General features: G+C 41.7%; 7 protein-coding genes and 1 long non-coding RNA gene across 15 annotated transcripts in view; 2 read left to right on the top strand and 6 right to left on the bottom strand.

The window, feature by feature from the left end:
* The window catches only part of edf1 (endothelial differentiation-related factor 1), a 3272-nt gene extending 3175 nt beyond the window's left edge, over positions 1-97 (bottom strand). The window contains exon 1 of the mRNA XM_015942826.3: positions 1-97. This exon is cut by the window's left edge and continues 176 nt beyond it. The gene's annotated coding sequence lies outside the window, so the exon portion shown is untranslated.
* A 2005-nt stretch (positions 98-2102) lies between these two features.
* On the bottom strand, positions 2103-11019 carry LOC107374671 (uncharacterized). 2 transcript variants are annotated; one of them, XM_015942825.3, is made up of 4 exons: positions 10880-11019; positions 2632-2792; positions 2425-2529; positions 2103-2326 (listed from the first exon to the last, which is right to left on the bottom strand). In XM_015942825.3, exons 2-4 carry the CDS (start codon positions 2767-2769, stop codon positions 2162-2164), a joined length of 408 nt encoding a protein of 135 aa, XP_015798311.3. In that variant the 5' UTR covers positions 2770-2792; positions 10880-11019; the 3' UTR covers positions 2103-2161. The 2 variants fall into 2 exon arrangements, with proteins under 2 accessions (XP_015798311.3, XP_054600386.2); XM_054744411.2 differs by having other exon boundaries at positions 2632-2789; positions 10880-11011.
* A 2471-nt stretch (positions 11020-13490) lies between these two features.
* On the bottom strand, positions 13491-43301 carry prrc2b (proline-rich coiled-coil 2B). 3 transcript variants are annotated; one of them, XM_015942821.3, is made up of 31 exons: positions 43156-43301; positions 39579-39756; positions 39284-39461; positions 39089-39191; positions 34524-34587; positions 34133-34276; positions 33535-33848; positions 33322-33446; positions 33074-33237; positions 32436-32520; positions 32185-32350; positions 26137-26482; positions 25823-26013; positions 25351-25552; positions 25021-25225; positions 22764-24800; positions 22502-22653; positions 22244-22359; positions 19411-19552; positions 19242-19315; positions 18852-19139; positions 18645-18743; positions 18314-18503; positions 18126-18223; positions 17918-18045; positions 17553-17793; positions 17226-17405; positions 17030-17109; positions 16839-16920; positions 16465-16674; positions 13491-13830 (listed from the first exon to the last, which is right to left on the bottom strand). In XM_015942821.3, the coding sequence occupies exons 2-31, from the start codon at positions 39691-39693 to the stop codon at positions 13663-13665; spliced, it is 6687 nt and encodes a 2228-aa protein (XP_015798307.3). In that variant the 5' UTR covers positions 39694-39756; positions 43156-43301; the 3' UTR covers positions 13491-13662. The 3 variants fall into 3 exon arrangements, with proteins under 3 accessions (XP_015798307.3, XP_015798308.3, XP_015798310.3); XM_015942822.3 differs by having other exon boundaries at positions 17241-17405; XM_015942824.3 differs by having other exon boundaries at positions 13611-13830; positions 16441-16674.
* A 3654-nt stretch (positions 43302-46955) lies between these two features.
* On the bottom strand, positions 46956-58367 carry LOC107374669 (inactive phospholipid phosphatase 7). Its single transcript, XM_054744410.2, has 2 exons — positions 57731-58367; positions 46956-48189 (listed from the first exon to the last, which is right to left on the bottom strand). Exons 1-2 carry the CDS (start codon positions 58227-58229, stop codon positions 47801-47803), a joined length of 888 nt encoding a protein of 295 aa, XP_054600385.2. The 5' UTR covers positions 58230-58367; the 3' UTR covers positions 46956-47800.
* On the top strand, positions 57891-68148 carry fam78ab (family with sequence similarity 78 member Ab). 4 transcript variants are annotated; one of them, XM_070552346.1, is made up of 3 exons: positions 57891-58026; positions 60296-60599; positions 67363-68148. In XM_070552346.1, the coding sequence occupies exons 2-3, from the start codon at positions 60337-60339 to the stop codon at positions 67922-67924; spliced, it is 825 nt and encodes a 274-aa protein (XP_070408447.1). In that variant the 5' UTR covers positions 57891-58026; positions 60296-60336; the 3' UTR covers positions 67925-68148. The 4 variants fall into 4 exon arrangements, with proteins under 4 accessions (XP_070408447.1, XP_054600383.1, XP_015798305.1 ...); XM_054744408.2 differs by lacking the exon at positions 57891-58026 and adding an exon at positions 59431-59565; XM_015942819.3 differs by lacking the exon at positions 57891-58026 and adding an exon at positions 59440-59619.
* Positions 68149-85973: 17825 nt separating this feature from the next.
* nup214 (nucleoporin 214) lies at positions 85974-139619 on the bottom strand. 2 transcript variants are annotated; one of them, XM_015942816.3, is made up of 36 exons: positions 139436-139619; positions 134252-134447; positions 134004-134158; positions 133079-133277; positions 132930-133000; positions 132787-132850; positions 131716-131819; positions 130064-130170; positions 129872-129938; positions 129520-129643; positions 117892-118050; positions 117175-117601; positions 116974-117098; positions 115100-115188; positions 114327-114410; positions 113520-113669; positions 113063-113221; positions 112863-112963; positions 112607-112783; positions 112383-112471; positions 112220-112306; positions 111816-112097; positions 111570-111737; positions 104423-104534; positions 103933-103987; positions 100597-100666; positions 100427-100514; positions 96649-96701; positions 95100-96554; positions 93140-93204; positions 92881-93061; positions 92645-92797; positions 90835-91009; positions 90083-90228; positions 89843-89879; positions 85974-86502 (listed from the first exon to the last, which is right to left on the bottom strand). In XM_015942816.3, the coding sequence occupies exons 1-36, from the start codon at positions 139475-139477 to the stop codon at positions 86466-86468; spliced, it is 5853 nt and encodes a 1950-aa protein (XP_015798302.3). In that variant the 5' UTR covers positions 139478-139619; the 3' UTR covers positions 85974-86465. The 2 variants fall into 2 exon arrangements, with proteins under 2 accessions (XP_015798302.3, XP_015798303.3); XM_015942817.3 differs by having other exon boundaries at positions 92881-93058.
* LOC139070332 (general transcription factor II-I repeat domain-containing protein 2B-like) lies at positions 86877-89078 on the top strand. Its single transcript, XM_070552344.1, has one exon. The coding sequence runs from the start codon at positions 87046-87048 to the stop codon at positions 88849-88851; it is 1806 nt and encodes a 601-aa protein (XP_070408445.1). The 5' UTR covers positions 86877-87045; the 3' UTR covers positions 88852-89078.
* LOC139070333 (uncharacterized) lies at positions 109991-110651 on the bottom strand. The gene is made up of 3 exons (XR_011520877.1): positions 110516-110651; positions 110239-110332; positions 109991-110116 (listed from the first exon to the last, which is right to left on the bottom strand). It is a non-coding gene; the product is annotated as an uncharacterized lncRNA (long non-coding RNA).
* Positions 139620-143165: the final 3546 nt, after the last annotated feature.

The following is a 143165-nucleotide window of genomic DNA, read 5'->3' as shown; positions in this document are numbered from 1 at the left end:
GAGACAGCTCCTTCCAGAATTATCATCCACACGCGGTCTGCCGGTCTGCCAAAGCTTTATTTATAACTGGCCGCGGTACACTGACAGAACGCTGGCGTCCAGCAGCGCCCTCTGCTGGTCGAGCGATACATGAAGGATTTCACTTGTTAATTACAAAATTACATCACTGTTGTTTTTTGGTCATTCCAGAGTATTAACAACAAACCCTAAGAAATGAAATACAGACGTTATGGTTAATAATCTTATAATTTACACAAAATATGATTTACATAAATGCCGATATTACAACATATACAGGTGCTGGTCATAAAATTAGAATATCATGACAAAGTTTATTTATTTCAGTTTTTCCATTCAAAAAGTTAAGTCTTATATATTATATTTATTCACTACATGCAGACTGAAATACTAATTATATATAAAATGTTTATTTCTTTAATTTGACATCTTATTGGGGGCCTCTGCCCTACCTCCCTGGGCGTCATGGGCCGGTGTCTTAGCTGCTGCCGTGGATCTGTTGCTGTCGAGGCAGATGGCTCTGCTGATGTGTCGTCCATTACCTGACCCATCTGAACTCAGCCTATTGTTTACTCTGTTGTTCACGTGTGTGTGTGTGTGTTGTACATTCACCTTGGAAATTGGTTGCGGGGGTGGGGGGGTAATTGTCATTTGTTTTATACTTGGGGAGGGGCTAGGATGGGAATATGGGATATATGGGGCCATTTTAATCTGTGAAGCACTTTGAGTTGCATTTTTTTTGGTATGAAAAGTGTTATATAAATCAAGTTGATTTGATTTGTTACGAAAATATTTTAAAACTATCAGATAATCCCCTTGCAATTAGGCTTTATGCTTTCACGGGACAGCTTACACTTTCTTGAACCTTTATTAATATATAAGATTTGTATGTTTTTTATTTTTAAACTCATGCTTTTGTTCTTTTATTTTATTGTATATTTGATAACTATGTCTGCCACCATACGATTTAGCTCTCATTAATTTGGTATCTTGTAGGTGTGAATTTAAGTTTTGGGTTCTTGTATAGTTATTGTTCCTACTATGTAAATAGTTAAAAAACACTAATTACATCAGAAAGGTATGTTAAATCACCACACAGACTATCTGATTGTCACATGACATGTACATGCATCTGCCTGCTACAAATAAAGGATGAAATTTACTGATGTAAAATTATTTGCATTGATTTGCAATGCCGTCTTACACTGATTAATAGGTTCTAGTAAATGTATTTTGTATTTATCGTATTTGTGAATGTCTCTTCAGACACTTTAAAGTTTCATATTCTTTTATAAGCACTTTGAGTCATGTTTTCATTATAAGAAGAAAAGAAGAAGAAAATATCATTTCTATAGCGCCTCGCAAGATAAAAATCTCGAGGCGCTTCACAAAAACAAAAAATGTAAAATTATAAAAGAATTTAGAAAATGGTAAAAAAATATATTTAAATGAGCAAAAAATAGACAATTGTGATTTAAAAATGTTAAGAAAGAGTGACTAGGAAAGAGGGAAATCAGTGGATCCCGAGGAAGGTAGAATAGGTGGGGAGAGCAGAATAAAGAGAGAGTGGTGAAGAAGGTCACACCAAAGCCAGCTTGAACAGGTGAGTCTTCAGCTGCTTTTTAAAGGAGACCACTGAGTCCACTGATCTCAGGCTCAGGGGGAGAGAGTTCCAGAGTCTGGGGGCCACAGCAGCAAATGATCTGTCAACTTTGGTCTTTAGCCTGGTGCTGCACAACCAGTAGGCTTTGGTCACTGGACCTCAGGGACCTGCTGGAGGTGTAGGGACTAAGATCACCAATGTAAGATGGTGCTTGTCCATGTAAGGCCCTATAGACCAGAACCAGGATCTTGACATGAACCCTGAAGTTGACTGGCAGCCAGTGAAGCTGGAGGAGAAGCGGGGTGATGTGGGTGTGGTATAAAGCTGCTATATAAATAAATCTCGGTTTATATTCAAGATGACCAACTGAAGTAGCTGTATGACGACTTGTGTAATGTGATAATCGGTGCACAATGTGGACATGTATTGATATTTTAATCTAAAATACTGGTTAGATCATTTCACAAAGACTACACGAAAATCATATTGCCACACTGTATTTTTTTTCTTTATTACTTCTTTGCTGTTGCAGGTTTGTGGTCACCAGTTACAGGACAGTTCTGAAGCAGCATCGCTGTTACGCCGCGTGCGATTAGGGGACCAGCCAAACTCAGACAGGACATCGTCAGCCTGGTGGGAACGTCCAAAACGATAGCTGCGTCTGGAATCGTGTCTCGATGACCACGCGCGAGGTTTTGGATTCATCTGGAAAAATCATTTTAAAAATAACGTACAAATAAGTGCAATGTCCATGCATTTCTTGTTCATATTAACATTTATTACTGAAAATAATTTTTCCCCACCTGAAGAAAAATTGTTGTGTTCACATGGAGAGTTTCCACTCGCTCAGACAAATGCTTCAGCCAATCCAGGTGGTCGGTAATGCACTGGCTCAGATCATTGTTAGTCTGTCAGGAGAGAGAAAAGATGCCAGTAGCCATTTAGCACAGCAAAGATGTGTTCTCTATATAACAGCCGTTGATTGTAAACAAGGATTAGAACTAATGTACTGCAGATAAGTTGTCCCTCAGCTCAAAGGCACCAAGACGAGCATGTTCCAGCTTGTCAATCTGCTCTTTTAATCGATCATCAAGCTCCTGCATCATCATCAAACCCTCATCAGGCTTCACAGCATTCTTCTTCGCCATTCTGGGTCACAGGCACGGACCTGCTATTAAAGAAAACATAACAGTTAACAAAAAAACATCTATGAGAACAAATGCTAACAAACAAACAAAAATTACTTGGTTCTAGGGCTAGGCAATAAATCGAAAATGTATCGTTATCAAAACTTCTGACTCTTATTGTGATAATTTTTTTCATGTCAGTAAATTTGCTAATAAAAAAATGAAAAGATGTGTGTAGGTTGGCAACACTCATGTCCCTTTAAGAAGCTGAACCACCTTGAATCATGTAAAAATGTGACTCAATGTAATACATGTGACAGCCCCATCTAGTGGACAACTTTTGTTTCTGTGCTTACCTGTAGTTATCGTCCATTCATCGTTATCGAGGTGAAATCCTCAATATATCATGATACTGATTTTAGGCCGTATCGCCCAGCCCTACTTGGTTTAGTTTATTTATTGGATTATCTCAGAAAGATCTAAAAGATTACGTTTTGGTGATTAAGATGTAAACTCACACTCAAGCAAACATTTAATTATTTCATAAAAATACTTCCTGCCAATTAAAATATGTGCTTCATGATCAATTCCCTATTGGAAATTTGAACAAGAGATATTCCATAGTGAAGTTTAGTCTGTCGCCATAATCCCGGTGTTAGTTAAGCGGGGAAAAAGCATTTTGTAACCAGCCCAATCATTCTCTTATCTGGCAGTATTCTGTTAGCTTTAGCTTAGCGTACACAATGTAAGTGAATGGTAACAGCTAGCATTTGAAAACGTCATTAAAGTTACTCAATTATGATCCTAATTTGTCTGGGTGTTTTCATTAAACACACACTGCAAATGAAAATAAGTAGCACGAAGAAATTACAGGGGTCAATTTAGACTTGGGACTAGACCTACATTATGTAGAATACATTAAGTGCCTGTCCCGTAACCAGATGGTTGCAGGTTTGAGCTCCATCTGTTGCAGTCGTTGTGTCCTTCCTTAACCCGCCTTGCCTGCTGGTGGTAGTCGGAGGAACTGGGGCACTAGAGTACGGCAGCTTCACCTATCAGTGAGCCCCAGGGCAGCTCTGGTTACATTGTAGCTCATCACCACCAGTGTATGAATGTGTGTATGTTAATGACTGTAAAGTGCCTTGGGGGTTGGAGGACCCTAGAATGCACAATATCAAATACAGGCCATTTACCATTATTTCAAAGTGCCAGTGCAAGGCGCAAGAGCAGCCCCAGATGTCACCTACTTCTGTAAACACAACAGCATGAGCTGCACTGACCTTCTACTGCCATAGTTTGTAGTAGGGCTGGGCAATAAATCAAAAATGTTTCGTTATCAAAATTTCTGACCTCGTGATAATTTTCCCAATGTCAACAAATCTGATAAGAAAAAATGAACAGATGTGTGTAGGTTAGCAACATCCATGTCGCTTTAAGATGCTGTACCACCCTGAGTCACATTAAAATGTGACTCAATGTAATACATGTGACAGCGCCATCTAGTGGATAACTTGTTTCTGCGCTTATCTGTAGTTATCGTCCATTTATCGTTATCGAGGTGAAATGCTCAATATATCGTGATATTGATTTTAGGCCATATCGCCCAGCCCTAGTTTGTAGGGATGCACCGATATGAACTTTTGGGCCGATACTGACATCTGAAAACCAATTATTTCCGATATTAATATATATGTTTATAAATACACTAACATTTACGCTTCTGAGATGATTACAAGCACTGTCCCATGATTAAACAATTACACATAATCACCCCTCACCTTCTGAAACAGATACACAAACGGAAACAAGATGGAAAACATATCGGTTGTTGATTTTGGCCCAGTTTTCCTTATCGGACTGATATGTTGAAAAATGACCAACATCGGCCGATACCGATATTGAGGCCGATATATTGAGCACCCCTAATACTTAGGTATGTTGGGAAAAACCTGGTCTGATGCGAAGAAATGGCATCCATCCCTCTTTGGATGGAGCAGCTCTTCTTGCTAGGAGCATGGCCAATTTTATTAGTCCTCCATGACAACCCAGGGTCCAGACCAGGAAGCAGAGTCGTAGTTTAACACACCCCTCTGCAGCTTCAGTACTGTTACCCACCCACTACTCCATAGACAGTGTCCTGCCCACGGCCAAAATCACACAGATTAAAAATCAGTCTTAATAAAGCAAATCATGGAAATCTCATAAATATTAGAACAAATTCAACTGAGCAGAAAACTAGAAAAGTAAAATGAGGGTTATTGAACATTAGGTTTATTTTTTATAAGACTTTGTTGGTTAATGACTTGATCTGTGATAATCAGATTTCTTTGCTCTCTCTCACAGAATCCTGGCTGCAACAAGAGGACTATGTTAGTTTAAACGAGTTGACTCCTAATTATTTAAATCATCATTTTGCTTGAAGTACAGGGCGAGGAGGAGGAGTAGCAACCATTTTTAATTCAGACCTTTTAATCAGTCCCTTACCAATTAAGTTACAGTTATTTTGAACTTCTTATTCTTAGTTTTCCTAATCCAGATTGCAAAACTGTAAAACCACACTTGTTTGTAGTTTTATATCGTCCACCAGGCCCTTACTCTGTGTTTTTGGATCAGATCTCTGATTTTTTATCTGATTTGGTGCTAAATACTGATAAGGTCATTGTAGTAGGGGACTTTAACATTCATGTGGACATTGAAAATGATAGCCTCAATGTAGCCTTTAGTAATATCTTAGACTCAATTAGTTTTACCCAAAGAATACATAGCTCCACCCACTCCTGCCATCATACATTAGACCTTGTGCTGACTTATGGCATAGAGTGTGAGGAAATAACGATCTTTCCACATAATCCAGTCCTCTCGGACCACTTTCTGATAACCATTGAGTTTTTTGTAACTGAGTTCTCGAGAAAGTATGAAAGTAAATTTCACTATAGTCGGTCTCTATCTGACAACGCAGTTGCATCTTTTAAAGCAACTGTTCCAGCTTCACTGTCCTCAGCATCTCAGAGGAACGTAGAAGAGGTCAATATTTTTATTTCTAGCCCTTCACAAATTGATGATCTAGTTCATAATGTTATTTCCTCTTTACGTGTGGCATTAGATGATGTTGCTCCTTTAAAAAAGAAGGCAATTAGGAATGGGAAGTAGGCTCCCTGGTTTAATTCTTATTTATGAGCTTTAAAACAAAACTCTAGAAAATTGGAGAGAACATAGCACTCTACACACCAGGAGGAGTCCTACTTATCCTGGAAAAATAGTCTTGTGCTTTATAAAAAAAAGCTTCGACAAGTTAGAACTGCTTACTTTTCAGCGCTAATTGAAGAGAATAAAAATATTCCAAAATTTATTTTCAGTACAGTTGCCAAACTTACACAGAATCTTAGCTCTGAACCATCTATTCCCTTAGCCCTCAGCAGCAATGACTTTATGGGGGTTTTCACAAGTAAAATTAATTCTATTAGAAACAAAATCATTAGCATCCTCCCTAATGTGATTTTTTCTTCCTCAGTAAGTGAGGCAGCATCAGAGGTAACTGTAGAACCTCATCTGTGCTTAAACCATTTTGATCCAGTTGAACTTTCAGTTATCAAAAATATTAGCTTCATCTAAACCTTCAACTTGCATTTTAGATCCAATCCCAACCAAATTATTTAAAGATGCATTTCCTTTGGTTACTGCCCCATTCTAGATATAATCAATTTATCCTTAGTAAATGGATATGTACCACAGGATTTTAAGATTGCTGTAATCAAACCTTCACTTAAGAAGCCTTCTCTGGATCCAGATGACCCAATGAATTTTAGACCAATATCTAACCTTCTATTTTTGTCCATTCTATCCTTGAGAAAATAGTGGCCATCCAAGTATGTGAGCATTTAAACACTAATGATCTGTTTGAGGAATTTCAGTCAGGTTTTAGAGCGTATCACAGCACTGAAACTGCTTCAGTGAAAGTTACAAATGATATTCTCATGGCCTCATATAAGAATCTTGTGTCTGTTCTGGTCTTGTTAGACCTCAGTGCTGCCTTTGACACAGTTGATCACAATGTTCTTTTGGAAAGGCTTGAATATGTTGTAGGGATCAAAGGAACAGCGCCAGGCTGGTTTAAATCCCACCTGTCTGATAGATTTCATTTTGTAAATGTACATGGCAAATCTACATACTCCAGGGTTACTTGTGGAGTACCACAGGGTGCAGTGCTTGGACCAATTCTTTTTACTATATACATGCTCCCAATTGGTAAAATCATTAGACAGCATGGGATAAACTTCCACTGTTATGCTGACGATACTCAGTTATATTTATCCGTTAACCCTGATTAACCTAATCGGTTAGTTAGATTACAGGCTTGTCTTGAATAACTTAAAAAAATGCATTACTGAAAATGACTGACGTTCTCATCTTTGGACCAGAAATTCAGAAAAGGAAATTGCTTAGTCAATCACCTGACCTGAATGGCATAAAATTAGTCTCCGAAAACAAAGTAAGGAACCTTGGTGTAATCTTTGATCAGGACATGTCTTTCAATTCCCAGGTTAAACAGGTTTGTAGGATTTGCTTTTTCCACCTTCAGAATATTGCTAAGATTAGATGCATCCTTTCAAAGAGTGATGCTGAAAAACTAGTTCATGCATTTATTACATCAAGACTGGATTACTGTAATTCATTACTCTCAGGAAGTCCACAGAATGTAGTTAAAAGTCTTCAGCTTGTCCAAAATGCTGCAGCTAGAGTTCTGATGAGAACTAAAAAGAGAGATCATATCTCTCCTGTCTTAGCTTCCCTACATTGGCTGCCTGTTAAGTTCAGAATAGATTTTAAGATCCTCCTTCTCGCAAATAAAGCTCTTAATAAACAAGCTCCATCATACATCAGTGACCTGATTGTTCCATACGTTCCTAACCGAGCACTTCGCTCTCAGACTGCAGGTTTACTGGTGGTTCCCATAATATCTTAAAATAGGATGGGAGGCAGATCTTTTAGTTATCAGGCTCCTCTCTTGTGGAACCAACTCCCAGCTTCTGTCCGTGAGGCAGACACCTTGTCTACTTTTAAGACTACGCTTAAAACATTTTCATTTAATAGGGCCTATGGTTAAAATCTAATGTTAGCCTAGATCTGGACAAGAGTAGAGGGAGGTGGAGTGTACAGTCGGTAAAGACGGCTCTCCCTTGCCCTGCCTCCAACATGCCTCCATCTAAAAGGCTAGGTTATCCAGAGTTATCTCTGTAGTTATGCTGCTATAGGCTTAGACTGCAGGAGGACACACTGACCATTTTCCACACTCTAATACTTTCTTCTATAATCTGCTCTTTAACTGTATTATTTCCTGCAATTTCAGCTGTTAACTTTATTTTTTCTCTAAGTGTTTTTCTCCCCAGAAGAAGATACAATGATGTTCTGCTGAGCTGTGGTGCCCTTGTGGAGGGAGCCATCATCTTGAACACTGTTGCTTACCGTTTAATCATTCTCCCTTTCCTGATAATAACATTTTACTTTCCTTGACATTAAATGTGCTACTACTAGTTTACCCGTTTAATTATAGATTCACTAGGATAAATACAATAAAGTTTATCTCGCACCAAATAGAATATTTACTAAGAAATCACAATGTAACCATAGACACATTACATGGTGTCAGTGAAGGGAATAACGCCGTTTAAAATAACGGCGTTCTTTTTTTGGGTAACGTAATAATCTAATTAATTACATTTCCCACTGTTGCAATGCCGTTACCGTTACTGGGGATGGAAGGTTGTGCATTACTATGTGCTTGTCAAATGTTGAGCAACAGTGTGAGGCTTTCTGACCGCCACACTTCAGCTGCAGCCAGGGAGAGAGAGGTGTCGGTAACGCACTTACAAACACGATGAAGATTGGCCGGGTGGGTGAAGACCCTCAGTGCGCTCACTGTCTCAGTCACTACATGCTGTAGACACAACAGAGCAGTGATGGGAATGATGCTATTTAAAATAACTGCGTTACTAAAAATATATATGTTTTTCAGTAATGAGCAATCTAATTAATTACCGTGTTCTTTTATCAAAACGTTGTTTCTGTTACTGATAAGGAAATGCGTGCGTTAAGCAGGGCGGTGTGTTGAAGCTGTCATCAGCTGATCAGGAGCTAAAGAGGTAGATGTTTTCATCCAAGCGCATCACGGCTGTGAAGAACGAGGAAGACGTGATGAATAGTCTACGGCTGCAGGTGTGGATCTGCAGCCATGCCCATCTTAGCATGACAGCGGGACATCCCGAAGGTCCGTTCACCTCTTCAACACTCAGACGTCACGATCTTCTACCTTCCTAGATGATCCAGCTGTAACCTGTTTCTGATCATATCTTTAGTCCTGCTGTAACACTGGTTGCATCAGTCTCAGACGTCATGGTGCTCAGGTGTTATCAGAAGTACCTGTGTGTCTTTACCACCCAGCTTCAGCTCTTCTGTGGTTGGGTCTGACCCAAGTTAGTAAATATAAGTCCTCCATCAGATTTGTGCCTCTTCTAGTGTCATTTTAAAGGATTTTATTTATTTGTATAACCGATACTAGATTACCAGCAACAGAAATGCTACTAAAAACACACAATTATGTGAAGCTGGAAAAATTAAAATACTGTGCAAAATTACATTTATTTCTGTAATTTAACTCGACTGAGAGACCATTTAAAGGCTCAGGAACCTTTACAAGTGTTTCTATTTGCAATTTTAAATTTTAACTGATTGGGGTCTTGTTAAATATCCTGTTAGTAGTTCCTCCTGTTAAGTGCTTATTTATTTAAATTATTCAGGTTTATAAAAAACATTTGGACTTACATTTTATTATGTTCCAGTCATTAATCATTTATATTTCACTATTGTAGTAAATTACAGTAAATTAAGTAAGTTTAACCAAGAGGGGAACCCATTTTTCTTGCATTCTTTAATGAAAAAGTAACTAAGTAGTTATTTTTCTTTATAATTAGTTACTTTTATAATGGCCTGTATTTGATATAGCGCCTTCTAGAGTCCTATAACCCCCCAAGGCGCTTTACAACACAATCAGTCATTCACCCATTCACACACACTGGTGGGGATGAGCTACAATGTAGCCACAGCTGCCCTGGGGCACACTGACAGAGGCGAGGCTGCCGAGCACTGGTGCCACCAGTCCCTCCGACCACCACCAGCAGGCAACGTGGGTTAAGTGTCTTGCCCAAGGACACAACAACAGCGACAGACTGAGCGGGACTCGAACCAGCAACCTTCCGATTACGGGGCGAGCACTTAACTCCTGTGCCACCGTCGCCCTGAGTTATGATCTCATAACTCAGTAAGTAAATGAGTTACTTTTTGACAAAGTAATTAGTAACTATAACTAAATACTTTTTAAAAGTAACATTCCCAACACTGCTTGGTATATATGGTGTGTGTGTGTGTGTGTGTGTCTGCTCTGTCTTCTCGATCCCCAGTGAGTCAATTCAAAAATACTTTATTAATCCCAGAGGGAAATTAGAATCGTGGAGGATGGCTGCTTATACTGTGCCAGGATCCTCTAGAGGTTTATTCCTGTTAAAAGGGAGTTTTCCTCTCCATTGTCGCTAAATGCTTGCTTAGTATGAGGATTGCTGTAAAGTCACTGACACCAGCCAGTGACTTGATGCAATTTGCTGGGTTCCTTATATAGAAAACTTTTTTCTGATTAGCTTAATTAACTGACCTGTATTGGACTGTTTATTATGTGTAATGGGGAACCCAACTGGGTCCAATACAAAAAACCCAGTGTGACCCCCAGGTGGGGCTGATGGGTACATTTGGATGGGTCACACATGATGGAGTCATACCTTTAATAATCCGTGGATTCGTTTTAAATTCATTAGTAATGTAAAAAAAAACAAACAAAAAAAAACAGTGGGTCAGTATGTTTCAGCTTATCTGATAGTCGATCCGAAACGTGTTTAAATATGCTGCTGAATTTACTTCTGGTTTTTAAAAATTAACTTTATTCCCCCTGACGGAGATAAAAGGACGAACTTTTACCGAAAACTAGTGTTTCAAATGTGCGCGCGCGCTCTCGTTTATGTCCCGCGTTTTACACACGACACCACAGCTGGGGCTCGTGAGCAAATCTAGGAAACAACAAAGTTACCTTGTTGATCTGCAGCAACAGCTCTGAGTAATCAGTGACAACGAATCCTTCGACCGAATAGCAGGTTCGCACGGTCTTCTTCCGCCTTCACCTCATTCTAGTAGGTCCAGTCCAGACTCGCCCTCTTTGTTCAGAAAAAATCCGCGGAATGATACGTCTGACGTCACGGTGCTGCGAGGCACGTTTATGGCTATAATTTAATAAGAACAAGAAAAGGTGCATTTATGCTGCTGAACAAACTTTGTTTCATAACGTTTGGTAGTTTCTTCCATTCTGAGGATAAAACCCACCCTTTAATAGAATCGTATGTTTTCAATAGAAAGAACAGGAAAAAAGTTAAATTAAAAAAATCGTTGTCACTAAATTTTATATTAGAATAATTCAGTTTTGTAAACCAAAAAGGTACAAACGTAAAATCCAGTATTAAACAAAACTGGGCTTTTTAGACACATCTAAAAAATTTAATTTCAAATAAAAAAACAATGGTCTGATTCAAACCTAACTGCATTGTTACACACACACACACACGTTATGCATTTAGTTCTGCGAAATATATATTTTTTGTTGAAATCAAAATCAAGTACATCTAATTATTTTCTCCTAAGGAGGAACACAAAAGATGGACGATGCTCAATAGATTTGAAAAGTTTGTTATTTGTGGGGCTACAACACATACAAATGTAAAACTCTAGAAAGAGTTGGTTATGTTAATTTTTTTAAGCTGGCAGTTTGTGTTTGGCAGTAATGCTGGTGTGTTGATCCACAGGCTGTCTTATAACACTGATCAAATATAAACATGTAGGAATATGTGATACAATACTGACACCTTACCATGAACACATTTTACTAAACTTTCTGCTACCACAAATAAAGTTAAGGCATGGATGTTTATACTAAAGTGACTAGACTCAACAATACATTTAAGAAATCACAACGGCTTTATTTTTCTTTCAGTAAGCTCTTTTTTTAACCTTTAAATCAAGACTGAGTAATGACCAAGTATCTGAAAGGATAACAGCTGTAGGGTAAACAAAACGTTGGATCAGATGTAGAAAGCATGGGTCCTCTGACAAAAAAAATCTCAAAGGTACAAAAACAAAATGACATTTTTGTGGAGCAGATACAATAATAAGCATCAAGAACCTTTGTAGTTGAGGAAAATCAGTTCATTCTGGTGAACACAGCAACCTCTTGTTCAACATGAATTCCTTTACAGTGCCACAATATTTAAAATGAAATGTGGTTAAAGCCTCTCCTTACCGGCAACACCCAACTGTACACTTAACTATGCATTTACATTAAACCAGTGAGATCGTCATAAATAGAATTGTTTTGTAGTGTCAGGGAGCATGAGGGCAAGCGGTAACATCTAGCCAGTAAGAGCATCGGTACTGTGAAGCACAAACCCTTCTCTAAAGACAAAAACTGTGTGGATCACAGCTTCACATCAAACCAAACACCTTTAAAAGTCCTTCTTAGTCTGCTGAGGGACATAAAAACAACCCCCAAAAAATATATATATAATGCAAGAGACACTGTAATAATTAGTTTCACTAAAATAAAACCTTCAACTTGCCTAATTGGGTTATAGTTGGGTTGCATTTATTGCCAGTGCCATTTCAAAGCTAATACATTTCCCCACAGCATGGTTCAGAAAGATTTAAAACAAATTTAATGAGGAAACTCTCCCAGGAGCCTAAAAACCTTAAAGGAAAGATCAGAAAAATGCCTCACAATGAGGGGAGTGGAAGAAAATAATCATCACTTCAATCACATGTGTGACAGACACAATTCATTCATTACAACTCCAAGAAGAAAGGCGTCGCCTCAGCGAGTGTCAGTGAGACATCCGAGGGTCCAGCTGCTCCGGCTGGACCAACACCCCAACAGCGAGTGTCTGCAGAAACGATGCCGAGCTCAGGGACAGTCTGTGAAATGTTGCCAGCTTCAGATCCTGCATGCTCAGCTCTGCACACGCCGCTCGCTGCCAGTCAGGTTCCCACGGAAGCAACGTGATCTTGGTAAAATGTTCATTTTTTTTCTTTTAGTTTCCGACAGTGAGCAACAGAATGTAAGAATTAAAGAACAGTTAAAAGATTTCTAAGCAGCTTAGCCACAGCTCGTAGGTTGTGTTGGGGGGTGATTCTTTATGCTGAGTCGGCATGCTAGGATGTTCAAAAACTGGAGTTACCGGTATTCATTTTTAATAAGTTAATGAAACAAGTCCGTCACATGTGGCTTTGATGGGTGGTGATGACGTTTATTTGCCAGCAAAATACAAAAAAAGGACAAACGTGCCCCACTGCGTCTCAAAGTTGGTAAAAAGAAAACGGCGCTCTGCCTCTCCTAGGACGTTCTAGATCAAGTGTCTTGCCTGCTCCTGAGAGCTACAGTTCATACAGAGGAAGAAAAGTTTGGCAAAAACAGTATGAAAAGTGAAACGTCAGTTGGCCATTTCCCCACATACCAGGAAATAGACAAATCTCTCTTAACCAATCTCCTTAAAAAGGGTCTAGTAATAAATTAAAGAGAACCTTGAAGAGATCTGCCTAGAAGATGGTCTGTGTGTATGCTTTCTATATATATATATATATATTTATATATTTTATATTTAATATATCTCTATACTTGGTGTGACATAATAAGTGTCCAGTTCTGGAAGTCCAAGAAGCATGTGTAGGCCCCTCGCCTCGGGATGAGCTGGGATTCCGAAGGCTCACACCTGCGTGGAGGAGCGTTGTGTGGGCAGGCCCGGCGGTGGTGAGGAGGTTTCAGGTCCATTGTTACGCCTTGCCCTCCTCTACTTTGACAGCCTGGGGTTTGATGGCTCCTGTACGTGCTGGCTTGCCTTGACCTGTGGAGGCCAGGGGCTCCTGGAGTTTGCTGGTCATTGCCCCAGACGGCGATTTGCCCTCCCCCACTGCTTTGCGCACTTCTCGCAAAGCTTTACTCTACAGAAAGAAAAAGGCAGACGTACGTACTAAGGTCTGACACACTGATGACAGACATACAGTTACACAGGTTTTAAGGCTTTCCACCGGAAGCGTAAGTCTAACATAACGTCCGTGAACCGTAGTATGCAGCTAATCGCCGTTGTTACAGTTGACGGGTGTGTTCCCATTGGCTGTGAAGCGGTGCGTTTGGAACACGTCCAACAAGTAGTGTTGCATCGCTCTGCTAAATTTACCCTTCAAGCTCAGCAGTTCAGATCGGGCAAAACCAGAAGTCAAACAGCAGAAGTGTAAAACATCCAGCAACTTTCAAATTAGAAGACGCTAACAGATTTCCAGTTGCATAACTCGTTAAAGAAAAACTGTGATTGAGGTAAACAACAGAAAATAATCCACAGACCTTTTTGGATAAATGCTGCTGTCTTTCTCTGTTATCGCGTGAACTGCTGAAATCACGAGTAATCTTGCAAATCTCCTGTGATTTTATGACCTGATGTGACAAGCTGTGTGGTACGCTTTCACTGCCGTGTGTGAAATGCTCCCAGTGGATATGGAAGCGTCGCTGAGCTCTCGGGGAAAACATATCCATTACATTTGGTGTTGCTTACGCATCCAGTGGAAAGGCCCAGGTAAGACAAACGGTTTAACCGTATCGATTACTTCTAGCTGCTATAATGGAATCTCCTGTATACTCTGATAAAGTACATAAACTTTTCTAGTTTGACTGGAAAGATTTGACTTCAAGCTAATTGTTCAGTTGAAACAACAAAAGTGGCATGAGGAAAATAAACACACAGCATTGAAAAATGCTCACAGAACATAAATTACACTTTTCTATTAGTTTATCACAAGAAAGTTTAGTTCAAATGCAAACTTTCCCCGATCATTTCTTCTTTACGGCGCATTTACTCTACAGAGAAGTCACTCAAGCCACTGTGACTGTTAGCATGTGGAGGCATTTTAGGTAAATGCAATGAAATGATGTCATTAAGTGTCCAGAAAAAAACAATGTTAAACGTATTCTGGGAGGTAATTTGTCAGGTGAATTTTTGGGACATGTTCCACATTCCAGTGATGTGACAGTGCAGCCCGGCAACTCAAACAAGGAAACCAAGGCTATGTTCACATTGCAGGCAAAAGTGCATCAAATCCGATTTTTTTCCCCCACGTGACCCATATCTGATTTTTTATGACGGTCTGAACAGCAAAGATGTCATTTTCAAATCCGACCCAGGTCACTTTCTTAGGTGAAATTCTGGCGATACGATACGTACCACGGTACAGGGGAGACGATACGATACGATACATCACAATATATCGCGATACATTCAGTCACACGATATTAGCGATTTTTTTTTTAGATTGAATTTATTGTAAGAAAGTTCAATAAACAGTCCAAACTGATACGCAGCCTGTTTAACATGCGGTATCTGAAACATAAAAAAGGGGTTTACATTTCAATGGTGCAAACAAAAATCATAGCACACTTCTGCCAACTAGTCGGGAGTTGAATTGCACCAAAACAAAATAAAATACATAAATGTTTGCATGTAAATTCTCCAAAAATTTGATACACGGCTTTTCAATATCGATATAAAATTGCAGGAAAAAAGATCACAAAATAATGCCATAGCGATATTTTCCTACATCCCTAATATGTGGTACTGATTCAGATACATAACTAATGTTTTTGAAAGCGACTGCAGTCTGAACGGCCATGTCACATTAAATCCGTGTCTTATGTCACCGAGTCAGCGGAGGTGAGCGTCGTGTGTTGACGTTCCTGGGGAGAAGCGCTGACAGAAGGATTCAGAGGTTTGTCTGGACATTCTGTCAAGATTAGGAATTGAAAATACAGGAGAGCCTGAGAACGGGAGCGGGACGTGATGCTGGAGCGAGCGTCTCACTGGTCTCGGTCTCTGTGGGAGCGGGGGGGGGGGTCTCCGTGAATTGACTTAATACCACAACATTATAATTACTGGAACACAATAATGATTCGGGAAGAGGGCGGGAACAAGGCTTAAAATTGTTTACGGTTTTTAAAACAGTTTCTAGCCTCAAAAAGGAGACTCGACAGGTGTGATCCTGAAATTGTGGATGAACCGTCAGTGAAGCCCTTCACATCACAACTCCGCCTCTCTCTCTGGTTTTGACTCCACTGAGTGTGACTCCTTGTGTTCTGCGAATGCGGGTCGCTTTGAGGCCGTGGAGCGTTCACATTGGAGAGTTTGATACCGCATTTCAGTCATAATGTGAACACACATAAAAAAAAAGATTTACTCAAAAAAAAAAAAAAAATACAGAATCAAGCATCAAGGCCTGCAGTGTGAACATAGCCAAAGGCCCTTGAGAACACTATGGAAACTCCCAGTCTAAGCCCAAAGAGAAACTGGCTACAATCAGCATTTAAAAGTCCAAATACACGCCTGTTTAAAAGCTGATTGGACGTCCCTTTCAACTGTTATTTACAAGAAAAGAAATGAAGTCATTTATGCTATTAACTCCTCAGGCTAAATCATCTAAAGGCTATTCTATGAAACACGAACATTCACTTCAATTTAAAAGCAGGAAAAATGAAAGAGAAAAAGAAAATAAAAAAAAATAAATTACCTATATTTACAGTGGGTGGCTCACCTTCATGCCATCCTCTGGCCCTTTGACAGGGGGCTCAGGGACTGAAGGGGGGGTGGAGTGGGGAGGGTCACGACCGGAATTAGCAAAGGGGGGGGAGCGGATGATGACAGGCTTGTTGACCTGCATGACAGGTCGCTGGATGGGGTTGGGAAATGGACCTGTGGTGGGGGGGCGCATGTGCATTACCATGCTGCCTTGAGCAGGAGGGACCTGTTGGTGAGGAGAGAAGATAAGGACGGGGGGAGGGGCAAACAATGACAAAAAACTATCATTAAAATCTTGTCAAATTTCAGAACATGGTCCAAATCCGTGTGTGTGTTCTGTTTCTATACTGTGTTCTAATTTAAATGAGGAGAGGTTTAATATAAACATACCTGCTGAGAAAAATGAGTAGGCAGAGGCCCCACAGGCCCACCAGGACCAGAGGTCTTCCCACTGGGGCTTGCAGAACCCGGTCTGAGGAGGAAAAGCACCAACAAAAGAGAATTTTTTAGAATGTTTTAATATAAACAAGAATTGTGGAAAAATGATCTGTGTAAGATTTTATGAACACATTTGTAATCACCTATAAGAACCTCCAGATAAGCCTGGGGAATGATTCGATTTATCTGAAAACTGGAAACCTTTGATTTCCAACTGTGAGCTCTGAAAACGGGACGACAAAAAAAGTTTACACAAGTGATCACTGAGGGTTTCCTTCTACTAGGAGTGAAAGTACGGGAATTCTAGTTCTAATATTGTCAAAGTGCTCATGTGGTCACCTGAAAGAGACTCACCTCTCTGCTGCCACTCATGACAGCAGGTTGGGAGCCTGGTGGTAGCATCCGGCGCGGCCCTCCCACCGACAGGTTCTGTCCCTGCTGCAGCTGGATGGACTGCGGGAGAAGGAGTTGCTGAGCTGAGCCGTAGCGCAACTGGGAGCCGGGAAGGGGCATGGTGACCTGATCAAACCAAACAATTCACCATTATATTGGGTGTTCATCCTCCTGCAACTCATCTGTTGTAACATCAGGAGTTCAGAAGCTAATTAAAAATTATAAATACACATATTTTAGGATAAATTAAGAGCTGTGTAAACGTGACCTCACCTGAATGAGCTGAGAGTCCATCAGTTGTGACGAGCCCATCCCGGGGCCCTGGCCCAGCTGGTTGTCATAGACAAGCTGCTGGTTGCCATTCATAGGCTGGTAGTGAGAGCCTGACTGTGGTTTCACCAGATCTGAGGGCTGCATCCCAGGAAAAGCTGAGTAAGGGCCCTTGAGAGGGCCCCCACCAGACAGCACCATGGGACTGGGCTGTGACAGGTTGGGGTGCATGTACACCTGTGACCTGAAAGGGGTCAAACAAGTAGAGCATAAAAGTGAAGATTCTCACTTCACTTACAGCAAACAATTAAACGCTAGGTTTTTCCTGATGTAACCAATAAAATATTGCACATCAGCGCTGCTGGTACCTGAAGGGAGGAATGGAGCTGAACATCTCCTGGGACTGAGAAACAGGCAGACCACCCCGAAGACCTAACTGAGCCTGGGCCTGGAGAGACGTGTGTAGAGAGATGGGGATCTGCTGGGCTGCAGCCGCCTGGGGGGTGGAGTGTGGTAAAGGTGTGTGACTGTAAGACAATCAGCTGGAAAAAGTCTAAGACATGATTGTTTCTTTACCTGTGGATAGGTCTGCTGCTGCGTCAAGGTGGGAGGCACAAGGCGAGGCTGACTTTGAAAAACATGGCCGTCCATGTACAAAGGAGGAATGGGGTTTGCTACGTTAGGAGGAGAAACCAAACCGTTTATAGCTGACTTTATCAACGCTGAGCCTTTTATCTCACCGGGACAGAAACTTGTAATTGTACCTTGCAAGGACATGGAAGGTGCCACTGATGCAACGGGCATTGGAGGCATGGAAACTCCAAAAGAGCTGTAGCTGACACCACTGGATGAACCAATGCTGCAGGGAGGCTGACCTCCAGATGCACCACCGCTAGGGGAGCCGTGCTCCGGAAGGGACTGAGAGTTCTCCCACGCCTTACGCGCCGACTCCATCTGCAGGAAAACAGGTTTTTAACATTTGCAAATGTGATGATTTAAACTTCACAACTCTACAAAACTATTCAAGGGATTGCTGCTTTAACGTTGCATGAAAATGTGCACAATGAAGAACAAAACTCTGAGTAAACAAAACACCTTCAAGGTGAGGTCAGCACTGGGGAAGATGGTGTTGAGGTTAATGCCAGGTTGCAGGTGGGTGGACCGCAACATAGGAATACTCTGATTTAGAGATGTCTGCAGAAAGAAGAAAAAAGCATCTGATTTACATCACTAAGTTTTTTAAGTAAGAAAGTAAAATGTATCGGTCTAGCTCAAAATCAGGTCAAACTATTCGTCACTCACATCAGCAGCGAGTGCATCTTGGAGCTTGTTAACAGGATCGGAGACGGGCACTGAGGAAGAGCACGGTGGAAGGCTAAAATCAGAGTCTTTGGCACTGACGCCAAACTCAATGGGAGGCACAGGCAGCACGGCGTCCACATGGAGATCCACACCGTTCACTGGAGTGATGGGCCCACTCTCCAGCCTGTCGACACCTTCTGAGCCCTTACGGTGCTTGAGCGAGCGCTCGTTTCCGATGGGCCCGGGTTTGTGCTGTTCTTTACTCTGCTCTGGACCAGCATCTGAGTCCTGGATGGGAAAGGACAACGTGACTTTTCTCTGGGCAACCCCCCCCCCCCCCCCCCCCCCCCCCCCAAGACCTCTGTAAATTTACCACAGGAAAAACTCTACCTCGGAGTTGGGTTCACTTCCGGTGTAAGACACTTGCTTGGTCCACGAGTCTCCCGAAGACTGCACAGAAAGAGCTACAAGACAAACATTTGTCTTATGTAAGTAAAAACACTAAGTGCTTTACTTCTGTAGTGTATCAACTTAGCAGCAGTAACACTTCCATAGCTACCTGAACTGTTGGTCTCCCAGATTTCAGTTCCTAGATTGTTAGCAGAAATGGTTTCCTCGGGATGCTCGATGCTCATGCTTCCCTGTTTTTTGACGAAGCGTGGTGGTATCTTGGAAGTGACCGTTCTGCTTTTAACCGACACCTGGCAGGGTCAAAGGAGAACGTCGAGTTCATTTGTTCTGGTTTAGTTAATAGTTTTTATACCAGTGCAGTCACATTATACAATGCAGAGAATACATAAAGTAGTTCAGAAAAGATTTAAGTCACTGTGTCCAGTAGGGGATGGTGACAGCCAAGACGGTTTTTTCCTTCAGCTTCAGGGTCGGTAACAAGGTGGCACCTCTGCTTGGATTTGCCGCTGTTACCGGCCACTTTTTCAAACTTTTCTCCACTAACCTCCTCCTTTCTGCCTTGCTTCTGTCTGCAATCCTTTTTGGTAGTGTTCAATTCAAAAATACTTTATTAATCCCAGAGGGAAATTGATTGCTGTAGTAGCTCATAATAATAATAATAATAATAATAATAATAATAATACTCATCATCATCATCAAGTCATCAAAGTTATTGTATATTACAATGGCTGTTGGCAGGAAGGATCTCCAGTAGCGGTCAGTGTTGCAGCGAAACTGAAGAAGCCTCTGACTGAAGACACTCTTCCGTTGTCGGACAGTCTTGTGAAGGGAATGCTCAGGGTTGTCCATAATTCAACAGACTACCATCTCCTATGATTGCCAGATTATTCTGCCTATTTGTTTAGGTGAGCAGCGTGCTGTCCTGGAGACAAATACTTATTCCTACCCGGATCCCTCCAGCAATGTTTATCTGGTCCCGGGAAAACGTCGGAGGAAAGGAGGTAAAAGAGCAGGAATTCAAGTGAGAAGAAGACTTCTGTTAAAGCGTGGTTTATCTAGTAAAAAAATCTTTTAGCTTCTTGTCCTTTGATGGAGACCTGAGCGCCACTTCCGCATTCCCGTTTCTCCGTCCAAGATTTCTAAGGTCTGTTCATCCTCATTCTTCAGTGGTTTCTCCTCCTCCATAAGTGGTTTTTATAAACACCGTGGATCTAATCCTGCTAATTTATGTCCACCAACTCCAGCTGTTACTGCAGTTTCTGATTCGTCCACCTCACTCAGCATGGCTCTATTGAATCGCTGTATTGAGAACAAGTCCTTCCAGCTTAATGATCCAATTCTCTCTAAAAACCAGGACTTTCGGTTTCTGACTGAAGTTTGTCAGCAAGCATCTGATTATTCTGGTCTGATTGAACTCTGCCCGAGTGGTTATTCTTTTCTTAGCCAGCCCCGGGGTTCTGGTCGTGGTGGAGGCCTAGCTATTGTTTTAGAGATCATTCTTCCATGAAGCTCTACAACCTCTGGTCACTTTGCTTCTTTTGAACTGCAGCTGATTAAAGTTGGGCATAAGGACCCATTCTACTGTACTGTGGTTTATTGTTCACCTGGTCCAAACAGTTCTTTTCTTCAGGAGTTTAGTGACTTTTTATCTTCCACTGTGAAGCTGTCCAGACTGGTGATTGTTGGCGATTTTAACATTCATGTCGACCATCCCTCAGATCATCTTTGACCACTTTGCCATAACCTTCTCCAGCCTCATGGACTCCTTCAGCTTTACTCAGCATGTTTCTAGCGCCACACACACTAGAGGACACACTGTGGACCTTGTTTTTACCCTGGGTTTAAATGCTGACAGTGTTTGTCCTGAGGACGTTTATATTTCTTATCACCATTGCATTTTATTTAACGTGTCAGTTCCTGCGTCCCCACCTCCTGCTCGTCACTTAGTTCTTGTTTTCTTAATGAGGGCACAGCTAGCAATTTTTCTGCTGCTTTTAATCCACCATGTTCTTCTGACAAGGACCCAGATTTCTTAACTTCTCTGTTTAACGAGTACTGCCTCTCCATTCTGGACAACATCTGTTCTGTCAGAAGCAGATCAGTTCCTGCAGTGAACCCTACTCCCTGGTTTAATGACAGCATTCGCAGCCTTAAGTGCCAATGCAGAAAAATTGTGCGCTTGTGGAAGAAAACCTGTCTCCACATCCATCTGCTGCATCTAAAGGGTCTTCTGACATCCTTTAACTCTGCAGTCAGAGACTCAAGGGTTGCCTATTTCTCCAAACTGGTGTCCCGGAGCAAATGGAACCCCAAGGTGGTATTTAACACCATCAGCAGCATCATCTCTCCTGCCGATCTCTGATGAAGACTGAAAACTTTCTGTCTTTCTTTGTGGACAGTCAACAGGGTTAGATCTAGCATTTCTCCCTCAGCCTTAACTCTGCTTCTCCCGACTCCAACCCGACCTGTCATCCTAGAGTTTTTAGTTATTTTTTTGTTTCTGTGAAGCACCTCGTAATTTTTATCTTGAGAGGCACTACATAAAAGATTGTTTTCTTTCTTTCCCCAGCTGAAAGCAGCAGTGAAGGTATTACAGCTGAGTGGAGGCTCTGATAATTAGTTGATATTTGACATGTCCCAGTCACAACTGAACTAACAGATCAGGGCTTGTTGTGTATTTTGACTGGAAATGGGTCAATGTGAACAGTTAACTCCTGATCTGTTGTTTTAATGAAGTTAGCATCACTGTTCTAATGATTCAAGATGGAAACGCACCAACATGTCTGCTGAACGATTCTTAAGCAAATGCCTTTATAATGTTTGCAAATGACGTATTTTCTAAGTAACTGTGTTTGATTAAGTCAGCTTCAATTGTGAATATCTACCCAAAAAAAACAAACAAATAAATAAATGTCTGACAAAAACAGTTTTGGTTCCATTTAAAATACCAAGCGTTTGCTGGCAACATGTGTTCAACTTACAGCGGCTCCTTGCTCTTTCCTCCTTCTTTCATCTTCCAGTGGGCGTCTTTGCTTTTTTGACAAGGCATCCTGGTAGCCATCTGGCCCTGAACTTTGTCCCCCTGTATCACCATCAACTATAACACAAATGGAAACATCAGTTCAATGTCATTTGTAGCTAAGCAACAACAGCAGTGATCACCATTATCTGTACAGGTGTAAATTTGTGAATCGGCATTAACTGGAATTTTGAAAAGTCTATAAATCCAAGAAGCTCACGTGGGTAGTTGCTGAGCTCGTACTGGGAGAGGGGTTCGATGATGTCTGCCTTGACAGGTCCTGATTTCAGTTCCTTTCCTGAGGACTCGCTGGGCTCCCTTTCATCTGGCAGTGGTTCCATGCTGTAGACTGGACCAGAATCATCTGGGTTCCTAAGGACAGGATGGGGACAATCCAAAATGAATGAATGATAAACAAAGTGCTAACAAGCACAGTACTGGCTATTTGTGCCATGAGAAAACCTAAAAGTAACTGGCCTCACCTCTTGCAGGAAGTCCCTCCGTTCTGCCAGCTGTCAGCCCTGTTAGATGATAGAGTTGGGGGATTGTCGGGTGTGCGTACCATTTTGCTCGCTTCCAGCAGCGATGGCTCTCCTTTTCGGTTTTGCCGCTCCACCAGGGGTCTCTGACTGGAGAAGCTTCTCTTTGAAAGTTCCCTCTTTTCACCAGAGCCTGGTTCACTGTGGCCAGACTCTGAGGGAATGTCCACATGTCCCTGTGCAGCCACGCCTCCACTTCCACTCCGCTTCTCTCTCCAGTCACCAAAGTCACTGTTGTCTGATCCGGTCTCCCACTCCTCTGTGTGACCATGCTGGCTAGAGTGCCCAGAAAAGTGGCCACTGGGCCACTGGTTTTCCCCGCTGCCTTTGGGGCGACCTGGCCAGGGATTCGCAAAGTCTCCATTTATGTACTCATCACTCGTCCACTGGCTTGAACCAGGTTCCCGTTCTTGTCGTAGACGACGGAAGCGGGGAGGTTTGTCTTGACGCGGAGGACGGCGCCTCCTTAACATCTGTCTGTCGGGGTTTCCATTCTCAAAGTAGTACTCTCCTTCACGATCTTCAGAGCTATTATCTGCAAAGGAGCCGGTAAACTTGGAAGCATACTTGAGAGGCTCCCGTTCACTTGGAGGTCTGCGGGAGTAGGTAACCTCTGTCCCAGGACCATAACCGTTCTCTTGCACAGAGCCACTGTTGCTGTTAAACTGGGGTCCTCTACCTCTCCATGTATAAGTGTCTATGGATCCTTGAAAACTTCGCACGTAGCTACTGCTCGTGTTAAGTCTGGGAGGGAGAACTCGGCCTCCAAAGCCTCTTGCCCGGGTCTTTTCTCTGGAATCTGATGTCTGATCGTCTGCGTACACCTTGTTGGACCTCCAAGAGTCTCTTTCAGCCTTACGAACCTCTCCAGACTCAGCGTAACCTTCTCCATTCTCAGTTCCTTTCTGGCGGCGCCTCTTTGGAAGTTCCTCATATTCTGATGTTTCACTCAAGGTTTCGCTGACGTTTCGTCTTCGAGGTTTGCCCCTCTGATACTCATCGACTTTTACGAGGTCCCTGGGTTGAGCTCGACCTCTGCCTGTCCGCTGTACACCACTGCTGCTGCTGTTGTTGTTATATGCCCCTCTGAGGTTGTCTCCACCTCGGCCACCACGAGTTCCACCTCTGGAACTGAACTCCCTAAAGCCTCGGCCGCGGCCTCTACCCGTCCCCCTGACTGACCCAAAAGCCTGTTCTTCATCGATGAAGATCCAGTTATTGCGCCGTGGAGCCTGCAGCTCTCGGTTTTCTTGATTATCTCTGGGTAATTGAATCTTTCCAATGTTCCAGGTGTTTTCCTTAGAAAAGTCATCACCATGGGTGCTGTGAGGTCTTTCTGCTTTGCTAGGAGCTGGTGAATGACGCTGCCTTTCTTCAAGTTGTTTCTCGACAACAGGCGAGGCTGGACGCCTGCTGTTGGTAGGCTGGTTGTCCTTCTTTAAGTCATAAACATTAGTAAGGACTTCTTTCTCCAGTCGGTAGGGGACAGTTTTCTCCTCGGGTTCAGATTTAGGCTTTTCGTTCTCTTTATCTTCTAGTTTGAGAGCCTTAAGAACTGGTTTCTTGATGGGGCCAGTTCTGCGGGTCAGTGTTCGCCCACTTGTCTCAGATGGCTGGCTGACACCACTGCTGGAACTGGAACTGGCCTCAGACCACTGGCTCTGGGAATGAAGACCTCCATCTTGTTTCTGGCCTCCATCTCTCTTCCAACTTTCTTTTGGGCCACCCAATGTCTCACTGTGAGATTCAGGACCCTCTCTCAAAAGTTTGTCCCTAAAATCTTGTTTTGTGCATTCGCTCGCAGAATAGTTTTGAGAGAGGCTCTGAGCAGTGGTGAGAAGGTCTTGGTCATGGTGCTTGTGTTCTTTCTCCGAGCCTAGACTTTGGTAAGCATGATGAGTGAGGTCATCCAGAGTGTGCCTCAGGCACTCACTGGCCCGTTCTTCATAGATATCCAGTTGAGAAGAGGCCACATCACCTCTGTGGAAATTGTGAAAAACAAAAAAGCTCAAGAATAACAGAACTACAAACTAACAGTTTTCAGAGTCTTAGGTTCAATGCCTAAAAGGAACTTGGAAGACGCTGAATTAATCATTTAGGTTTTACTCACTGCTAGAGTTTCAAGAAGCTTAAAAAATGAAACAGTGTCTTAGAATTGAATTTGGAAACTGCTCTGATGCTTTCCAGGTCAGTAACTAACCTGTCGCCAGACTGGCTCCTATCTGAGGTGTCATGCTGTCTCTGGTAAGGTGGAGTGAAGCTGCGCAACGGGTAGCCATCTTGGCTCCATACTGGGTAAGGCTCAGCAGACGGGGCTCGCCTCTCTTGGTGCAGCTTGGAATGACACCCTTCATCTGAACCGGGACTGTTTAGATGGTCTTGATGCATGACAGATTTGACCATTCCTGTGATAAAAAAGATAAACATTTGTGCTGTTCCCTGAACCTATAGCAGATGGAGGATCGAGCATCTCCCTGCAAATGCACTACAACAGATAAATCACCTGTAGTGACACAGCTTGAATGTTTACCTGAAGAGTGAACAGAACTGGTGTAGTAGTCCACAGGTGACTGGCTCTGGGCCACGCGGGGATCCATGAAAGGTGGCATCATCATCCAGCGGGGATCAAAGCCGAGCACATGTGGGGGGTAGTAGCCCCGCTGAGCATGACTGGAGCTTGAAGACGGAGGGTGACTGGACTGCTGCCAGTGCTGCATTTTGAGCAGGGAATCCTATTGAGTCCACAAAACAGGCACAGTTAAGAAACCATGAACAAAATCCAAAAGAGCAGGAGACTTTAGCAGAGTCAGGATCTTCTTTAAAACACAAGATGCATTTTTTGGGATGCAAATTTGACAAAGAATTATGAATATAAAACAATCTGTTTATATGATAGCACTTCTATTTCTTTAAAAAAACAAAAAGCTTCTTACAACAATGAAACAATAAATAAATGTGAAATAATGGTTAACAGGTCACAAGAGAAAACAAAGACACCTCACCTGCTGCTGGTTTTGCTGTGGCTGTTTTTGAAAGCGAGGTGGGACTGGTTTGGAGGGTTGACATCCCCTGTGGTCCTCTGATGGAGAGGAGGGCTCTTGACCATCATCCTCACTGCTGCGGTGAGTGGAGAAGCCTGACTCTTCACGATAGCTACTGCCAGGGGAGTGGACCGGCAGAAACTCACTTCCTTCTAGAAATGATTTTGATTAGAAAGAAAATCTTTAGAAGTTCTCAATTATAAAGCCCTATAAAGAGAGAAATCCCTCTCCTATGAAGAGCGAAGAACTAATGTGACCTGCATTGAGATTTTTACCTTTTGCGCTAAATTGCACGTTTTCATTAGGAGCTTTACTCTGTTCTCGGTTAGGAAAAAGTGGGACCTCTTTGCCCTCTGCCTCCTTGGGGCTGTCGTCACTACGTGATGTCTGCCTCTCAGTCTTCCCAAACTTTTCATCCAACTTTTTGAGTTTTTCAGCACATGCAGCAAGTCGTTCTTCACGAGCGCGCCTCTCCTCCTCCTCTCGCCGTCGACGGGCTCGCTCAACAGCCTCAGAAAGCTCAGGTGACACATACTTTCCCCTAGCTGGTATCTGACTCTGGGATGACCGCTGGTTATCTTCCAGGTCGACGAGCGGCTCGCTGTGATTTTTCTGCTGAGCCTATAGGTGGTACACAAACAAATTTAATATGGTAAACAGACTAGTATGCCTTCAACTCAGCATCTTTATTTGTCCTGCTGTTATTTGTCAAAATCAAATGCAACAAGTTGAAGCAATAAAGGCTTCCAGTGAAGAGGATTCTGATGAGACTCCAATGCATTTTCATTTTTAGACAGAAAAGTAAAAAACAGCAGGTAAAAGACCTTAGAAATGCGTTGTTTGGTTACTGAAAAGTCACGTCCTTCTAGGGTTGTCACGGTGATAAAATGTAACCTCACGGTTATTGTGACCAAAATTATCACGGTTGTCGGTATTATCGTGGTATATTTTTAAACGTGTTACATCTTCAGACAACTACATAAACCCTGTATATCAGGAAAATATTGTCCTCAGTTTGTGTCTAAATTTTGCCTAAAATGTGTTATTTTGTAATTATGTTGTTTATTTGTTTACATTTTTCCCCTTTAGTCTTTAAAATAGCAATATTTGCCCATAACTTCTTATTTTTTGTCTGTTTGATGTCATCATTTTAAAAATATTAGATCAGATGATACTCAGTACTCAAGTAGCCTTCTAATCAGATACTTTTTTTACCCTTACTTGAGTAATAATCCCTATATCAGGAAAATATCATCCTCGGTTTGTGTCCTTCCAGTGAGCTTTGCAGATGTGGGAAAATGTCATCAGGCAGTAATCATTGTTAAATTCATAATTATTCTCGGAGAGAGACCAACTCTTATCTGCCCCTGGGAGCCCCATAATGCATAGCGTCATTTCAACATGGGGGTGTCCGCGACACGGTTTATATGCAGGTAGCGGCGCTGCGGCTGCTTTATATAGCGACTCGTTGCACTCTCCCTCAACCCAAATCCTCGGAGCACGCATTTTAGCTAAAACGCTAATGTTAGCTTGCCTTGCGTTGACTGTAGAGTTGTGGGTGATGGTCACGCAGATGTGTTATGAGATTTGAAGCGTTGCTGCCTTTCACAGACACTTTTTCTGCACGTGCTGCAAACAGGATAGCCATCTTCTATCAACTGTCCCTCGGCATTCTTCAGATATCCAAAAGATGCCCGTACTTCCCACTTTGTCTTCTTTGAGGGATAATAAATGTGAAATGTCCTGCGCGCTGCCGTCTCCTCCTTTGGCCATTATTTCAGCTTTAGCTTCAAGAAAGTTTTGGTTGTAAACAACAAAGTGCGCATGTGCCGCCGGCAACTTCAGCAGATGATACGGTGGCTGGTAAGGGTCACCGCGCCTACACCGCAGCCACGGTAATCCACCGAGATAATATATCTTTTTAAAAGCAAGACGGTTATTATTATTGTCAACTTTTTTTACCGGGGTTTACCGCTACACCAGTTACCGTGACAACCCTATGTCCTTCAGTGCACAACAGCTTCATTTCAGACCACTTTAATGTTTTGAACAAGCTTAAATGTTGTGGGATTTGAGATGAACAATCTATTGTTTTTTGATCAAAATAGCAATTTTCGGACAATGCGATGACGTTATTGTCAAAAAGCTGCAGTTATGGCAGCACTCCCGACTGAAACAGGATCGGTTGTGCCAAATATTTTACACATCCAGAATTTACCCCAGCTTTAAACAAAGTGTTATGGCGGTAGCACTGAGCACCAGCAGGGGGTGTGGGGGGTTGGGATGCAGGAGCCAGATGAGCGAACACGTTTTTGATCATTTTTCCAGGTCATTTGATTTTCTTGGCATTATAACACGCAACATCTTTATCTGCTTTATAGGGCTGTCGCGGTAACCGCAAAAATGAAATATCGCAATATGAAGAAGCCCACCGCGCTGCATCATGGGCCACCGCGATTACTGAACTTGGTTCAACTCAATGATGCATGTTGAGAAGGATGGCTGCACTGGTATCAAAACGAAACGTTACTTCGCTCCTTTGGGAGCGCTTTGGTTTTCAGTACGTCAGCTGCTGCGCAGCCAGAGTCCTTGGCCGAGACGGAGCTGCCACCAGCGGCAAAAAATAAATAAATAATAAACGCTCGGAGACCTGCTGAAGTCCCGGACAAGCACTGCTTCTGCAACCGTCCCGAAGAGAGTTTGAGCCGAGCTGGAGCTCACTCGCTACCTGCAGGAGGAATGCATCCACCCTAAAGAAACCCCCCTGACATGGTGGAGCAACAACCGGGAGAGATTCCCTTTGCTCGCCAGAGTCGCACGCAAGTTGAGTTCGGAAGCGAGCGGGGCCGGACCGGAGGGGAGCGGAGGTAGTGGAATTTGGGGTAAGTGCAACGAGCGCACCATCCGAGAGGGTTTTCAGTGTTGCTGGAAATGTTGCCCCCCCTCTCAGATCCTCTCTCAAAGCGTATATGGTTAACATGCTGGTTTTCCTTGTGGGTAACAAGGACGTGACCGAGCTATAAAGCACCGTCATTCGTGTGTGTGAAAGTGAAAGTGAAATGATAGTGCCCCGCCCCCCGGCGCGCGCGCGCCCGGTACATGCAATTTTTTATGCTTGATTTTAAACAACTAAACAAAATGGGGACTTGTTTCTTATTTGTTAGATGCTGCAGCCAAATTTGCATCTAAAAGTTTAACCTTCTCCTGAATTTTGTTGTTTTTAAGTTCAGTCGGACTCCGACTGTCGGAGAAACAAACGTTACTGCGATCTGTGTTGTTACTGCCCTTTGATCTGCATTCAGTAAAGCGTTATAAAAGAAGGCACGGCAATTTTTAACCTTTTTTAAATGTGTAAACATTATGTTTATATAGTACTGCAATAAAAAAAAGGACTGCAATAATATCGCACACCGCAATATTAAGCCACCCTGAATCACCGCAGGGGGAATTCCTCAACCGCGACAGCCCTACTGCTTTAGCCATCTTTTAGACAAAATTTGCAGATTTCTGCTCACTTTACTGCTGGTTTGTGTGAGGGGGAAGGGAAGAGAGGCTAATCAGCCTGCTTCCAGAAACAGCGGGAAAGAATTTACTGTAATAACACAATTTGGACTTGAAAGCGCAACTTCTGTTCTTTAAACATTCAGGCGGCCTGAAAAATACCCAAATTTTACCATTATATTTTCAACGTATCATTAGAGTAATAACTTTTTATGTTTTAAAGTCCCATTAGTCATAACACAGGGGAAATTACTTCTCCGCATTTGATCCATCCTTGTGGGGAGGTGAGCTGCAGCTGTGGCTGCGCTCAGGAACTATTTGGTGGTTTAACCCCTCAATCAAACCCTTTAAAACTGAGCATCAAGCAGGGAGGCGTTGGGTCCCATTTTTTAAGTCTTTGCTATGACCCGACTGGCTTTGAACCCCGATCTCCCAATCCCAGAGCGGGCACTCACACTACTAGGCCACTGGGAAGGTACAGGATGATGGTATGATTTCATTTCCTGTCATATTTGTAAATGTTACTGTCCATTGTGATCACTGTGCTGAAGCTTCATAAAGGAAAACAGCTAATTAAATTGGAATCGGAATTTCTGCCAGGAAAATCGCAATTCAATTTTTTCCTGGAATTGTTCAGCTATATGTGAGATTGACCATCACAGAAATATCACAGAAATATTGATGGTTTTTCCAGTAAATAAACAGTATTATGAATAATTCAGCTTAACTCATTAACTGCAAATGACGACTAAAGTGACCAAAGTGGCCATTTGCATTTTTTTACTGTGTGGGCGTCGGAACGAGCCCCTGCACCGTGAGAACAAACATCCCAGCTCTAAAGCCGATTTTCATCCGTGTACATCACACGTCACGTGATCAGGAAGCAGCAAACCCATGTGTTAGATCGTTTTGGGCCGTTGCTGTAAACAAAAACAAAAAAAAAGTGAGGCGCAAACTAAGGTTGGGCGATGGGATGAATGAATCGACCATCGGCGATGGCCTGAACTGCTACGGTTGTTTTTTTACAGGAGGCGGTTTGTTTATTTATTTATTTGTTTGTTATTGACGAATAATTTACACGCTACACACAGAGAACATCGCAGAGGTAACAATCAAGAAAAGATCTCCATCAGCGCATCTGAACCTCTTCTCACCTTCTCCGCCTCTGGCTGCTGACAGTGCACGCACAAGCGGCACGCTGAGGAGGGGTTTGGAGAGCGTCTGTGACGCACTCGACATCGTGCACTACAGCACGGCATTGAGTGGAAAGTGGAAACCCTTCTATCTTTCAGAGTCTGGAAGACTTCTGGTTATTTCATTTGGAGAAATGTTTCCTGATTTAAAACTTTGGCTGAAGTGGCGCTCGTTGTTATTCAGCACTTGCATTGAGTGTGTCAGCAGAGCACGGATCCATCCAGAACATTATTTAAACAGCCATGAGTCTGTCTGAGGCAAACGTCTAGAAGCTCATAAGCTCTTCAGCAAGCTCCCTAGATTACACACAAACTGCAGGTGACCAGTTCAGGTTCACGCGGCGCAGGAGGAATGTGCGTTCGAGCCGCAGCAGGTGAAATGTTCCTAATTTAAGTGAAATCGTTTAATTGCATTGTTCGTGTTACTGGGGCATTCTGATCAGCTTGGTTGGACTAAATATTAATTAAAATGAATGGAAATTTAACGATTGATTATTCATAACTTAAAAAATGAAAGTGACGGGGATAAATGGATCATGTGACCTCTGGCAGCGAGCAAGTGCTGCCTCCTCAAAGTGCGTCCAAACGCAGCAGCGATTCATTCCATCCCCACTAATAAAAGAAAGAACCCCAGAAGTTTTTGTTCTGAAAGAAACTTTTTGTTTAATAAAATACCACAACAATGGGAACCACAGGGAAACAAAGACGAGGCTTCTTTTAAACATTTTAACCATTTAATACGGGCCGTTTGTACGTCACTCTACCAAACTACAAATACAAAATTAAACAAAAAGAAAAATATAAATTTCTCTTCCAGCAAACAAATGTGCTGCGCTTGTCTAAAAAAAATTTTTTTTTTAAATCAATGTTTTGGGCTTCTTCTGTGTTCGCAAATCAGTCCGTGCGTCATGACGTCACACGCACGAATAAATCGTCCATCGTTAGGAAAAATTATACAAATCGTCCGACCCTAGCACGAACTGGAAAAGCTTCTGCCGATCACAATTCGACAACGGAATATGAAAGAACGGATAACGCTCGAAACACGCGGATTCTTCCTGATGTAAGAAGTGAGTCTCCTCTTTGTTTTGTTAGTTTTTGGCGCTGACATCATCCTAGCGCGCAACGTTCTGTGACTCCAAAAAAAATTAAAAAACAACCGTAAAAACGCTGGCAGCGAAGGGTTTTATCGATCAGGAACGCTGGCAGTGAATGAGTTAATAATTTAATATTTCATATTTTTCAAGTTTTAGCATTCTCTGAGTTTCTTCTAACCGTTAGCAATATGCCACAACTCCTTCAGGCTTGTGTTATTTGTAGAGATAAAACACTAAAACAATGTTGCAGAGCAACTGAAAGCAGTGGAAGTCACTCTGCTGCTAGCCAATCAGAGGTGTGATGTTCGCACATCAAGAATATTATGAAGTAAGACCCAGCACCAGTGCCCCGCACTGCCACGATTAACTTTTATCACATGAAACTGGAGCACTGGAGGCTTTTTCCACAGAAAACTACTCACAAGCCATTCTTTCACACTAAAGACCACTGCACATTCAATGAAATAAAGAGTGTGTTTCCACTTTAAAAAAGAGAGATGAAAGATGTAAACACCGCTCTGAGCGTGATTACCTGGCTGTCAGTGGGAAGATATCTGCTGCTCGGCTTTCTGGGAGGATCATGATGATGTTGGTAGGAATAATTTTCCTCTGGTGCCTCCAGAGAATAAGACGGGTCCCCTGAACTAAGAGAGGACTGGCAGTCCCGCTGGTTCTCTCTCTCCCTGTCCCAGTCATTCCTAAAACCAACAGTTACACCAGGAACTCGTAAAAAACTCAGGTAATAAATAGACAAATGAAGAACATGGAAACGGGAGTTCGTACCAAATCCTCTTATTAATCGCAGAGTGCTCTTCTTCGTCATCACTGAACTTGAGCTTCTCGCTATAATCAACTTCTTCATGAAGTCCTAGAAGAAAAGAAAAAAACCTCAGAAGCAGCAGTTACAGAACTGAGTGTTAGTAATTATTTTAGTGGGTTAACTGACAAGATAAATACTTTTTAAAGAAAAAAACCCAAAACTGGACTATAAAACACTGCACATCTGTCTTAAAGATTTATGGAAAAACTATTAAAGGAATTCCATTAGCTGTGTTCACCACGATGACCAGCCATCTGCAACTGTAAACAACAAAGGCAGCTTGCTTAATCAATAACAAATTAGCAAGGCTCTCTTATTGCAGTCTTAGAGTGGGAATAAGGAAAACTCCACAAATTAGTCCGGAGTTTAAATATTGAGAGAAGCCTGTAAACAAAGCCTCATGAGGACAGGGGGCAGTTTTTAAGAGCCATGCTTGCCAAGCTCAGGCGGGCTTTTGTTTTTTGTATTAAGTGTTGCATCAGTGTAACTCACTGCCTAATGGCCAACAGTGTTTACTTTTTAGGTTTCTGAGAAAGTCTGAGTAGAGTAATGTAGCTGAGGCCTTAATGTGCTAACTCGACACTCTGGAGAAGATACTGACCAGCCCATCCATCTTCACATTCATTATCAAGATCATCAAGATCCTTCAGGTCCTCTGGATTAATAATGGCGGCTCTCTGTGGTCTGTCGCCAGGCCTGCGGATGGGCTGAGAAGACATTCGCGGTGGGACGCGGACAAAGCGGTTCTCTCTTCGAGAATCACCACTGCAAACAGAAAAGAAAGTCAACTCAACAACGGCCGAGCGCCATTCTCACAGAAGAGTCCATTCACAGGGATTCATAGCTTACTTGACAAGTTCAGGTTTGGCATAAGTTTGCCTAAAACTGGGTTTGCTGTCAAATCGGGCCGGTGCCGCTACGGCAGTAGAAACGTTATCTGGGCCGGCAGCTTCGCGGGTCTCTTTAGAGCACATCTAAAAACAGCAGGATCACACGTTGCCCATATTAGAAGTCGGAGGTGGTAAATGAGTGTATTTTTCCCTTCCCTAATAAGGTACTTACAAATGCAGGCAGCATGTCATGGTAGACGGCAGTGGAAGTGTGATGAAGCTGATACTGCAGGGCAGTAGGGACGGTGAGTCTGCGCACGGGTTGGGCAGGTCGGAGCGAAGGCTCCTTCGAGTCGGCGCCTGGCGACTGAGCTGTCGTGACAGTAGATGAGGTGGTGCCGGCGGCGGAGGGGGGGTGAGACGAGGCTGGAGGGCTGCCAGTCTCATCCAGGGCAGTGGTCTTACCCTCAGGGTCTGCTGGCAGGCTGAGGGTCAGGGACGAGGGCTGAAGGTTCCTGCCACCACCTTCCCTCCAGCTCGTCACGTCTTAACGTGGAAACAGAAACGTTACTTTGGAATGCAGCCAGAGCCAAGGAAAGCAACTCTGGCAAAATGTTAACGGAATGAAAATATGTAATGAGTAACACTGCTTTGCTTTTAAATTACTTAACTAAAAAAAAAACTAAAGCTTTCCAGCTCCCCATTTCTTACATTTGTAATTTTATTACTTAAAAACACAAACATCTGTCTAGAAAACATCCTTCCTGATGGTGAGAATGTTTTTTTAATAATAGCTTATCCACACATCCTTTCCTGAGCGCTGAGCTTACTCTGGGGGCGGAGGCTTGGTCCGGGCCCATACGACGGATCGAAGCCGCTTTTTTCCTTGCCAGCTCTGTCCTGTTCTCCAGCTGCCTTCAGGGTGGGAAATTCCTCGTGAGAGAAGGGCTGAAGTCGGTTTGAGGCCCTTGAACCTGCGGTCATCGAAAAGATACTTAATGAACCCGTGTGGTCGCCAAGAGTTACACAGAACCCAGGACAGACTGAGCAGCAGTAGCAAATGACTTACAAGACAACAGCACGGAAAAAATATTCTTAGTTTACATTAATAAAAATAACAGATTTTTCTAAAAATCATATATATATATATATTTTTTTTACATTACTTTTATCTGAACAAATCTCCCTAAACATGTGACAGATTCATCTGAAAAGACTCACCATCTTGCTCTACTGCCTTTCCATTTAGCTGGGCCCATTGCTTTGGTCCACCTGTGTTTGTGTTCTGTGGAAAAGAACAACAATCAGGTAGTCAAAACAAAATATTAGAGTCTTTTTTACTGAGACTACTCCTCTTGTACAACCTCAACATTTGAATTTTTTATCAAAGAAAGATGTCGCCTTTCTTAGATTAAAAAATAAATCACATTATGCCACATTCACATCTGGGTCACTGTGGTCCAGAGCTGGTAGATTCATTCACATCTGTGTAATCTGCGCGTTTTCCATTCCAAGCTGACATTTTTTTTCAGAGGTCTTCCTCGGCGGTCCGACTGGGACCAATGTAGAATCAGCCAGCGGGGACTTCCCGCATGTGCGATTCATTGTCATTCTGGATGCTGTGGGATGAACATCTCTGTGTGCAGCATGGAGCTCCTCCTCCAGGGTGGCGGAAGACTGCTGCTCAGTGGGAAGAGAGGAGAAAGCAGGGAGGAAAAAAAGGTGGCCACAAGCTCCACAGCCACCTTTGTTTACTTTTAGCTTTCTCCAAAAGCAACAAAGCTCATGCCCACGTTTGTTTACTGGCTTATTGAGGACACCACTGATTTTCCATACATCTTTTGCACCGCCCACGTGCTCAGGGATTTCCACATTCCTGAGATTGTGTGAACAAAACCATGCAAGCCTGATCCCACACCACCTCGACTGAACCAGACCAGACCTGATGTGAAAACGGCATAACCCCTATTTTACACTGCAAGCATCAGCAGAACGGAACGGCAGCAGAATGGTTTACGTGCAACTTTTGCTGCTGTCCAGTACACATCAGGAGAGTCTTGGTCGCAAAACGACTTCCTTGCTGTGTTTCTCGCTGGACTCTCGAGATCACAAAATCCCTCAAGTTTATGCCATCCGCCATGAAACCAAAAAGGAAATTACATTTGATATTGCCGTTTGATGTCATATAGGATGTTGTTCCTCCCCACTGCCAGGATTAAAGCCAAGAAAAACACAGCTGCAATTCTGGAACAATGCTGGGAGTAAATAAGCTGGTGGGTTACACGTATTGACGTAAACTACATAGATAAGAAATTGCATCGCTGCAATAGTCTTAATTTGGAAAACATGGATTTTTCCAACCTCCGGACCTTGGAGAATGTTCATGTTTTTAACTCCAGGCTCAAGACCCGTCTTTTTAGGTTAGCGTTTATCTAAATATTTACTACAGTTTTATTCCTCGTTTTACATGATTATATTTTATTACTTGTTTTGCATGTTTTATATGATTATATTTTAGCACAGTTTTATTATTTAATATTATTATTTTCTAACTTGTCATTTATATTAGCTCTTTTATTATATTTTTACTCATTTTAATCCAGTGTTTCCGCTGTAGGGGCCCTCTGCCCCGGGAGCGGTGGTCGACTGTAGCTTCCTGGGCGCTCTATAGGTGGGGGGTCTATGCTCCCCCTCCACTGAGCGCCCTGACTTAGTGTGGAAGACCTGATGCTGCCGGGGCAGATGGCTCGTCTGATGGCGTTTCCTTGCCTTACCTTACTGGGCTCATCTGGACTCAGTCAAATATAATTTTTACGTGTGTGTGTGTGTGTGTGTGCTCGTGTGCTTGCATATGTCTGTTAATGTTTTTAACCTGTTATGGGAATCTGGGGTCATTTTGTAAAGCACTTTGAGTAGCACTTTGTTTGAAAAGCGCTTTATAAATAAATCTGATTGACTGATCAGGCCCTACACATGAAAAGGGCCACACACTGGATTTAATATTATCTCTTGGGCTTGATTTAAAGTGACTGAAATTAGTGACTTCCGGTTTTCAGGCCACTTTCCTGTATTATTCAATGTATGTGTGGATATCTCTGAACTGATCCGGGCTCCGTCACAGCGTTGCCGACGCCTTTTGAGCTCACAAACCACCTCTCATTTTATTGCTGCTTTTAACGAAGCAGATTTTTTAGCGCAGATGGACTGTAGCAACATATCAACTGATGAGCTCTTGGATCATTTTAATTCTACATGCACTGACATTTTGGACTGTATTGCCCCTTTTGGAACTCGGCGCTGTGCGTGTGCTCCTGAACCATGGATGAATGACTCTATTTGTTCTCTCAGACGCGCCTGCAGAAAAGCTGAGAGAAAATGGAAAAAAGGACGGCCTTCATGTCTCGCTGGATATCCTTAGGGATGCTCGTGCTGAATACCAGTGTGCACTAAAGCACGCAAAGACACAGTACTTTTCTATGCTTATTGTAAATAACTCCCATAGGCCTCAGGTCTTATTTAGAGTATTGAGTTGTCTTATCTCTCCTGGTGTGTCTTCTTGCCTAAAGTTTTCTGATCTGTTCTGTGAAAAGTTGAAGAATTTCTTCACAGATAAGATCACCTCTCTTAGATTATCTTCCCCTTCCTCTCTGGTGGACACAGCCTCTTCACAACCATGCTCAACTGCTTTTGACCAGTTTGAGCTGTTGTCTCTCTCTGACCTCTCTAAGGTGGTTCACCAGTCAAGACCTTCTTGCAGCCCACTGGATAGTATCCACCCATCACTTTAAAAAAAAATTTTTTACACAATTGGGTCCATTATTTTACTTATTATAAATACTTGTTTATCTGCTGGTCATGTCCCTACCGCCTTTTAAATGTGCTGCTATTCAGCCGCTCTTAAAGAAACCTAATCTTGATCCCATGGTGCTCTCCAACTACAGGCCTATCTCCAAGCTCCATTTCCTTTCTAAGGTCATGGAGAAAATAGTCTACAGGCAGCTGCAGGACTACCTTGACCATTATGGTATTTTAGAGAAGTTTCAATCAGGTTTTAACCAGTACCACAGTACGAAGACTGCTCTTAAGAATATTTAACGATATATTTTTAACTATCGATTCCGGTCAATCAGCTGTATTGATCCTTTTAGACCTAACGGCGGCCTTTGATTTGGTGGACCATCAGAACCTTTTATCCCGCCTAGAGCATGACGTTGGCATCCGGGGCTCAGTGTTGCAGTGGTTTAAGTCCTACCTTTCAGACAGGACTTTTACAGTAAATATGGGGCAGTGTTGTTCGTCTCCAGCAAAAATTAGTTATGGTGTCCCTCAAGGTTCAGTTTTGGGCCCGCTCTTGTTCTCACTGTATATGTTGCCTCTTGGCGCTAATTTTCATAAGCATGGCATCTCGTTTCACTTCTTTGAGGACGATGTGCAGATATATGTCCCACTACATTCTCAAAGGCCATTGTTTGACAAATTACTGAATTGCCTAAAAGATGTTAAAAACTGGCTACAATTTAACCTTCTCACTTTAAATGGCAAAAAGACGGAAATTGTTGTTTTTGGGGACCCTGGGCTGTTGCACGGGGTAAACAGTGTATTTGGCCCTTTAGAAGCCTTTTGCGTGTCTCAGGCAAGAAATCTGGGTTTTTGCATTGATGGCCATTTTAAACTTGATAAACAGTTAAGTTCTGTTTTCCAGAGTGTGTTCATTCATTTGCGTGTTCTTAGTAAAGTCAAGCCCTGTTTACCACTCAAAGACTTTGAAAAGGTTATACACCTGCTAATCATGTCGAAACCCGACTACTGCAACTCTCTATATCATGGACTGGAGCAGTCATCAATTCACCGCTTGCAGGTGGCTCAGAATGAGGCAGCTCGCTTGCTGACCGGTAGGAGGCGCAGGGATCACATAACACCAGTCTTACAAGCTCTTCACTGGCTCCCGATCACCTACAGGATTCAATTTAAAATGCTACTGATCTGTTTTAAGGCACAACACAAATTGGCCCCTCCTTATCTGTTGGAATTTTTAAACACTCATGTCCCCAAACGAAACCTCCGATCATCCTCTCTACATCTATTATCTGTTCCCAAGTCTAGGCTGAAGTCCAGAGGCGACAGAGTCTTTTCTGTGGCCGCTCCCAAGCTCTGGAACAGCCTTCCCCTACAGATTAGGTCTGCTAACAGCTGTTTTGCTTTTAAGTCTCTTTTAAAAACCTACCTTTTTACCCTTGCTTTTAACTGATTTCATCGTTAATTAATTTTAGGGTCTACTGGATGGTTCTCGGTGTTTTATCATTTTATGTTTTCTGCTTGTCCGTGTGCAGCACTTTGTGCAGACTCTGATTGTTGGAAATGTGCTATATAAATAAACTTGACATTGACATTTGAAATAACAAGATTTTACACCAAAACCAGATGAGATTTCCTGTCTACCTCTATGTTTACTGTGGAAATTGTCATATCCCAGAAGCAGCACGTGGCAAAAACAGAACCTGATTCTATCTTTAGCGACACTGCGAGCCACTTCTGGGACATCCATGAAAATACTGCGCCGTGGCCGGTTTGAACCACCCCATCGACAATAATGGAATCTAATTTGAAGCAGTGCTGTTCCGAGCCACTGATGCTTCCAGTGTGAAGTGGGGTAAGACTTTCAGTTTTTTAATTAAAATGCTTCTCAAAATAAAATAAAAAACCATGATTAGTTAATTTGGTAAAAAAAAATAAAATAAAAAAAATGCTACAAAGACGGCTACATTTGCACGCGCACACACACACACCTCCTGGTTGGCCACTGGTAAGGACTTCTGAAGATTGGAGACAGATTTCTGTGAAGCCAGCGGCAGCTGCAACTCCGGCAGCTGTGGCACTGACACAGTGGAACTACAAAAACCCAACCAACACATTGTTATAACTACAGTTACATAAATGATTTGTAAAAGGAAGACTCATCAACAGCTGAAGACAGTGGAAACCTCTTTTGATCGGGTTGTTCCTGCTTGTTTGCCCATCCTGTACCGTCTTTGGGCACTATAATCACGTTGGGATCGTTTCCTTTGTTTTCAGACTTCAAGCTTGGCAGGTGCGCAGGTGGGGGCATGCGCCGGGCTGTGGCCACTTTTCCAAGACTCTGCAAGCCATGTCGCGGAAGTACTGGGAGAAAAAGCACACGTGGGTAAGATAAATTAAACCAGATCAAAAAGGATAAATGATCAATCACAATATTGAGGGAAAAAAACCTCAAAAAACTAACCATATTCACAGACTTACCTGTATTTTTCTGAGTTTCTATTGATTTTCCCTTGTACTTGTCAAATAAGCTGAGAGAGGAATACTTGCTTTTCCCATCCTTGGACTTGGTTATTTGCCCCAAACGATCGGACATTTCGATGTAATGTCATCGAGTATGAAAATTTTTCTTTGCGCCTCTTCCTAGTGCTTTCTTATTCTACAAAGAGAAGAAAATACATAATGAGGAAAAGACAGCCCTGGAAACTACCTTAACATCACAAACACTTGTTGCAAATCAAATAAACAAACAGCACAGACTTGATATAAAAAGACTGGGTATTATTTTGAATATCTGAGTGGTTTCAAAAAAAGCAATCACTGCTAAAGGATTTATTCTTGATTGCCATGTATCATTAAAATAAGAATCTAAGCTTTCTAATGATGTAGAATACATATATGTACATAAAGTGTTGCAAGTAAGACCTGGAAGTATTTAACATCCCATTGATGAGACAAAATCATAGGCATAAAAAAGGTTTGCTCATAAAAAGGGCAGAAGAAACTTTTTAACCTTATTTATCCTGACTTTTCTGACTACTGTATTCTTCATCTTGGTCTTTTTCTGCTGTAAATACATTGATTAAAGCATTTATTTTACACAAGATGCTTTTTCTTTACATTTAGTCCTGTGTAGATCCAAGGGTTTACACAGAGCAAGTTCTTACTTAGAGCTGTTAAAATATTTTTTTCACGTAGCAGACATTTTAGGATGAACATGAATCTAAGAGAAAGAAAGCACTGAGCAGCAGATCACATTTAACTTGCAAAACTAAATTCCTAGCAATTAAAATATGTACAATGAGGGCAAAATTAACTTAAAAAACAGCTAAGAGTACAAGAAAAATCGAACTGACAGGAAAAAAAACGTTTATATCACAGCTTCAGCCCTTCAAGCAAATGTTAATGAATAAATTTTCTTTTCATAGTTTCAAGACCTTTTAATACTGGATCAAACAGAAGAAATATAATCCACCAACATCAGACTTTTGTTTGCAGGTAACATAATTAGCATTCAGTCATGAGCAAAGGGATTTTGCTGCAATTGCAGATATGTATTGGCTCCAGCATCCACCTTAAGTGATTTAAAGATTAACTGAGGGATAGTTTCTGACAAAAACATTAAGAAAATGGTACAATTTGAACAGTTCATGCCTTGTTTAAAATTAAACTAGTTCACCAACTGAATAAAATATGAATGAAGAAATATTACAGCTTGATTTTGGACTCCTGTCTAGGGGTGGACCGATAAATAGGGCCAATATTTGTCCTTAGTAAAGCCGATTTTAACTCAGGCACATCCTCGGGCAGCCCAGTGCTGTTGCACAATTTAATTTAAATGTATTTTCACTAATAACATCTGCATAATAAATACTCTAAATAGACTTTATTGGATGTCTGATTTTAACACTGAGCAGTGCACAGAGTTAAGATTTAACAGTGAGTTACATTCAAAATTCAAAAACTGATTCAGCTTCAGAAATTTTGTGCATCAAACAATGTTATTGGTGGCATTTTTGCATGAAACCAACGTGGAAATGTCTAGATACTGGTCATGGAAACCTGCCCATAAAAATGACTGAAAGCTCATACTTGGTTCAGATCATTGGTCATGCTCATGCAGTCCAGTCATAAACAGCAGCATTTAAAAAACAATAAGTTATTATGTTTATCAGAAACTGTGTTCCACATTGGCCCGGAGGACAGTGATTACTGGATGTACCTGAAGTACTATAAGAATGTGTTCTCAGCACAGGCTAAATGGATAAGATTTCATTGCCTTAATGTATCATCATGTCTAAAAATTCACATCTACACATTGATTTTGAGTATAAGGCAGACTCTATTTTCTCCTTCCCTTTTAATTGTTGCCATGTTACTTTTAAACTTTCCCAGCACTGTTCAAAAGCAAACGTTACAGCAACTACTTTTACCAATGAATCCGTGGTAAAACAAAACTTATTCAACTTAAAAAAAAATGCCATTACATCCAACACAATGTGCAAATTTTGGCTCAATGTGACAAAATAAAACAAAAACTTATTTTCGATAATACCAGCTGCAGAAAAACACAAAAACATTCACAAAACAAGTAACAACAAATTCCTGATCATCTTAGGTCAACTTTTAAGATTTTTAAATCTCAGTCAAATATACACTTGAGGCATGGCATAACATTAAAAATAATAAAGCAAACAACGTAGCTTATATACAATCGATTTCCCTCTGGGATTAATAAAGTATTTTTGAATTGAATTAGTAAATGTTTAAACCACTTCTCTTTAAGGTGATCGCTGTGGTTTAATGACACCTGATGGTCTGATTTATTATGAAATATAACACTAATGATCACATTTAAATGTGTGTTATTACAGAAAAGCAAATCAAATGGATAAGCAAAGTAGACGGTCAGTTCTAATGTCTACACAAAGACAGCTAATCAACAAAGTTACGAACAACTTATGTAAAGCTCCACATTTTTACGGGAAATAGTCCGTTTCATTAGAGAATTCGTGCTGAAGGCCAAGCGATTTAAACTCGGCTCAGGCGTTTTACTGGCCTGGGACTCAAAACAACGAACATCCACCTACGGGAACATGTTTACATGTGTAACAACAGAGATCACAGCTTCCTGTACCATCTCATCTATAAAGACAATGATCACAAATCTAGCCAGATACCAGAAGATGACGGATTTATCTGGGTTTTCATGTATTACCAACTATGCTAACGGGATGACTGCTAACCCTTCCAGTCAAGTACATTTAAATTTTAACGCCACTTCCACATAATCGACACAAACAAACTAAAAATAAGGTAATAGTAAATAGATGTAGTAGAAATATCGAAGCTAAATTCGAAGGAAAAACTCTTGACCTCTTGTTGCTAGTTAGCATTTAGGCTAATTCCAGCAAATACCTGCCACCAAACACTTCTGGAGCACAAATAATGCCCATTTCATGTGAACAGTCAAACCAAATGTCCATTTGCAACATTGGAAAAATCAATATTATGACAATCGTGCATTAAACAACAACATGTTGTGCGACGGCTGAACTACCTTCTCGATGTAAACATCAAATGCTAACGAGTACATCTGGTGTTGAGCATTTAAAATTACATAACCATTAATGAAAACGCTCCTTTACAAATAATTTATTGTATTAGTTTTACAACCAAGCAAATGCAGAAATTTAACATGAGCTGAATGCTTTCGTTAGCTTTTGGGAAAACTAGCAAGACCGCAATTCCGTTCAACTTCCAGTGCAGTGTTACAAAAACAACCCTGCAGGCCGGGAGTTTGACAGTCGGTGCTTTTAAAATATATATATTTGACTAAATGGACCACTGGTTTGTTGGAATCTGTGTAGAAACATTTAAACTAATGCCACAATTTTAAACCAGCTGGGTTTTCTTAACGGGCAAGAAGACAGCGGCTGGAATGTAGGACAAGGCGATTAAAAATGGCTGCTTCCCAGAACAAAGCAACAATAAACTGAGCAGCGAAAAACACAAGCAGAATCGGAAGATTTCGCATAGCCCCGTATGTACAACTCACCGAATTCTACAATTTGAGAATATCTTCTGATCAGTGACAGTGAAATAGTTTCACCAAACGTAGTTTATTCAGAGGATGGATTGCGATTGTAAAGCCCAATGTTCGTAGGTCGATCCGACTGCTGGGTTGTTGCTGGGGTTCCTACCCGGCCTGAGAATGAAGTGATCTGAGCGAAGGCTTGGTCGGCTCCCATCAGAGCGTCTGACGTCACCGAGGAACGTCGCTGTGCATCGCTCCCGATCGCCCCCTGCAGGTGGATTTTTTTGTACAGTCTATGGTTTTTACCAGACAAACGTGAAGTGAAAAGACGTTGAAACAATCACATTATCAGTAAGTAGTATTTTGAGCCCAATGTAAATTACTATTATTAATAATAAACTTAGCTGTTTGCATGCTCCAACACATCAACAAGTAGTAAAGCAGTAAGTTATCAGTGATTTTTGAAACAGTGCTGCTGTTGGCTTGTACAGAATCAGATTGACTTCACTGTCTCCTTGCATCACACACCCATTTCCTCTTTCACAGTGGAAACAAATGTGTAAATAATAAAACGACAGCACAAAAAACAGGTGTTAGTGTATGTACAGCCTAGATGTAGGAGATGGCCTGATCAGTTAGGTGATGAAACTACAACTGCAAAGCAAATAAAAAGAGAAAGCAAGAGGACTGCGCTGTAATTTTATGAATAATTCACATGTCATTTTGCCCTGAAACACAAATGGCCACATGTCAAAGCAGAAAAACAATTATGCACAGATAATCAGACAATTAAATCAACGTTTGACCTTCTGTAACCTTTAAAACAACCACCTCTGTTACTGAGTTGATTCCTGACCAAATCATGTTTTTTATGTGATCTGATCTGCTGGTTTTATAGCTTCACGGTCCTCTCCTGAAAACTCAGACACTCAGATCAACATAAAATCATTTATAATTCAGCCTACATATATTTTAAACAATAAATTCAAGAGGTTACGTAATAATTTAATTTGTTTAAAAAATGGCCTAATCATGTTTCCATGCAGGACCACACGGATTCATCTAGAGGGCGCTCTCTTCTAACCTTCCATCAGCTTTTCTCCTGGCATTTCTGAACTCATACCCAGATTTATATTTTAAGTCGCAGAAGCATTATTTTACAGAAAATCTATCAAATTGGATAATTTTTCCATTATAAAAAACCCAAATGTTTCCTGAAGCATGAAAAAATTCCCCAATAATCCATTCACACGGAGATTATTGTGTCTAGTGTCCATGTTGTCTGTTTAATGCACAGCTCAAACAGAGGATGAAGACAAAACAGCACGACGTCTGTGAAAAAACAGGATTTATCTGAGTTTGCTCACAGATGTGTTTTGGGTTCCAGGTTGGCAAATGGAGAGGCCTTGATTTCAGAGTAAACATCAGACAATCCTTCCCCAGGCCAACGTGATATTTAGCATCAACTTGGAATTTATTCATAATAATTTTGCTATTCTTTCACTATTTCTGGAAGTCTTAAAGCCATCAAGTGGAAAATTGTTGTCGGTAAGGTCACTTTTGATTTCCTCGGTTTACTTTTTGCAAAGCGTTGTAATAAAAATTTAAAGTTTTATTGAAATTGTGCCCTGAGATTTTGTTTGATCAAAAGATCTAACTGAAACAATGACAAATACAATATTTAAAAAAATATATTCTCAATTAATAAATCATAACAGCGTGGATTTCATGGTTTTGGGTTGAGCTGAAGAAAAAAAACCTACTTTTCAAGGATCTTACATCAGTTTCTTTCAGTGATTATGAAATGTTTCTGATTGCTGACTGCACATAAAATAAGCTAACAAGGGAATTTCTGACAGTTTCAGCGAATATGAAGAAAGATGTTTCAGTTCCTTCTGTGGTTTCCAGCACCCCATTTGTGTTGCTTCCTGTGACATTTCCTGTCACGAGCAGTGTGACAGGGATGTATTAACAGTTACGCAAACCTTAAGACAGAGGGAGACCACTGTTCCACAAGAACATTCTTGCAAGTCATTTGGGTCTGAATTAGATGAACGTTTTGGCCCAAAATGACAAAAGACGAATTCCAAAACTACCTGCTGGTAAGACGTCTTTGCTGTTTTGCATTAGGAAATTCTCAGATCCATGCAGCTGTGATTCTGTTTCATGTGAAACTTGTTCTTGTACCATGCAGAGGGTGAAAACAATGCAGTGCGAGATCCAGTTGCACGGCACCGTCTGTTTTCATGACCACGTCTGAGCAGACTCATAACTTAAGGTTTCAACCAACCACACAAATCCCTCCTCCTCTTGCTGACTCTGTTGAGCAACACGACGCCTCACAGGCCATTTGAAGAAATCAAAACAACTTGTTGTGAAAAACAGTTTCATAAACAGCCACCAGCGCTTCCTGTTGTCTAAACTTTCTTGTTTCACGGATACATATATAAATCACCTGCGCATGTCAGATAGATTTGTTTAGTGATCAATATCAGATAACCAAACAGAAAGATGATTGTTTCTGGTCTTTTGACATAAATACAAGCTCTTATTTTCTTTTTAGCAGACGATTTACTTCTTTTTCACTGGAAACAGATGAAATGCTGCATCCAGGTTGACGATGACTCTCTGGAGTTCTCACATTGGACATGAATCAGTCTTTTGTGACAGCTGAAAAACGTACAGTGTCAAGCAGTCAAACCAAAATGGCTCACCAAAAGAGGGCTCACTTTAACAGCCTGTCGAGGTGTAGATAAAATCAAAGGATAAGTTATAATACTTCTATGGTCGATACAAAACAAGTTGTTTAACAAAACCTCTCACATCAAGTGATTTCAACAGTTTTATTCATGAAATTTGCAGTACCTTCCAGAATGAGCGGTTTCAGGACTTTAACAAGCAAGCTAGAGCTGGCCACGCCCATTCATCCCCCAATGAGGCTGCTAGAGAAGCTCCAATATCCGATGAGAGGGGGTTCAGTGCTTTTTCCTTGTTTGTGATGTCACAAACAGGGACTTTTTGAAACAGCTTGTCTTACGTTTATACCTCTCAATCAGCAACTTTGCGCTCACCCGCACACGTATTCATGGCAACATTTTCGTTTTCTTGACTTCCACATCCCCATGCAGCCACCACCTCTAAACTCATGTTTCCTGTAATTTCTTAACACAAATAAAAAGTTTGCTGCGTATGTTTGCACTCCTTCAGTCACACGTGTGTAAACTTTACATCATCTGACTTTTTTGATGAGACGTTCTTCAGACTGCTGGTGCTGTTGACGGAGTTAAAGGAATCGGCATCCTGACCAGTCACAGGCTGGTATAGTCTCCGTCGCTTTCAACGGATAGTTAGAAAAGTGGGCTCTTCTCCGCCCCTCCTTGCGAGGAGAAGTATAAACTAGGCTTTAGGCACATAATTATTAAAAGTTTGTAGAGGCAGTGGAGACTTACATGGCAGCACAAGAGGATGCAAAAGGTGGGTTTAGCACAATATGCCCTTAGAATGAGATCCATTAAAGCATTAAAGCATCCATCATAGCTGGAGCGAATGGATGTTCAGTCTCAGAAGTAGGAAGCCCAAGCAGACGTCTGAGTAGAGCCGTAGCTGCTCACCTGAGGTAGCTCAGTCATCTCAAACACACTGAGAAAGACCCGGAAGACATTAGAGGGATTATACATTTTTTATGGCCTCAGGATTTTCCAGGATGGTGGAGTGTTTGAGGACGGATCTCTGGGCTTCTTTCCTTGGTCTGCTGCCTTTTCATCCTGATCTCAGGCAAGCAGCTTAAAACAAATTAGACACCATTTAAACACCAAGGCTAGTTTTCATAACTGTACAACTGCTTTTATTGAACAGAAGAAAAAAATAAGTTAAACAGATTTTTGAACAGAACAAAGCTATCTGATTAACACAGCGACGACACTAAACCAGGAAATTGATTTTTTTCAAACTCGGCCACAACATGTAACCAAATCTAAAAAAAAAAAAAAAAAATTAGTGTTATAATTTAGCAAAAGGAGACTTCACACATCAACCACTTTATCACAAACAAACCTCTAAAATCCTACAAACTTTCAAATGAAATTCCTCATGTAAAACAGGTGAACTTATTTTCTGTCCCTGGAGAGTAAGAAAAACGTTTGATTCAGTGCACCTGTCATTTTTTCCCCCACAAACAGAAATTCAGTTGCATCTAAAATGTGAGGTAATTGAGCTGAAACACACAGAGAAAGGTTCAGACATCCATCAGAAAAATTCAAATATCACAACAATGAGATTCCTCCAAAAATGTTCACCCCAATTTTTTAGATTTCTTTTGCAAAAAAATTTAATAAAAAGGCAAACAAATTAAAGGAGAAACAGGAAAACAGACAAAAGGCATAGAAAACGATTCTGTTAGCGATATTTTTAAAAGTCATAAAAAACCTTCACGTCTAATTCCTCCTCTTTTTTTTGTCTATTTAACAGAAATAAAGTGAGACAGCTGAGATGTTGAAGTTACAGGTGGGGTCTGGTGTGGGACTTGCAGGTCTTGTGAAATCATGCAAGTTAGCAACTGCACTTAGTTTTTGTGTTTATTTGTTCACAGCCTTTAGGGGAAAAAAGGACCTATCAAAAGACTTCACAGCGGAGTGACTTAAGCTCAGAAATGCCTTGCAGGAAACACTCAGAAAAACGGGCTCCAGCTGAGCGTACTTATGGAAATAAGAGTCTGACACACGTTCGACGAGAGCCACACCGTCTCCATCAGACTGAAGTGGAGCATGCCAAGCGCAAAACCGCACACCATATCGGTTAGGTGGTGTTTACCCAGGAGCACCCGGGACATGCCCACCAGGAAGGCCCACAGTACCAGCAGGATGCGAAGAGGCACAGCCAGAACCAGATGGGACAGCAGGAACTTGGAGACCATGGCAGCTCGACTGGCATGGGCAGCAGGGAAGGAGTAAACATCCATGGCAACACAGTCCATGAAGCCTGGCGTCATCTCCCAAGGTCCTCTTCGCTTCACCAGCCTCTGCACTCCAGCTACTGTCAAGACGTCAAGGATGAGGGCTTCAAAAGAGAGAAAGATTGAATAAATAAGCAATGTTACAGCATCGAAACAATGTGGAAACCCCGAGGAGGGGGATGCATCATTGTTGTTGGTGATCAGGACACATTTACATGTGTTATTTAGTTTCTTTTAAAAGTAACCTCATTGTTTTATTATGAGCACAACTCCATTCTATAACCACTTAATTGTCAAAAGGTTGAAACTTGTCAATAATTGCTTTATTTCCAAGTTGTGCAGTGAGAAATGTTATTTTGGTGATAACTGTTTTATTAGGATGGGCAACCAGTCATTAGTGAGTTGCTTTCCATCATTTATTTTGTCATAAAAATATTAGTAATTGTCATTTATGAATGTATTCTTCAAAAAAATCACATTTGAAGCAACACCATTGCACTGCCACCGCCATGCTTTGCCATCAGCATCTGGTCTATTACAAACTTTATGCAAACTTTTATTTGAGCGTTTTGTGGTTATTTCCTAAATGTGTCCTTTAATGTTGGCCTTATGCAGCATCTATCTTACATTTACTTGTCATGGTCTGCATCCTGCGTCCCCCTCATGTGTTCTCCAGCCCACCCTCTAGGTTCCCTTATGTGCCTCCTTGTGTTCCTCATGTGCCTCCTTGTGTTCCCCAGCCCACTCCAGGTTCTTCCTTTAGGTCTCCAACCCCTCCAGGTGTCCCTCTAGGATCCCCCTCATGTGTACCTAAGCTTCCTGTGTCCCTTCTTGTCTCCAGCTTCCACCAGGTTTCCCAGGTTCACTTATTCTTTAGGGAAGAGATTACTTTGCTGTTTGTAAAATATTTTTACAAATGTGTATGGTTCAGCTACAAGTGGTATATTCCTAAATTACATTACGGATCATCTTCCTGTATTTGGAATTTTGCATAGTTTCAGTGGCAAAGGACGAGTCACCGCATAAACTAATGAGAATAAGGACCCTAGAAAGAATTGAGGCTTTAAAGGTAGACCTCGCAGATCGTGTTTGGGATGATGTGTATGTGGAGGATGTGAATTTGGCATATGATACATTTTTGTCTATATTTTTAGATCTCTATAACAAACATTGTCCCATTAGAAAATGTCAGGGGAAGAAAAATCGTGACAGAAAACCATGGATGACTAAGAGTTTACAAAAGGCATGCAGAAAGAAAAATGTACTATATAAGAAATATTTACTATTAAAAACTAGTGAAAGTGAAAAAACATATAAACAGTATAAGAATATGTTGACCTCTTATCATAAGAAGACAAGAAAAGGAGCACTATAATACATTATTAGAAGGAATTAAAAATAATATTCAAGCGACGTGGAATATTATAAATGATCTTATCAATAAAAAAAATTAATAAAACAGAATTTCCTAGACATTTTGTAAATAAATGTGGTGATATAGTGGACAATAAACAAGATGTCGCTAAAGAATTTAACAATTATTTTGCTGATGTCGGTAAAAGTCTGGCCAAACAAATTCCAAATTGTGATAAAAAAATAAATATGTTTGATCACCTTATTAAGGATAATAAAGATTCATTCTTTTTGGGAGGGATCAACGACGGTGATATAATAGAAACTGTTAGAAAACTTAAAAATAAGAAATCCACTGATATTAATTTTATTGATACATTCATAATTAAAAAGATAATTGATTTTATTGTAAAACCTCTTTTGGAGGTTTGGACTTTTATTTGTAATCTATCCTTTCAAAAAGGTGTTTTTCCAAACAGCATGACAATAGCTAAAATAAAACCAATTTTTAAAAATGGAGACAAACATTGTGTTGATAATTATAGCCAAGTGTCCCTACTTAGTCTGTTCTCAAAAATATTAGAGAAATTATTTGCAAAACAGCTGGATCTTTTCATTGAAAAATATGGGTTACTTAGTGAGCACGAGTACGGGCTTAGAGCCAAAAGAACAACTACATATGCAATTATGGAAATGGTAGAAAAAGTAACAGAGGCCAGGGAAAATGATGAGTATTTTGTTGGGATTTTTATTGATTTCCAAAAAGCATTTGATACTATTAAAGTTAAAGTTAAAGTCCCATTAGTTGTCACACACACACACTGATATGTGTGCGAAATTTGTTCTCCGCATTTGACCCATCCCCTGGGGAGCGGTGAGCTGCAGACACAGCCGCGCTCGGAACCATTTGGTGGTTTTGATAACAGTATATTGTTTTTAAAAAATGGAGAAGTATGGATTAAGAGGAGTGGCTTACTCATGGTTGAGGAGTTATTTGGACAATAGGAAGCAATATGTAGAAATGAATAATACAATTTCAAAATTTAGGAAGGTTACTTGTGGTGTTCCCCAGGGATCTGTTTTTGGACCAAAACTTTCTTTTACTTTACATTAATATTTGTAAGGTCACTAATTTATTGAAATTTGTAAATTTTGCAGATGATACAAATTTATGTTGTTCAGGTAATTATTTACAGAAACTTTTGCCCTTAATAGAAAAAGAATTGGGAATCCTTAAGACTTGGTTTGATATTAATAAGCTATGGCTCAGTTTAAAAAAGACAAAATTTATGATATTTGGTAATCAAAAGGAACTTGACAGGGAAATTAACTTAAAAATATGGAATGTTGAAATTGAAAGGGTGACAGAAATTAAATTTTTGGGCGTGGTTATTGATCACAAACTGAAATGGAGACAGCATGTTTATTACATTAAAGGAAAACTTTCTAAAATAATAGCAATACTGTACAAATTAAGACATATGTTGAATGATGCAGCATTACATATCATTTATTGTTCACTCATACTACCTTACATTTCATACTGTGTGGAAGTCTGGGGACTGACTAATCAAACATTAGTTAGTGCAATAGTTCTCTTACAAAAATGTGCAATACGTATTATTAATAAGGCAGATTATTTGGCACATACACATCCATTGTTTTTAAAATCACATGTTATAAAATTTAATGATTTAGTTTGATAGAAAATAATGCAAATAATGTATAAAGCTAAATTAAAGTTACTTCTGCAAAGTATACAAACATTTTTTTCTTATGCAGAAACTAAGTATGATTTTAGAGATATTAATACATTTACTGTTCCTTTGGCAAAAAAAGAAGTTCAAAGGAAATGTATATCTGTGGTGGGGGTTAAATTATGGAATAATGTCAGTGTAAATGTAAGAACTTGTGGTACATTTTTGTTGTTTAAAAGGATGGTTTTGAAGATAATTTTTGATGGTTACAAGAGTTTATAAGTTGTGTTGTAAATGTAAGAGTATTGTGAACTTTTTTGACTAAATGGTTTATGTTTCTCTTCTTCTTCTTTTCTATTTTGCTTAAATTGTACACATTTGTGTTAAAGGGGTAGATTAATTTGTTTAATTTGTTAAAAAGGTCAGGCATAAATATAAGCATGCTGCTTCAGCCTGAGCCTTTTCAATCACTCTAAATGTAATGTGTTATTGATTATATTATTATTATGTTTTGACTGAATAAATTCAATTCATTTCAATTCATTTCAATTCAAATTTATATTATCTAGCTAGTTTTTCCCTGTAGTATTCATTGGTTCAGGTTCCTTCCTTGGTCCTTCCCCACCGGTTTATTAGTTCTCCTTTTCTCCTTAGATCATTAGTTATTTGTCTTGTTCTTCTGGTCTTTAGGATTGGTTATTATTCATAGGTCATGTTTCATTTCCCCCTCCTCAGCTTAGTTTCCTCTCCCTGATTAGTAAATTGATTTCACCAGGTTTCTCTCTCCCCACGCACCTGCAGCTCATCTCCCAATCATCATCATTTAATTTTACATCCTCTCCTGCCTCGCGTCATTCTGGGAATCTGCGCATTGGGTCCTACTCCTCCAACCTACAGCGTGACATTACTGGCATCAATCTGATCTTTGCTTTTATTTGTCTTCCTGTTTGTATCAAGATTTACTCTCTAAATGTCTAAAGCATGAGATACTTTTCTGTAGTATATTTTTAAACATTCCTTCAAATGATCTTCACATAGTGATGGTAACCCATTAAAAGTTTTGACAAAAAAAACAAATAATTTCTGTTGCATCTGAAACGTACAGTCATTGTGAATGCCCCAGTTTGCTTTATGCTAATGTAGCCGTTTGGGATGTCACAAGCAGGAACTTTTTGAAACAGCTCGTTTTAGGCACGTAATTCCTGAAACCATGATAGAAAATAAGGATGTTTCTTTTGCCCATTGTTGTGTGTATAGAGGATGTAGAGACCCACATGCAGCACAGAAGGATGCAACAGATGAGACTTGCTTTGTATGTCCTCATTAAAACTAAATGTGTTAAAATATATCTGTTATTTGTTTGTTGTATTTATATTACAAATGGCACCCATTAAGCATTTTCCCCCAGAATAAGATACTACCGGTCATAAAAAGTGTGCACTGCAAAGATCGGTGGAATGCTTAATTGCTGCTTTCATGCAAGCTCTTGGAAAGTGAGATTTGTGTAAAGAGCTAAGGTCTTGAAAAATAATGCTGAACACTGAGCTATTCACTCCACTGAGCACAAAGACAACAGCTTTGTGAGCGCAACCCCAATCTGTTTCTGTCATCATCTACAAAGACTGCCCACTGCAGCATCCAAAAATTCTGCAGACATGACTAAACATCATCTCATTCAACTCAGAGGAATGATAAAAAAAAGGTCACCTCAAAGGTTATAATGCATGTGTTTGCATGCTTAAAACGCTTTTCTAACAACAACTTTAAGGTTGGACATTTCACCAGAATGTAACTATAACACCGCATTCGACAAAGCATTCAAACAAATATTTATTTACAGATGCATGACATTTGCAGATAACCAAGATAGTTTTTAAAAAACGAGTTAAAATCAATTAAAATATATGGAAATATAATGTGCAGAAAAGCTTGAAAACTTAAATAGTTGGCTTTACAAAGGGTGCTGATAGTGTAAGTGCCTCCTTCATGCACTGGTTGATTAATTGGTGCAAAAAGAACAAGTACTATATTACTTTTCAAACATATTCCTTGAAACTAGAATGCACTTGCAATTCTGGAAAAAAGGTAGTCAAAATGAAAATATATTTGTTAACAATAAGAGCTTTCAGACACATTTAGACTCTTGGTGGAACGTTTCTGCACAAATCACAACAGCAGCCTGAATTAAACCCACCATGACAGATCAGTCAAGGAAGATTAATCTATCTGAAGAAGAAATCAAAGCATTCTTCCAGGAAGCATTAAATGTGAACTCTATTGCCAACTGTTCAGTATGTTCATATTTTAGCTGTCACTTAAAGAGCAAGTCACCCCCAGAATCTTACTTCACTCCCACTTCCTGTTTGAAAAATGCAACAAATTAGCCTGGCAAGCCAGACTAAATAAATGTATTATTTAGTCTGGCCACGCTCCATTGACGGCTCTCGGTTGTGGGGCGGGTTCTACCGTTGTCTTTCAAATGATCTCCGCATTCCACTGGCCAATGAATGTGACATACTCTTGTTTCACTCTGTTGCATCATCCCACCCACCAGGCATATAGAGTGCCCTGATTGGCCCACAAAGTGGATAAAGCTCTGTGATTTGTTCACTAAGCAGATAGAACACTATGATTGGCCCACCATTATGGACCAATCACAGCTCTTTATGTGTTTGAAACCCCTCTAGAGAGCTGTGATTGGCTAGCCAGAGTCCTGGTAGGAGCTGCTGAGGTTCCAATGGAGCATGCCTAGACCATTCTTTGCAAAGCAAGAATTTGGTCTAGTTCACTAGTCTAGCAACAAATGCTTTTGCCTGGAAGACCGAGAGGGCGGAGCCACTAACAAATACACACACACAAGCTCACAACAACATTGTGACATCATAATATACCAGCTACCGTCATAGTGTATTTCTTAAGCCTAGGGCACACCAGAGACAGACATGCCACGTCACGCCCGCAGTGTCATTTTAAATAGAATCCATTATAGTTAATGAGACTGGCTACACTGGAGCGCCGCGTGGACAGCCGATGTCGGGTTTCAAGGAGAAACAGGAGAGGGAGGGAGGGAAGAGCTTGACTGAATTCATAATTTGACATCTTGACATAGCTGTACAAACTTTGAGTTTGATAACAGGAAGAACAACTATTTGCAGAGGTTTATAACTGGCGCGGCGCCAGGTTTTCATTTTTGGGTGGGCCACGGTAATTTTGGACGGACATAATAAGCGGTGACTTAAGTGAAGAAGGCAGGTCGCGCTAGAAAATTTCGTTTAAAAAGACGTCATAAATTTTTTTCCCCATCACTTTATTTCTAAAATATGAAGTAAAAACTCCCAATTTAATTTTCATAAATTTTTCATTTATAGGCACCAGAATGCATTACATGCACTTCTAATATTTACGTCTCAACGTAGGACTCTTTCATAAGGGCACATGCACACCAGTAGTTTTTAAGGTTATTCATGGGGCAAAATCTCCGACATTTCTGGAAAAAAAAATCCATCTTCCAGTAAAAGCAAAGCACCCAGCCCACCTCTCCAAATGCGTAAAATGTGCATCACAGCCACTAGGTGCGCCGCGCGCACCGTCAGCTACGTCAGCCCAGACAAGAGCAGAGCAAATAGAGAAAGAATAGAGGATAATTCTGTCTTTATGTGGATGGAGATTACATTTTACAACAGCCTGATCATCATTTAAATACGTAAACCATCACCTGTCTTCTAGTCCATGCTATCAGCATTATTTTAATTGATCTGTGTGTGTGTGTGTGTGTGTGTGTGTGTGTGTGTGTGTGTGTGTGTGTGTGTGTGTGTGTGTGTGTGTGTGTGTGTTTTCCACTTCAAACACTGGTCTAACCAACCAGACCAGTGTGTCCAGTAACATATTAATGTTACAATTAAACAGTTTCACTTCATGTAGGCTACATTTCACCTGCCGTGGCCCGACCACTTCTGCTCCACATAAACTTTGTGCGTGATCAAATGTCTCTACAGGTGCTTTCTGAGCTGAAGAGGCTATTCTGCCTCAGACTGGATGTGTCATGCATCTCCATATTAGAGACGGGAACAAGCGCTATTCAGCCAAAGTTTAATAATCAGCGAACATTTTTCCAAGTGACACATCCCTCAGAGAGACCGGGTTTCCAGACCGCTTCAGTGGGAGGAAATCTTACCACATGCACCGTGGTTCTGCGCTGCGCTGCGAACCCCTCTGCAGATCTTCAGCTCACTGTCCACCGTGGGCGCCCCGAGCCGCGCTGAACACAGTGTCCAGTATAAAGCTCTGATGTTCTGATGTGAATCATTTCTTGATTTATTTAGTTACCTCCGCGATGTGCGTAACGATTAAAATGTCAGGTCATCTGTGTGCGCATCAGTGTGCGTCGGGGTAATTCTTTCAAAACAACCAACATCCTTGAGTTTATCCGTCAAAATAAACAGTCTAATGGAAATATCTGTAACCTGCCATTTAACAGTTTTGCCTTCCTGTGAAGATCGTTGCAAAGAGAAACAATTAAACTTGATTAACCCCAGAGCCACGCGCACTAAGCTGTACTTCGTGGGGGAAATTATTTGATCGGATCATTTTCTTTTCAACATGGTTTCATGTAAAGTTTCATTCAGTACAAACTTTAGTCGCACCAATCTAACGAGACAGAGCCTGGATTTGCATTCTGAACAGTTTAAACATGTTTAAAATGGAGACATGCATGACGCGTCTAAAATTCGCACCTGCACCGCTATTATGGAAATTAAACTAACAAGATGAATAACATGAACTTATTTTAGGCACAGACAACATCCCCCACACTTTTGAAAAGCTTGCAACGCGCCTGTATACAGGTGCTGGTCATAACATTAGAATTTTAAGACAAAGTCGATTTATTTCAGTAATTCCATTCAAAAGTGAAACTTGTTAATTGCATGAAGTCATTGCACACATGATATATTTCAAATGTTTATTTCTTTTAATTTTGTTGATTACAACCGACAACTAATGTAAATCCCAAATTCAGTATCTCAGAATATTAGAAAATTGTGGAAAGGTTCAGCAGTGAAGACCCTTGGTGCCACACTCTAATCAGGTAATTAAGTAAAAACACCTGGAAAAGCCTTTAAATTGTCTCTCAGTCTAGTTCTGTAGGCAACACAATCACAGGGAAGACTGCTGAGTTGACGGATGTCCAAAACACGACCATTGACACCTATAGAGGGCAAGACACATTGCTAAAGAGGCTGGCTGTTCACAAAGCTCATATTAATGGAGAGGTGATGGGAAGGACAAGGTGTGGTAGAAAAAATGTACAAGCAATAGGGATAATCACACCCTGGAGAGGATTGTGAAACAAAACCCATTTAAAAACGTAGTAGAGCTTCAGAGTGGACTGCAGCTGGAGTCAGTACGAACCACCACGCACAGACGTATGCAGGACGTGGGCGTCAAGCCACTCTTGTATCAAGAGGCAGCATCAGAAGCGTCTCTCGTGGATAAAGACAAAAAGGATTACATTGCTGTTGAGTGGTCCAAAGTTATGTTCTCTGTTGAAAGTAAATTCTGCATTTCCTTTAGAAACCAAGGTCTCAGTGTCTGTAAGAGGAGAGGAGAGGCACAGAATCCACGTTGCATGAGGTCCAGTGCAAGTTTACTCTGTGGTTTGGGATGCCATGTCATCTGCTGGGTCCATTGTGTTTTCTGAGGTCCAAGGTCAACACAGCCATCTACCAGGAAGTTTTAGAGCACTTCATTCTTCCTGCTGCTGACCAACTTTATGGACATGCTGATTCCATTTTCAAACAGGTCCTGGCACCTGCACACAGTGTCAAAGCTACCAGTACCTGGTTTAAGGACCACTATATCCCTGTTCTTGATTGGCCAGCAAACTCACCTGACCTTAACCCCATAGAAAATCTATGGGGTATTGTGAAGAGGAAGATGCAATATGTCAGACTCAACAGTTCAGTAGAGCTGAAGGCCACTATCAGAGCAACATGGGCTCTCATAGCATCTGAGCAGTGCCACAGACTGATGCCAGGCCACATTACTGCAGTAATCCAGGCCAAAGGAGCCCCAACTACATACAGAGTGCTGTACATTTTATTTTCAGTTGACCAACATTTCTAAAAATTCATTTTTTTTGCATCTAATATTTAGAAATACTGGATTTAGGATTTTCATTAGTTGCCAGTTAATCCTCATATATCAGTTTGTATGTAATGAATGAATGTAAAATACAAGTTTCACTTTTTAGTTGGGATTACTGAAATAAATCAACTCTGTCATGATAGTCGGATTTTATGACCAGCACAATTTACCATTTAGGTTTTGATTTGTAAAAAGTAAACACTGCCCTGTTTGCACTTGTTCGTTTTTAAATGTGATCAAATGCGCTATAGAAATAATATAAGTTAAATACAAAAATAAAAGGTTAATCTTTTACAATTTACACTTGGCATCCCATCAATCTGCATCAGGCTGCGGACATATTCTCTAACTCAAATCTCAATCTCATTTAGTTCCCAGTGGAACATGCGCTCTGTGTGCGCCATGGTGCTGGTGCCTGTACTGGGGAGGTTATGTGTGTGTTTGCATTTACCAAGCAGCAGGTTGACCAGCACCTCCTGTCCAGCCAGGGTGTTACTCCGTGTGAGACACACGATTGTACCAATGATCCACGTGATGCCGTGACCCGTGAGCGCCAACAGGGCCACCATGGAGCGGCAGCCTCCCCAGGAGGAGGACGTGTACGCGCACACCCCCATGCGCTTGGATAGGCAGATGTCAATGGCGAGGAGGGAGTTCATCGCAATCCCCTTGAAGGAAGGGTTCAGCTGCATGCAGTCCTCCTCGGGCATTTTGGTAGACTCTCTCCGGTCCTTGCTCCCGCTCTCGGTAGGTTCCTCACCCTTCTGGCTAGTTTGCTGCTTGATTTGACCCGGGCGTCTTGGACCGCCGCCGCCGCCTCCGCCACGACCCTCCGAGGAGCCGCTCGGTGCGCCGCGGGGCGGCTGATGGTTAAGTGACATGAACTCAGGTCTGCTCAGGATGCTGTTCCTCTCCCGCGTCCTAGACCTCACGGTGAACGTGGAAGGCATGTTTGGACACAGGCTCGAGTTTTTCAACAATAAACTGATTATGAGGCTCCGCGGCGTAATTCAAGTGGCAATTCAAGTTTATCACGGTGGAGAAATGTCCCAGAATAACCCCCAGCAGTCCTCCCCCTCCTGGCCTTAATAGATATATTTAGAGCCTCCGGAATGTGAAAGCTGTTTATACCTCACAGGCAGTAGATGGCAGAGCAGCTTCCAGCCGGTCCCGTGAAACCCGATCCACAGCCTGGACACAAAAATAACAACAGCGTTTCATTACGCCGCAGCCTCGCAGCTAACAGGTGATCCACTGCGTCCCGCGGACAAAAAGCACCAGGAACACACAAGCTCAGCGAAAAATGTCAAAAGAATACGGAAGAGGCGAATGTTACGCCTCACCTGGCCCTCAGTGTGCCTATAAACGTCTCTATCGCAGGTGTGAGAGGGAGAACAGCGAGACAAACACCACCAACAAAAGATGAGGAGAAGGGAGCACAGTCAGCGCAGCATCCCGTTTACTGTGACGTAATTTACGCAAAATCGCGATTCAGGTTCCAGTGGTGCGCCCTGCTGTGGAGGGGAGTTGTCCAAGGTGCTTAAACCGGAAGCACAGGACCAATAATAGCAATTATAATCATTTTTAAAACAACAACAACAACAACAACAACAAAAACAATAATAATAATAATAATAATAATAATAATAATTATTATTATTATTATTATTATTATGAATAACAATTATTATTATTATTATTTGTTATATTATTTAAAGTCTGAAAATTACAACACGTTTCAAAAAATGCTACCAAATTTAATTAATTTCACAAACATAAACATTTATAGCTTTAGAGCTTGGTGCTGTTTTGCTTAGTTTAGGGTCCTTTTGGTACTACATTTCCCTGCTTGCCTGCGGGTCAAACCGGAAGTGTCGTCATGTAGACGCTTATAAAGCTGCTCACCCGGCTGATCGACGCGTAGCGGGGTGAACCTGCTGCCGTTGCCATGGGACGACGACGAACTGACAGCTCGTGCAGAAATGTCGGCTGAGTTGCATCCTGAGCTCGCGCGAGCCATGTGACACTTGGCGTTTCCTCCGAACCAGACGCGTTTTTTCTTTATTTTTTCTTTTTATTTCGGACATTTCTTTTTTTTATTCCCTTTTACATTTAGCCCTAGAATGGATTCGGAGGAACGGGCGCAAAAGTTGATCCCGGCGGTGTCGTTTGGATGTCCCTGAACTCCAGATGGAACGCTGACTTCTGCTGCAGGCTGGGGGAATAACGGAATTACCTCTCGGACCGAAGAGCTGTGCAGCCCGTTGCTGGCTCGGAATATCTCTGGTAGCCTACTCCTCTCTGAAGACACCGGAGACTTTCCAGTTTAATGTTTTATAGGTAGACCCCTATTTAAAAATGTTTTTTGCAAACTATTTTATATAAAAATAGAACGTAATTTTCTCAATCCACATCTACTCATATGAATGGCCATTTTCATTCTACGGAAAGGCTGATTGAATTAACGGACATAGGAAATCCGATCTCCACCTCGGAGCAGCCACCAGTCCTTATAATACCGTTACAGCATTTGTAATCATGATTCATGTCACCATCTGGACACAGAGCGGCTCTCATCAGTCCAGGGATTAGTTTATAGTGACACAAAGATCATAGAAAGGGAAATCTGACACCGTCGTGTAATTGACAACTTTTGTTAATTATTTAGCACCAAATTTCTCTGAAGAGGATCTTTCCTGCAGGTTGCCACATGTTGCCAAAGTGACATCTCTGTAAAATGACAGCATGAACGCACCCCTTCACATAAGAAAGTTGTGACGCTTGGCTGGTGGAGTCACTTTTACGCACCGGAAAAGAATGCGCTCTGCAGATATGGGGACCTTTTAGAGATTTCTTCTTCATGGATCAAAGACGCATGGCTTTTTTGTTCTTCCTCACAGAGACGCCCTGCTGTGGGATTGCGTTTTGATTTTGTAAAACTTTGAAGAGATCGTGTGGGTCCAAATGTGATGATCCTTCTTTGGTGTTTCCATGCGTCTTTCTTTTCCTCCTCCAGACCACTGGACGGTGTTGTGGATTGTGTTGCAGTTGCATGCGATGGGCTGCATCCAGAGCATCAGGTGTAAGCCCAAGAGTTTCCGAGACAGTATCACCGTCCTGGATCTGAGCTCGTCCATCGACTCCAGCCCCACCATCATCGACGAGACGTCCAGCGTGGTCCTGCGCTACCGGACGCCGCACTTCCGTGCTAATGCGCGCGTCGAGGTGCCGCCTATTGCGACCAAAGAGACCTGGACCATCGGCTGGATCCAAGCGTGCAACCACATGGAGTTCTACAACACATACGGGGACAGAGGGATGTGAGTATTTCACTGATTTTACATGTTTGTGATAAAATAAATTATTCGAACCACTGGTCTTCACACAGAGGCGTGCCAAACAATGCAAGATGATCCTGGCTCAACCACTTAAAACTATATGTGATTTTTAATTTATCTGAAGAAAAAAAGGCAAATTAAACAAAGCTTGATTGTTTGATGTCCATTAAAATGCTTTTTCTTTGTAATAACAAAGTAGGAAAAATGAGAGAGTACATTTGAGTCAATGAGACAAAATGTACTCGTTTTCAGAGTACTTTATACTCTATTCGAGTAAAATGTACTCAGCTTGAGTAAAATTAACACTCCATATTTTTCTGTGAAAATCACAGAAAGTCTAAAAAAAGTCATAAACTTTAAACCTAATGAGAACATTCAGTTCTGAAGAGTTAAAACACGATCAGTCTAAATTTGGGCACATTTATCTCAAATATTATTTTTTATATCAGAAAACGGTAACGCTTTACAATAAGGGTCCCTTTATTACTGTTACTCAGTACATTATTAAGCATAAATAAACAAATAGTCCCTTTATAATTATAGCTAGTGTCCTTAAGGTTATAGGACAAAGGGACAGGGGGTGTCTGCTAAGTAATGCTTTACATAAAGTTAAGCAGTTTTTAATACTTTATTTAATAGTTTATTAATGTGTAGTAGTAATGGTAATAAAGGAACCCTTATGTTAACCTCAAAACTCCAAAGGAAGTAAAAGTATTGTTCCTTAAATGTCAGTTATTTAATGATTTTGGGGGGTAAAAAACACAACAACAAGCTATAAAAACTCAACTCAAGCTTCAGGACTCTCTCTTATTTTCAAGGCCTTTTAAAAAACCATCTAAATGATGCAACCAAAAACTTCTACCAGAAAGTTTGTTTTAATCCTTGCAGAACACTTGAATCAAATCTAGCTCTAAATTTCAGCTTCGGAGTCTAAATCTGTGCTTTTGCATCCTGTCTTCTGTTTCGTCTGGGTAAAAATGTGCTTCTCCTTTTATTTACTGTGCAGGCAGCCTCAAGCTGGTCCAAAACACGCTTTATCTGTAGACGCTGCTGGAGAGCATGTTTGAGAGCTGCACAGCTAAGATTAGAGACTCTGTCCTCTCCCAGACACCCCCACCCCTGCACAGTCCTGTACATTTATGCTTCACTTTATCAGAAATGAGGCCTCTTCTTTTAAAATGTGTATGGAAGGGGGGTGGGGGGGTGGGGGGGGGGGGGTATGAGGAAACTGCACCAGCTTTTAAAAAAAAGCAGCAGAAATGTGACTGCACAGCAATTACATCATGTTTGGTGATTATCAGCTTTTTTGTCAAATGTTTTGTTTTTTGTTTGTTTCGGTTTTTGTGCTGGACGCATTTAGAAAAACACCCACAACATCAATTCTTGACATTTTTTATTAAAGGTTGACGTAATAAATAAAAATTTGAACACAGTTTGCTAAAGATGAGGGTCACATTAAGGTAAATATGCGTTTGCAGTTGAAAGTTTGGACCTTTAATAATATGAGTCTAAACTTTTTGCTGCTCTTGAATAAAAGAATATACACTGTAAAAAATGAAATGCTGAATTTACTCAACCAAGTTATGTCAACAGATTCCGCTAAACTTAAAGAGTACTAGATAAATAGCATTTCATGCAGAAATGCGGTTTGAATGCTGATTGCAACAAGTTTGGGATGATGTGGAGATGCAAGAGCCATTGCTGCTGCCTCTTGGCCTGAGCGCCATTGTAAATGAGAATGAGTTCTCAGTCGACTCACCTGGTTAAATAAATAAAAATAATTTTAAAAGCTGAAAGAAAAAAAACAGTTTGGACTCTGTGGACCCCAGCTTTAAAATAATCGACATCAGAAGTCTTAGCTGGCCTTTCCTGAACGAACTGAGTGCTTATACCTTGCTTATGTAAACTGTTAAACAATTGTATATTTATGGCAAAAAACATTAGAAATAATCTTGAAAGAATAATAATAATAAAGAGAAACAGGAAAACTGAGACAAATATACATTTACTTTTAACGTAACATCTCATATTAAGGCTGGAATATACTTTTTAACGGCACATGCTTAAAAAGGCTGCCTCGCGTAACTTGCTTTTTTTTGAAGGGTTGTTTGTGTCCGTCCCCCAAAATTAATACAACATGTTTGAATAATAATAATAATAATAATGCATCGAACTTATATAGCGCTTTTCTAGACACCCAAAGACGCTTTCACACACTCTCACATTCACACACTGCTAGTGATGGTAAGCTACTTGTAGCCACAGCCGCCCTGGGGAGGTCTGACAGAGGCGAGGCTGCCATTTGGCGCCGTCGGCCCCTCTGACCACCACTAACACAGGCAAGTTGGGTGAAGTGTCTTGCCCAAGGACACAACAGCAGGATACCCCTGGTGGGAGCTGGAATCGAACCCATGACCCTCCGATCAGGCAACCCGCTCTCCCACCTGAGCTACTACTGCCCTACTACTGTATACTGCAATATACAACTAACCAGTAGGGGGAGTTGACAAAGCAAGCCAGACACACTCGCCAATGTATCTGGTTTAGAGGTCTTTCACAATATCTACAATACCGCTGCTGTCATTTTTTCTGCTGTGATCTCAAAATTAACCAGTTACTGAGATGTCTTCTATTGACGCCATGTTTGTTTTGGCTGTACCCCACAAACCTGGCTCTCTATCTGTTCCGAGTACTGCACCCCCTAGCGAAAACCTCCATTACTACATGCAGTGCAGTGCTGTGCAGAAGCAAGCGTGTGAACAAAGACCATCGACACATATACTGGACAATGTGTTTCCATAGACTCCAATTATAAGTTTGTGAGCCAAAATGGGAGGTGGCCACCACCGCCATTTTGACCTTGTCACAGGTTCCATCAAACCTAAACAATTCCAAAAAAGGGAAAAGAGGTGGAGCTGAGGGTGGGGCTGTGAGGCTGGATCAAATGACGACAACCGTCGAACTGAAGCGATGTAGCTACAAGCTAACCCAAAGCTAACGCGGAGGTGGGAGCTAAGCTAACGGAGGTAGCAACCTAGCTACAACCGGAGTTAACTGTGCACAACACCAGAGCTTCTGAGTCAGAGATACGCCGAGCTGACCGCTGGGTAAAACTGGTGGAACACAGAGGTCTCCCGAGAGCTCTACAAGCCGCGCAGCCGTGCAGCAGGCCGGAGCCGCTGCGATCAGAGATGCTGCAGCTAAGGGGAGAGGACCATACAGATAGTCGGAACCCAGCTGGAGTTCCACCAACATGTTATATTTCAACCCATTTTCAAAAATGCAGCATTATGTTAAATGCATTGGGTTTTACCCTTTTACATTTGAAATTCATGGTTAAACAGTACATGTTAAAATCTAAGCTCAGCTCGGCAGCGACCTAAAATACATAAATATAATTTTACTTACCGAAAAAAATGAAGTGGAGACTCCTTGGACGCTCTATTAGTGCAATTAATGCCACAGCAAGTCATTTTGTCCAACAATTGCACAAATAATATCCAAAAAGAACGCACAAACGCTACAACTAATGGTCTAAGTTGAGAGACTGAAAATCGCGGAACAGTTTTCAGGCGAGGCCGAGGCTCAGGCTGAGACCTTTCCCAGGAGCTAGCTCTGTGGTCACGTGGGTCTGATGCTCGTTAATTATACAGAATTTTAGGCTTTTAATACACTTAAACAGAAGAGTGACAAAAAAATCCCCCCCCCCCCCCCCCCCCCCCAGAGTTGTCATGAGTGTAAACTAGATCTATTAAACCTACAACATGTTTTGGTACCAGGCTGTAAACATGTTTATTTCTGCTGTGAAATTAGTATTTTTAACATGGGAGTCAATGAGGATTTGCTCGCTTCTGACACCAGCCCCCAGCGGATGAGGATGGAACAGCAATCCTTGTCACTTCCGTGTTGGCTTCATTTTCATACCAGTATTATGGGGGCTGGACAAAGACGCAGCTTGCTGCCTGCACCAACGTGTTTAAAAGCAAGGACATTCCAGACCTTACTGTCTTTACATAGATTTAATGGAACCACCAGGCGACATAACTTGGTTAAGTAAATTCAACTTTTAATTTCCTAGAGTCTATTTAAACCTTTAAGCATTTTTCCCCAGAAAATGTAAAAAAATAAAAACAATAAAACAGCAGGACTTTAAAAAAACATATTAAGGGAAAGTCTTCCTTAAAAAAACAGTTGGAGATTTTTCCAGTTAGAATGCCAAGAATTTATATTAAGTATTTTTTTATTCTTCATCGCGCTCTAATTGGGTGGAACAGTGAGGACAGTAACATGCATGAATTCTGCGCACATTCACTACTTTATTTCTGCCCTCAGGCAATGCTGAGGGAACAGGTTTGTAGGCTTAGACAGAATAGTGAGCATTTCTGATCATGCACGCTTACAGAAGTGAAATAAATAGAGGAAATTCATGTTTGAAATGCACAAACCATCTTCGGTTTCTGTCACAAACACACACAGGTGAGGAGGCTCAGCCGTGCTGCAGGTGATTCATCCAGCAGGTCTGCATCCTGTTTCTTTGCTCCTCTTCCTTCAAAGTAGTTGGAATCTTGATGCTTCATCGCGTGACAGAAAAGCACGTCTTGTTCGTCTTATCACCAGAGCTTCGTTCCTTTTTACAAATCATTTACACACAACAAGCAAATTCATCTGGCGGAAAAGTCTGTGAAACAGGAAATTAGTCATTTCCACCCTGCTTCATTTTCATTGGTAAGGACATTTCTAGTTAGTTTCACAGATTCTCACAAGTTGCTTTAATTTGCACCAAAGCTGCAGCATTTTAATCATCACAGACTTTTGGAACTTGATGTTACGTTTCGAGCAAGCCTTCAGTTTTGATCTGTGTTCACAGAGCTTGGGTTTGGCAGGTACAGGTAGCAGGAAATGCAGCCCAACCTTGTTTAGTTTCCTCAGATAAACTGAAGCACGCCTTCATTAGAGCATCTTTAACTGGATGTTTATGCATAATGAAAAGATGAGATGATCTGAAGTTGGATTTAGACAGGTGCAGTTTTTAATTTAAAGGAAACTATTTCTTTTGCATGTCTGCGGTTTGAGTCAGGAGCCTTCACCACCTTGCAGACCGTTAGGTTGTGACATCACAGGTGATCAGAAACAGGAAGTGAGGCTCGTCTCTGCAGGAAGCTCTGTAGTAAGTTTGTAAAGTTCCCCACTGAGAAGCCGAATCAACATTTTAACCGAACGTGACTTAATCTCACAGAATGAAGAACAAATTGGAGATTTACACATTGGAATAAATTTAATTTGGTAATATTGGAATAAAATCAAGGAATCACTGTTGTATCTTTCAGAAGCATCTGCAGAGGAAATAAATGATCTCTTACAATCAAAATGGGCAAAAAGCAGACACAGAACACAGATATATTCAGGGATAGTAACAAGAGCCAGCCATCTTTATGCCTAACATCCTAATCTCTGCTGCCGGGTGAATTCATAAATTAGAGCGTGAGTTCGGCTCAGCCAGGCAGTAAAGTGGTGTAGATGGGGATCACAGTGCATCGCCTCTGTTCTGCTGATCCTCCAATACGAGGAACGATGGGTAATCTTTTTCTTGGTGTGGGCAGAAAAGTCAATAGGTGGACAGAACAGAGGTACAAGGTCATTGAGCTGTTCTCTGAATATCTTATTGGTAAAAACATTGATATGAATCAGTGTTTATATGGTTGCTAGCAAAGATCAACCAGGAGACCAAACATGCCAGAATACCTGGCTATAGTAAACGGTGATATAAAGGTAGAATGGTCAATTTTTACGTCATAGCTCATAACCCTTCATTACGAAAATGAGACCAAATAATCATTTGAATGGTAAGCAGGGGTGAGGTTGTGCTCACTCCTCACCCCTGCCATGTGGACCTCAAGGGATAAACCATCAATCCTGCTCAATGGTCAACTTTCCTGGCGGGGTCACCCATGTACACAGTGGGCGGGTTAAGAACTAGAAAGAGAGACACAATGAACAAGTTTAAACCAAAAGAACCTGGAATGCCCCTTGTGGCTGGCTGCAGTTTACGCTTCGGGTTCTGCTTCTTCGATGTGGACAAACAGGGCATTGTTCTGAGTCTGACTAAAAAAACTAAAACTACCCTCAGATAGATTTTCCAGGTGTTGCTGATTGACTTTGCAGCTTCGTGTTTAAATATTGGTTCTCAAAATACACTTAGCTGTAATTAGTATAAAGTTACAATCAGAAGTTTTTTTTCAGACGGCACCTTCTAGAGGCTGACACAAATATTGCACTTTAAGCCTCTCTCATCACATATGTATTTACGGCCAAAAGCAAAGCTTCTTGTTCGTGAACGCACACTTTTAGTCAGCCAACAGAGCTAAAACTTGTAGTCTTTCAATTAATATACTTACGTTGTGCTTTTTATTCTTATGCTTCTGATGTGGCGTAAAGAATAAAACAAGATGAAACTTTTTTAAGGTATTTTGGTGGAAATTATACGAACTGTGTCTTGTGCCGCTTTACCAACACATCCACCCTTTCAAAGAGCTATTTCTTGCCTCACAAATGCAATCGTCAAGCGGAATAGGTTAACCATTTAGTGAAGATGATCCAATGTGTCATTTAAATAAGAGTTTTAAGTATGGAAAAAGCTCCAGTAGAGAAGCTTTCAAACTACCTGGCAACACAATCCAAAGGTGACGTATCATACCTTTTTGAAGTTTCTTCTTACATCTTCATTTATGACTCTTCTGACCTCCAGGTCAAGCTGGGAGCTCCCTGACCTGCGGGATGGAAAGATCCTGGCCATCAGCGACTCAGACGGCGTTAACTACCCATGGTACGGCAACACCACAGAGACCTTCACGGTGGTAGGGCCCACCAAGAGGGAGAGCAAGTTTACTGTTAGCATGAATGACAATTTTTACCCCAGCGTGACCTGGGGAGTCCCAGTCAGCGACAGCAACGTGCCTCTGCTTAGCAGCATCCACCGTGACCAGAGTTTTACTACCTGGCTGGTTGCCATTAACCAGGCCACCTCAGAGACAGTCGTCCTGCAGACGGTCTGCTGGAGGATGCGTCTTCACATTGAAGTGGACTCACAGAAGCCACTGGGCCAAAGGGCTGTCTTAAAAGAGCCCGTGGCCCAGGATCAACCTCAAAAACTGTGCAAGAACGAGCTTATACCTCCCAACGCCATGGTCAAGCCCAACGCCAATGATGCCCAGGTGCTTATGTGGCGGCCAAAGAAAGGTGACCCTGTGGTGGTCATCCCACCCAAATACTCACCTGTCCCACAGACCAGACTGACCTCTGATACCTGATCAGTATCTGTTCATTTGTGTTTTTTCCCACTTTCCACCAGCTTTTAGCGCTTTAAACCATATGTGATATTTATTCACCCTTTTTGCCACCTCTACATTTTACTCCACATTAGGAAAAAAAAACACTGACAGGAATCTAAATGAGCCAGCTGTTGCTTCAAAAACAGGGCTTAGAACTGAAGCGAAGTCCCTTGCAACCATTCTACCTTCAGTTGTTGGTCGGGCCTCGGTGTGCTAAAAGCGAAACGGAAACAGAAAAGTGTTTTCATTTGAGCGTGGGAGAGTTTTGAACAATGTACCGTGCATGACCGTGTCTGCACAGATGCTGCACAGACTGTGTGTACAATTACCTGAGGTATCTTTTTATTTATTTATGAGCTGGGAGAGAGTGCATTTACTTCTGTTTGTATGTTTCCGAGTTATTCACAAAACAGACTGCTACGCGGATGTAGCAGGTTTTAGTACTTTTTACCAACATGCAATGACATTCGATCCATGCTGCCTTAAGTTTACATTGCTTTCCACTGCAAGTGTTTTAGCCTTAAACAAAGTGCAATGCAGTTTTTGGTCATCCGTTCCGTTTCTTCCAGACTTGTTGGTGCTGGCGTGTGCGGGTTTAGGACAGGAATGATTGCACAGCAGAGCAAATTGTTTTAATTGTTTATTTCTTTTTTTACAAGTCTGCTTTCTAGTAACCAGTGTTGGAGCAGTTACACAATCAAACTAGCTAGTAGCGTTGGAATTTCAAGTGCATTATGCAATGGATGAGAAGCTTCGCGTAGCTCGTTGTGAAAAAATCATCCGTAATTTCCATTACTCCATCTCAGAGCCCGCCTCTTCTTTTAACCTGCTGTCTTCTATTTTTTCATCCAACATCAACACCAAAAACAAACCCTATTTTTTTTATCGTGTCCATCTATCACCTCACATCTTTATCTTGAGCAGAATTCCCCCTCCCGCTCCTCCCTTCCTCCCCCTGCCTTCCCTTTCTCACTTTTCTTTCATCGGAGGCTGAAAGGCATAACAGGAAGAGCACGAGTTTAATGCCGACTGCACGACCGGCATGAAGATGACCCACTTCTCTTTTCTTCACTGCCAGTCGTTGCTCCCTCTGCAATGTGGGGCTTGTCTTCCTTTATTTCACCGCCAGCGAAGGCGATGCGGGACTACACATGCATGAGCAAACAGCTCCGGTCAGCTAAATATCAACGCCTGACAATAAGATGCATGTCTAACTGGAAATCTTAGAGAGAAAATTAAAAGCAGAGAGAGAGAGAGGAGGAAAATTGTTGGTCCTGTACACAGATTTTTACTTTAAGATGCTAGAAACATCTCGGTGGTTTATCTTTCCCCGTCTGTGCGCACGCGTGGCTTTCAACAAAGACAATATTTGCATGCAAGTCTGGTCTGATTCAGTTCACTGAGACCATTCAGCTCTGGCTTCTCCACTGTTTAAACATCTCCATAAAGATCAATCCAGGGGCACATCAGCCCTAGCCTGGTTGTGATTTTGTTGCATTGCTTCCTATTTGTTTTGTATGCCACTTAAAATCAATTATTTAAAAAAAAAAGATCAGTTCTCCTTATTATTCCACAAAAATGCTGCCAAGAGCGATCTTCACTTGGCTGTAAGTTGAGCGTATCCAGAGACCACCGTTTTGTTAATCCAGCAGAATCAGCAACTTGAAAGGACATTTTTAAAGAGCAAGTTCATAGAGAAACCAGGTTTTTACTTGTTATTGCTTAAATACGATCAGTCACATACAGGCTGAGCATGAAAATAGTCTTCTACCCTTATTGGCTGCGTTAGCCGGCAATAGAAAATAGACGAGGAAACACTTGGATTAGAAAAGCCACTCAGATCTATGCCACACTGTAAATGATCATTTATGGACTCAACCATCTTGGCTTCCGACGGGAAAGGTTGTTGTTGGTTTAGCATCCAGGAGAGAGAAGATTGTGTCTTAGCTAGTAGAAGCTAACTGTTAGCATTAACAACTCGCTTGTTTTATTTTTGGAGATAAAATATCAGCGTTGCAAAGCAAACAGAGGGAGCGGTAGATTCATTTTGCTGTTAGCCAATCAGAGGCGAGATGTCAGAATAGCATGAATATTAATGAGCAAGACTTTAATTCCTGCTGCCCCAACACCCGGCTAACTTCTAGTTCCTGAAACAGAAGCACCAAAGCTTTTTTTTTTTTTTTTTTTTTTTTACCACAGAGCAAGACTCATAAGGCCTTCCTTTACACTAGAGACCACTGCTGTATTGAACAAATGAATGAATGAGAGGTTTAAAAACTCAGTGCTTTTGGAGCAATGTTTACTCTCTGTCCTGCTGAAAGTTGTGTAAATAGATTGAGACTTATCACAGATCAGTGGTAAAAACACGTAACTACAGCCAGTGGTTAGTTTAGACTTGAGCAAAGCCCCAACATGATCTAAAACCATAAAAAATTCATCTACCAGTGCTTTTGAAGCTCGTTAGTTAAGGTGTTTTATCTCATTCGCCTCCGAATGCTTATTTAAAATTTCACTGCAATCGATCCCCTGAACTCTAAATGGGCACTAGCACAGATAAAGGTCTTCAAAGGCTCTGTGGAGTGGTGCACTAACAGTGGAGTGACATTATTTGAACCATAACTGACAGATCAGATCCATCCTTAATGTAAAACGGACATCAGGGCTGGTACTGGAGCTATACTCGAAACTGCCTCTGTCCCAGGGCTGAGTCACAGGGCGTCGTGGTAAAAGGGTGACAGGAACAAAGAGGCTACTGGGGACCGATGTCATAATTAGACATATGCTGACACACTCTTTTGATGCCCTACATGGACTGAGCCATGCTGAACCGGGCTAGAAGGCAGGGGTTTAAAGATGCAGTGGGCCTGTGTGTGTGTGCGTGTGTGTGTGCGTGTGCGTGTGCGTGTGCGTGTGCGTGTGTGTGTGTGTGTGTGTGTGTGTGTGTGTGTGTGTGTGTGTGTGTGCGTGTGCGTGCGTGTGCGTGTGTGTGTGTGTGTGTGTGTGTGTGTGTGTGTGTGTGCGTGTGTGCGTGTGCGTGCGCGTGCGCGTGTGCGTGTGCGTGTGCGTGTGTGTGTGTGTGTGTGTGTGTGTGTGCGTGTGCGTGCGTGTGTGTGCGTGTGTGTGTGTGTGTGTGTGTGCGCGTGTGCGTGTGTGTGTGCGTGTGCGTGTGTGTGTGTGTGTGTGTGTGTGTGTGTGTGTGTGAGGAAGGTGAAGACAAATACAATCAGCTCAGACACCAACAACTATAACTAATGCCAACATGTCCTAGGAGCAACTTGGATGCTGGCCAGGAGTTATTTCATTTTGCAAGTTTCTTTGTGAAAGGCTGCATAACGTTGCTGCACTTGTTGGGAACTCTGTGACCTTTGACCCAGCACTGTCGTGAGGCTGTCCTATAATACCCTGCCAGCTGATACTGACAATACTCAAGCGGGACATGATGGAATTAAATCGCAAAACTCTCACTTTTGTACATTTAAATTCCAGTGAAGACATTTTGGCAGGATGTGTGCTGCTGTCTGACTCTACACACACACACACACACACACACACACACACACACACACACACACACACACACACACACACACACACACACACACACACACACACACACACACACACACACGCACGTACGCAAGCAGACACAGTGTAGGGAAGGTTATGTCCTTGTCATAAAACCAGGATGGAGTTCGCCCCTCACTAACACACACATAAACCCCCCTGAGGGGAAAGGAGCGGGCCCGGCGTGGTATCTGATTGTCACAGCGGTGTCACATTGGCAATGTGGACTCATTTATCAGGCCTGCACGTGGACCAGCTGAACACATGCACTAACTACCAAAGCCATATGCACAAACACACCTGCTGAGTAAAAACCAGGAACTCACGTGCATCTTTTGTTTTATGATGTAAGCGTAAATACATGGTATGAGGTAACATTCATGTGCGTCTCACTCTGTGACGTCAGAGATGCTTCCTGAAAGCCACAGAAAAAACAAACCTTTTATTTTCTTTTTTTGTTTTTAAGTTTTGCCGCACAGATGGCAAAACATGCCCATACTGGACAAAGCCAAAAGTATGCAGAGAGAGAGAGAGACTCTGGTGGTTCTTAAAACTGGAAAAATAAATAATTTCAAGGGGACATATTACGCAAAACTTACCTTTTGCATCCTTTTGTGCTGCCATGTGGGTCTCTTCTGTCTCTATAAACACTCCAAATGCAAACCTAGTAATAATAATAATAATAATAAATAAAAATAACTATTTATCAGTTTTCAGTCAGTGTTTGATTTTAGGAAGTATGTGCCTAAAACATGTTTGTGATGTCACAAACAGCAAAGTAGCATAGAACCACCTCTCACATGCAAGAAAGAGCTGCTGCTACAGGATCCGAGGCACTAAGCTCCTCCCAGATATTGAATCTTCTCAGCCTATAGCAGTCTGAGTGGGGGATGGGTGGGCAGCTTCAGCTTGTTTCCCTAAAGTGACAGAGCCCTGAAACAGCTCATTCTGGAAGGTACTGAAAATGTCAAGAATAAAACTGCTGAAATTGCTGTATGTGAGAGGGATTTAGTGCAAAGAACTTCACAAACATGTTTGGAATTGACCATAGAGCTATTACTACGTAAGAAAAAAGGTCACGATGTGTCTCCTGTTTTCAGCTGGTTTGGATTCAATGTTTTAAAATGCTTGTAAAAACATGATTTGCAGGTTTGTGCCAAGTAAACGGACGTCTCCTCTCCCAAACCCAAATCCTTACAATTCTTCAGAGGGCTGCTACCTTTTGCTTTACAATCTTCATGTTTTATCTTCTTAATGATCCTCACTGAGACACAAGGAACGGCTCGGGATCAACCTGGCCTTGTTTCCCATCTTTTACTTGTATTTCTATGTTGAGAAAAAAATGTCATGGTCCCATATGTTTGTGCATCTCGTTTTTCCTTCTCTGTCAGGATTTTGGATTGTTTATTTTAAAATGTAAGACCCCAAATGTAGCATAAGAAATGACATAAGTACTAAGTTTCATCATCTGCGTTGAAATAGTTTGACAGGAATGTGTGTTTTTGTTTTGTTCAGCTTAGATACTTTTTTTATTATACCAGTACTTGAAAATGGGTTGGTTGCGGCAAGTGTTTGAAACTGTGAAAATGCACAATATAGGGGTAAACAAGCCCTAAATATATTTAAAAAAAACTTTTTTTCACTAAGGAATAAAGTGTTCAAGTGATGTCGAGTGTGTTTCTTTTGAGCGTTGGTGTGAAAATATATAAAAATATTCTCTTCATCAGCTACGTCATACGACCCAGTTCAAAAGAATAATATTTTTTTCTAAAATTAATAAATACGACATTTCTGGTTGTTCCTCTTTGGTCGCTGAATCTAACATCTGATTTTTTAAAATGATCTACATCTGTCTAGTGAGCCAAACCCCACACTTCCTCCCTCCTCCCTCATCACCTGCCTCCAAGAAAACAAATCTTGGTTCAGTTCAAACTTCTACTAGTTAAATACTGAGAAGACAGAACTTCTTTTAGTGGGTACCAAGAACACCCTCTCAAAGTCTGACTGTCTCATCATTTATAACACTTGAGTTTCCCCCTCTCCCCAGGTCAAGAGTCTGGCTGTCATCCTTGATTTTCTTTTCAATCTCATTTCAAATGGTAAATGGTCTGTATTTGATGTAGCATCTTCTAGAGTCCTGGAACCCCCCAAGGTGCTTTACAACACAATCAGTCATTCACCCATTCACACACACATTCACACCCTGGTGGGGATGAGCTACAATGTAGCCACAGCAGCCCTGGGATGCACTGACAGAGGTGAGGCTGCCGAGCTCTGGCGCCACAGGTCCCTCCGACCACCACCAGCAGGCAAGGGGGGGGTAAGAGTCTTGCCCAAGGACACAACGACAGTGACAAACTGAGAAGGGCTCGAACCTGCAACCTTCCGATTACGGGGCGAGCACTTAACTCTTGTGCCACCGTCACCCCATCCTACGATGCTCAATAGCATCACACGGTCAGCTTATTACCATCTTCGTATTATTAATGGTTTTCGCCCCTCCCTTACCGTCCACTCTGCTTCTGCTCTCGTCCGTAGTCAGGTTTCATCATGCTTAGATTACTGTAACTCTCTTCTTTCAGGCCTCCCTCAAAAAACCCTTCATGAGCTCCAGATGGTTCAAAATTCAGCACCACGTGTCATTACAAAACTCCCCTTTCTCCTCTTATCACCCCTATCCTCAAACAGCTCCATTGGCTTCCAGTGCAAGCCAGGATCGATTTAAAAATTCTCCTGCTCCCCATCAAGGTCCCTCATTACCTAACCATCTTCCTCCATTCATGTCTCTGTGCCCTCTGTTTGCCTCAGCACCGTGGGGAGACGAGCCTTCTGTTTCACCGCTTCTGTTCCTCCACATGAGGAACAAAAACTCACTCAATTCAAAAACCAACTCAAAACTCAGCTCTTCAAAACCACCTATCTACTTGAAATTTTAGTGTGCCTTGTTTACTTTCTGGTTTATTTGCTTTCCTTGTTTTATGCTACACTCTTGTCTACTTGTGATCTTATTTAATGATATGTGTTTTTATCCTGTACAGTGACCTTGAGTATTTAGAAAGGCACTGTTAAATTAAATGTATTATTATTATTATTATTATTATTATTAGTATTATTACATACATCAGCACCATGACAAAAACAAACTGGATAATAATTTCTTAAAAGAGGCAACAAAACTGGTGTTGAGGCTTATTTAAAGGCTACGTTTACACGATTTTGTACCTTTTTAGGTAAACATAATTTTTTATTATCTCCAGAAATGCAAAGCAGTTTGCAAATACTGTAAAACAAGCTATTTAGAAAATACGAAGAAAAAAAGAAGTAAGAAAACAAACAAAAAAAAACAGGTTTGAATTTCTTAGCTGGTTGGTTTCTTTTGGACAGACATAAACAATTCTATTTAGGAAACAACAACAACAACAAAATCAAAGGCTTGCCTTTTTGTTAAATAGGCCCTTTACTAATTATATTTGAAAATGTCGTTTTCATGCAGGCTGAATATTAAAATAGTCTCCTACACTAGCTGCATTAGCTTCTTCTTGCCCCGCGTCTGAGTAATGAAGATGAGCCTTACAGTTTTACTCTCACCATTAAAGACTCAGCTATGATGCTTTTATCAGAAATGCTTTTGGTTGTTTTAAATTTAATTTAAATTTTAAAGCGAAAGGAGGGAGAGGAAAGGTAAAGGGGTGGTGGTGGGGGGGGGGGGGTGCTGTTGCTTGGTGAAATTCATGAATCTGTAAAAAATGTATGAATACGGAGGAGCTAACCCCAAATCTTTAAAATGTCACAATGGTTCATACAATCATTATCATTAACATTTATACCTCAATCAGCTTTGCATTATAGGAAGAAAATTTGAAATATTGAAGATTTTCTGTATAATTTGAAACATGGATGCAATGAAAGTGCTACGTTTTCCTGCAGCTGCTGATTTTAATGCTTGTAAAAACTGAATGTCATGTCTCAGCTTCCACACATCTCTCAAACACCGCTGTAAATTTAGAAAACAATAACACAATTTAAGAAAACGAAGCGTGCAAACTTTGTGGTTTTCTTTGCCCTTGTAACGTTCCTGAGCTGCACATTCGTGACTATTTTTACACGGCTGTGGAGTCCCCCTGCAAACCTCCACCTGTTGCTATTTGTTCCAACAAATAATCACTGTAACATGGTATCAATTGAACTGGGCCTTACTATTAATACTCTCATGGCACCAGTACAAAATGTTTTGGGACCCCTCAGTCATGCTATCAGTGTACGATGGGGCTTATTAGAAGGTAACTGTCCTTGTTATTTTTGCCCACTGACACTTTCATCTTAATCAGGACTGACCTTTTTGTATCTCTGCCACTTGGATCTAGCTGCTCGGTTACCCTCTCTGCAGCCGTGTGGTGATGACAGAAAACCTTCAGACCTTATTTTTGTGCCATACAGATTGGTGTCAGGGATACTTGAAATGCTTCTGCAGTTGAACTGGGATTAAAGACAAAGATATCTATAATCTCGCTGTTCAGCCAAAAGTAATAATAAAGGATGGAAATGGCCCAAGAAGAGCAACACAAAACTGTACGACTGAGATCATTCAGAGGAAATCTCATCTGTTCTGAGGAGACTAAAATGGAACAATTGTACCTCAAATTAGGCAACGTCTGTCATTTAAAGTGGGGTAGACAATCTAGGGAAAAAAAATGTTCAAGCAAACTACATTTTGAAAAATAACAATTTTAAGGTGCAGCCCCCTTTGTTTGGGCTTCTCCCCATGAATCATAGATTCTGGTGGTCGCAAAAAACAGTACAACACCACCCAGTCGCAAAGGACACAGTCAAAAAAGCATGAAAACATAACTTCATCTCATGTTTTTGACCCATTGTTGGTCCCTTTTCTGTCATCATTTCAATGTAGCACACCTACGTACCCGTGTAATTTAGGATGCTGGCTAATATAGTGTACCCACCCGCACACACGCATGCACGCCCCTTTAGACACACAGCTCTGCCAGACAAAAAAATAGGTCAAATTTTCTAGAACCCTCTCTGAACCTGCTCCCATTCGCTTCGCTTTCTTCTCTTGGACAGCTTCGAAGGGAAGGCCAGAGATGGATCAAGATGATGAAGGCAAATTATTCATTATTCATTTATCTGACAAAAAATTTAAACTCTGACGAAGACAGCAGTGTCCAAATGTCAGTTTTTTTTTACTTGCGCCTATTAAATACTGAATTTGACCCTCACCCTAACTCCAGTCACACAACATTGTATGAATCTGTTTATGTGTTGGGGTTGACACAGCTATTAGCGTATGGTTTGAACTGAAGTTAACCAGTTGTAATTCAAGATCTAATAAAAACTTTAGAGCTTTATCAAAATCAAATACTTTGCAAACAGGTAAAAAGGATCGACTGACTGAAGATTAAAGGTAATATTTTAGGCAAAAACACGGCACAGCATGTAGAGCTTATATGACAGGGATAACTCATCAATAAACACAAGTTGTGGCTCAATATCAGCAAAACTAACTGAATTACAGCTGTTATGGTGTTGACTGAGGTCAGTTAGCTATGGTGGATATCCCAGCTACAAAGGCCTTCATCTTTAGCTTAGCACGGGTGAACTGACTAAGTTATAGCCACGCTTGTGTTCTCCAATGTGTGGTAGCCATCTTGCACTGTGTTGTGGATGTGCAACCAACAAAAAATAGCTAAGGATTTCATTAAAATTCTTCCAGTGGTTCAAGAGATGCACAATAAATAAATAAATAAATAAATAAATAAATACTTTCTAAACCCATTACCACCCACCTTAAACCTTTTGTCTGCAGTATTGTTGTTTTTCAGACCAAAAGGCATTTGGATAACCAGATGGACTGTGCAGAATATTCTGCAAGTTTACTGTGGATTGTATGCATACAACATAAAAAAGCGTGGTTAAACAGTGGGATTCTGAAGAAATGACAGCACGTCGATGGTTATTACTGCTGCGGCAACAATAATCCATCATTTCCAGACGGCCCACAACTGGACAGATCAACGTTTTTATTACTGACTATAAAGCCCCGGGCAGACTTGTGTGAATCAAATTTAAAACTTTTAATCCCCTTAAAGGCTTTAGGACCTTTCCGAGCCTGCAGGTGTCATCCTGAGAACATTACGTAACTTTTATTAAAATGAAAAGCTGCAACAAAAGCAGCTGAAAGTCGCTTTTAATCTTCAGGCCAGGCGATGAGTTACATAAGAGGTTGATGCTTGATCAACATCTGGAGGCTGAAACTCCAGTGATTAGCATGCAGCATAATGAAATTCTTCTGTTTAAATGAACGACAGCCATTAATCCCACAAACTGTGGCAGTGAACCTTCCTAGCATCCTCACAGCTGGTGATGGAGTTGGATCCCACTCCTCCCACTCACTGCCAAGGCTTTTGTAACAGACTCAGACATCACAGGCATCTCCCGAGGGAACCAGATCCTCCTCGTAATTACAGCATCACCAGTTTAGTGGAAGTGAACTCCTCTTATTAACCATTCACTTCTGTAAATATGAAAACCTTCACTCTGATTAATGAAACAGAAGCCATGAGAAATTAAAACTGTGTCTCAAAAGCTGCATACTCTAAAGGATGACAGAACCGTTTAGGAGAGACCCAGTAGAACAAGAGTGAGATCAAAATGTGTACATTTTAATTTAGAGTTTGGCATATTTTTATTAAAATGATGCAATAAGCAGCTCCTCAACAGATCAGCATGCTGTTATATTGTTCAGGTTCTGTAATAAATATATTTTGCTTCCAGTAATTTTAGACCCAATGGCTGTTTTTGGTTAGATATTGATTTATTATCTGAAACATTTTCTAGAAATTAGCATTGCAGTTCATAGTATCCCGATTAAACAAATAAATAATGTGTATTAATATTTCAAATCAGACACAGGTATCCATGCACAACAGCATCTGAAAGATTTTATTTACTGTACTTATATTTTGCACAAATCTGAGCATAGAGTGTAATTGAAATGTCTTTACAGTTAACATTTTTATGGTTTAATTGCATTTTTGCATGCATCTTTTGTCATATGTATTTTATATCTAAACTAGTGATGCACCAATATGAAAAATTTTGGACCGATTCCAAAATTTGACATTAACATCACTTTTGTGGCAGATAACCAATATTTGCCGATACCAATTTACTGACGTTAATACTTCTTTTTTTTTTATTATTTTAATTTTTTGTTATTTTTTTCCCCTCGCTTCCTGTCTGGCTGTGAAGCCAATAGAATTAATGTCTGTAAACAATCAATGATGAACACGAGTCTGCTTCTAGACCTGCAGAAAAGGGACACACAACAATACAACAGGAGCAAGCTATCACTGCGTCAACTTGAAGAAATATATAATCAACATTGTTTTACTGAACAATCACACAATGATAAATCACAGTGCATTTAGTGCCAACCACAGCCTTAAGACATGTGTTGAACGTGCCCAAGTCCATACTTATGAGAGCACCATGTGAGCACCTGTGTGTGTACACGCGCTTGTACTGTAAGGTTTCTCTATAGGAGCGTCCAATAGAGAGTGTGAGGGGCCACAGATCTGCCCCCAAAGATGCATAGGAGATGGACAGAGCTCCAAGTCCCAGAGATCCAGGAGCTGCCCCAGAGCACAGGGACCTTAAGGAGACTGCAACCAGAAAAGCCCTCGCCCCCCGAGAGGCACAGAGGATCGCCTCGGGGGGTCACAACCAGCAGCTGGCAGAATCCCGGGAGATATCAGCGGCAAGCCCACAGGCTCGCCCGCAGCCTCCCACCCCCCAGCCGGCCGAGTCCGGGACCCAGCAACCTGGGACCCAGGGGCGACCACCCCTGCCGGGGATCCAGGAGAGCCCAGGGAGTCAGATCCCACCAGGCAGCCACCGGGATTGGTCAGGCAGACGCTAAAAATCTTAAACCCCCAGACCGGGGAGCCACGAACACTCAGGCAGACCAAGGCACCACACTCCACACCAGGTGTGGCAGGGGGAGGGGAGATGAAGATGTATGGCATCAAAAGAAGTCCCAGGAAAAGGGATGAGTCAAAGGCCCCACCTGACATATACAGTCATACACAAACACAGTCACACACTCCCTCCCTCATGCTCTCACATACACATACAACGAAAGACTTACAAAAATGCACGCCGGACACCCACTCATGCCCCCCATACACACCCTATTCACTCCGGTCCTGGTACTGCTGCACATGGGGTACAACCATTACCGGTTCCCAGAGTTCGACCCTTTCTGCTGGGGGTGCTAATGAGCAAGCTCCCCCGCCCAACGCTGAGCAAAGCAACCCACCACCCCGGACCCCAACCAGACGGCCAGATCTCCCTCTTAGCCTCCAGCCCCAGGAAGCCAAGCGACAACAGAGGTGTGCTAAGACCCGTAGTCTCCCTCCGCCTGCTCGAATAGTGTTAGTGCGAGTTGATTTATTACTATTAATGACATTAATACTTCTAAAATCATCAGATTTTGTATGGGATATGATTAAGATCATTGTCACGTGACTAAATTACCCCCCCCCCCCCCACACACACACACACCACCCTCCCACCTGTAACTGATAAAAAAAATGGAAACAAAATGGAAAAAATATCAGTTGTTAATATCAGCCCAGTTTCATTTATCAGACCGATACCCGTATGTTACAATATGACTAAAACATCTGCCGATATCAATATTGATGCCGATATATTGTTCTAATCTAAACACGTTTGGCATCAACGGTGGGCAGCAGAGTCAGAATTTTATTGAATAGTGAAACTGTGCTGATGAGAATAAACTGTCTTCGACCACAGTTTTTACTGAAAGGGCATCGGCACACCTGCCAGAAAAGGTCTACGTCCCCTGCTGTCCTCGCGGAGAACACCAACAGAGAAGTAAAAATGGAAAACGTCTTCATCAATACGTATGAGTGCAAATTTGTTATTGGATCAGTATAAATTAAGATTTACTCTTATTTTCTGGGGTGGGGAGAACGAGGAAGTGAGAGTCTCTCTGTCTCTCTGTCATTCATTCATTGTCCTGATATTCCCGGTGCATCCTGGAACGTGAGTGGCGCTCCATCATTCTTCTTTGTCATTTTTTCTTTTGTGCAACACGGAGTTTGGCAGAAGCTCTTCCTAGCGTTGCTCTCCAGTTAGCATCACAGCCACCAACATTTACGTACCGCTGACGCTGATGTGGCTTGGGACGTGAAGATGTACGCTAACCAGCTTTTCTCAGACCAAACTGTGTCCCTGTGGCCATTACAGCATTAGGAAAGCAAATGGAAGATGGCTCGGACTTGTTGGTATGCTTCATTAGACACTAGAGATGCATGATTAGTTCGCACTAACAACTCTGCTATAACCACACCAAATTTTAGCTCAGTATCAGAAAAGTTATAATATACACACAGCTCTGAGTGATACTGTAAGGACAGACCAAAACAGGAACTCTGTGATGAATAATTTACAATAACCCATCAAAAGATGCTGATTTAGCTCATTAGGTTAAATAAAGAAAAGGGAAGTCTTTTAAAAAGACATTGATTTGGTTAATTTAGGTCCCTGAAGCAGGGAACTCAAACACGTGCGGTGACATCAGCAGTTTAATAGGCACTGACTTAGAAGACGCTTGCTTAGTTAAAAAAAAAAGGGAACGCCCTTCATTCAGCAAATAACGTCATTAACGGCTCTAAATATTGACTGCAGCTGAAACCGACAGGCACTCGAGGGGATTCTGATGAAATAGTGAGCAGCAAAACCACTCGTGCAAAACCTGGTGCTCAATTCTATGTCATAATTGCTGCAATCATCATCATCTTCATTTATAGAGCTTCTTACAGGCATGAGGCATGCCACCAAAGTGCTGCACAGTAACAAAGTAAAGCTGATAAAATCACCCAAGACACTTAAAACCAACAAGTTAAAAACAGAATGCAATCATGTAAACAATCAACAACATCTAACTTAGAGAGTTAAAAGCCAAACCATAAAAGTGGGTATTCAACCTTGTTTGAAAACCTGATGGAGAGAGCCTTACAGATCAGGGAAGTGCATTCCACAGTTTTGGTCCTACTGCGGAGAACGCCCTTTCATCTCTCATCTTTAGCTGAGCTCTAGCAGCCACCAGCAGCAGCTGGCTCTCAGAGCGGAGCATTCAAGCAGGGACATAAGGCTTCACCAACTCCATCAAATAAGCTGGAGCCAGTCCGTTCAAACCCTTAAAAACCGTTAAAAGGAATTCTGAAATCCACAGGCAGCGGTGAAGAGCAGCCAGAACCAGGGGCGTGTCCAGGGAGTTGCCTGGGGTAGCACATGCCACCCTTGGAAGCTGATTGGCCACCCCAAGTGCCACCACACTAATTTACCTTTAAATGGGCTTTTCATTGTCCACAAAAGGCTTGGCGGTAAAATAAAAAAAAAGCATAACCATTGGTGTCACCCATGCACAAAGTTGTGCCTCACCTGGTCACCTGGGCCACCCCATTTTAAAAGATCTGGACACGCCACTGGCCAGAACAGGTATGATGTGATCAAACTTTCTTTTGTCAACCAAAAATCTCGCTGCAGCATTCTGAACGAGCTGCAGACGAGCTACTGTACCCTGACTTACCCCATATAAGACAGAATTACAGTAGTCTAGTCACAAGGTTATAAAAGCATGAACCACAGTTGCAATGTGTTAGATTGACTAGAGGTCGTAGAAGGAAGGTTGCAGGATTAAAGACCAACAATGTTAAATCAGAGATGTCCTCTGAGTTAGGTCGTTCCCCCAAAACCCTAGCAACTCTGTGCAGATCCTTCCTCCTGACATCCGCGGTAATGCCTGACATCCGTGATCACGTCTAATAGATAAGACTTTAAGCCCTTTCTCACTAATCCATTCACATGCAATGAAGCCGAGGGTTGAAATTGCTGCTACATGCACCCGTTTTTGTCTTCTTACGCTCCAAACAACTTCTCTCGTAGAGGTAGGGTGCACTGTACGAACGTGTCATTATAAACACTAAAATGGGTTTGGAGTGAAAATGTTCTGCGCAAAGCTCCTTTGAAGTATCAAGTGTCAAGCAACGTGCATAATCCCTGAGCATGTTAAAGACAGAGGGAGAGCGAGTGAAGAAGAGGAGCTGAGGCAGGGAAGTAATTAAAAGATGGGAGGTTAAGGATGGACTTCATGGCTCGGTTGTTATCGTTCACTCTGCTCAAAGCTGCTCTTGGAAAATTAGCATAGAGTGACTAAGCTGGTGTCTTCTGCTGCATGTTAAAGTGTGAATGGAGTGTGCTGCAGGACAAAGTTAAATGCTTCTGTTTTTTTTTTTTAAGTATTTTTCTCAGACGCCTTTCTGGTGAAAAATTCTTAGAATTACAACTTTATATGTTTCAAAGGTTTATTTTGACAGTTTAACTGAAGTTTATGCAGAACATCAATATTTGCAGGGTCGGTTCCTCTCCTAGACCTCAGCAGTTCACCTTTGGTATACTGACATTTATGGAGGACACTTCCTGCCAAAATAGATCCATCCATCCACTCTCCTCCACTCATTCGAGGTCGGACCATGGGGGCAGCAGCCTTAGATGAGGCCCAGGCTTCCCTTTCCTCAGCTACTTGGACCAGCTTCTCTGGGGGAGTCCTAAGGCGTTCCCTGGCCAGCCGTGAAACATAGTCCCTCCAGCTTGTCCCGGGTCTCCTTTTAGTTCTCCTCACAGCTGGATGTGCCTGGAAAATCTCACCAGGGAGGTATCCAGTAGGCGTCACAGCCAGATGCCTGAGCCACCTCCACTGGCTCCTACCAATGTGGAGGAACAGCTGATCTACTCCAAGCTTCTCACCCTATCTCCAAGGAAGAGCCCAGACACTCTAAGGAGAAAACTGTTTCGGCCGCTTGTATCCACAATTTTGTTCTTTCTGTCACTACCCAAAGCTCGTGACTGTAACGTCCCGGAAGGGTCATAGGTGACCAATAAACCGAGAGCTTCGCCTTCCAACTCAGCAGGAGCAACACTCATCGAAACACCAGTTCATGGAACTGTGAGATGAACAGCCTCAGCTCTCTCTTCACCACGAGAGACCAAAATCGACAATAACTAAAAATTAAGAAATAAAATGACAATCAATTTTGAAATTAAAAGTCATTGTGGTGTAGCGTAGACAATCTACATACTAGAATTAACGCTGTTTGCTATCAGCTTTGTTAGATTCTGAGAAAGATCAGACAAATTAGCATATGAAGCTTCTATCATGTATAAATATCCAGGATATTTATACAATCGATAGAAGTTCATACACCAACTGTCTTGGTCTATATTTAATCCAAAGATTAATATTTAATTTAAGAAATTTAATTAACAGCAAAAGTTTATTTATTAAACAGAAGACTTAATGGAATCTTTGCTTATTCAATAACCAAATATACACCATTCTGTGTTTCATTTCAAAGAAGAGTCAGGTTTAAAAAGTTAAGAATTTATTACTAACAATTTAAAGAAGAAAATTAAAAAATGACAATTTATAACAGCTTTGATATTAAAACTTGGTATCAAAATCAAACCTGTCTGAACGGAAACTAAGGTGGAATGCGTATTTTGGATGCGTGAATGGATCTCAGAAGATTTCTTTCAGAGAGAAACCCAGTATCTTCACTCCTCTCTCCGTTTTTAACTCCCAGCCTACACAGTAAAAATATACACGACTTCAGTCCCAATTTTTTAAAAGCTGAGCTAAACAAGAATTCCCAAAAAGTAAAAAATAATAATAATAATAAATAAAAATATACAAAGCATCATGAAAATACTCATATTAGACAACTTTAACCATTTATGATGACCATTGTTTTAATCATTGCTGAGAAAATATTTATTTTAGTGATTATTTGTAAATTTAGATCATCTCAAATGCCCAAATTTAGCATTTTAAATCTTGGGGATATCAAGGAAAGCCAAACATCCTGCATGCCACCTGGAATATAAGTAAATGACTTATTGCAGTCCATGCGGTTATCAGTTATATTGATTATAATACACACAAATATTTGGATATATTGTGCAGAAGCCAGTGCAGAGTAAAGATAAATCAGCAAGGCTATGCTTATGTTAGTGGATTACTGGATTTGGATAATCTGTGCTGACAAAATTACCTATTAGGGTAAATGGTGCATGCTGCCCCAGAGGCGCTGGGGTTCTGCAACGCTCAGCAAAACACCTAGTTCATATAACTGTGTGAGATGAACAGCCTGGTCGCTACAACATGACCGACCACAATCAGCAGCATTAACCATAAAAGCTGCACACTTCACAGAAACGCCTCCAGGCCCAAATGATGCACGCGCGACTGAGAGCATGAACAGAGCCGAGGAGCTGCTAAACATCTACGAGTGGGGGGTGGAACTGGGAGAAAAGAGAAGGGTGCAGCTTGGGGAGGGGTGGGTGGGTATTTGGTTTGGACTTGACTATTTTTGTCTAGATCGCATGAAGACAGCAGTTTCAGATACTCCCTGCAGTTTTCAATCATCAGCAAAGGTTCAAATGTACTTTGATTTTGTGCGTTTGAATAATTTTTTTTTAAAAGACCCTTTTTGCTATTCATGCTTTTATGGAGGCCAGTTGTGGAAGTGGGTGCAGAAAATCTCATAAGCTCATCCGCTTTAGCTGAAAGCTCTGGAGCAGCCTGTGTGCTTCTGTAATCTGCCGCTGGGTTCCATTGTAACACTTTACCTGAGACAGACAACAAAACACACGCCCTTCAGCAGCAATGCTGCCACCAGAACACACCACTTACAACCGACTCCATCCCTAAACACACACACACACAACTCCTCGTCGTCGTTCATATCAGCAGGAAATGTGGGCTCGACTATTTTAGCAGGTGTTTGTTACAGGTCACGTACTTTCACCCCAGCATTCCTTTGGGTCTTCAAAGCGAGCAGCACTTCCGCAACATATTCAGAAAGAGGCAGAAGATAAAAGCTGACAGAGTGATGGTGACACGTTCCACAGACATAAGCTGGGTTACCCCCAGCCCTCTCAGCCAAATTCTCACTGAAGATGGAGGAACGAGCTGCATATGAATAAGGATTTAGCGGTAATTACAAAGGCACCTGAGTTAGACTCCAGCTTTGCTTCTACGTTATTCTCCACTCATCAATTTAATGTTTTATGGGTCATTTTCTGACCTTTTACTTCCATTTATTAAATAATCGGTTGAGACTACTGTAATCAGTGTGCAGCTGCAAACAGGAAGTAAGGGAATCTGGAAAATCTTCAGTCTAAAACAAAAAAGCTGCTTTATAAAGTCCAGATTGTGAACTTTTAGTGAAATGTGAAAATGTTTGCAATTCTCAGCAAGAGGAACCATTACATTTTAAAGTTTTCATGATTATTACATATGTTGTAATAATAATAATAATAATAATAATAATAATAATAATAATGTTAGACAAAAAGATTTCAAACGACCAGATAAATTGCTTTTATTTGTACTTTTTCATGTAAAAATACACATCAGGAGGAATATTTCCTGCAAAATACATTTTTTCTCATGAAGAATAAAAACAATGTTTTTTAAATGTGAATACATCTGTGTATCGACAAAAATCAGTAATGATGTACACAGCACTGCGCTGAATCTTAACATTTAACCTAAACTAAAACATATTCGTACAAAGTTGCTTAGCAGTTGGATGCTTCAGAATACGAACCTCGAAACAAAAGTTTGATTGGCCACAGAAAGAAGACTCGGCAAATTTAAATAAGTGAAATGTTTCCTGGTACATTTATGTTACTGCAATGTAAAAAGAAGACTCCTTTTATAAAAAAGGAAAAAACTGTTTATATTATTGTCATCTATGAAGACAGTGGAATAAACTGCTGAAGCGGTAGGACTTTATTTGTGGTGTGGGACCACCAGAAGCATCTGTCTCATGAAGGCTAAAGGAAACTAGCTTCTCCAGCTGGAAAATGTTTGAGTGCTCGATCTGAAAGAGAAAAATAAAATGAGACAAAATAGAAAAAGCAAGAAGAAAGTGCCAAAAGAAAATGATTATTAGTTTTATTTCAACTCTTCTCATTAAAGTAAACATGATTCTGCAGCTTTGGTTCGAAGCACTTTTCTAGGGTTCCTCATCGTGTGTTAATATGCAAATACAATTTTAGTCACCAGTGTGTGTGTGTGTGTGTGTGTGTGTGAGAGAAATGACAGGACGGATGAATCTGCATCTGTTAAGTACACACAAGTTGCTGAGTGGAGAGAGAGTGGAGAGATAAAGCAGACCTGGGCATTTCAGGGCCCGCGGGCCACATCCGGCCCTTTGTGTATCCTTTTCAGGCCCGCGTGAGTTCAATAACGATTAGATTATGTAAATATATGTAGTGAGTGCAATACGACGGTGCTGCTTTTATTCTGAAAACCGCTACGCTACTTCCACATTGACGTATCTGCGTGTCGCGAGCTTTGAGCATCGACATAAATATACGGCTTTGAGTGAAGGTGAACAGCCATAAATGATGTTAGCCTCAAGATGGAAGCACACGCTAAGAAGCGAAAAATTGATAGCGAGTGTCGCGTTTTTAACAGGACATGGACAGCCAAGTACTTGTTCACAGAAATTAAAGGTAAAGCTGTGTGCTTGGTCTGTGGTACACAGGTCGCTGTGTTAAAAGATTACAATTTGAATCGCCACTACACGACCAAACATGAGGATAAATACAGAAATCTGTCTGAAAAAGAGCGCGCAGGGGTGTCTGATGCATTGCTAGCAAAACTGCAAACCCAACAAGGACTTTTCACCAAACTTCACACCAGCAGAGAGGCTGCCGTTCGGACAAGTTATGTAATATCTCACAAAATCGCCAGGAAAAGTAAGGCATTTTCTGATGGAGAGTTTATTAAGGAGTGCTTATTGGACTCAGTTACACTGATATGCCCAGAGAAAAAGGACGCGTTTGAGAACGTCTCACTCTCCCGACGTACTGTGACGAGGCGGGTTGAGGACATCGCTGAGAACTTGGAGCTTCAGCTGAAGAACAGAGCTGCTGACTTTGAATTTTTTTCTCTGGCTTTGGATGAGAGCTGTGATGTGCGTGATACCGCCCAGCTTCTCATCTTTTTACGTGGAATAACTACAGACTTTCAAGTCACGGAGGAGCTGGCTGCCATGCAGTCAATGAAAGGAACAACAACCGGCAATGACTTATTCATAGAGGTAAATGCATGTTTGGAAAAATTAGGACTGAAATGGGACAATCTGGCAGGTGTAACAACAGATGGTTGTCCAAATCTGACTGGAAAAAATGTAGGACTTTTAAAGAGAATGCAGGATAAAGTAACAGAAATTAATCCTGTGCAGAAATTGACATTTTTGCATTGTATTATACATCAGGAAGTGTTGTGTAAGACAGTGTTAAAGATGGACCACGTTGTTGATGTTGTAACTAAAACTGTTAACTTCATCAGAGCAAGAGCATTAAATCACAGACAGTTTATTGCTCTTTTGGAGGAAAATGAGATGGAACATGGTGACATCAGCTACCACTGCTCTGTCAGGTGGCTCAGCCTAAGCAAGGTACTGAAAAGTGTCTGGGATCTGAGAGAACAGATTCAGGATTTTTGTGTGAAGAAAGGACATGCCGTCCCAGAGCTTTCAGATGAAGATTGGGTGGCAGACCTCGGATTTGCTGTGGATGTGACTGCACTAATGAACCAACTAAATGTCAAACTGCAGTGCAGGGGACTTTTTGTGCATGAGATGTACAGTGCAGTAAAGGCTTTCATGAGGAAGTTGCAGTTTATCTCAAGCCAAGTGAAGGACAACTTTCTGACCCACTTGCCAACACTAAAGGAGGCTATTCCAAATGCCAATCACCTCCACAAGTACTCAGCCAAGTTAGAAGTACTGCATGCAGAGTTTTCAAGGCGATTTCAAGATTTCAAAGCTCTTGAAAATGAAATGAACATGGTTTCTTCTCCCTTCACCTGCAGTGTGGATAATGCTTCAAGTGATGTTCAGATGGAACTCATCGACCTGCAGTCTGACACACTTCTGGCAGAGCACTTCAGGTCAGTCTCACTGCTGGACTTTTATTCCTCCCTCAAAGAAGAGAACTTTCCACACCTGAGGAATCATGCTCAGAGGATGCTAGTTCTCTTTGGATCTACCTATGTTTGTGAACAGACATTCTCGGTGATGAAGTTCAACAAATCCAAACACAGGTCCTCTGTCACTGATGACCACCTCTCAGCTGTTCTTCGCATAGCCACCTCAGCCATTCAGCCAGATTTCAATGCCCTTGTTCAAAACCAAAACAGGCTGGATTATTCTCACTGAAAAACTCACTTATTTCTCACTGAAGAAAACATAACACAAGTCATTGTATTGTTGCATTTCTATAAACTTCTTGTTTGTTGAGTTAAACATGTTAAAATAAAATGACATTGATTCGGTGGTTGCGGTTGTTTTTGTTTTATTTGGAATATGCGCCACAGTTTCACATAGCATAGCCCAATGTAAATATTTGCATTATTTTATTTTAGTTGTATTCTTCTGATTACCAGTACCAGCTATTTGTGATATATAATTTAGTGAATTTTACTATTTAAGAAAGTTAAGCCAACTTGGGTTCAAGATGTCGTTAATGTGGCCCTCCGATGCAACTCGGGTTTTGTCATGTGGCCCCTTGTAAAAATTAATTGCCCACCCCTGAGATAAAGGGTCATGATGCTGAACCATGTGACTCACACTGGCCAACGGAGGGAAAACATCAAGAGGAAAGTCCATAAAAATGAAGATGCATCAGGATAAAAAAGCTAATCTAATGACGATTTGTTCTAAAAACAACCTATTTAAGTTTCTTCCTGTTAAAAAGGAGTTTTCCTCTCCACTGTCGCTGCATGCGTGCTTAGTATGAGGATTGCTGTAAAGTCACTGACACTAGTCAGCGACCCGATGCATTTTGCTGGGTTCCTTATATAGGAAACTTTTTACTGACTGGCTTTATGACCTGACCTGCGTTGGAATGTTTACTGTGTGAAGTGCCTTGAGACGACTCTGGTTGTGATTTGGTGCTATATAAATAAACAAACTGAATTTAAATTTGTATCCAAACACTTAAAACAGAAAATGTGCACGAGTTCAGCCAAATGGTGGAAGTGAGTCTAAACTGAAGACAAAGGCGAGGACAGGGACAGAAACGAGGTTAGATGAGGTATTAAAGCAGGGAGCAGCGTTGCGGAAGCGTGGAAACCCTACAGGCATGACAACGTGCCGCACACGTGCAGCCACTCATCCGTGCTCAACCAAAATATGAATTCACACTTACTGGTTTGCAGGTGATCCAAAGGTGTTTGCAGTGAAAACTATGAAATAAAAAACACAAACCGTATATAAGCAACAGCAGCATTTACTTAAACACGAACCGTTCACATAAATCTCTTCTGAGGGAAAGTAAGAGATGTAAACAGCAAACATAATAATCAAAACTAAAAGGCTGGTTTTAAGTTTTGTTCCAAATTTCCTTTGTAGCCAAACTTTCCCTCCTTTTGTGAGGTAGACGTCTCACCTCCGGGCTGTGGCTGCTGTCCAAAGCCTGAGAAGCTGCTGGGCTGACTTCCAAATCCAGGACCCTGCTGGGCCAAGCTCCCAAAGGACGGGCCGCTCTGATTGGCTATGGATCCAAAGGAAGGGCCACTGGGGGCTGAAGCGAACCTGGACACAGAGGCAAACACGAGTAGTGTGTTGCGTTTCAGAAACATGGTCTGGTTAAAACATAAATGAGCCTAAATGCATGACAACATAAAATCTGTAATCTATACAGACAAGAGCAGGGATTATGTTCTGCTTCAAGCAAACATGTCAGCGAGGCAGAAGACGTGAATATATGAGATTTAAAGGCGGGGATATGAGCAGGAATTAGATCCTTCCACAGGAATCAGGCCCACCGAGAGAGAGAGAGCGAGAGAGAGAGAGAGAGAGAGAGAGAAGAGGTTAAGCAAAACAGTGGGAGAAGTAGAGAGAGCAGGCCAGTTTAATCTGCAGGCAGCATGACCCCAGAGTGGGATTATCTGAGGGGAATAATCTACTCCTGCAGAGATCCATAGTTTTAGGCTCTGAGCCAAACTCGCTGCAATCAAAACACATGCCGAATCACCACAACAGAAACAGAATAGATCAAATGCAGCTTTCCTGGTATTTAAACTGGAAATGGATGCACAGAGTTCCATGAGAATGACTTCCATATCAAACTTCTTTACATGGGAACTGCCCAGTCAGCACCGATCTACTCTTCAGAAGTAGTTTTATTTCTGCTCTTACCCAAATCCTCCCATGTTGGACGCTGCAGTTCCCTCACCAAACACTTTGCTAGCGGAGGGACCCATGGGGTTGCTGAAAGACGGGCTGGAGCCAAAGGCGGCTCCGCCCCCAAAAGCTGGGGTACCACCGAAAGAAGGAGGGCTCCCAAACACCGGAGCGTTGCCAAATCCACCTGCTGAGGAGAACCAGGAGGAGGAAGGTTAAAAGTGTGTGTGCACCCAGTTTCATTTCTAATAAAAATATTGAAACTGTCGAGTTTAAACGTTGAATTTAAAGCATTTTTTCCTCAGTTAGGATTAAAATTTCCCACATTGTCATTTATAAACTCTTGTCACTTGAAACGTGGAGTCTGAACTGCGGCTGACTCACTGACCCGGGCTTTCCCAGGATGCTACTACTGGGACCGTTTCAGATACACAGCAGCTGCGGATATGTTCCACGCAGCTGATCGCACGAGTTCACGGATTTAGATTTTTACTAATGAAGCAACAGGAAGTCACCAAGTGCCTTTTATTTTGAAAATTGCCAGAGTCTTTCCACTGCTCCTGTTTCACTTCCTGTCTGACCTGCTGAGCTCGACATGTTGTGGACGCGTAGCGGAGCGTCACAACACTACACATCTGGGACGCGTTCGAGACGCACCACTCCCGTCAACAACAATATCGACCAGTAGCCGCAGATTTCAAGTTGCAGATGTAATGCAATGAATACGCATCCGGGGTAACTTTAAATGTTGGAATAAGAAATAATTTCAACCGTATTCTAAAGAAAAAAAAAAAGATAAAAAAAAAAACGTTACACGTAAACATGTAAAAGTTAAAAGCGCCGACAGACTACAGACACAACAGATGTGCAACGGCAGCCTGAAGGAAGGCAGAGTGCTGAAATTACAGCTCAGCTAGGAGCGCGCTCTCATAAATAATTGATTAAGCTAATGTAACAGGATTATATCCCCCCAACACAGACCAGTGATGAAGCTTATTGAGCTCGTATGACTGAAACTAAATAAAATCACAGGAAAGAAGCTTGATTTCCATTTTCAGTATTCACAAGGGCTTCTGGAAAGGCTCCAAGGCAGTTTCCTGCCATCATAATAAACGACTGAAGTCGTTCACTTTCATCCAGTAAAGTTTAAACTGCAGAAATACTGTTGAAGCCTGGATGCGTTACGACAAGCCCCGCGAGTCTCAGGAGTAGAGCAGACCTTTAGAGGCGGCTTTCTAAATATGATTCCACTTGTAAACCGCAGAAATCCACTTCTACAAATCTGAACCATCCTTTTAAATCGGCTCAGCATGTCCGTGGGCATGCATAATGCATGTTTTATCTATTGACACAAAAAACAGTTGATTATTTATGTAAATGATATGTGGAACAGGAGGATGATGAGTTAAAAATAGCTCTCATCAAAAACGCCAGCTGTAGGAATTAGTTTGTTTGTCATGGTCTGATTATCTGGGTCGCAGCACCAACAGGAAGGCCCAACGTGCCCTCTCCTCATAAACCTCCACCAGCTCCATCGGTGAGATCCCAACATGGAGATATAATCCCTCCAGCGTGTCCTGGCTGAAGCCTGGGGCCTCCTGCTGACAGGATGTGCCTGAAACACCTCCTCTGGGAGGCGTCCTGACCACCTAAGCTCAACATGGAGGAGCAGCGGCTCTACTCGGAGCTCATCACTCTATGTCTAGGCTGAGCCCGGTCACCCTGTAAAGGCCGCTTGTATTCCCGATCCCAAAGCTCATGGCTGTAGGTGAGGACATGAACAAGGAACAAGCAGTACATTTTTGCATTCTGACCACTCATCTACCTGATTTTGTTGGTGAAGAGAAGGAGCCAAAGCCCTGAGACGCAACACTTCCTCCACTGGTGCTGAAGGTCCCAGTGGATTTTTGGTCCCCAAAAGCAGACTGTCCGAAACCAAAGGCCTTCGCTCCGCTGTTTCCAAACAGACTGTTGCTACCTAGGAGGAGGAAAGGTCCATAAAACACATCAAAAACATAGTTGTTACAAATAAACGGAGACACTTTGAATGTGACAGCATACCAGTCTGGGTGGCCTGCCCAAATGCACCAGCGGAGGGGCTGCTGCCAAATGGATTCTTGTTGGCGGCATCCTCACTGGGTTTACCTCCCAGTCCAGAGAAGAACCCTCCACCTCCTGCTGCACCTCCTGCTGTACCGGCTGAACCTGACCCAAACAGGCCCCCGCCAGTGGATGACTGCTGCTGAGAGACATTAGATGATTTAGAAGAAAGGGATCCCCAGCAACAGGATAGTCTATCAAATCTAATAGTAGATAATACCTGTCCAAACACGTTGCTGCTGGAGGACTGTTGTCCAAACACAGGAGCAGCAGGACAGCCAAAGCCTGGGAGAAATCCAACAACAATCACCACTTTGAACATCTCAGGTGTGTTCTTGCTGTGTCGTATCTAATTCCATGCTGTAGTTCTTTTTTTAAACACAGAGCAGTTTTGTTTACCTGTTTTCCCGCTACGTAGCGGGAAAACAGGTAAACAAAACTGCTCTGTGTTTAAAAAAAGATCTACAGCATGGAACAATCACCACTGCAACACTGAAACAGCCAGAGCTAAATTAAGAACCAGGAGGGGTAAACAGGAATCACCAGCTCATATACTGACATCAGCTGTTCACAGGGACATTCCCAGATGGCTTTGGGAATTTAGAGAATGTTTGGGAATGGTACAACTCCCTTCGACTCACTGGGACTGCAGAATCAAACAGGTGCTCTCCCTCTGGGGGTCAGCGTGTCATCTGAATCGCAACAACCTGAGCAGGTCGACCACATACGCTGAAATTTTGGCAGGTCCTGCTCTGTTCGCTGTCCTTAGACATCTTTTATTTATGCACAGGTTGTTCAGAAGCATTCGCTTCAACAATGGCAGAGATTACTTCTGTCTGATGTAATTAGGGCTGGCCGATATGGCCTCAAATCAATATCACTATGTACTGAGGATTTCACCTGATAAGTACAGGTATGCGCAGAAACAAAGCTGTCCACTAGATGGGGCTACGTTGACTCAACGTAAATGTGACTCAAGGTGGTACAGCTTCTAAAAGGGACATGAAGTTGCCAACCTACACACATCTTTTCATTTTTTTTATTAATCAAATTTATTAACATGGAAAAAATTATCTTGATAAGAGTCAGAAATTTCGGTAACGATAAATTTTCGATTTATTGCCCTAAGTGCAACTAAAAAACGAAGGTAACTAGGAATGCTCCGATCTGATCACATGATCGGAAATTGGGCCCGATCACGTGATTTCCAAAGAATCCGGAATCAGATGGAAAAGATCGAATATAACCTTTTAGAACAACAAGCATAACTTTTTAAATTCATCCTGAGGGAGAGATTTTCAAACAGAATAAAAAAGGCTTAGTGTTAATTTTTAAAAGTTCCACAATATTCATTGATTCATGACAACACCCCGTAAGGTCACACAATCTAAGGAAGCCGGGGAATTCAGACACCGTAACATGTATCTGTTAACTAGCAGGCTAAAGCAGAGCTAACGTGTTTCCTCCACTGAGAGGAAAAGTAAGTCTTCAGTTTGGACGTCTTTTAAACCGGTGCGTTTAACGTGGTGGAAATGGTAGAGCTGCGTTCAACACTACAAAGGTGATGCGCCACCTTAAAAAACAAACTACTCCGTTTGCTGCAGCAACTCAGCTAAAAACATGCAAATGCCAAGTTAGCTGTATCGCACTGGATGACTGTGGTTGCAAACGTCGGGCTTCTCCTTGAGCCACGGTATGAGCTGCTGTTTCGTCTCAACCCACAGCTCTGCAGGTGTTTTGTAGAGAAGTGTGAGCCTGCTGCTGAGCACCTTGTGCCGTGCCTGCCCTGTCGTGGGATTGCACATTGCTCAAAACAGCTGCACGCCAAGTTAACTATTTGACATAAGAGCGAAGAGACAAATTTTAAATAGATTTGTAACATTGACACATTTCTTCTGAATGTTCTATCTGAGCCAGAGTTTTATAGAAGATAAACTAACGAAATGACATAAAAACAAAAACAACAACAAAAAACCACAAACAATAATAAAAAGCTTTAAAGGACAACTTGTATGTGTTCTCCTTTTTCTTTTCCTTTTTAACACATTCCTGAAGTATCGGATCGGGACTTGGTATTGGCAGATACTCAAAATCAAATGACTCAGATCTGAAGCAAAAAAGAGTGACTGGAACATCCCTAAAGGTGACACCTGACCTGATAAAGCCCCGGCTCGGCTCACCTGAAGGCTGACTGAAGCTGAATCCTGAAGATGAAGGTGTGGTGGTGTTACTCCCGAATACAGGTCCTTGCCCAAATCCAGAGCTCTGGCCAAACGCCAGGGTTGTGCTCTGTCCAAACTGTGTTGGCGCTGTGTTGGCGCCACTCGCACCAAAGGAGAAGGAACTTGCGTTGCTGGCAGTGGCAGACCCAAAGAGACCTCCTCCTCCGGTGGTCCCACTACTAGAGGTGGCTCCGAATCCAGATTGGGTAAAAGAAAAGCTGCTGGCTGATCCAGAATTGCTGGAAGGTTGGGCGAACAGGTTATTCTGACCAAACACGGATTTACCAAAGCCGGTTCCAGTTGTTGCACCAAACCCAGAAGAGCTAAAAGCTGTGGGAGCTGGAGCTGATGATGCCGGAGGTGCTACAGGCTGCCCAAACACAGCAGCAGTGGTGGTTGGAGTACCGCTAGACACTGAAGGGGTGATGGTGGTGGCTGCGGGGGCAGCTGTGTTGATAACAGGTGGGACCCCAACAGAACTGCTGTCTGTAGTTGCAGGAGTTGATTGAGTGAAGATGGAACCGGGTTTTTCCGATGGGGGCACTTGGAATGCTGCTGGGCGGGACTGGGAATCAGGGGCAACAGATGCAGCAGGTGAAGTGGACACAGGTGTGGTGGTGGAGGAGTCTGGGGGGGCTTCTGTTGTGGATGGGGCACTGACTGGTGGCGGGGGGACTGCTTCAGCTGGTGCAGTGAAGGTAGAAAGGGGCACTAGAGTAGAAACAGTAGTGATAACAGGCACTGCAGGGGTTGATGCTGCAGGTGTTGCCATGGTTACTGCATTCGGTGCAGGTTCTGGTGCTACAGACTGACTAGTGCTGTCTTCAGTAGAGTCACTTGTAGTAGGCTCTTCTTCGGGAGGTGGTGTTGGCTCTGAAGGCTGTGGGGGGGCTTTTGGTTCCTCTGAAGAAGGTGTAACAAGGCTACTGAAAGATGTAGGCAAAGTGGAAGGCACTGAGTCGGATGGGGGAACAGAAAACGCCGGCTTGGAGGTCGATTCAGGAGGCTTGAACAAGCTGTTAGGCGCCGCCCCCTTGGACAAGTCAGCAGCACTAAAGCTAAATTGTTGCGCTCCCACACCCAGGCCAATACCAGCCTCCCCAAGTGTAAACTCTGCAACTGGATTTGGTGCAGCATCTTTGGCTTCTTCTCCTTGACCCACACGTAGACCAGAAAAAATGCCCAGTGTCTCTCCTCCAGTCAGCTTTGCTGGCTGTGGCTCCACCCTGGGAGCAGGGGGAGATGTGGTGGATGGGAGTTTCCCTGGTTCAACAGATGCATCTGAAGCCAGAGTGGGAGACCCAGTGCCAAGACCAGATGAGGTGGGCTTCTGGATGAGGGAGAACGGCGGGTCTCCAGACTGACCAAATACAGCTTTGCCATTTCTGAAAGTGAACTTGTTCACATCTTTAACTGTAAAGAAGGGAAGCAGAAATCTGTGATTATGAAGGCATGAATGACCATTTCACGGTTTTATGGACAGAACCAGGTTTCTGGATAGTTTTACCTTGTGAGGATCCGAGTCCTTGTGAGGCTGAGGTTAAACTGAAGCCTGCTGACCTGCAAGAGTCAAAATACAACAGTGGAGCTAACTTTACATTTATGATTCAACATAATTCAAAACACGTCACTCCTCCTTGAACCGTCACCTTATCGTGGTGGAGGAGTTTGAGTGCCCTAATGATCCCAGGAGCTATGTTGTCTGAGGCACTTTGTGCCCCTGGTAGGGTCTCCCATGACAAATTGGTCTTAGGTGAAGGGTGAGACAAAGAACGGTTCACAGGATCTTTCATGGACGTAAAAACAAAGAGTCGGAGTACCCGGCCCGGAGGGTTACCGGGGTCCCACCCTAGAGCCAGGCCTGGGGTTGGGGCCCGTGAGCGAGCGCCTGGTGGCCGGGCTTTCGCCCATGGGGCCCGGCCGGGCCCAGCCCGAACCGGATACATGGGCTCATTCAACTGTGGACCCACCACCCGCAGAAGGAACATGAAGGGTCCGGTGCAGTGTGGATCGGGTGGCAGACCAAGGCGGGAGCCTTGGCGGTCCGATCCCCGGACAAGAAAACTGGTTTTTGGGACATGGAACGTCACCTCGCTGGCGGGGAAGGAGCAGGAGCTTGTGGCAGAGGTTGAGCAGTACCGCCGGACTCACCTCGACACATAGCATTGGCTCTGGAACCCAAGACCTTGAGAGGGGTTGGACACTCTCCTTTGCTGGAGTTGCTCCGGGTGAGAGGCGGAGGGCTGGGGTTGGCATTTTGTTAGCCCCAAGACTCTCTGCCTGTGTGTTGGGGTTTACCCCGGGGGACGAGAGGGTAGCTTCCCTGCGACTTCAGGTCGGGGAACGGGTCCTGACTGTTGTTTGTGCTTATGGGCCAAATATCAGTTCAGAGTACCCACCCTTTTTGGAGTCCCTGGGACGAGTGCTAGATAGTGCTCCATCAGGGGACTCCATTGTCCTGCTGGGGGACTTCAATGCTCACGTGGGCAATGACAGCTTGACCTGGAGGGGTGTGATTGGGAGGAACGGCCCGCCTGATCTGAACTCAAGTGGGGTTTTGTTATTGGACTTCTGTGCAAGTCGCAGTTTGGCCATAATGAACACCATGTTCGAACATAAGGATGCCCATCGGTACACTTGATACCAGGGCAGCCTAGGTCGCAGGTCGATGATAGACTTTGTAGTCGTATCATCTGACCTGCGGCCGTATGTTTTGGACACCCGAGTGAAGAGAGGGGTGGAGCTGTCAACTGATCACCACCTGGTGGTGAGTTGGATCAGATGGCAGGGGAAGATGCCGTGTAGACTTGGCAGACCCAAACGCATAGTGAGGGTCTGCTGGGAACGCCTGGCAGAAGAACCTGTTAAGACGGTCTTCAACTCCCACCTCTGGCAGAGCTTTGACCGCGTCCCAAGAGCAGTGGGGGACATTGACTCCGAGTGGGCCTTGTTCCACTCGGCAATTGTTGAGGCGGCTGTTGCTAGCTGTGGTCGCAAGGTGGCCGGTGCCAGTCGTGGTGGCAACCCCCGTACCCGCTGGTGGACATCAGAAATTCGGGGAGCCGTCAGGCTGAAGAAGGAGGCCTACAGGGCGTGGCTGGTCTGTGGGTCTCTGGAGGCAGCAGACAGGTACCGGATAGATAGCCAACCGGGGTGCAGCAGTTGCAGTTGCTGAGGCAAAATCTGGGGCGTGGGAGGAGTTTGGTGAGGCCATGGAGAAAGACTATCGATTGGCTCCAAAGAGGTTCTGGCAAACTGTCCGGCGCCTGAGGAGAGGAAGGCAGCAACTCGCTCACACTGTTTACAGTGGGGATGGGGAGCTGCTGACGTCAACTGGGGCTATAGTCGGACGGTGGAAGGAATACTTTGAGGAGCTACTCAATCCCACCTATGCGCATTCCGAGTAAGAACCAGAGCCGGGAGACCTGGGGATGGACTGTCTAATCTCTGGGGCAGAAGTTGCTGAGGTAGTCAAACAACTACACAGCGGCGGAGCCCCGGGGGCGGATGAGGCTCGTCCTGGGTATCTCAAGGCTATGGATGTTGTAGGGCTGTCATGGTTGACACGTCTCTGCAACATTGCGTGGTCATCGGGGGCAGTTCCTGTGGAGTGGCAGACCGGGGTGGTGGTCCCCATCTTTAAGAAGGGTGACCTGAGGGTGTGTTCCAATTATAGGGGGATCATACTCCTCAGCCTCCCTGGAAAGGTCTACTCCAAGGTACTGGAGAGGAGGGGCCGATCGATAGTTGAATCTCAGATTGAGGAGGAGCAATGTGGTTTTCGTCCTGGCCGTGGAACTGTGGACCAGCTCTATACCCTTGCAAGGGTGATGGAGGGGGCATGGGGGTTTGCCCAACCAATCCACATGTGTTTTGTGGATTTGGAGAAGGCTCATGACCGTGTCCCCAGGGCCACCCTGTGGGGGACGCTCCAGGAGTATGGGGTGGGTGGCTTTCTGTTAAGGGCCATTCAGTCCCTTTACCAGAGGAGCGTGAGTTTGGTCCGCATAGCCGGTAGTAAGTCAGACCTGTTCCCGGTGAGGGTTGGACTCCGCCAGGGCTGCCCTTTGTCACCGGTTCTGTTCATTACCTTTATGGACAGAATTTCTAGGCGCAGCCGTGGTGTGGAGTGTGTCGAGTTTGGTGGCAGGAGAATCTCGTTTCTGCTTTTTGCGGATGATGTGGTCCTCCTAGCTTCATCCAGCTCTGACCTTCAGCTCTTGCTGGGTAGGTTTGCGGCCGAGTGTGAAGCAGCTGGGATGAGGATCAGCACCTCCAAATCTGAGACCATGGTTCTCGACCGGAAAAGGGTGGCTTGCCAACTCCGGGTCAGGGGAGAGGTCCTGCCTCAAGTGGAGGAGTTTAAGTATCTCCGGGTCTTGTTCACGAGTGAGGGCAGGAGGGATCGGGAGATCGACAGGCGGATTGGTTCGGCATCTGCAGTGATGCGGATGCTGAGCCGATCTGTCGTGGTGAAGAGGGAGCTGAGCCAGAAAGCCAGGCTCTCGATCTACCGGTCGATCTACGTCCCAATCCTCACCTATGGTCATGAGCTTTGGGTAATGACCGAAAGAACGAGATCGCGGATACAAGCGGCCGAAATGAGTTTCCTCCGTAGGGTGGCCGGGCTCAGCCTTAGAGATAGGGTGAGGAGCTCGGACATTCGGGAGGGACTCGGAGTAGAACCGCTGCTCCTCCGGATCGAAAGGAGCCAGTTGAGGTGGTTTGGGCATCTGGTCAGGATGCCTCTTGGGGAGGTGTTTCGGGCATGTCCTGCCGGCAGGAGGCCCCCAGGTCGACCCAGGACACGTTGGAGAGGTTACATCTCCAATCTGGTCCGGGAACGCCTTGGGGTCCTGCCGGAGGAGCTGGTGGAGAAGGCCGGGGAGAGGACGGACTGGAGCTCCCTAGTTGGGATGCTGCCCCCGCGACCCGGATAAGCAGAGGAAGACGATGACGACATAATTCAAAACAGGAGGGAGTGTAACGATAGTTCTTTCAAGAGATAAATTGTTAGATTATCTGTTAAATACACAGTTTAAATCTGACAACACTATTTTTACCTGTGTGGCTGGATTTGGTATAGAGATGGAGAAAACAGCAAATAAATCAGAATTGTAAGGCAGAAAAGGATAACAACTGGTTTAAAAAATAAAAAAAGTTTCATGACGATGATGGAGAAGTTTAAAAGTCAGCACAAACATAATTTTTTATTCCAAACTCATAAAATACAGATTTTCTTAATGATCTCAGAATGTTTGCTTTCCTCGTTGACGAGAACTCACCCTGACGTGAAGGAGAAAGACTTGCTGTTGTTCTGCTCTACTGAGGAGCTAGCAGGAACGGCAGAAACATCTGTTTTGGATGGTTGACCTTATGAACAACAGGTTTAGGAAGTCAGTAAGCATCTGCCACATCTGTACAGGCCTTCAGCACAGAGCCAAACAACACTTACCAAACACAAAGCCTGTCTGCGAGATGGACAGACTTTCAGCAGACATCTTTTGGAGACTTGGGGTTGTGGTCTACAGAGGTAGGACGGAAAACAGTCTTTAAACAGCTTTTTTTTAAAAATGGAATCTGAGCCTCTATAGAACACATGAAACTTTGTTGGGGCTCACAATGGCCTAGGAGACCTGATCGATGACCGAACATAATCAAATAATAAAGGCCTACAATGGAAACCATGTATATTAAATGAGCGGTGTGCTGATTGGCTGGTTTTCCCAGATGGCTCTATGACAGCCTGACACCAGAAACTCTGTAACGCTGTGCACAGTACCTGGATAACTCAATAAGCAAGCTATGGATATATCTGGCATTGACTCATAGCCTGGAGATTCCCAGTACATCGTGGAATGTGAGTGGCACTCCAACAATCTTCTCAAGCTAGCATTAGCAGTTGCTCAGGCTAGGGTGTGTGTCTAAAGCCTGATTTATCTTTCGCCGTGAGCTCCGCAACAAAGAGACACACACACTGTTGGAAAGGTTTTCACATGCAAACTTCAGCACAGGCAGCGGAGTGTTGCAAAGCAATTCCCCGCCAGGACAACAGTGTAGCGCTTTGCTGTGGTATCCGGCCACCATAACCCTCATGTTGATCTATAATCTGGTTGATGATAGTGTATTTACTAATGTATTTATTTATTTCAGAGATTTTATAACACGGACAAATTTGTCCTTCATTCTCCTCCACCTCTTCGTGCGGTCACTGTAAATAACTCAGATTATTTGTTTATTTTGGTATTGTTTAGATACTAATATCTATGAGTAATTCATGTTTTAGGGTTCACATGACTCTTATTTTGAGGTTCAGAATGCTGACTTCCGGTTTCGGATCTTCGTCAAATTATCTACATAAATACTAAAGAAATGGCTCACACTATATTAACTGCCATCGTTAATGCTCGTTATCTTGTTCTCAAACCCAAGCGCCCAACTTGTAAGCTTTATTTGGCAGAAATATGGCACTTTTAACCTATTAACGGAAGCAGGTTAGGCAGTTAGCTAATCAGTTATGTGTTCGCTGGTAACTACGCTGGTGCTCTTTTAACACGGAGATGGGAAAGATTTTGTTTTGCTTACCAGAAGGAAGTTAAGGAGAAAATTAGAGTTTTCCATCCATCTTCAATTTAGCATCTAGCTGGAAGGCGAACAGGTATGTTTATGAATGGTTTCTTGTTGTTTAAATTTATAAATATATTACTTATTTGTTAACAAATTTCTGAGTGAACTAGCAGGCTAATGATAGCACATGCTTTGTCTTTTTTTGGTTCAATTAGCAAAGGTGGAACATGTTATATGACGGGAATGTTGATTTTCTTGTTTGTTTATGTTATAATTACAGCTCTTACGATGTGTCTATGGTAATTTCTGAATAAATGGGTTGGAATACCCCACCATGGTCCATCCGTTATGATCATTGAGTGCATCGTCTGAATAAAGTCCGGCTGGAATGCTACAGTCACCACCTCTAAACCCACGTTTCCCGTCATTTTCGTCCACGTTTGCTCTGTATTTTATACTCCTTCAGTCATGGGTGAATAAACGTTCATATTTTTGGGACTTTTACCGCAATGCGTTATTCAATCAGTTCTCCGTCACTCTCTGTGAACCTGTCGGAGAGCCCTTGCGCCAATGCCTAATGGCTCCGCACCGACGCAGGAGAATAAATCAGGCTTAAGTTTACGACGTGTTCAACCATGTTTTCTCAGACAAAACCGTTTCTCTGTGATAATTACACCCTTACTAATTTACATAGGAAAACAGAGATGGCAAAGACTTTTTGGTATGCAACAGTAGACACCCTAAGCTGCCTTCATTCAACAATAAGAAAAAGGTAAATGTGGTTTTAAATTCTAAAACCTCTTTAAAGAAATAGAGCCTGAGATCAGGTCGCCATCATTGATGTGGCCGCCATGTTGGTAACCTCCAAGTCCTTACTTGATACTACTGACAACAGAGTGCTCAGTCTTGGTCTTGCGGCTTTAATCTATTATTCATTAGATCTGTTATTCAGCAACCATAGTAAATGGTTTTGTTGTGAGGTGCAACATGTGATCGCCAGGGAAAAAAATATAGAAAACAGGCCAACCTTTCTCTGTTTTCCCACTTAAAGGCATAACCACGGAGACCATGTAGCTAGCATAGCAAAGTCTGGTCGGCCTGCTTGGATCGCAGCTGTAAGGCGACCAAACATCACTTTCCAGAGTATCTCAGTCTTTGTGTGAGTGTGTACTCTGCATTTTCATTCTGGTAAGTTACAGATGGTCTATTTTTTTATACATAATTTCTTTCCTTCCTTCAACCATGACACACACACACACACACACACACACACACACACACACACACACACACACACACACACACACACACACACACACACACACACACACACACACACACACACACACACACTGTGGGCTAATGTGGGCACATGGAAACCACTTCTTCTGCTACACTTCTATTGGATGGCAATTTTGATTGTTTTACTGCGGCGGAAACAAGCTGTCGTCGGTGCTCCAGTCTTGGGTTTTTCATATGGATCCAAATCATTTATGATTTGTCCACATACCCGTCCCCGGCTTCCCTATGTAAAGTATCCCGGTATATTCCAAATCCCTTTAGAGATTTTAAAATGTTATTTATGACTTTCTTTCTCCCAAATCCGCTTCTTCTCTGTGATGTACCGTTTGACTTCATGGTTTGTTTACACTTGTGAATCTATCAACATGTCTGCCACGTCCCAGACAACAAACAATCACGTGTGATCCAAAATCCTTTTATGTGATTTAACAAAAGATCACATTGCAGCTTAAAACTATTTTCCACACTTTTGCTAATTGTGAGTCAGATGCAGGGTAAAACACAAACATGCATTAGGAGATACGCGTCTAGCTCTTTCCTGTTTACGTGAGGAGGTACAGGAACAAGCTTTGTTAGATTTGAGAGTAGATTCTCCCTTATGGGAGGAACCTGAGACATTTCTCACCCCTGCAGTTAACACTCGTTCCTCAGATGCCAAACTGTCAGCAATCTGTGGATTTTCACATGCTGGATGATCTTTAAACTTACGAGAACATAAAATCAATAGTGAAAAGGTGCTGACTGCTACAAACATACAGAATCCATTAGTGTCTTATTTTGAAATAATCCTGTACAAGTAAAAAACAAACAAAAACAAAAAAACAATAGTTTTTGTGTGATCCATTCAAAGAATGACAGCTATGCACAAAAACATTAGAAAATATTTAACAACTTGAGTAGAAAAAGGTTTCCTTGCACTCACACGTTTGACTTGGGTGGCAGAAACAGTTGTAAACGATGGTTCTGGTACCAAAGAGCTGAGGAATACAAGAGGGAGACTTTTATTAAATAGAAACAGCTTTTATGTTAAATAACATTTGGGGTGTCTACAGACAGCAAAACATAAAATATATTCTATTGCTTCATAGTTAGACATTTTCTAATACAGAAAAAATGTTCCTGTTTTCATAAACTGATCAAACTAATAATGCTGCTCATATTGTGCTTGTGGGAGATTTTCCTCATGAGACATAAACCACACCGGATGCAGATTTGACTGAAGGCTCAACTTAAAATCTGTTTTCTTTTTAACATTAAATGTTAACTACTACGGCAACTAAAGAAAAGGACTATTTCAATTTTTTGAGTTCTAAAATCTGGGAAATGAGGAAACAAGTTAAAAATAAAACTATAATATTTGACTATATTGTTGTGGGGGGAAAAAAAGATTTCTTAGTGAGAAAAGTTTCTACCTGTTGATGGAGGAAGCAGGGGCAGCTGGTCCTTTGTCCTTGAGCTCCTGGACATTGACCACCTGGGGAACCATCTTCAAGGTGGATTCAGTCAAAGAAGTACTAACAGCAGCTGGCACACAAACAAAACCACGTCAGACACTGAGAGTGCTTTTTGTGTTTATTACATTTGAAAACATGTGACTAACTGATCTAGATGTTTCCATGGTGATGATTACAGCCTGGGTGAAACAGCTCAGTAAAAGTCTCTGTAGATGACTCCAGATTAAAAGACATCTAGTAACTTGTATTTGTCTCCAGGTCTGTGCTGCCCCCTGGTGACTTACAAGAGGAATAGCAATATGATGGAGAACAAAATAATTGTTTGCTCCAAAGAAATCTTTTGTTTATAACAAAAGCGAGCTGGCATTTTTCATTTAATCATAAGTCAAATTTAAAAAGGTAAATATTTATTTCTAGTGATTTGCTGTTTTCCCTTTCAGATGTTTTACTGTTTAATGTTACCAAGTCCACACTCATAAGTAAATAGATCCTGCAGTTGGTTTAACTCAGGCTTCTTCTACATGTCCATTAAACTCAAATTATTTAAACTTTTTTATTTCTTGTTCTTGGGCTGCTGTGAGCTAGACTGGCCTGCCAGACTCATCTTCTGTTTATTTCTGCAAAGAGAATGAGTCTGGAAACTCACAGGCAGAGAGGCACATGAGGGGCGGGACTAGCCAGCTCAAAAATAGCCAATCAGAAAAAAGGCAGAAATACCGACTGTATCACGTTACGCTGTAGTTTCTTAGCTGTAGTCAAAAATGACGTCTGGAGACAGCGCACACATCTGTCTTCAGAAGAAAGGCTTTTAGAGCTTCTACTTGGTGTGGTTTTAAAGATGTGTCCAAGTCATTTAGAACAGAAGAAAGAGCTGCAGCAAACTCCGCTTCAGGTGCCATCTTTGTTGTTTATTAGAAACTCAGCGTTCCTGCGTGTGTGTGAGACGTACGATACACAGCACTGATTGGCTCGGTTAGGATTATCAGGGTTTTATGAATAAGGAGAGTTCTCAGACCCAATGTTTCCCATAAAGAAGCATGAGGCTGTCTGTTCAGGCTAGCTGAGAACCAAAATCTCAGTGAACGAGGTGACAGATATCACGTTACCCTCGCCACATCTAAGTAGATATGATCTGGATACAGAAAATCTACAGGAGGACACAGAAAGAAGTAAACATCATATTTGGATTTCTGTTAGTTGGGATTTTGATTCACAACAATCTAAATGATCTCTGAGAAACTCCAGAAAAATAGGCTTAAAGAGTAAGTAATGCCTAAATTAACTTTTTTTTTTGCTGATAACCAGTATAGATGAGTGTCTAATGGTGCTGTACACGTGTGTAATCATTAGTGTGGCAGTTTCGTGCAACTTACTTTAAATTTAATATTTCGGCCCAAAACCATAATTATATCTCCATCTTCAGGTAAAAACTCTGCTCCACATTTATGTAGAATCAGCTGTGGCTGATAATTAAGCTGAAAAACATGATGTCAGCAAATTACTTTGTGGCTGCATCACACAGGTCTCCAGGTGAGGCAGCCGCACCTCCACCTGGCTCAGCCACTCACCACCGATTTGACACATTAGCGCCCTGAGCCGCTCGCCTCCTTGAAAAAAAAAGATTGTGAAACTCCAACAGCACACGCGGGGGGGAGTGGGGGGGTCTCTACCACTGCTTCAGTGCTGCTCTCTCGGTCTGCCAGGCGACGCCTCTTTCAGAAGCGTTTTCCTAACAGGAAGTGTGGATGAAATACGTCTCCACCAGTGCCTTGACCCTCACTTTAATGGTGCCATTTGTAAGCCTGACATCCTGTGGTCAAATGTGGTTACTACAGTCCATTTTTAAAGAGCAAGTCAACCCCCTACCAGAGTCTTACTCTACTCCCACTTTCAGTTTGAAAAATGCAACAAATGCTGTTGCCTGGCAGACCGAGAGGGCAGAGCCCCAACAAATAGAACAACACTGTGACATCATAATGTACCAGCTAATGTCATAGAGTACTTATTAGCCAAAAGTAATGGCAAATTTAAATTCAAATGCAGTGCAGAGTTTTTACCTGAAGAGGACGCAACAATGACAGTTTTAAGCAGAATATTTAAATTTTAACTAAGATGCACTAAAGGGCCAAATTATTGTCTATAGTAGATAAGTATATGGGCTGTTTCTCAATCTACATTCTTGTCCGCACTTGTGTACTCATGCCCTTCATATCCAACGCTGGCCCAAGTACTGCTCCAATCCTAAGTACATATCATAGCAAGTTCGCTCTAAGTATCCAGATGTGTTCTAACTCTGCCCATTGTATTCCAAGGATGTTATTGATACATCCTTCTATGGACTTGGGACAGCAATGTATCCCATAATGCATAGTCATCGGAGAAAACTCATAACCAGTGTTTAATATCAGAAACACAAATTAAGAAATATAAAGTTGTTTGTAGGGTTGTCACAGTAACCGGTGTAGCGGTAAACCCCGGTAAAAAAGTTGACAATAATAATAACCGTCTTGTTTAAAAAAAAAAACTATATTATCTCTGTGGATTACCGTGGCTGCGGTGTAGGCGCGGTGACCCTTACCAGCCACCGTATCATCTGCTGAAGCTGCCGGCAGCACATGCGCACTTTGTTGTTTACAACCAAAACTTTCTTGGAAGCTAAAGCTGAAATAATGGCCAAAGGAGGAGACGGCAGCGCTCAGGACATTTATTATCCCTCAAAGAAGACAAAGTGGGAAGTACGGGCATCTTTTGGATATTTGAAGAATGCCGAGGGACAGCTGATAGAAGACGGCTATCCTGTTTGCAGCACGTGCAGAAAAAGTGTCTGTAAAAGGCAGCAACGCTTCAAATCTCATGACACATCTGCGTGACCATCACCCACAACTCTGCAGTCAACGCAAGGCAAGCTAACGTTAGCGTTTTAGCTAAAATGCGTGATCCGAGGATTTGGGTTGAGAGAGAATGCAACGAGTCGCTATATAAAGCAGCCGCAGCGCCGCTACCTGCATATAAACCGTGTCGCGGACACCCCCATGTTGAAATGACGCTATGCATTACGGGGCTCCCAGGGGCAGATAAGAGTTGGTCTCTCTCCGAGAATAATTATGAATTTAACAATGATTACTGCCTGATGACATTTTCCCACATCTGCAAAGCTCACTGGAAGGACACAAACCGAGGACAATATTTTCCTGATATAGGGTTTATTACTCAAGTAAGGGTAAAAAAGTATCTGATTAGAAGGCTACTTGAGTTCTGAGTATCAACTGATCTAATATTTTTAAATGATGACATCAAACAGACAAAAAATAAGAAGTTATGGGCAAATATTGCTATTTTAAAGACTAAAGGAGAAAAATGTAAACAAATAAACAACATAATTACAAAATAACACATTTTAGGCAAAATTTAGACACAAACTGAGGACAATATTTTCCTGATATACAGGGTTTATTTAGTTGTCTGAAAATGTAACACGTTTAAAAAAATACCGCGATAATACCGAAAACCGTGATAATTTTGGCTACAATAACTGTGAGGTTACATTTTCACAACGTGACAACCCTAGTTGTTACTGTAATAATTGCATATAATCTGTACAATTTGCTGTTTGTATTTGCTAATTTTTTTCCAGACACTTCACAATCCCTCAAAATTCTAATTGGCTAAAAATAAAAGCAGCAGTGCCTTATATAGCTTTGTTTTGATGAAAAATAAACAGACTTTCTGGTGCACTAGTCAAGACCATACTAATCAAGTGCACAAGAACGTACTAGCGTCCTTGGGTATTGAGAAACAGCCATTGTCATATCTGGTGTTAGCGCTCTTGGGGGTGTTTTACGGTCGGTCCACGCGCAGCAGAAACTGTATGGGACATAACCTGAAAGAAGACGTATTTTTTCACAACATCACGTCTTTTATCCAGGTCATTTAAAGCCTTAGTAAAATCTCTGTCATTCATCATCGCACTGCGTTTTGTTGTGGAGCAACACACTTCCTGTCCCCCATTTGAGTTTCATGCGACTGCAGTGACATGAGTGAAACCCAGCAAATAGAGTAAAATAAAAAGATGCCATGGCTTCTTGGAGGTACAAAAAATAACTTCTGGGTTGCTCCTGTTTACTGGCATCAGTTCTTTAAATAACTTTGGAGCTTTTTGGCTGCTGGTGTTGAATTACAAATGCCGGCGCTGCAGCAATAAATCGACGGAGACGGTTCAACTTCACAAACTCACAGAGTGTAAACAGTAACTTCGTCCCTCTTTATTTTTGTAATTTTTTTCAGGAGACAAACTGACTACCTCCCAGCCCGCTGAGAATGAAATTTGTTTCAGTATAACCTTCCTTCCAACAAGATTACTAGGCTGATTTGTGATTATTTCACAGTAGAATTCTTGCAGATTGCACCTTTAATTTTAAGAAGATTGTTTTTGTTACATGTCAGTGCTGGCTGGACATGTATTTTCTTTTCCTGGCTGTGTTTGTGTTTGTCATCCCCAGGTGCAGAGCCTGGTTAGAGGACTTCTGGTGCTGCTGGAGCTCGATTGGCTAATGAAGTGCCCAGCCCTTTGCCAACAGACCAATCTGGATCCCTGAAGGTCTCTGCTGGACCAATCAGAAGCCAATGAGTCTCTGCTGGACCAATCAGAAGCCAAGGAGTCTCTGCTGGACCAATCAGAAGCCAAGGAGTCTCTGCTGGACCAATCAGAAGCCAAGGAGTCTCTGCTGGACCAATCAGAAGCCAAGGGCTGTGTCTCAATTCAGGGTCTGCATCCTTCGAAGGACCCAGCCCACCCGGCCGACGTGGGCTGCGTCCTCCGTCGGCCGGGTAGACCGGATGTTAACGGCTGTGAATTTGGACAGGCCTAGCCTTCATGAACTCCCTCGGCGAACGTTCCGTCGCCTAGCAACCATGGAACCGCTGGGCAGAAGGGAGAAGGAACTTTAAACGATGGAGCTCGACGTTTTATTTAGCTTTTTAACCCCCAGAAACCCAAATTTAGAAAACAACTGCAAAATATTTTTTTAACCTTTCACATGTTCTAGGAGGCCAGATAAACGGGCCTATTTACACATTTTAACAGCCAATAGTGTTGCAGAACTGAACAATAGGACTTATTAGCAATGTAAATGTGGTTTTAAAAAGAAAAAAAAATGGGGAAGGTTTATTCTTGTAGACTTAAATCTGATGTTGTAATATTACAACCGTGGGTCTCTGGGGGTTAATCATTTCCTTGACTGTTGGAGAGCTAATTCAGAGAAAATACTTTAGACTAGCTGAGCCTGAGCAAAGATGTGATAATAGTTTTTAATACTTTCTAAGGGTCTTAATTTGACCAAAACCGATTTATCACCTTTTAAGACTTTTCAAGACCCAGCGGATACCTTCTAGTAAACAATTCTCATTTGTAAACAAAAATAAAATTCAAGAGTTTAATGCAGAACTGATTTTATTTAGATATTTCTTTTACATGTACATGTTTAATCTTCCTTAACCATTTTTTTCTAGCAAAGTAAAAAGCTGTCAAAGTTCTTCCTTCTCTCCTGGGCTCCTGCTGCTCTGCCTCCCTCTGCAGCCTCATGTCCTCCCAGATCAGCTCCAGAAGCTCATCGCTGGCACCTTCCCCTGGATGCCCATTTTCTCCAGAATAGTCTTAACAAACATGTAAGAAAAGAAACAGGAAGAGAAAAGAGGACAACGGGTTATTCCTTTCATGTTTTCGCAGAAAAAAAATAAACTCAAACGAGTTTTTAAAATATGAGATGTTATTGTACCTCCATGCCACAGCCGCCGAATACTTTGCTCCGGTGATCATGTGGTCCATCTCCGTCCTAAGCTTAATAAATTCCCTGGTTTTCTCTTTTGTTCCTAAAATACAAACTTCTATTAAAATCAGGGGGAAACGTAGCGGGAGAAGTACGACACCGAGCGCGGCTGAACATACGAGCCGAGACCGCAATACAAGCACTTTTACTGTAACATTTCTAACTAAAATAACGTTCATGTATCACAAAAAGTCCTTAAACTGACAGTTTTCAAGTTTATACTTACATGTATATGCGCAATCCTCTCCGACAGCTCCCGCTTCACTGTCCGCCATTGTTTTTAAGTTTTTCTGCCGGCCGGCCCGCAAGGCATCTTGGGAAATGCTACCTATTGAAGGATACACCCGACCCATCCTTCATTCAGGCGAAAAGAAGGCCGCATTCGTCGACCGCATTTGAAGGAGTCTTCGAATTGGGACAGGCCGAGTCGCGGCGCTGTGACGTAACCGGCCGACGAATCCGGCCGAGGTAGGATGCAGACCCTGAATTGAGACACAGCCAAGGAGTCTCTGCTAGACCAACAGAAGCCAAGGAGTCTCTGCTGGACCAATCAGAAGCCAATGAGTCTCTGCTGGACCAATCAGAAGCCAAGGAGTCTCTGCTGGACCAATCAGAAGCCAAGGAGTCTCTGCTGGACCGATCAGAAGCCAAGGAGTCACTATGGCCTGGTTTTGTTTAGCTGGTTTCTTTGATTTGGCACCACCTAGCTGTCCCTCTCACCCCCCCCCCCCCCCCCACACACACACACACACACACTCAGTGATGTTTTTGTAATAAAATCTGATTTATACTTTGAAAGGTTGATTGTGTCTTGTCATTTCATTGTGGTTTTCGTGTTGCATCTCCCATCATTTTCTTCCACCTGAGGGGTTGTAACAGCTTTAAAATCAGAAGATGTTACAAAGCACCTCCTTCTTTCCTACTCACTCTGACATTTAGTTTTTAATCACAATTGTCTATCTTTCTCATTTTAAATATATTTTTAACCATTTTCTAAATTCTTATATTACATTTTTTATTTTTGTGAAGCGCTTCGTGATTTTTATCTTGAGGCACTATAGAAATGATATTATCTTCTTCTAAAATCAGAAGATGTTACAAAGCACCTCAGAGCAGATTTAAAATGGAACAAATTTATCTGAATAATGGAAAAGATTTAAGTGTTGAGACAAAATTCTGAAGGAAAAGTATTGTAGTGTTTCTGTAAATATTTTTCTCCCAAATAAAAAAATAAGGCATTGATTAAAGATGATAAAATACCTTGACAGCCTTGTTCCTACCTGCTTTCTGATTGGCCATTTGTCTACGCATCGCGGCAGTGGCAGCAGCCTGCGGTGCAGACATGGTGATGGGTACGGTCCTCTCTGCTGGTGGAGCCCCGTGTTTTACCGTTTTTGTGGCAAGAGCCGTGCTCTCAGCCCCGCTCAAGTTGATCTTATTGGAGGGAACTGAAACACAAAGAATTTATGAAACCATAATTTATTGCAGGATTCTAACTTAGTGATGATCTGCTTATGAATGCTCACTAGGGCTGACTATAGGGCTGACTCCAAATCCTATGCTTGGTAATGACTGAATCTTTGGTAGAGGTGTGGACTGGATGGCTCCAAAGCCGGGCTGGATAGAGGGGGTCCTCACGACTGTCTGGTGGCGAGGGATGGATAACGCTGGAGCCATGGCAGTCATGAGTGGGGGCTGCAGTGGTTGTAGCTCCTCCTCCAGGGACTGGGCCAGGGAGGACGTGGAGCTGGCGTCATCCAGGTCTTCGTAGTATTTAGGTGAAAGGAAGGCTGAACGCGACAGGTTTGCTGGAAGGGAGTAAACACAGAAGATTTAGGAAATCACATCTATACTGTGGCGCTTTTGATTCCTGTGAACCTGGTCCAGCTGAGGCCCATTAAAATGGATCCAGGAGTCAAACGAGTCATACCTGGTGCAGTTGAGCGCACAGGAGGCATCTGTCCCTTCGAGAGGAAGTTACGCAGTTGCGACTGTTTAGCTGGTGATATCTTGACTCCTGGAAACATTTCTGGATTTAATCTCTTTAAATACCTTTTATAAAATTGTGTCTTTAAAAACGCAACAATAAATACCAGGAGATCTGGCTTTCGTCTTAGGAGGAGTGTCGTCCAGCCTGGCTTTGAGCAATGCATCCTTTAAATTCTCAAGCTCTGTTTGCAAACTAAAACAAAACAAGACATGAAATATTTTAAAGGTGGTCATCTATTTGATAGAGGGAAGTTAAGAACAAACACTGAAATAAATGTGAACTTTAATGTGGCATGTTCCACTCTAACCATCTGTTAGTGGGTCCTACCCAGCTGAAGAAGTAACAGCGGCGTTTTGGTTTCTAGAAGGAGCTGCTTTGCTGTAGAGGCGCAGCGACGTGAGTTCCTGAACCAGCTGATCCAGTCTGTTCTTCTGCTGGTTGATGATGTACAGGTTGTTGGACAGAGTGGTGAACAGCCCCTCACGGCCAGGCACAACCATGTGTCTGTGAGAAGTATATGTGTGTTATTTATTGATAACTTCTAGAGATGCTGTCAGAATAATCAGAGACGCTTGAAACTCACTTCTGTTTTTTCTTCTCCAGATGCTTCTCCCATTCCACGTCCAGGACGTCGTTAACGTCCTCCACAGCAAAAGTCACATATTGGTAGCGCATGCGGATCTCCTGAGTTTGAAAGTGAACACGTTTTTTTAAACAATGAAAAAAAGATTCTAAGAGTAGTAGTGAATTAACTTGAGATCATCTGTTTTTCCCGTGTGTCACCTTAAGCTGCTCCTCGCTACGTGGATCCAGAGGTTTTTTGTACAGCAGCTGTCTGTAATTTCTGTCTTTGCTCAGTTCACTCTGGGTCTTGGCGTCTTCGGCTCCGGCAAAGCCCTCCAGTAAAGTGGTCTTCAGCGTGCCAATGTCCCCATGAAGAGACTTGAAATCAGAAGAAGCGATTTAAAATGAAAGCAACTGAAAATATGGACATAAAAAGTCCCCTTTGGTTGCTTTTAGCTTCTGGCGTTTTTGCTATAATAATGCAGAAATCCAGAGTTTTCTCAGACGGCACCATCTAGAGTGGAAAAATGTACTGCACCTCCAGTCCCTCTTCCTACTCCAGATTACAAATGAAAGGGATGTATATGGGATACGTGTGCTTTACTGTCATTCAAATGCTGATAATTAGCAATAACACAACTTCTGAGAAGTTTCTGGTCATTACTGTTGACCTAACCTCTGTGGTCTCCTTGATCTCCAGAGTGAAGATATGAAGGTCCTCTGACTCTTTTCTTAGCTCCTTCATCTCATCGTTTGACCCAACCTTAAAGTCAGCTTTTGCACTTCGAGCCTTGAGGTCATCCAACTCCTTCTGGAAGTGAGCGATCTGACAGCAAAGACAGGAGGAGTTAGAAAACAAACCTGTCTAGCACACGCCATCTAAATTCATCTGAACAGTTAAGTTTTATAATAAAGCTGATTTCTTCTGATAGACATTTACCAAGAACTTTTTGGAGTTCATGTCTTTAGAAATTTCCTAGGAACTATTAAGTCTTTTCACTGTTAAAGATGATTAGGTGTGTAATATGTACATTAGCTCATCAAAAAGAATAGATTAAATTTCAAAATCTCATTCACTTGTTTTTCTTTCTTTCAATAAAGGTGCAGTGGTCTCTAGTATGAAGGTACGAATCCCTTGAGAGTAGTTTTCTGTGTAAAAAAAAAAAAGCTCTGGCGCTCCAGCTTCAGGAAGTAGAAGTTTGTTGGAGGAGTGGGGGTTGAAAAATGATTAATATGCAAACATCTCACCTCTGCTTGACTAAGTAATGACACTTTCGCTATCTCTTCCCATCATGTTGTGGAGTTGCTAATGCTAACGGTTAGCTTCCTAACACAATAAGCTGCTTAAGGATGCGTATCTTGTGAGCAGTTGATCTCTTTTTTGCTTAAATTAGACTAACTTTGAAGAACTTTGATGGATTTAGATCACATATATTACTAATGGTGACAAATATATCAGTCATGAGCTGTTTATGGGATTTACCTCCTCCAAAATACCCGTCATGATGGGATCTGAGTCTTTCTTCTGCTGCAGCTGCTTCTCCAGAGACTTCATACCAAGAGGTGCCTGCATTAAGAAATTATACCAGCAGTTGAGGTTAAAGGAAGAAAAAAAGGAAACAAATCCACTTTTTCTCCTTTAGCTTAACTAGTGGCAACAGTTAATCCCAATGCTTCTCTGTGCTTCTGAGCATCAGGCTGACTTGAGAAAACAGGCTTTAGACCATGAGAGGACCGATAAATCACTGATATAAACATATTTACAGTGTGTATGTGTGTGCGCGCGCGTACATATGGTATTCTCAGTACTTGGTGAGTTTATTGATTTGTTTGATTGACTTTGGTTAAATGTTGATTTGAATTTTAAAAAATGAAGATTCAAGAGTTGGTTCAATTCAGATTTCAAAAACTTAAATCTTGTGCGTCCACTGTTGTTATTAGTGACATTTTAGCATTAAAATAAGATGGAATAAGTTTATATATCAGCCATCAAAATCAACCCAAAACATCAGCAGCCTTATCGACCATCAGCTGTGACTTAAACTCACCAGCAGAAGATAACCCTCAGTTGATGTCCACTTTAGAAAACAATGAACTGCTCAAAATGTCCAAAATCAAAATTCCCAAATAGACAAAGAAATATTTTACCCTTCAACTACACAGTCTACAAAAATAAAGTCGTGACTCACAGAACAAAGATTTGATTAGAACACCGAGGACAGACAGACTGGGGTGATGGGAAAGCAGAACTGTTACCTGTGGAGTCTGGACACGGCCCTGCAGAGTAGGAGCAGGTTTCTGCACAACAGTGGGGGGTGTACTGGTTTGAACTTGGCGCACTGGAGCTGAGAAACAACATGACAGTCTACGTGAACTGATATTAAGGTTACTGCTGTAATGGAAAATAGTAACGTGGGCTAAATAAATAGCTTTAAAAGCTATTTATTTCTATTCTCATTACTTGTGACCGATAGCTGTAATACTCTATTAATTATGGAATATCACCTTGCTTGGTCTTAGGATGATTAATTAGAAGGTTCTAGTATTTTTTTAATTATTAAGGGATCGTTCACACTTCGTTTATGATTCAAGAACCAATCAGTGTTTGCAAACAAATAAGCATTTATTTTACAAACAATTAAGACTTGACAAATGGTTTAAACTATTGTCCTGTGAGTGGATGGAACTAAAAGATGGGTGTCTGAAAACTATGTGTGAATATGAGATGATGAATCAGAATCTCTGTATCTTCAGAGAGGTGCGTTCTGGATAAAAGGATTTGGTCTGCAGATAAGCTATAGGTTGTTATTTATCAAACTGCATACAGACGTTATCTGTGTGTCTACATTACCGTAGAGGCACCCTCTTGGTGGATCCGAAAGTCAGAGTGGTTGGATGACCACTGGCACCGGAGGGCTGTAGAGTACCGAGGTGCCCTACTTTCAGTCCTAGAGATGTGTCTCGGGTCACGACAGATGGATGGAAACCACGCGTCTTAAAATAACTCTGAAGGAGTTTTGCAAAATCAGCTTTGTTCTGCAGGAAAACTATCTTGTTGTTCTCAGCTTTGCAGGTGCAAAAAGCTTTAAGGTTTTGACAGCGTGTCAAAATCTTTCTGAGATAGAGATCTGCTAAGAGATGGCCAGTCTCCAGCTTTCTCACCCCACTGATGAGAAAGCAGAGCGGCTGTTTCATGGACTAATGGTATCTCTCTGAGAAGGTTACCAAGCTTTCAGAACACACACACTTGATGCAGAGACTCCGAGTCTGTGGCACAAGGTTAATCATGTGTCATGCATTTTTATCTTAGCTTTACTTCTTGTCTGGTGTAATGACGACCTCATCCTGTAAACATTACTAAAACATTGAGCACATTAATGAGACATTTCATTGCTTATAATTCTACATAACAAAAGTTCATTCAGTGACTATTTTGAATTATAAGGATTACTTTTAATTATGAAATCTTCTTTTCTTCTGGGAATAAAAAGTTCATTTAACTGGAGTTATGTGTGAAGAACCTTGGGGAAAGAATGCTACTGTTCATCTTTATTATCTGATGAAGGCTGTGATTAAAGAGACTGTGTGCATACACAAGACTCCTTTCAAGGGAAAATACAGTAGAACGCCACATAGCCAGGGTTAGATGACCTAATCTCAATGTTAGGCCACCTCATGACGTTACACTGCATTAAATAAAACAATATATCGGCATCAATATCGCTATCGGCAGATGTTAGTCATTTTTTAACACATCGGTATCGGTCCAATGAATAAAACTGGGCCGATATTAACAACCGATATTTTTGCCATCTAGTTTACATTTGTTTATCTGTTTCAGAGGGTGAGGGGGGTGATGTGTAATTGTTTAGTCATGTGACAGTGATTGTGATCATCTCAGGAGCGTAAACGTGCGTGGTGTGTGTACTTAATAACGTAAATTCAACCTTGATCATTTTTATTCTATACAAAATCTGCTGATTTTAGAAGCATTAATGTCAGAATATTGGCATCGGCAAATATTGGCTATCGGCCATAGCAGCGACATTGATATCGGATATCGGGCCAAAAATTTCATACCGGTGCATCACTAATTAAAAGAGAATAAAGATAAAGACAGACTTCCTTACCCATTGTTGGCGGCTTGGTGGCTGAGAGCGGAGGGACAGCCACAATACTGGAACTGGAGCCGACAGATTTAGGAATCGTGGAATTAAAAAGAAAAGTTGGAGCTGGAGTCTCCACCGCTGAAAACCTTAGGAAAGAGAAAACTCCTCCGTAATGTGTGTATAAACCTTTCAAAACCCAGAGCACTTTAAACTGTTCCGTACCTCTCGTTTAGATTTAATTTGATAGCTGGAGGTGACGCAGCAGACAGGTTTTGAGGTGTTGAAGCTGAAGCTGCTGGGAGTTTGATGGGAGGGGTGCTGAAAGAAAACGTTGAAGGTGCAGGGGGAGTGTTGGAAGCCACAGAAAAGCTAGAGGAACCCAAACCAAGAGGGGCAGATCCCCCCAGGGGAAAAGTCGATGTGATTGAGGCAGTGGAGAAAGTTGTTGGAACTGAGAAAGCAAACGCCGATGAGGACGAGGACACTGGCGCAGTGGGGACAACGCTGAATAGGGGCGTGGAAGAAGGAGCAGCAGCAGCAGGGGCTGGAGCGCTGGAAGCAGCTGCTGAAGTAAGACCGATGTTTGGGAACAGCGCTGGAACCGACAGGACCACAGCAGCAGGTTTGGCTGGCTGGGACGTCAAAGAACCTAAAAGTAACAGAAAACAAAGCTCTTATTACACGTGTGTGTGTGTGTGTGTATGCGTTGTGTGTGTATTTGCTAACGCATGTCGACAGCTAAAGCATTTATTCCACTTCGTTTTTTATCTAATATTCATAATATTGCAAACAAATACAATTCCATACAGAAACACACCAGGAAACCTAATTATAATATAAAATGATAGCCTTTAAAACAACATCTCATCATTGTGTTTTCAGATGAAACCTGAATGGGAGGAACACACCCTCCAACATGATCTGTTTAGGATTTCTCACCTGGCTTTGGCTGCCTCTCCCCCTCCAAGGCGAGAGGAACCGGGGGTGCCACCAGCTGTTTAACCCCAGGATTCTCGTTAAGAAGAGAAAATGGGCAAAGCAATCCCTCGGTGGAGAGCATCAGCATGGTGGGTGCTGGAGGCAACGTCTTCTCGTCAGCTTTGTGAAAGTGGAGAGTAAAGATGAAAGTTAGGACTGCAATCAGTTTCAACAGAATGTACTGCATTTCAAAGATGTTTATAGGTTTGATATGATTTTAATAAAATAATCAAAAACAAACACACATAAATTGCCAATGACTGTCGGAGTTTTACAGAAGAGTTGTAGCCTATTTTGGATCACATGCAATCACACAAGACTCCAAGATCTGATCTGACCACAACTTACACCAGGTGAGTGAGCGGCGCGGTCTCCACGATTCAATGTCAATGAAAAATACTTGTGTTTTGATTATGTCTGTTACCTAATCTAACATTTATTAGCTTGTAAATTTTGTGATTAAAATGACTACAAATCAAACGTCACACATGTGACCCCAGTGTAGCTACTACTTAACACATGGCCAGATTTATAGTGGTCATAGTGGATTTCATCAGGTTTAATTCTGCTTCTGTCGTCCTGGAAGAAGGATGTGAAGCTCGCTAAACTCTCAGCCATTTTTCATCTTCTTACTCGTGTCTGGTTCTATGGAGTATTTCTACAGTGAGGCGAGCAGCAGGAGTTTTCTACGGCTTTTCACATAAAACCTAAATGACTTTGCTGCTTGTCTAAAATAAGCGTTTCCTTGGCATCAAAATGTGTTCTTGAAATTCACCGACACCATATCAGGGTATATACAGCAATCCTTAAGTAAAATTTACTACTTTTTAATACTTTTTTTTACTACCTTCAGAATTTTTTTAAAACCATCACAACACTAAATTGCAAGTGTTAATTAATCAGCAACCTATTTACACATGTTTTAACATATATAACATACAAAAAGAATAGACTTAGAGACTCACTGATGTTGACAATGTATTGCACATATTTATTTTACTTAGAAAATAAGCCAGGCACTTATGTTCAGCGGTTCAGACAGTTGACCACGAGGCCTGAAATGATGCACAACGACCACTGAATATGACGTCATCATTATGTGACCGGATATGCTAAAGTAGGGCTGCTCGATTATGGCAAAAACATTAGTCACGATAATTGTGACTGAAATTGAGATCTCGATTATTTAAGACGATTTTTCAATTTATGTAGATTTTTTTTTTTAATTCAGACATAAAATTGCTCAGGGCACAATCAGGGCAAAAATAAACAAAAAACAAGATGATCACTAAAATAACTCCTGATTCCCAGTATAAAAAGACCAATATACTTATAGCTCATAGTTTATGACCCAAGGGCTATAGACCTTGGTTTAACTCATTTAAGTCTAACCAGTACAGACCCAAATACCAATATCTTGCAAATACTGACAGCAAGAATTATACAGTGGCATTTATAACAAATACATGCAAATTGATGTGCACTAAATTTTGCATAACATTTATTTAGTCGTGTCAAGGTGCTGTAGGAGCGTGCACTAGCACCGTGTCCTCTGAGAGATTAGTTATTATTTATCAGCGTGAGAAACTTATTTCTACCTTATTTATAAACTATTTATTTACAGGTTCATCAGTTAATGTAATAATTGTCCCAACCACAGCTGCACCCCCACCCCCCAACCCGATCTCACAGCAATCAGGGGCAAGCTGCACGTGTGTTTAGCACGCCGCATGCGCACATTTAGCCGTTTTTATCGGCTCAGGAGTCCGCAGGTGCGGTGTGTGTGTCACTCACTCTGGTTACTCCAACATGGAGCCGGCTCTGAGAGCTGTTTCTTTAGCGACTGACACATCACTACATCATTCCCTTTCCTATAATGTCCTGAAGAACGTCGGGAGCGCAGGCGGAGTGTTTAGCTAACCTGCAGGAAATGTTGACGCCAGTTATCCAGAAAGTAGCTAAGGGTTACCAGAGATGTTTCTGAGGTGTTCGCTAGGTACTTTTAAGTTAAAAAGTCAAGAAGGGGGTCTGAAAAGCTGTTGGAAATAGCGTCAAAGTCGCCAGGTTGGCAACACTGTGGAGGAGCGCTTCATTTGCAACTCAGGGCAGCGCAAGTGGGAGGAGCAAATAATCAGCTTGTTTTATTTTTATAATCGTTCAAAACATTTCATTCGGAATATATTTCTATGTCGATGTTCAGAATACGACATCTGATAGTCTGAAAAAAATAATACCTAATTTGGAAAAAATAATACCTCTGAGACCAAATTTAACACTTTTAATGGCCTTAAATTTGACTATTTTTATTTATCACTTTTTAATACTTTTTAAAACCCCGCGGACACCCTGCATATGATAAACCCATGGTGCATATCGAACGGGATCAGACAAAAACTTTCATCATTCCAGAGTCTCTTTTTTTAAGCAGTAGGGGGCCTTTTGTCCAGAAGTATTTGGGTGTGACTTGCGCCAGGGACACACCAGCCACCGAAGCGCTGCGAAAATGGGACCGCCTTCATTCGGCGCCCTTGTTATCCTATTCTATAAACCACATGGGCCGCCGAAGTGCCGTGCGCCGGCGCTCCAGCCTGCGCCGTGCAGCGATCGTTTCGGCGTCTGCTCTATATTTTTCGCGAGCCGCGGGTGAACCGCGTCAATTCTAGCAGGAAGTCAAACCTAGACATAAGAGGCAGGCCGGTAAATTTAACAAAATAAAACATTTCAAAATACAATTCCGCGATTGTCAAATGTGTTCGTAAACAGACACTGCGTAAAAACCACACACACACACACACACAACTTGTGTGTGTGTGAAAGGGGGTGTGGTTTTGGGTGTCTTTCAACCGGAGCAAACAGGACAGAGAGGCAGAAAGTCGTAGGCCAGCTATTAACATCTGGTTCACTCACACACGCACGCACGCACGCACACACGCGCACACACACACACGCGCACACACACACACACACACACACACACACACACACACACACACACACACACACACACACACACACACAGGTACAAACACACACACAAACAGCAAGGGGCAGGGGGGTGTAGAGGAAAAGAGCAGAGTAAAGGCAGAGAGGAAATGGAGGACACCAAGTGGTTAAAAGAAAAACTACGAGGCGCACCTCGACCGGAGCAGAGAAACAAGCGTCTGGTCTGAACTGAGGAGCAGCGAGCAGCGGCCGAATGTCATGAGCGCTTCGCCTCCCGGCGCTTCGGCGGCCGGTGTGTCCCTGGCCTTAGGCTCCCATGTGTTTGTATAAAGTTTTATTTATTTATTAACTTTTTTCAAGTTTTAAATTTTTATTTGAATTTACAATTAATTTTTTTAACTTTACAATGTGTTTTTAGCATGGAGCTGAGCCCATTTTGATGCCATAAGGCATGGACCCAAATATCAACAAACTAAGAGTGGATGATGTGTTTAAATAACGCATAATGTTAACAAAAAATGAATAAAGTTATCTTAAAGCATAGAACACTGATGTCTCTGTGATTTTACGAGTTCAGCTATGTGGGCAGTGGCATAACAGTTACGTGTCAGACACGCTACCATCTGGGTGACTGATGCTGCAAAGGCTGTGGCGAACGGCGTTGCTGCCGAAACGCGCCGTTCACACACTCGGTGTAAATTGAGTGTCACTATTGTAACGTTATGAAGTTCAGAATTTTCAGCTCCACACAGCTGCCCCTGTACACAGTAACACCCGTGTAGAAAACGCCAAGGTCGGGTGTTCCTCAGACTGTTTACATTCCAGGAGAAGAGCCAGAAGGAGAAGAAGAACGCTTTTCAATAATCAAAGTACTTAATTTGTGATTAAAGCTAATCGAAACAGATGTTGATCAATAATAATCAAGTGAATGAGCTGTGGAATAAAGATGTCATGATTTATGTGTTTAATGAAAACAGGACTACTGCACAGACAGACTGACCCTCATCTCCATAGAAACGCATGACACATTGCTCCAACCAATCAGAGCTTTCGGCTGCCGCAAGAGAATCTGCCTTGTTTTATATCTCTGAATTGTTGATAAGTTTTAATGAAGCGGATTGGACACTTTAAGTCAACAAGCCAGATTCTCTTGCGGCAGCCGAAAGCTCTGATTGGTTGGAGCAATGTGTCATGCGTTTCTATGGAGATGAGGGTCAGTCTGTCTGTGCAGTAGTCCTGTTTTCATTAAACACATAAATCATGACATCTTTATTCCACAGCTCATTCACTTGATTATTATTGATCAACATCTGTTTCGATTAGCTTTAATCACAAATTAAGTACTTTGATTATTGAAAAGCGTTCTTCTTCTCCTTCTGGCTCTTCTCCTGGAATGTAAACAGTCTGAGGAACACCCGACCTTGGCGTTTTCTACACGGGTGTTACTGTGTACAGGGGCAGCTGTGTGGAGCTGAAAATTCTGAACTTCATAACGTTACACTATTGTTAAAAATTCTCAGCCATTACCACTTCTGTTCGATTTCTTTTCAGTTGTCCAAGTTGGTTTTGTGTTTGCTAATGCTAGTTAGCAGCGGTGGCAGTGACTCCAGACAATAATCAGTTGTAGATGAAAAGTCAGTAATTTCTGACATTTTCATTAAAAATCCATCAACTAGTTATAACACACACATATTGACACAGATACAGGCAAAAACATGATATCCTGCCACAGACAGGCAAACGTCCAGGCTTTTGGTGGTGGATTATTAAACCTGCACCATCCATCTTTATCTCCATTTCTGTTTTACCCTCTCACTGAGAGTTTATAGCTCTCCAACGAGAAACTCCAGAGTCTATTAATTAAGATTTGATCAAAGAGAGAAAGGCCAGAGGTTCTTGGGAGGAAATATTAGCTCTAGGCTCGAAAGCTAACACACATACCAAAGGAAAACAAAGGGATGGTGTTTGCTTGTGATAAAAAAAATCCACTTTAAGAAAAAAGAATGAATAAAACATCTGCACACGTTGGCAGTGAAACCGTTAAATTGAACTTGGCTGTTGTTGCTGCATGTTTACTTTAAGAAGACACTCTATAGTCAAGTTTAAAGAACAATCTTGCGACGCCTCATTTGGTAAAACACAGCCCACTGCCTGCCTCTTCTTGCCAAACCCTAAAACCTTTCCTGCTCCTCACACCCACTTTGCTGCACTTTTCTAAATCTCACAGTTTGCTGTGAGCTACAGACCAAATGGCAAATTCATGTATAAACCAACATTTACAATGATTAAACTGCAACATTTATAACCTGGATTAAATATTCACCAGGCTGAGTTGATAGGCATTCTCCTAGAAATATCAGGAAAACAGAAGGCGAGAGGGAGATGAAGATTGTTGCTCTTTCTCAGCGTAGAGCTGTGTTTGCCTAATGCTCTGCATGTTTACTTTCTAGAGTCCTTTTTGTGCGCAATATGATGTTTGCAGCTCTGAGTTTATCATTTCTATGCAAATGTTCATATCCCAACACACAAATATGACATGTACAAGTGCACATTGAAGCTCTCATTCACTCTGTTTTTTCCAACAAATTTGCAGTGGTCTCTAGTGTAAATAAAAGCCTTCTGTTTCAGGAACTAGAAGTAAAGCCTAGTTTATGCTTCTGAGTCTACGTGGAGACACGCAACACCATTTTCCGTTGTTGCAAGGGCTCTCCAACAGGCACCCAAGGACGAATGGAGTCCAGCTCACTTTCCTAATCATCCGTCAAACGAGATGAGAATGCAAGCTTGTGATTGGTCAGGACACTGCTTCCTTTAAATTAGTCAACAGCACTGCCATTGCACCCTCAAAAAATAAAGCGAGCCTATGGTATCTAGTGGCAGACATGGAGCAGATAGAAGTAGGGCTGCTCAATTAATCGAATTTTAATCACGATTACGATCTGAGTTTTGAACGATTATAAAAAACAAAACAAGCCGATTATTTGCTCCTCCCGCCTGCGCTGCCCTGAGTTGCAAATGAAGCGCTCCTCCCACAGTGTTGCCAACTTAGCGACTTTGACGCTATTTCCAACAGCTTTTCAGACCCCCTTTCTTGACATTTTAACTTAAAAGTACCTAGCGAACACCTCAGAAACATCTCTGGTAACCCTTAGCTACTTTCTGGATAACTGTCGTCGACATTTCCTGCAGGTTAGCTAAACACTCCGCCTGCGCTCTGGACCGTTCTTCAGGACATTAGGAAAGGGAATGATGTAGTGACGTGTCAGTCGCTAAAGTGAGCTCTCAGAGCCGGCTCCCTGTTGGATTAACCAGAGTGAGTGACACACACCGTACCTGCGGACTCCTGAGCCACTAAAAACGGCTAAATGTGCGCGTGCGGCGTGCTAAACACACGTGCAGCTTGCCACTGATTGCTGTGAGACCGGGTTGGGGGGTGGGGGTGCAGCTGTGGTTGGGACAATTATTACATTAACTGATGGACTTGTAAATAGTTTATAAATAAGGTAGAAATAAGTTCCTCACGCTGATAATTAATAACTAATCTCTCTGAGGACACGGTGCTAGTGCACTCTCCTACAGCACCTTGACACGACTCAATAAATGTTACGCAACATTTTGTGAACATCAATTTATTTGCATGTATTTGTTATAAATGCCACTGAATAATTCTTGCTGTCAGTATTTGCAAGATATTGGTATTTGGGTCTGTACTGGTTAGACTTAAATGAGTTAAACCAAGGTCTATAGCCCTTGGGTCATAGACTATGAGCTATAAGTATATTGGTCTTTTTATACTGGGAATCAGGAGTTATTTTAGTGATCATCTTGTTTCTTATTTTTGTCCTGATTGTGCCCTGAGCAGTTTTATGACTGAATTAAAAACAAATAAAATCAACATAAATTGAAAAATCGTCCTAAATAATCGTGATCTCAATTTCAGTCACAATAATCGTGATTATTACTTTTGCCATAATCGAGCAGCCCTAGATAGAAGAATCCCTTGCAGGAAAACTCTAAAAATATGGAAGTTTTATCCAGCCAAGACTGGAGGGGTAAAAAGATACGCAGCAAGCGTTTATCGATGGAAACGACGGCAAACATGGGTTAAGCGGTGGCGAGCACATGAAGAGGTGGAGGAGAATGAGGGACACATTTGTTTGTGTTAAAAAGTCTCTTAAATACAAAAAGAAAAATTTAAACACAATAGTAAATGCACTATCTTACACCGGATACATGACAAGATACCCCAGAAAAGCGCTACACCCTCTGTTGTCCTGCTTTGCAACACTCCCCAGGTGACGGAGAAGTCATGACGGAGAAGGCAAAACATCTCTGTCAATGTGTGAGGGTCTCTCCCTTGTGGAGCTGACACAGAAGAATAAACTAGGCATAAGTTGGAGGTGAGGGGATAGAAAATGACGGGATTTGGCAGCTTACTCATTATCCATGGTATTCTGACATCTCGTCTTTGAATGGCTCACTGCAACATGACTCTACCACTACCTCCTTTTGATCTGCAACACTGATGTTTTATGTCCACAAATAACACAAGCCTGAAGGAGTTCTGCCATGTGGTGGAGTTGGTAATGCTAATGCTTAGCCGTTATTAGCAAAGACATGCCCTGCTCTCTCCTGGACACTAAACCAACAGCAGAATTACCCATCGCAAGTCAAGATGGGTGAGTCCATGAAAGCTAATTTTCAGAGTGGAGTAGATCTGTGTAGCTTATTCTGACCTGAGCATTTCTACGTCAAATTTCTGTCAGCGGCCAATGCAGGAAATGAGGGATTGTTTCACACTCAAACTCAGAGTGACTTAAAAAAAGGTTTCTCAGTGAACTTGATCTTCATTGTGACGGTGTGCATTTTCCTTGGCAACAGGGCCAGTACATACCTAAAGCCTTGCAAGCAAGCAGTATTTTTGCGTTTGGGTAAGACCTTAGCAACGGATGGCCATTAGGGTTAAAAATCCCTGGAAGCGCAATTTTCGAATTAGTACTTTATCCGATCGTAAACCTCCAGCACAATGACAAGCACATCAGACTCCCTCCCATAAAGTAAATATGTGAAACGCTTATAAATGGCGAAAGTTTTGTACAAATCAGTAAATGCGTTGTGTCCTCACAGGCTCCTGTAGAAAGAAACATGGCATCAAATATAGCATCGCCCAGAGACGTAGACCCACTCCCATATGTTACAAAGCTGCCAATATTGTTCAACAACTGGACATCTTTTAAGTCATTTTAACAACATTTCGATGGATACTTCCAGAGACTAATGAATAAACTACACACTGGCACTTTAAGAAATAAGGACACAAAGAACTTAATATTAAATTATCTGAAATAACAGTTTTTCCAGTTATGAAGCTAAAATTCAAAAGTAATCTGAGAACCAAACAGAGAAAAGAAATCAAAGCCACACAGTAAACCTCATCAGCATTCAGCAACAGGACCGTCTGGGCTTTGTTGTTTGTTATGAACCTCTAGCTTGTCTGAGCCATTTTAATGAGTACTTTTGTCCACAGATAACTCTTTTGTTACTTCTCCCTTTGCCTCGCCAACAGAACGTTTCGCTTTCATGAGACTACAGTTGTGTCATAAAGTAGCTCAAGCTGCAGATTTTCCCCTCCCCCGATGGGGAGGGAGTTCTTAGAGAGAACAAGGAGAGATGTGACGAGACAGCAACTCTATGTGAATGTCTGGCGGACCGGGCCGGTTAAGATGAAACGGCACGCCGAGTCGGTACCTTATCACTATTCTTTACACATGCAGCTATACAGCATTGCAGTGGATGCTGTGCACACAAAGCATCCTGATAGAAGTCAGTCACACCTCATTAACAGACACATGTTAAAAATAAATTGCTTGATGATGAGGTGAAGAGGAATTGGAATGACGCACAAGACTTAAACTGAAATTGAATGAGAAAAAATATAAATTGGAGCCAATGTTTGCTTTCCAATTCAAGATTTGCAGAAAGCAAGTAGGATCAGCGTGAACAAATGTTAGAAATAATGCCCGAGCTCAGCAAAGCAGTTAAAAGTCAAACTTGATGTTGATCACAGATACAGTTCATATTTTTCTAATTAACTGCAAGTCTGCAGTTTAAAAGTCCAATCTGTTGTCCTGAAACAATTATTTTAGCTCAAGCGTTTGAAATAACTCCCATCTGTATGCAGACCTGCAGAGGAAAATGCACGCTGAGTTCTGACCACTACTCATTTTTAAAATGGGGCTTTATTTTTTAATTTTTTACAACAAAATACTGATTATTAAGTCCTTTTCTGGAAACAGACTTCACATGAATCTAGCCTATTTTACCCATAAACACACATTTTAACTGAAGCTTAATGCAAATATGCGTGCCAGCAATTTGTCTAATAGCACCCAGTTTCTCAGGGTGCCAAAACCTCATTCAAGCACTTTAAAAGTCTTGGTAATACTCGCATATGTGCACATCCTACATTTGGTTGCACCCTACAAGATGGCCAGTTTTTAAAATCTTCTCAGAGCGCCGCAAAAATGGCCTTTTTCTGGTCATTGATGTAACGGTATGAAATGACTGTTTTCCACCAAAAGTCATTCTCCCCCTCTCCTCTGACACAGAACTAGTCAGCATGAGATATGGCCTCAAGGTCTCATGCATTTGTTATAAACTGCTTCTTTCCAGCTCAAGAGAAGAATGAAGAATGGACTCTCCTTTTAATAAATCAAAGAACTCTATTTTAATAAAGCTAATCAAACAAAGTGTTAGTCAATAATAAGATGTGACCAATCTGTGAAATCAAAATTAATTAATTACTTTATTATAATCCTATAGAATATAATAAGTAATATAACTTTAAATGTTTCCACTAGAGACTGATTACACGTAGTTTTCAGAGATGACGCATTGCTTTACTGATCCAATCAGAATCTGCCAGATCTGACGGAGGCGTGGTTTTGGTGGTGCTTGGTAAATCTGTCATCTTTTCATTCGACCATAAACCAAAACATCCGAAGTATGAAACTATGCCCACGTCATCTTTAACGGCAGTTTAAAGCGTTCTAGAGAAGTTTCGGAGTGGCCAATCCATAACTTTCCTCTTCAGGCAAAAGAACCAACGCCAAGCTGGATAAAATCTGTTGCTGTTCCAACTGCTGCAACGGTTCCTTTCAGAATAAAAGCTGAACCATCACGACCCCGTTTTGGGTCTCGCTAGATGCCAACAAAACTGTCGTGACCCGGGAGTATCTCAAGACTGGTGGTCGGCTGCTGCGGCTGTTCCTACAGGCTTCGGCTCCACAAGGTCAAGCTGGACCTTTACACCTCCTGATCTAGACGGGGACTTCCGCTAAGGGTATGTAGGCCGACAAGAATGGCATCGAATGTGTTTATAAATCTCCTAACTAAAGCTTAACGCCAAGACTTCACCTTCATTTCCCATCAGAACTAATCATTTCTTCAGATTTGCTGGTTCTGAGCAACATTCCACATTATACCATTCTCCGTCTCATTCACCTTAGTTACACCATACATTTAGTGTTTAAGTTAGTCTCGTTTTAACATGTTTAGTAATAAATCTTTAAACTTTTAAACTTGACTCTCTCTCTCTCTTTTGTTGTCTCTGAGTGAATATGAAGCTGTTATCTAATCCCTGCAATAAAAAGTTCCAATCTTCTGGTTAAAATAACCCAACAGATCCATAAGGTTGATTTCATATTTCCTATAGAATCCTAGGCCTTATGGCTTATTAAATAACATGTAAATTAAATCATTACATTGAACACGGTGTTTTACAAGGCACTGTAGCTCTGTTAAAGCTGCAATACCAAATCTGCAAAACAAGCTAGCTTTTAAACACAATCATGGACAAGGAACTCTCATCAGCAGCCATCCCATGGCTACTCCCCCCGAAACTGGAACGGACATTTCCCAAGTAAAAGATGAAGCGCTAAACACCAGTCGAAACTTCTTTAGTTGTCCATGACTTTTCTGATGTTAGTGAGCAGAGAACCTCTCACACCAGTGGTGTTCTGTTGCAAAAAGCACATGCAAGCACATAATGAATGGAGGACCAAGGGAGACGCAGAAGTGCGGCAATTCAATGAGACCGACAACCGGATGGCCCATTCATTGGTTTTGGCCCGAACCGTGTAATTGGTTGAGGCTTTTAAACAAATCTGAGAGCCATTTCATGAAATTATTTTGTTTATTTTTTTATTCTCCACAAAATATTTATAACTATGCTATGTTAGAATGTTGTTAATAGGCATAAAAATGTTTTAAGCCAGCTTAATTTGCAGATTTGCCATTGTAGCTTTAACTTGTCCCCTGAACGGTGTAAAATCTGGTGTAGTTTGACAGAATAAAACATCTTTATTGTTATTATCTATGGCTGTGGACGCCTTTTGCCACTGATCAGTGAAGTCAATCGCTGCCTAAATGGCTGCAATATCTGACATCTCATCAAAGTCCCCAAGTGCTGATTTTTTATGAAGAGACATCAGCTGAGAGGACCAAACGAGTGAATATTCTCATTCGCCCATCCCCAAAAATGTCTTGAAACTAGTCTAATGCTGAGTTTTGCTTTTGCTCAAGTATAATTACCTTTTGCTTAGTCAGGACAAGAAATGTATTCATCTGAAAGACAAAGGCACTTACTGATCTGAATCTCCTGCTGGCTGGTGAAGTCCATAGCCAAACCAAGGGGCAACGTGTCTTCATTTGTCTCTGTCACCGGGAGTTCTGCTCTGCTGGCATCTTCTAGAATCCAAAGCTCCCACATCTAAGAGACAGAATTAGTCCCTTTCCCTCTCAAACATTTGTCTAAGGACTCAAACAACATACCAATTAAAACTAACACACAACAGTAAGGCAAAGCAGCTTTATTTATTTAGCACATGTCCCTATTTAAAGCAAAAACCAATGAGAACATTTTTAATTGTGGCTATTTTCAAAACTCTGTTAGCAAACATGAATTCTTTACAAATTGTTTTTTATTTAAGTAACAAACCTTTTCATCCTGCCTGGCCATCACGCTGACCTCAATAGAAGCTGCTGATGCAGCAAACAAAAGGTCCCTGGATGAGAAACAAAGCACAATTCACCTTTAATTTTACTAAATGCAAACAACAGATAAACAGAGTAGTTTTAATACATAAAAAGCCCATTTAATTACATGACTAGAAACTGTGTCCATTCTTACCAGTCCTCTATGTGACTGAGAAAGTAGTGATGCTGTCGCTCTGTGCAGCTGCCGTACACACTGTCACCAAAGTTCAGATACTTCGTCTCCACTTTCTCATCCTTTTTCTGCAAATACCACACAGTTTATGAGTCACACCCAGTAACAGGTTCAACTTTAACCATTCCTTATAATTAGGCAGCCTTCTGGGGTGATCACCAGTGTTGGGAGTAACACGGTAAAAAAGTAATTAATTACTGTAATGCACAGCTTTTTGCTGTAATGTGGTAAAGTAAGGCATTAAAGGGAAAGAAAAGGGTAATATTTACTCGGTACAATTGTCAGTAACGCGGTAATTACAATGCATTTTTAAACCCAGAATCAAGATGTGTGTTTCTTAAAAATTCAAATTGCGGGAAGCCTGAAAAAAGATCCAGTACCAACATATATGACGCCATTTATGGACTCAGCTTTGCGGACATTCTATGAGCAGAGAGGACGCAGCGGTAATGGCTCAAATACTCCAGCTGCGTCCTGCGCGCGGCCGCTGTTATATTCACAAAATCGCTCCACCAAAACAAAGTAATTCGTTTGCGATCGTTTTTATCAGCCCACAATCTCTGGTACTTCATGTACTTTTCAGCTGAGTTCATAATCTGTGCCCCAGTGATTTCAAGTCATTGCTGCTGGAGCGCAGCGCATATTAAGCTTTTTTTTTTTTTTTGCGTTCGGTAGATCCCTTTGGCTGATTAGTTAGAAAGTAGGAAATCCAGGAAACAGTTTTTCTGGAAGACGGAGAAAACATGCAGCATGCAGGAAGGTTAGAGAGAGAAAGGGCAGGAAATTATTCAAATAAAATCAAGAAAAAAAGAAAAAAGTAGGTAGATTTATCCCCAATACACATTTTTACAAGTGAAAAGCAATAATATATAAGCATTTAATATTTATACATGTGATAGAATCAGATCACCCCAGAAGTCAGTCCCACATCCAGGGCCGTATCAAGGCATTTGGGGATCAAGGCAAATATAGGCTTGGAGCCCCCACCACCTCACTTCCTGCTCAGTTAATATAAGATGGCAGTGTGCTGAGAGTACAGAATGTTGTAGCTTTTATTCAGTAAACAATCATTTTAAAGCACTGTTATTATATCTGACTGTTTTTAACAGCAATCCTAGCTCAGACACCACATCACTTTCCACATATATGTCATGAGCTCACTGAGCGTCACATGACCAAATTCATATTGAAGTTGTTTTGGTGAAAGTAACTTAAAGTAATGCAAAAGTAGTGTAATGCCTTACATTTTAAAATCAGTAATATTGTAATGTAATGAATTACTTTAAAATGAGTATTATAATATATAATAATATACGTATTTTACTCTCTTTATAAAATTAAATCTAAGTGAAAGACTGCAGAGGTTTAACATCAAAGTTTGATTTGTAGTCTAAGGAAAGGTATAAATGTGTGCATTAATTAAGAAAATGGATATCTTACTGTCCAGCTTACAGCACTGAACTAGGAGTAAGCAGATTCTCAGATGAAGAACAAATGCAAAACTTAAAGTGCAGAACTTGGGAGAGAGTCTGTGCCAAATGTGTTCTGCTGTAATAAGAGCTGTGGTGGACTAAAGTCCACATGTGATTAAGTGAATTGTTTGAAGGACTCACAGGTATGGAAATCAACACTAAATCAGGAGGAGTCTCCAGACACCCGTCTGCAGCGGCATAAACCACAGCAAACACAAACGTTCTCAGCCAGATCACATCAAGAGCTGTCGAAAGCCAGAGAAAAGAGAGATGTCAGCCGCAAAGGAAATCTGAATGACTCCAGAGCAAACAAAACTATTTGACATTCAAATCATAACAGGACATGCTATGTTTACAAGTCAATAAGAGGATCTCTTTAGGTTCATTTACACTTTGGTCAGCTCAGCCTAGGCCGAGTGGGGACAGCCAGGTTGTGTTTGTATAGCCTTCTCAGGAACAAGGACTTAAACAAAGACATGAGCGGATTTCGCTAAAGAGGCGTGGAGAAGTCCATCGTGTCCTTCTTAAAGGCCACAAGTTAGTAAACTAAAGTGGGAGTGAGCTGTGTTGCTTATGGAGACTCTGACATGAAGCACACAGCTTCCTGCTCTTCTCACTGAGCAGCAGTTAGTCCTCACATTGCTCTTCCAGCTCCAACCAGTCCGAGCTGCAGTCAGGGAAGACTTTGCCCCTCTGCATCCAGATTGCTAATGAATCGCGCACGCAGGAAGCTGCTGCTAGCCAATTCCACGTTAATCAGATGCTCCCACAACTAGGTAGGTGTGAGAGTGACATAACTTCAGCCAGCCAATCAGTCCATAGGTGGGTGTGTATGGTAGGCTAATCATGAAACAAGCCTCAGGGTAGCAAGGCCGAGAAAAGCAGTTGGCTCTGCACAGACAACACCAAAGATGGGGAATTGTGACATCAACAAGTCATCTCCATGCCGTGTTTTTCTTCAGCTCAGCAACTAAACCAGGTGATTTCAATCAGCACAGAACAGTGAATGAACCTGGTTCAGTTATTGAGCAGAACAAAAACACAGCATGGAGAAGACTTGTTGAGGCCACAATTCCCATCTCTGGACAACGCCAATGTAGATGCTACCCTATCAGGGTAAGACCAAGCTGACCTTAGTGTAAATGAGCCATCAGCAACCTGAGAGCACCAGGAATTTATTTAATGTAAGCTGTAGATGGGTGGTCACATTACCTTTGACTGGTTCGTCTGAGGTGTAGAAATGTGGAGGTGGGATAACTTTCTTTTCTTCCAGAGCCTTTGAAAAAATAAAAATAAAAAATCAATTATCCATGAAAAATAAATGCACTTTGCCATACTGGGTAAGTTCCACTTACTGGAGTGTACTGACTGACTGTTGCATTCATTTTTCCTGCTGCAACCTGTTTTCCTTTGGGACTCCAGGAAACTGTTGAGTAAAGCAACCAAGGTGCATTAGAGAAACGGTACCCAAAAAGCAGCGAGTTATGCTTTAAGTGACACTTACTGCAGGTGATGCCACTTGTTGGGGGTAGCTGGGCCTGCACTTTGACAACGTCTGTAACATCAAGAATCATCATGCTGCCGTCAGACAAGCAGGCGGCTAGCATGGATGTCTGAGCAGGATTCCATTTTAAGTCCTGCACTAAAGTCCCGGGATCCACAGCTGGCTGCAGGGATGCAAACGGTAACTTCTGTGGTCTTGCCTGAGATAAAACAAAGAAATGGTGAGTAAACCAGTTGCCACCCTCAGTTAGGCTGTCCCCATCTCTGCCAGTCTTCAAGAGTCACCTAAAAATCCACCTCCTCTGCTTGGCGTTTCCTGAACATGTTTGAATCTGGCCCTCTTTTATGTTGATTTTATCTCACAGTTTTCATTGGTTCACTCTATCCCTTGTTTTACACATTTGTCTTCTACTAGAATGTTTCACCTTTTTCGTAATTTGTATTTTGTAATTTGAATTGCTTTTATTTTCTGATTTATTCACTATATTTAACTTTGTACTGTTTATAAATAAAGCTTTGATTGATTGACTGAAATAATAAATGACTGGAACTTTTTCTGATGGAAACTAAAGAAATAACAGGTTTTGAGTCTCATCCGGGCATTTTTAAATAAACAGTTGCTCTAATTTCAAAAACAAAATGCATTAATAAAAATCTCTGCTGAGTTTTACTATATATGTTGTTTTGACCAACAGTTACAGATGTGGAAAAAGTAAGTAAAATCCCACAAGACTTGTATTTATATGTATGTGTTTATTTTCTAGTCTAAACTGGCTTTTGTGTTTATTTGAAGAGAAAAATACAGATGTAAATATCTGCTATACTCTAGCACCATACATAAGAAAGTAGATTACTAGGAATTTTGTGGGAATGCAGCAGAAACTGAAATAAATGACACTATTAAACCCAGAGAATAAAGTGAATACCTTGTTCATGAAGGTGCGGACATCGTAGAAAGAGATGAACAAGCCCGTCTCCTCAGACTCACCACACACCGACAATGTGAGCTCGTCACAACTGAGAGCAAGGTGATGTAGGTTCAGACCCACTGTGACTGCAGACAGCACTGGCATCCCTTTGACTAAAACAAGAGTGAGACATCTTATTCTACTAACAAGTAAATATCAATGCTGCGTAACACACTGGATTTAATCCTGTGTGGTCGTATTCTTACCAACAACATTGGAGTTCCCCTCAGCTTTATCAGCAGTAAGTATATCTTGAGTCATGTACACTTTGAATGTTCTGTCAAGGCCCACGAATGTTAAACCATATTTGTTTGAGACGGTCAGAAGACTAGATCTGTCTTTAGGCAGTTCCTCAGCAGGCTCAAAAACCTGTACTTTCTTCATCTGACGAAACTTAAAATCCTGAAAAAAAAGCACAAGAAGGACCTTTGTTTATATTGACTTACAAGCAGCAAACAGTTGATTTTACAACAGCTATGAGGTTTAATAACAGTTGATATAATAGCACTCCACATAATCCCGTTTTCAGAAATGTTCTGGAAATGTAAAGGTCTTCTTGTTTTATCTGAAATGTAGTTAAGTTTTTAGCACTGTTATTATACTTTCTAAACTGCTGTTGGCATTTCTAAAAAGGTTATTATATAAGAAGAAGAAGAAAATATCATTTCTATAGCGCCTCTCAAGATAAAAATCACGAGGCGCTTATATAGTATTTTTTATATATATGCAGTGGTCTCTAGTAGGAAAGAATGCCTTGTTAGTCATTCTATGGGGGTAAAAAAGCTCCAATGCACCTGTTTGAGGACATAGAAGTCAGCCGGAAGATAAAAGTAGCTTCAGACAGCAGGATTTGAAGTCTTATTTCCTGATATTTGGACATCTGACATCTGCTTGACTAACAGTAAAGTGACTACAGGGTTTCCCTTACATAGGCGTAGCCGTGGCGGGCCGCCACGGCTGAAATCCCACCGCCACGCCTACAACATCCCAAGTTTTATTGATGTTTTTTTTTTTTTTTGCGCCGTTTCCCAAAGAAGCAGCGGGAACTACTGTGTTGTTGCTTGTGATCACAGCCGGCAGGTAGCAAGGAGGAGGAGGCACGGCAGGGTGGTTACAGCTATGAGCGTACGGATAAAGCATTTTTGACGAATACGAGCAAGAAACGAGTGTAAACCTCGAAAATATCTGTAATCGTGCTGAATGAAATTCTCATTGGGTAACTGACTGTCTTCAAGCTCTGTGATTGGCCAGTCAGATAGAGCGCCCGCCCCTCCCTACACGCAAAACTGCAGCCGGGAGCTCCATCAGCTCGGCCCAGGCATCAACGCACACACACACACACAGTAAGCCGGGCGGACACTGTGCGACTTTTTCACTTTTTTGAGCCGATTTTCCACTCGTGCGAGAATCCACAAGATCGGGGCGAGTTTTGCGCTGAGCGTGGTGTAGTGTACAGGGGGTTACGAGAGGCGATTAACACCACGTGACCAGCTGCCGATCAGCAATCGTGAGCTGCACGGACTTCTGGAGTGTTCAATATTTATCTCGTTCCTCATGAGGGTTGAAGCGGTGCAGCGAGCAGCTGCGACCCAAAAAGTATCAGAACCGCTCACGGCGCATTCGCAATCCTGCATCAACTCCGCTCGCCCGCTATTTCCATAATAACACACGCTGTTCGTTTTTGTTTCTACACGTTTTTTTTACTCACAAAGATTGTCAAGAAAGCGTGTTTGTCGTGTTCATGTCAAATTAAACTGATCACAAAACACAGATTTACTTTCTTTATTTCGTTTCCTCATCCAACCCCCATAAATCCCTGTGTGTCCTCCTGCAGCACTCCCGAAGGACAACAGGCAAAAACAAGACAAAAAAGTCTGACGTGTGTTAAAAACTGCTATTTTTGGCATATTTTAGGTCCGACGTGTTGCTACCAGACGTACAGTGAGCACATGACTCGTGAGATCTACCCTGCGCTGAAGTCGTACAGTTTGAGCTGAAGCTGTGTTACGAGTGAAAAAGTCGCACAGTGTCCGCCCAGCTTATTATAAGGTTCACTGTAATGCATTGTTCTTAACAAATAAATTAAATCAAAAATATTGGTCAATAATGCCAAATATGTAAATTTGTGTTTCAGTCATTTTTATACTGGCTTAAAAATACTCCATTAAGTCTACTAAGCAGGGGTGTAGAACGTTTTTATTAGGGCCAGCCCAGTAATGATCTTGGACCAAAATAAAGGGGGCAGAAAGTCAAATAAAGGGGGCAAAAGAAGATGTTTTTCCAGACGCCAAGAAAAATTAAATGCCAAATCCACCCTGCAAAGTGTGTCACTGAGAGTTTAAAACTGAAATTATTATTGTGCAAATACTGGTGTATTCACCTTTAATACTAGTTATTACAATGTAGCAGTTGCTGGATTGGTGCAGTTCAAAGTGGAGTGCATCAAATAAAACAATATTAACATAAAGGTGAGACGTGTCATAACCCCCCACCCCCACCCCCCACCCCCGCCAACACCACCACAGCTGGAAAAATTCCTAGGGGAAACACTGCTACCACTGACTCAAGTTTGCTCTGCAGCATTGATATTTATTCCCAACAATTAACTCAAGCCTGAAGGAGTTCTGCTTTGTTGTGGAGTTGCTAATGCTAACACTTAGCTTCTACTAGTTGAGATGTTCTCTGCTGTTTCCTGGACACTAAATCAACAACAGCCTTCCCCATTGCAAGTCAAGATGGGTGAATCCATGAATGGTAAGCGACAGTGTGACGTAGAGCTGTCAGGCTTTTCAAATCCTAGAGCAGGGGTATTCAATTCCGGGCCTGGAGGGCCGATATCCGGCAGGTTTAACCCCGTTCCAACACACCCGATTTCAATCAGCATATAATTAACAGGTATTTGCAGAGCCTGATGAGCTTCAGCACATGTGATTCAACCATTGAATTAAGTATATTGGAGCAGTGAAACAACTAAAACGTGTTAGATGCCAGCCCCCCAGGCCCGGAATTGAATACCCCTGTCCTAGACTTTCACTATTTTCTAGACTTTCACTATTTCTATCAGAAGCTAATGAAGGAGATATATAAAAAATAGGACACTATTTTCACGTTCAGTCTGCATGTTAAACTCTGAGTGACTGATTTAAAAAAATAAGTAAAAATTGTTTCTTAGTGAAGGACCTCTTTAAGTTTACAGTTTGGTTGTGCAACGTGGGGTCAGTGTTGAAGTTCTAATTCTACCAAAGGAGAAATAATTCAAACATCATCTCTGAGATGCTATCTAACTTGTCTTAAGTGCTTGAAAGCTGATTTTCTCAAACTTCTTAAACTATGTAGAGTATAGGGCTGTCGCGGTTGAGGAATTCCCCCTGCGGTGATTCAGGGTGGCTTAATATTGCGGTGTGCGATATTATTGCAGCCCTTTTTTTATTGCAGTACTATCTAAACATAATGTTTACACATTTAAAAAAGGTTAAAAATTGCCGTGCCTTCTTCAATAACGCTTTACTGAATGCAGATCAAAGGGCAGTAACAACACAGATCGCAGTAACGTTTGTTTCTCCGACAGTCGGAGTCCAACTGAACTTAAAAACAACAAAATTCAGGAGGTTAAACTTTTAAATGCAAATTTGGCTGCAGCATCTAACAAATAAGAAACAAGTCCCCATTTTGTTTAGTTGTTTAAAATCAAGCATAAAAAATTACATGTACCGGGCGCGCGCGCGCCGGGGGGCGGGCGCACTATCATTTCACTTTCACACACACGAATGACGGTGATTTATAGCTCGGTCACGTCCTTGTTACCTACAAGGAAAACCAAGCATGTTAACCATATACGGTTTGAGAGAGGATCTGAGAGGGGTGGCAACATTTCCAGCAACACTGAAAACCCTCTCGGATGGTGCGTTCGTTGCACTAACGCACACGTACTTGCGTGCGACTCTGCCGAGCAAAGGGAATGTCTCCCGGTTGTTGCTCCACCATGTCAGGGGGGTTTCTTTAGGGTGGATGCATTCCTCCTGCAGGTAGCGAGTGAGCTCCAGCTCGGCTCAAACTCTCTTCAGGACGGTTGCAGAAGCAGTGCTTGTCCGGGACTTCAGCAGGTCTCCGAGCGTTTATTATTATTTTTTTGCCGCTGGTGGCAGCTCTGTCTCGGCCAAGGACTCTGGCTGTGCAGCAGCTGACGTACTGAAAACCAAAGTGCTCCCAAAGGAGCGAAGTAACGTTTCGTTTTGATACCAGTGCAGCCATCCTTCTCAACATGCATCATTGAGTTGAACCAAGTTCAGTAATCGCGGTGGTCCATGATGCAGCGCGGTGGGCTTCTTCATATTGCGATATTTCATTTTTGCGGTTACCGCGACAGCCCTAGTAGAGTATAAAAACAGTCCGCTTGAAATTTGAAAATGTTTAGATATCTTCAAATGACTAGCAGTGAAAAAGCTGTAAAAATGCTGACGTGTCACATTACAATTAAGTAGATATTGCACACAAAATTACACACATTATCAAATCTTTTAGCAATGTTATGACTGCCATAACAATGGCGATTAGGTGCAATTTCCTACATTTTAATAAAAAAATGTAAAATTGCATTAAGTACATTTGGGTACTTTACATTTGATCTATGTTCTTAGTTGTATATCAGTGCTAATATATTGGCAATGAGGTTTGTTACTGCATTAAATTTGCTAAAGTGGCTTTTTAGAGTATTTTGTACTTCTGTCCATTTGTATAAAATCTAAAGTTGAATGAAAATGGAGTTAACAAAAAATAATAATCTTGGGTGTCATTCATAGTGCACCTAAAATACATTCAAGTACAGTTTACATGTTTGCTCCTACCTGTGAGATTCACTAAAGAGTATAAATCTCTAAAAACAAACCTTAAACTGTTTCAATATTATATGATATAAGGTGCTCCCTATGCTTTTGGAAGCACTGATTAAAGTATTTGCATACAAATAGACAACAACAAGCGTTTAAAGCAACTTATATACTATTTCTTTAATGTATTTATTCTTAATTATAAAATAGCCTAAAATAAATTGTAATAGTCGTGCAACGTAACCGTAATATCAAACGATGTCATTTGTTGTCATAAAAGACCTGAATGACATCTCTGTTACCGTTAGCATAACATTGCGGTGCTAACATACGTAGACTGAAACGAATATAAAATAATTTCTTTTGACGGACTTGAGAGAAAATTGTAATCAGTTCTCCGTTTTCATCACTCGGCATTTTATCAATGTGCATGGTCTAAGTCAGTAAAAAACAAGGGGTTATAGTAATCTAAACCAAAATAACTTTACAATCAGTTAGCTAGCTGCTTATAAGCTACTAAGCTAACCAACGCCGTAGCTTTCCACATGCTAGCCGCGTAAATACCTTCATCTCCCTCTCAGGAGGGGAGTCTGTATCGTCACTCATTTCGAACAGAAACTTCTGATTCTCCGGATGAGGTTTTGCTTTAATTTATTCCTTCAAAGCGTAGATGTAAGTCAAAGTTCGAGCGAGCTACATCAACTGAACTCGCCGCGCCGTTTTGTGTGTGAAAATAAAATAGGATGACTAGTGGATGCTAGAGTGTCCTTTTGCAGTTAATAAATAAATAAGGATGACGAGTAGATGCCAGAGCTAACTGAGATGGCCCACCAGTCTCTTGGATCCGAATAAAAACAAAACGTGTTTAGAGCTGATTTTTGCATCTTGTTTCTGATCATATTTGCCGGGAAAATGTCTTGTCTGTTTACAAATAGTATGTCAGGATGTTAATATATATTGTTTTCATATCATAAATGTACAAATTAGCATAGTTTCTTATTCATAAATCCAAGTTCTATAATCATAATTTATTCCTGTTTATTTCCCATAGAAGAGTACAAGTGTCATAAAAACCTTAAAAATGTGATATATGAATTTAAACGTTTACATTTTTTGTGCTGGCATTGCTCTAAGCCCCTTTGATTGTTGCATTTATGGTACTGACTCAAGAAGCATTTAGCTTTTTATTTATTTTTCTGCTATTACTCTTTGCCTTAGCCAACCTAATGTATGACGTATGGTTCTTAATGAAGTAAAACGTTTTAAATATTTTAAACATGGATAGTTATGATGCAATAAAAGTGACATACTAAAAAAAATGCTAAACAACATTTAAATCAGACTATTCACATTCTTAAAGTTGTATTTTTATATCCAAGTTTTTATTTTCCAACTGGTCTCCCTGACTTTAATGAAAATAGTTGAGAATACTTAAAAATCTTTTATAACTAACTTTTGACATGAAATCTACTCAGGGGAACAAAAACAATTAGGTAAAAACTTTTTAAATGTCTAATAAAGTTATACTGACTTTTGTTAACATACACTTGCAGGAAAGTTTGTACTTGTGTATAAGCACTTTACAAGTTGCAGAAACTTTTATTTCTCCTATGCATGATTCTTTTTTGAATCAGTACCCCTTTGGGAACCCCAAGAAATGAAGACAAAAGGAATAGCCACCCACTACAGTATAGGTGAAGTAAGGACTTTTATTAGAAAGCTGAATTTTCTGTTTTGCATTTAAACAAATCAGGTACTCCTCTGCGACTACATAACTTAAAACTGATAATGGCAGAGATGATGGTAGGAATGAAAGATAAGATTCTTATGTAACATCAAAAGTGGCATCTTGCATTTCCATTATATAGTATTCATGCTTGAGCCAGAAGGCGCATGAACATTTTAACATTTTATTCTTTTAGAAAGCAGAAACAACATCCAGGATTTCCGGGGCCAGGCCCTGCTGATTGTGAAGAACAATACAGTGATCGGAGTTTACAGTTGCATGATCGGATCCTTTTGTCAGCTTGTGCACTGACGTCCATTATCAAGTTAGGTAGGAGTTCAGACTTCAGGCCAAGACTGGCCCACTCTTGCATGACAGATGTGGCCCGTGTCAACATGGGGTGACTGTTCATGAAGCACCAAGATTTTAGTCCGTTCTTGTTGCAGTAACACACATTCATTATATCCACGTCCTTCTGTTCTGGGGAAAGCAAGCTAGCATAGATCGAAGCAAGCTAGAGAAGGACAAAGCAAAAAAAGCAAGAGCACAGCAAGTCATGTCACAACTCCAATAGTGCACCGCGGGCCTCATCCCTTTTCTGATTGTCAGCGCTCTGAACACATGGCTTTAAAAATTGCATTTACTCCTCTTTTGCCCGTATCCTTGGACACTCTTGACTTATTTTTTACACTTTTCTTTCAATTTCCAAGTAAAGTGCTGGCTTTATGTTCAATTTCACACATACACATATAAACCTTTAGTGCATTTTTTTCTGAGTCTGCAAAATATTTAAACGCACACTCAACTGGGTAGTTAGTCTGTGTGTATTCCACTCCTAATCAGTACTTTGCTGTCAATTATACAAGAGATTACACTTTATGCAAACATTCAATGAAAGGCCGGAGTGTGTGAGAAACACACACACACACACACGCTTGCTGCAAGACTCCCCAGTCGTTGCTAGTTAACAGTGACAACAGTTATTCAGCATAAAATACATGGTGCATAAAGATCAGAGGTTTCTTCGGGTTAGGGTGATCATCTGAATGGCATGCACTTTATGATGCAAGTGTCACTTTGCATATCAATGTATAGTTCTCAGGTGCTCGGAAGAAAAATAAATACAGTGCCCGTTTATTTTTACAGTAATGAGGGATAAGCTGAGCCCTATGTCAGGTCTGTGAAGAGTTACGAAGTTAGCTGGAACAAAATGTTGGTGACAAATGTTTCTTTACAACCAACCAACCCGGCCTTATCTCCTGTTTTCAGCTTACAGTAAATGATATACTAGTTTGACTCCAGTCAGTGTGTCAAATCAGAACTTTACTTTAGCGTTCAGCAGCCACCCTCAGATGGAGCTCCTTCCCCCAAACGGTCAGCCATGACATTCTCTGAGAAGTTCTCAGCTTATAGTGCAACATCACTCCATTTACCCTGCGTAGGGGAAAGAAAAGACCCAAAGCACCTAAAAAAACTAGCTAGACGCGCTGGTTGAAGCTCATGTTTAACGAGGAAGACGCGTTCAAGAGGGTGAACTGGTTCGACTAGAATCGATGTCGAATTTTATTCAAACATTTCTATTCAAGTGGTGGATCTCGCTTTTAATGCAATGTTCTCCAATAAGGTGCCGGTTTTAATTCAACATCAAATATTGGCTGAATTAAATCTCCTAATGAGTTTGGTCTGATAGGGTTAAAGATCAAACACACACCCGAGTGGTTTCCAACAAACCAACGGAATATAAAGTAGTGAAGCTCACAGATAAGAATCCCTTTTACAATCTCAAACATGAATTTTAATAAGGACTAAAGTTTACATTGATTAATATACAACAGGTCTTTGATTTAGTTTATATCAGTAGGATAATTATGGCACACATCCACAGTCTAAGGCACTGCTCCACACTATGGTGGAAAATACCACATTTTCCAACCCGTTATCGTTCCCAAACACCTCGATCATAAAGTGAACCTAGAATTCTTATACATTTAGCAATTATATTGTTGTGAAAAGATCTGATCAACAATCAAAACCTAAAGTTGATTCAATCTGAAGGGATTTGCTGCATCTTCTGTGCTCACCGATCAATTTAATGAGGATTTGATTTAACTGGCGGAGTTTTAAAGTAGAAAACTTTTTCTTTTTACATAATTTTGAAAAGTAAATTTGTTGAAAATTCAAAATGCATTAAAAAAATGAATAAATCAGTAATTAAAACACTGGATCCAGTAGACTTTTATTTCCATTTAGGAGCAATTAAGGTGGAATAAACAATGATAAAGAATTAATTATTTTATTTACTTGACTTTTCAATATTAAAACCTCCTTTTGGGATTATTATTATAAAATAAACAATAGAGGGATAAATTCCCACAGTTTAGCTTATTTTTGAACTCTTTTAGTTAAATGTTCTACAGTGGAAGACCCATTGGTGTTTAAAAATCTCTGTTGTTCTAGAGGACACCGTCCAGCCTTTATGTCAGTATTTTTTTAAGTTTATAATTTGTGTAAAAGACTAATCCACACATTAGGAAAAAATAATAATTTACATTATTTTTTTAAAGAAAA

Source organism: Nothobranchius furzeri, chromosome 6 (genome assembly GCF_043380555.1).
Source record: "Nothobranchius furzeri strain GRZ-AD chromosome 6, NfurGRZ-RIMD1, whole genome shotgun sequence".
NCBI lineage: Eukaryota > Metazoa > Chordata > Actinopteri > Cyprinodontiformes > Nothobranchiidae > Nothobranchius > Nothobranchius furzeri.
Note: the sequence above shows the minus strand (reverse complement) of the source record. Positions and strands in the feature narration are given on the sequence as shown.

Coding starts and splice junctions, on each gene's coding strand:
- prrc2b (XM_015942821.3), bottom strand. CDS start 39,693: ATGTCCGATCGTTTGGGGCAAATAACCAAGTCCAAGGATGGGAAAAGC. Junction 33,849..34,132: donor ACCAAGCCTCCGCCCCCAGA/GTAAGCTCAGCG, acceptor TTCCACGTTAAG/ACGTGACGAGCTGGAGGGAA. Junction 25,553..25,822: donor CACAGCAAAACCAGCAGCAG/GTGAGGTGTCTT, acceptor TGGACTCAATAG/GATTCCCTGCTCAAAATGCA.
- LOC107374669 (XM_054744410.2), bottom strand. CDS start 58,229: ATGCCTTCCACGTTCACCGTGAGGTCTAGGACGCGGGAGAGGAACAGC. Junction 48,190..57,730: donor GCTGGTCAACCTGCTGCTTG/GTAAATGCAAAC, acceptor TCTCTTTTGAAG/CCCTCATCCTTGACGTCTTG.
- LOC107374671 (XM_015942825.3), bottom strand. CDS start 2,769: ATGGCGAAGAAGAATGCTGTGAAGCCTGATGAGGGTTTGATGATGATG. Junction 2,530..2,631: donor TGAGGGACAACTTATCTGCA/GTACATTAGTTC, acceptor CTCTCCTGACAG/ACTAACAATGATCTGAGCCA. Junction 2,327..2,424: donor ACACAACAATTTTTCTTCAG/GTGGGGAAAAAT, acceptor TGATTTTTCCAG/ATGAATCCAAAACCTCGCGC.
- fam78ab (XM_015942818.3), top strand. CDS start 60,271: ATGCGTCTTTCTTTTCCTCCTCCAGACCACTGGACGGTGTTGTGGATT. Junction 60,600..67,362: donor ACATACGGGGACAGAGGGAT/GTGAGTATTTCA, acceptor TCTGACCTCCAG/GTCAAGCTGGGAGCTCCCTG.
- nup214 (XM_015942816.3), bottom strand. CDS start 139,477: ATGAGTGACGATACAGACTCCCCTCCTGAGAGGGAGATGAAG. Junction 134,159..134,251: donor GGGGAACTCCAATGTTGTTG/GTAAGAATACGA, acceptor CTCTTGTTTTAG/TCAAAGGGATGCCAGTGCTG. Junction 93,062..93,139: donor GCAGCAACGTGTTTGGACAG/GTATTATCTACT, acceptor AATGTCTCTCAG/CAGCAGTCATCCACTGGCGG.
- LOC139070332 (XM_070552344.1), top strand. CDS start 87,046: ATGGAAGCACACGCTAAGAAGCGAAAAATTGATAGCGAGTGTCGCGTT.